The sequence below is a fragment of the Onychomys torridus genome, chromosome 14 (genome assembly GCF_903995425.1).
Source record: "Onychomys torridus chromosome 14, mOncTor1.1, whole genome shotgun sequence".
NCBI classification, from domain to species: Eukaryota; Metazoa; Chordata; class Mammalia; order Rodentia; family Cricetidae; genus Onychomys; species Onychomys torridus.
In genome coordinates this window covers 38,213,958-38,328,973 of record NC_050456.1, presented here as the reverse complement: position 1 = coordinate 38,328,973, position 115,016 = coordinate 38,213,958, and the positions used below count along the sequence as shown (strand labels likewise).

The following is a 115,016-nucleotide window of genomic DNA, read 5'->3' as shown; positions in this document are numbered from 1 at the left end:
AGTGAAATTGGAATTTTTGATGGGATAGTATAGATAAATGATGTTGTTTTTATATTTTTTTAAAAGCCACTATACTAAATAAAAGGATAGGGCCATTTTTTTAGTTTGTTTTTCTTTTACAATTCTTAGTATTCATAATTGATGTGTTCTGTTGGTACCAGCTGTCTTAATGCATTTATTAAGAACAGTTAGCATTGAGGTAATGAACAGGGACTAGTAGCAGCAAACTATAGAAATAGTCTGACCAGATACTTGACAGGAAAACAATGTACCTATCTCATCATTAGCAGTTCTATAAAGTACATGCTATCATCTCCATTTTTCCAATGAGGAAATAAGAGTTTAACCAAGTTAAGCAACTTAACCACTTCATCCTGGTTAGTTCTTGAGCCAGACCAAGAGCCTCCTGACTCTGCTCTTCTCACTATGCAATATACAAGTAATAAAATGTTACACAAGCAAGCAGTGAAGTAGTCGTTCTTTAACAATGCCCCTGTCGGGTCAGGGCCAGCAGGATGCTCACTGGATGGGGGCACTAGCCATGCAAACCTGGCTGCTGCCGAATGTCCATCCCAGAACCCCTCCACGTGAAGGGAAAGGAGGAAGAACTGACTGTGATGTCATCTGACCTGCACATGTGCACGTGTGTGCACTCACACACACACACAACACACACACACCCTAACAGTTAAATAGAGTACACATGTGACTGTTCCTATGGGATATGCAAGCAGGTCCTCTGACTGAGAATGTTGTATGCAATAGATGGCTGGAGGACAACCCTCAGGATTGGGGAAATTCAAGGACAACATCCTTTTTTCTCACTGGCTCCCACAGCCGTCCTAACAGGATGTGGAAGGTACCACTGTAGACGAAAAGACGCGAGGAAGAGCTGGCTGTCAGAGGCCCGCTGCTAATAAGCTGTGTGGCTAGAGGACATTACAGTAAAAGTGGAATCTGCCCTGGGCCAGAGCGAGCAGCCAGTAAGAGTGGCAGCGAGAAGGCAATGGCAAGAGCTCCAGAAGAAACAAACGGGTGGGTGATAAGACGTCGGAGGATGCCACAACCAGATAGTTGTCTAACCACGCACAACTCACAAGCAGACACTTCAAGAAGAACTTTGGGAAAGAATATGAGTAGTTCAAGTGGAAGATCAAGGACATTTCTCAGAAAATAAATTGACAAATAAATATAAATATGAAAGGATAAAAGTTAAGAAAATTAAAGGGAGGGGAGAAATTATATAATTATATTTTAATTTGGAAAAAAATTAAAATGAAAAGGTCAGAAAATAAATGGCTCAGGAGGCCCAACATCCGATCTCAGTTTAAAAAAAAAAAAAAGACTAAAACATCAGTTGCATAGTGCCCCGGGGCATGGTGGTCTATAACCCAGCACTCAGGAGGCTGAGGCAGATCGTGGGTGCTTTGGCCAGCCCAGGCTATATATAGTGAGATCCTGTCTCAAAAAGACAAAATGCTGTGTTTCAAGAAATGTTCCCGGTATTAAAGAACATTAGGCTCTAAGTCAAAGAATGTAAATGCTGAAGTTAAGCACCATGGTATGTGCATGCACTTACCATGTACACACAACACACAAAATGAATGTAATGAAAATATTGGGGAGAAGGAATGTGATCAAAACACATGAAACCTGAAACTCAAAGATCAAATAAAAAAGAGAAACACCAAGTCACATTAATTTCAAGGACATTGGCTTGAAAGAAAAGAAAGGGGTTAGTAACAGCAAGGAATACAAATTTGGATGCCTTCCAATGTCAACGTGAGGAACACCTTCAGATCTCTAATAGAATTCTGGCCACACCCAGCTACAGCCACCTGATCTTCCACTTTGGTGCCAAAAGCATAGATTAGAGAAAGGACAGCCTCCTCCGCAAATGCCACTGAGAAATCTGGACATCCACATCCAGAATGGAACTAGGTTCTTATCTCATGTCCTGTAAAAATGTTCAAAGTGGACCGAAGCCTGAATCATTGAAACTGCCAAGGAAAACAGGGAATTTGCTTCAATATATAAGCATAGGAAGAGACGTGGAAAGGATTCCAGCAGCACAAGCAGAAGTGGAATTGGCAGGTGGGATTAGGTGAGATGCAGCATCTGCACAGCTGAGGAAGCAAGGAAGAAAGCATGTACAAGGGGAGAAAACCTTTGCTATCTACCTCTAGTGGATTAGTATCTAGAAATACAAGAACTCCAGAATTGGATATCAAGAAAATGCATCCATTCAAGTACATGGATAAAACTCACCATCAGAGAAAGGAAAATCAAAACTACCTTTAGGGCTGTAGAGGGGGCTCAGCGATTAAGAGCACTTGTTCCTCTTGCAAAGAACCTGGGTTTGATTGCCAAGATCCACCTGGGGTCTCACCACCATCTGTAACCCCAGTTCCAGGGTATCCAATAGGCACTCATTTGGTACATATACTTGCATGCAGGCAAAATATTCATATGCATAAAGTAAAAATTTTTTTAAAAAAGACTACATTGAAGTTCCATGTCTTCTGTAATATGACTATCATGAAAACCAATGCTGGTAAGAATCTAGAAGTTTGGCAGTAAGGCCCTTATATAATGTGCCCACGTTGGACACCAACTGTAGCCAGAGTTTTCCTGTGTCACACCCAGCCTGTAGCAGCTTATAAAATAATCACTCAGTACTTGATATTAATTGCAAACTATTTGGTCTATGACTCGGGTTCTTGCTAGCTATCTCTTTTAAATTAACCCATTTCTATTTATGTTTTGCCACATGACTGGCATTACTGGTCTGCTGGCATGTTGCTTCTTGGGCATCAGACTGGCATCTGCTCTGAGTCAGCCTTCTCCATATCTTTGCTTGGATGTCCCACATGGCTATAACCTATCTTGCCATAGGCCAAAGCAGCTTCTTTATTAACAAATGGTAGCAACATATATTCACAGCATACAAAAAGACCATCCCACAGCACTTCCCCTTTTCTGTCTAATCAAAGAGACAGGTTTTCATTTTCACATAGTAAAATTATATAAAACAGTTATCAAGTAAGAATTAGTTACAATATCTAGTCTATTTGTATTTGGCAGAATTAAGGAAATGTTCTATCATCTATCCTGTTTTTGTGAGTCTAAAGTTTCATATCTAAGTTGTCTTTTATTATAATTAAGGAAAATTATAACTATAGCTAGTCTTCATCAAAGACCCGAGAAGGTTAAAATATTACCTAAGTAAACAGGAAGTGCATTGTAGGCAACTTCCAAAATTCTAGAAACGACAGACATCTGGGTGCCTGGACAGTCACCCAAAGTTCCTCTGTGACGTTGGGGCATCCATCTTCAGCCTACAGGCCTAAAATCTCTGGCAGACTTCAGTGAAGCAGGAGATATGAAGGACTGTTCCATCTATTGGCAAAGTTCATCAGTTGCTGTTCTCTGTGTCCTGCAAAAATGTCTGGCAGTTTCTTCTGTAAAGCAGGAACTTGTAGGACCATCTCACCTTGTTTTGGCAAAGTTCAGTGGTCATTTTCTTATGGGTCCTGCATGTTCAGTTTATCAAGCAGTCCAGGCAAGAGCAGTTTCTTGCCCAAATGGCTAGACTTTACCATATTGCAATCAAACTCCATAACTAGTTTCTTTGATGCCCATCATCTACTTTGAAGTAATTGGTGCTACCAGGAGCAGACATGTCTCATGGTCATAAAATATCTAAGTTCTTAAAATGCCATATTTTCAATGCCATATTCTGTAGGTCTTTGAAGTATTTGATTATCTTGCTTAATTAAGTTATATATTTATATATCTAGAAAACTTAACTAACATGACTATAAGTTTGATTATCATTGATGATTAACTATTAATCTATTTCTTAATGACATTAAAATTTTAGATGAGTTGCATAAACATAATACCATAAATAAGAGTAGAATTATACATGCAGTATAACAAAATTAACTTTAAATTTGTATCAATAAACTAAAATCCATACTGATACATAATATGTAAGATTAACAGTTGTTTTGTGGATTAAAGTAGATTTAGTAATTATCACTTTGCCCCATCATTTCTATATCATATCCCCATTTCTTCTTTTAGAAAGAGATTTACTATGACCAATAGCAATTTGTAACCAACTCCCCTAAATAAAGGCAAATATCTGTAATTCATTTTTGGGGAATGTAGGCATAGTTTTCTAGGCTACTTCCTGCTGATTGGGGGCACTGGTAATCTTTGGGGGACCCTAGAAAATTTAGGATTATGGTCAAGTCCTGATTGGAGTAGTCTTTGAGGCTGCTTTGAAGCTGTTCTAGATGTTGGATCATCTGGACCATAGCTTCCACTTGGAGACCTCTCAGGTGGGTCTTCATTGATGGAGCTATATTAACCTGGAAGGAATCCATAGCTTCTCATCTTCTGTGGAAACAAAAGCAGAACCTCATTACCAAAGCAACAGATCCTTAGATCCTAATTTTGAAATCAAGATACCTTTAAGATATATATGTTGGTTTAACTTAGCAGCCCCTAAAATCAAATGTCTCTCTGCAGTTTAAAAAAATCCCAAAGACAATACAATAATATACAGTATCTAGACTCTCGATATACTTTCCATCTTTATGTGGATTTTTTTATTACTCTGTTTTTAAGGACTTTCTCTATCCTTTTTCTTTTCTCTCTCAAGCCTATGTATAGTTTTAAACATCTTGTAACCCATTTAGAGTTTTTTTTTTTCATCTGAATCTGTCTTTATTATATATCTGTAATCTTTTTATGACCACAAGAATTTTAAAACTGTTAAGCTGCATGGCTAGGATGAAAGTGGCAGTCCTGGCTGCTGGCTTCACCCCTTTCAGCTTTTCAACATGGCAGAGATATGTTCACCACCCAACTCTGGGAAGCAGTGGGTCCATGCTGCCACCAATGAGCTTGCAGCATTAAGGGTTCCGTAGCAGGACCTCTCAAAAGAGTCATCTGTGCTGCCAGCCTGAACCAGGAAGCCGTCTCTTAAAAGAGCTGAGCATCTGTTAGCTGCCAGTGACAAAACCTATCTGAAAAAAAATGTGGCTACCAAGAAGCTGACTTGGACTCATATTTTTGTGGGTCTAGAATCCCCTTTTAAGCTTTTGTCAGGCTTTATGCAGCAATTCCAGCCCCATGTTGGGCGCCAGATGGTGCAAGAAATCCACAGATTTCTGGAAAGAAAACTTATTAAGGGATGACATGGAGATCACACACTCACTTATACAAAATGAAGTGATGCTGTTGTCTCTTTGTCTCCCAGGGAGAGATGGGGAAAGCTCCAGACCAGGTCACCAAACTGTGTGCCAGGAAGCCTTCCACATCCAAGAGAGAGCTCTCAATCCCCTCCCTCGTCCCTTTTAAGAGGTCACATAGGCAGGCAAGAAGCACTGCCTCTATGGGGCCAGCTAGCCCACAGTCATGGGCAGTGCAAACTACCCACTACACTTACACTTTTTTTTTTAAGATTTATTTATTTATTATGTACACAGTATTCTGCCTGCATGTGTCCCGGCAGGCCAGAAGAATGCACCAGATCTCATTACAGATGGTTGTGAGCCACCATGTGGTTGCTGGGAATTGAACTCAGAACCTCTGAAAAAGCAGACAGTGCTCTTAACCTCTGAGCCATCTCTCCATCCCTACACTTACACTTATATTCTGCTAGTGGGAGGAATACAGTGCAACCACTACAGAAATCAGTGTGGAGCTTCCTCAAAATACTAAAGTTAGAGCCACTGTATGGTCCAACTATATTGCTTCTGGGTACACACAAAAGAATTAGTCAACTTACCACAGAGTTAATGTGAATATCCATGTTCATTGTGGCACTACTGGCAAGAAACAAGTTACAGATTCAGCCCACATCTGTCATATGAACAGGTAAGTGTATGCAATCAAGTTCTATTTGGCCATAAGATTGAAATTTTGTCATTTTTCTGAAAGTATGTGGAACTGGGGATCGCCATATTAAGCAAAAATACACTGGAAATGAGATACTTCGTGTAAAAACCTGAGAGTGCCTGGCACTGTGCAAGTGCCAATGCTTTTAACAGTACCTTTCTCTAGTAGAGCATGAACATCCCTCCCTGATGCCAACAGCCAGGGTGTTCGAGTAGGTGGGTGTGGTGCAGTTGAAGAACCTCAGGAAAGCTCATGACCTCATAGCCTAACTAAGTTCCTCAGGCTAAGTCCTCATCTTTAGAGAGAGCAGATTACTAAGAGAGAATGTCACCTTACCAGTCATGAGTTAATAGAAAGCATGTGTTATCTCTTTGCTATGGAGAAGAAAGCGTCTGCAAAGACCGTCCTACAGAGACTCCTATACCTTGCAGGAAGAGGAATGGATTCTGGACTGATGCTGTCAATGGATAGCTTGAGAAACTATAAATGACTGCTTAGTAAAGCTTTAGCAGCAAAACCCCTCACCACATGAGACAGAGGCACTTTATTATAATCAACCCCACATGCCCAGTAACTGCAGCAAGTGCAATGTTTAGCGAACTCTAAGAATGACACTGAATTTGAGATCCATGACTTTCATCCTGGTTTAGTTTCTCAAATCTGTCTGGATTATCTACTTTTCTGTGATTATCTTGTGATGACTTAGACACAATAGAGTAAATGGTAAATAGATTCATGTCCACCAAGCACCTGCCAGAACGTGCTGCCAGTTGCTACATTAGGTGTTCTCTGTAAAGCGCTGATTGTCAAAATTTTTAGAACACAATATTTCTCAATCTCTAGGCTCTGCAAACTCAAAATGGATATGGTCCCTGAAGCCTGAGATCCCATGAGCTGTGCACCCCTCGCTGAAGCTGCCAGAACCTATGTGTCAAGTTCTTTCTCAAGAACACTTGCCTGCCTGGGAACTAAGTTCCTGACACATGGCATCGGGAACGGCATGTTAGTAAATTATATGCACAGTAGAGTGACCACTGTGACTGTTACTGAGTAGTAGCTTCTTCATAGGTATAACTCATGGGGGGGGGGGGAATGATTTGGTCTTAGAGTGCACTGTAAAATGGAAAGTGAAAATGCCCACGGATGTTCTGAAATGACAAAGTCAAATGAATTCATTTTCTAGATGGATCGAGCTAAAAATGTCAGACTAGGCAAGAAAACAGAAATGCACTAGATGTTTTAAGAGGAGGGTGTTAATACAGAGAATAGTTACACAATGAAAGGGCTGGAGAAAAGGGCACAAAGATGATGCAGGTAGCAGCTGCCTGGTACCATGGGTAACAACTGTGGGGTGGCACAGCAACTGTGGAAAGAACACAGGTAGTCACTTCAGGGTAACACGGGTGGCAACTGCTGGAAGCAGTATCCCTCCATCAGTCAGGCTGGAGATGCAGGGTGGTGAAGACAGGGATTGCCAAGGCCTAGGGCATCTTAGAACTAATATGTGCTGACACCCTAGGAAGCCCTGCTGCCTAGCTGATGCCAGCTTCTGGAGTCTAGAGTGAGGGTCCTGTGGAGCAGGAGCAGACCTGGAGCAGGGAGGGCTCCTGACAGCTCTGAAGGTGGGAAATAAGGTCAATAATACACGTTCCCTCAGGACTTCACTCACTCAGGGCTTCCGCCACTCCCCACACCTTATAGGTATTTTAGTTAGGTAGCTAGTAGTCTGATTTTATGACTTTTTCAGACGTTCTTGCAGAGAACCCAGGTTCAATTCCCAGCACCCACAATGTGACACACATCCATCCATAACTCTAGTTCCAAGGGATCTAATGCCTTCTGATCTCCATGAGCACCAGGCACACACAGGGTGTGCATACATATATGTAAGCAAAACATACACACACATAAATACTTTTTTTAAAACAATGAAAGGTCTGCTGGTGGCCATGTCAGAGGAGCAGCAGGTGGAAGATGAAGTTCAGGAGGTCCCACCAGGAAGCAAAGCACTGATGGGTGAATCTCGGATAGTCAAGGCCCTGAGGGCTTCGGCTCCAGAATGTCTCTTGCTACTGCTGTGCTTTACATGTTTGCTGCTGCCATTTTTCTCTGGTATCTGGCCTGGTGTGAATGGGGGGAATCCTCACTGCCTCTAATGGAGTGTGATTACCTCTTGGAAATAATCTTCTACTGAGCATTTTTACCTGTGGATTATTATAAAGATGATTTCCTCTTAAACTGTGCTGTTTAAAGTGTTGCCCCCTGCCCCTGATAAAACAGAGGCTGCAGAGGACAGAAAATAAGGACAAGGAAATGTCACACAGCTAGTTTATCTTGAGAAGCTGTATAGACTGTTACTTAGGTTAATAAGAAAAACAATTGAGTCCCTAAAGCTGTTAGCTCAAATTCTTTTCACCTTCATGTTGAGAGATGTGATCATGGGTTTCAGTGTGCATCATAGCTGAAACAAAGCTTTAAAAAAAATGACTTAAAGTTAGGTTAAGATGTTTTTGTCAATAGCTTTGAAGTGAAAAACCCGAGGAAACAATCTAAAGTTTTAGAAAGGCACGTAGTTGAGAGAGGGACTCATTGAAGTCAGGGAACAAGAACAAAGTAGCTCAGTTATTATTAGCTGACTTGTCTTTCTTGCTAGGATGGGTTGGTGATCAAAGATGATGATTAATTCCTTGTGCCCATTTCTGCCCTCAGCTTGTCGATGAATGGGTGTGCACCCTGAGGATTTAAGATAGAGAAATGATTGTTTTTCATATATAAAAGTTTAGGTTTATGATTCTTTTAAGATTCCTTATAAGATTACCTTTTGAGATAAGTAAAAAAAATAGTTGGTCCTTTCTTTGTATCCACAAAATGCAGCCTGCCAGCAAAAGACCTGGCTGAGAAAAAAATACTTTGTTTGCTGACACTATTACTCTATAACAAGTTGCTTGGGTATATATAAATGTATGTGAGTTCTTGGGACAACTTGTTTTTCATCTATAGTGCGTGGGATGTTCAATTATGTAAGGGAAATGGGAAACGTGTTTTACCTGTATTCATTATAATCAATCACTAAAAAATAGAATGTAACCACGTTGTAATTTTTATGTTGCCTGTAAGATTTTGTTGGGATATATAAGCTATAAAGGAAAAATAAAGACATGAGAGAATGGAGAAAGACCCTGAGAGAGAGAGAGAGAGAGAGAGAGAGAGAGAGAGAGAGAGTTCCCTTTTGCCAGCCCCAGAGAATGAAGTTTTACTCCCTCAGATAAAAAAAGTCAAGTTGAGTGATTAGTCCACCATCTCTGTGGCTCCCCTTCAATCCCTGAGCTACTCAAGGCTGGTCCTCACAGTAAAGGATCCTAGAACATTGGTTCTGAACCCTCCTAATGCAGCAACCTTTTAATACAGCTCCTTGTGTTGTGGTGACCCTCCAACCATAATATTATTTCATAACTACTACTTCATAACTGTGCTTTTGCTACTGTTATGAATCATAATATAAATATTTTTGGAGACAGAGGTTTGCTGAAGGGGTCACAATCCACAGGTTGAGAACTTCTGTCCTAAAGAACTGTTTTGAAAGGACTAGCTTCTGTATTTCATGAAAAGAACTAAGGTCATGTTTATCAGGAGATGAAACATCTTACTTGATCGTTGGCTGAGCCCATATGTGAAGCCAGAAATGCTCGGCTCTTTTAAACTTATGTTGTTTTCTCAATACTTAAACTGATTCACTAGCCTTGGTGATACCAATGAACAATAAAAGCATTCTTCCCTGCATGGATCTGTGGTGTTTTTGCTGGGACTAGTGAGGAAGACTGCATGTGGCTTCTCTTCAAGTTGCTGCACATTGAGATTGGACCATCAGGTCTGCTCCAGTGTCCAAAGCTCCGAAGGTCAAAAGCAGAGGATGCTTCCCAACCTGTTCTTTGGTGTTCTGACTCCATTTGGAAACAGGTAGAGCTGATTGTGAAACCTGTCTCAACCCCAGATGGCAGAGTGACCCTCTACACACTGGTGAGCATCTCAGGGCCTCGGCCAAGGCTATAGAACAGATAATGACTGTTATCTCTTTAGTAACTACTAAAGCTGATGCATGCCTGTGGGGTTGCTGTGAAGATTAGAGAAAGCATGGACACTGAGTCTGAAATGTAAGTGTTCCCATGGTGATGACTAAGGATTATTTTTATGTGCCCTGAAAACAATTTCCTTTCCAAATTCACTTAAAGTGGGGAAAATCAATGCAAGCAATTTCCTCCAGCAGCTAAATACTGTCATCTTCCAATGTCTGTGACTCACCTCCCTCTTCCTTATAAGAAACTGAACTGGGGGAGAAACTGCTAGTGTTGTTAGTCCTAGGAGCAGCACACAGACAAAACACCCACATCCTGTCCAACTCAATGGTGGTGAGTTCTCCTGAACATTGGGCCTGCTACACATGGATGACAAGGAAGGGCAGCGGTGGGGCTCATCTCCCAGGAAGGAAGGGCAGCGGTGGGGCTCATCTCCCAGGAAGGAGGGTTGTACTACACTGCACATGGTAAGAACACTGAGGCTAACTGAAAAACCACAGTATCTACTCTTATGCCTTTGGTAGTATTGACAAACAGGAAGGAAGGAACTGCCAGCATTCTAACATTGACTATGCGGCCTGTGAGTTTTGTCTCTTGACTTACTCATCCTCTCTGACTCTTATTTCTCCTCTGAATCCTCAGGACAATATTGTCTATGACATGCTTACATAAGGCTACGGTAAGGATCATATGCAAAAACATGCTTAGCACAGTGCCTGTCTTGAAGTCAGTATTCATCAGCTGTTGCACATGGCTGATGCTGTTGTCCAGGCTGCAGCAATCACCAGGCCTGGGATCCAACACCAGTAAGAAGGTAGCAGTCCTAGAGTTCCCAACTTCATGCTCTTTCTGTTAACATGTGATGCTCCACTGTGTATTATTCCCTTAAATTACTGAAATTCCCCATTCTGTGTATGTTCTCCCAGGGCCAGTGCGGCAAAGAAAAGACCAGTGTAAGCAGCACACTGTATGGTTTCGGTGTTCTCAGCACTTACTTGAAGAAACCCCACATCCCAGGCTATCTCTCAGCTTCCCGAGACCTACATCCAGGAGTGACACTTTGCTATCAAAACCAGTTCTGCACTTGCCAGGTGAAAGACCCTTTGCTTTGATGGTCTATTCCCAGTGTCTTCTTCTGGAGTGACAAGAACTGTGTGTCTCCTTTCAAAATTGTTCTGTGATATTTTGCTCCAGTTTCTCTCCAAACAAAACAACTCACAGCTGGGAGTCACGCTAGCTTTCTGGTTCACTGCCTGCTCAGGCCTAAGCAGCTAGAGTACTGGCACATACTCTTAACTACCACTGGGCCTGGCCCTGTTCCACGATCCTTGGGCACTGAACCTTGTGGAGCCCATAAAGTTAATTTTTCCAAACAAACTTTATTTAACCTGATATGAACTTTGGACAAGGTGGCTCTGGAAAAATTCACATTGACATCCTTACTTCATTTCAAAGTATTTTCTTAATTGTCAAAAAGAAACATTTACCAACACAAACCATATTATGGGCCATAAAACCAACCCTAACATATTTCAAATAATTTAAATTATACGCATCTAGTTCTCTGAAAACAATGGAATTAAACTGGAAATCAATCACAGAAAGATATGTGGAAAATTCTTAAATTATTAGAAATTAAGCAACATATGTAAAAATAATCCTTAGGTCAAATATGAACTCACAATGGAAATTAGAAAATATTTTGAATGAAAATAAAAATACAATACATTAAGATTTCTATGATGCCTTCATAATGGTTTGGGGATGGTAGCATTAAAATCATATTTAAATGGGAGAAATATCTAAAATTACTTATCTAAGCTTCCATCTTTAAAAAAAACAGCTAAAATCAAAGCAAAACAGAACAGAAAAATTAAAGAGATAAAATCAATAATTAAAATACAAAAAAATAAGGAAATCAACAAAGTGGGGGGGTGGAACTAGTTCTTTTAACAGACCAATAAAATCACTAAATCCAACTGATCAGAGAAAACATTTACCAGTATCAGGAATGAAACAAAGTCTGGTATGATGGCACAAGCTTGAAAAATCTTAGCACTCAGAAAGCTGAGGCAGGGGGATCACAAAGTTCAAGGTGAGTCTGGGTGCCAGAGTGAGACCCAGACCCCAAGGAACAAAAGCTAGAAAGAAGACATCACTACAGATGTGACAGACAAAAGTGTAATGTGACGACGTTGACCACCCAGTGAGTTCATCCATATGGGTGACGGACAAATCCACTGAGCAAAAGAAACAGACAGAGCTCTCTCAAGAATACATAGATACAACTTTTTCAACAAGGAAAGCCCCAGGCCTATGTGGAGTTACTGCCAAATTTTACCACACACTTAAGGAATTCATAGTATTGATCAATGTATCTCTTGAATATACAAGAACAGGAAACGTTTTCCAAATCATTTGTGAATCAGCTTCACAAGACAAAGAAAACCACAGATCAGTGTGTCTCAAAACAAGAATGTTTACCAATGGGACTAGAGAGTTGGCTCGCAGTTAAAAGCATTTGTTGCTCTTGCAGAGAACCCAGCACCCACCTGATGCTCACAAACATCCATATCTCCGGCTCTAGGGAACTCAACGCCCTCTTCTGACTTCCAATGAGGACCAAGCAAGCATGTGGTGCATATACATACATACAGGTGAAACACTAACACGTAAAATAAAAATGAATAAATCTTTAAAATATATATCTTAACCAAAATTAGATATCCCTGCTCTAACCCAGGAATATATCAGAATGACAGAGTATAAGTGAGATGGGTTTACCCTAGGAGTGAAAGGTTGGTTCAACGTTCTCCAAATCAATATAATGCATTGAGTCAGTGGTTAAAGTATTTGCCATGAAGCATGGGGATTCGAGTCTGGATCCCCAAAATGACATAAATGCTAGGTAATCTTGGCAGCCTCCTTGTAATTCCAGCCTTGGAAGGCGGATCCAGGGTTCCACAGAGCAAGCTGGCTAGTGAAACTGGCCAGATGGGTGAGTTCCTGATGTAATTGAGAGATCCTGCTTCAAAGAATAAGGTCAAAGAACCACGGAAGATGATTCCTGACTTCCACATGCATTCACACACACACACACACACACACACACACACACACACACACACACACACACGCATGTGCCTACATACCACACACACATGAACATGGAAAAAGACATAGGTGGAGAAGAGAATTTGCTAAATTCAGCACTCATTCATGATTTGAAAACAAAAATTATCTAAGGAAAGAGGAACTAAAGAGAACTTCTCAACATTATAAAAGGTTAGTTCTATTTATGCTCAACAAACCATCCAGAACACAACAAGTAACAAACATCTCTTATTTTAGGTCTGAGTATCCAGGTGTGGCTCAGGTAGATCCTCGGGTCCTCTGGCTCGAGGTTTCACAGGTGGAACTGAGGTCATCAGTGGTGGTATGGAGATACCTTCCAGCTCACTCTGAGGGTTGCTAATAGGATTTACTTTTAAGAATTCTTGTCATGGGGACCTGAGTTCTTCTCTACCTCTTGGCCTGCCAACCTCTTTCCATAGAATACTCACAGAGCGTCACCCAGGGCTTTCTTCAGGGCTGGTGAGTGAGGGCCCCCAAGGTAGAAGTCATGATCTCCTAAGTGGCATTCCATCACTTTATCACATTTGGGTCCTTAAAAATAAGTCACTAGATAGACATATGCATGGTTTCTCAAATGGTGGGTTGTGTAACTGATTGGGGGGTGTCAAGAAAAAAAATCAGAAATAATGAAAGATTTCTGAATGCACATGACCACCAAAGGTTAATTGGAAATCAAACAAGTAGCAAATCCTAGGTGTTTCTGGGACGCTCAGCTGTGATGGCTCATGTGATTCACAGCCTTTGCTCTGCACACACGCAGTGTGCACACACGCAGTGTGCACACACGCAGTGTGCACACACGCAGTGTGCACACACGCAGTGTGCACACACGCAGTGTGCACACACGCAGTGTGCACACACGCAGTGTGCACACACGCAGTGTGCACACACGCAGTGTGCACACACGCAGTGTGCACACACGCAGTGTGCACACACGCAGTGTGCACACACGCAGTGTGCACACACGCTTTGCATTATGAGCACCTTCATTCTGCTTGGCGTGAACCAGCACCACCGGAAACACCGCAGTTTTAAGAGCCTTGCATGCTATAAGCACAGCATCTTTTCTGTGACTATCTGACAGTTTAATTATGGGAAAACAAACTAATGCTAATACTTCGCGGTAGTTCTTCGGCCTTTCAGTATCTAATTGATATCTCACTAACTTGCATTGTTAAAACATTGGGGTTTGTTGTGGGGTTTTTTTTGTTTTTTGTTTTTTGTTTTAATAAATGTTTGAAATACTGGCCTGTGTTTCTTTTCTTTTCCTTTTCTTTTTTTTTAAATGCCATTAAAGGAAGTTTGGCTTGGGACATTTTGAAATGGCCCCTAAAATACTTCTGCTGTTCTATACCACATAGTTACACAGAACAATGTCTCAGTGTTGAGTCTGATAAAAATCCAGGTATTGATCAATTCTGAAGAAATGTTGAAGATATTCTTGAAGCAGTAAATGTTCCTTATGTGAAAATGAACAAGCATGTCCATTTTGTCTTTAAAAATTATAAAATTATATAGACACCAAGAATTGGTGTGTGTGTGTGTGTGTGTGTGTGTGTGGTGTGTGTGTGTGTGTGTGTGTGTGTGGTGTGTGTGTGTGTGTGTGTGTGTGGTGTGTGTGTGTGTGTGGTGTGGTGTGTGTGTGTAGTGTGTGTGTGGTGTATGTGTGTGTATGTGGTGTGTGGTGTGTGTGTGTGTGTATGTAGGGTGGGGTTTTTTGAGACAGGATCTCACGTAGACTGGGCTGGCTTGAGCTGCCTATGTTGTCTAGGAAGATGACTTTAAACTCCTGATGCTCCTGCCTCTAGCTCCCAAGTGTTGGGTTTACAAGAACATGCCACCATACCTGATTCCCAAAGAACTGTTTTAAATTTCTCCATGATTTAATTTCAGAAAACGTTTGTAAGTTTCCTTTATACACCTATATACCTGAGGCCAGGTAAAAAATTTCTCATGTAAAAAGGGGGCAGAGTGGGTAAAACTTAAGAAAACCTGCTCCTGGGGAAGAGAATCCATAAGGGCATACCTGCCAGGAGGCAGGGTCATTAAAGGTCCTCTTAGAGTTGCCTACAGCAAGCTATAATAATAATAATAATAATAATAATAATAATAATAATAACAACAATAACAATAACAATAATAATAGATACTCAGCATTGTGCTTACTGTTCTAAGACTGATTGAAGCAACAATACAAGGCATGTGGTCTTGTCACTCTTAATATCACACTGATAAACCTACCCAGGAAAAAGAGAAACAAAATCAAACTGGTTAAGAAAAACTAAAATTGTCCCTATTTCGTGGTCTATACAAAAATCCCAAAGAACTTATGTAAGTTTCCCAAAGCCCTGATGTGAGAACACACACATCCAGTGGGCAAATAAGAGTCAAATTCATGTTAAAACCATTGGAAGTCATTAACCGCCTATTTCAGCAGCTAAAGCCATAGGCGCGGCACGGACGCCGAGTACTGGGAACACCGCTAACGGGAAGGTAAAATGGAACAGCCAGAAACGAAGCATTTTGGCGGTTACCTACAAGAGATGAACTTGATGTGCAACCCAGCAGTCCTCTCCTAAGTATTTCCCCCAAGAAAAACGAAAATATACGTTCATAGAAAGGGCTATGGGTTGTATCTATAGTGGCTTCATGGATAATCTCTCCAAACTGGAAACAATTCAAATATTCTTCAACCAGGCGTGATAAACAAACACCTGCACAGTCCTACAACAGAACGCTACCCGACAATAAAAAGGAAGACTCTGATGATACATGCAGGATGTGTGTGAATCTCAGATGATTTCTGTGAAATGAGAGGCTTATTCCCCAAAGCCATGCAGCATATACCCCCATTTATACGGTATTCTGGGAAATTCAAGAAACGGGGATTCACATTTGCACACGATTTCTGAGAGGGTCCCAGACCACCGCTAGTCCATCTCCGGACCTCATTATACCGCATACCCTATGCCAGGCGGCCGCCACGCCCTGTGTGCCCAGCCCCAGCTTCTTCCTGAGCTCTGTGCAGATTTGCATCATTCCTTGCCCGGGGCTGGCCCGGGTTTTGCAGACATTTTCTCTGCTGGAGTCCTGTCGCCAGCGCACACGCACCTCGTCGCCTAACCTAAGGAGTGAGAGGGCTGACAAAGTGTGGAGACTGTCTGTCCAGTGGCCCTCTACCTTATTGCAAGATTTCTTAACATCCATCGACTGCCGCTGTCGCCGCGCTCTAACAGGTTCAATAAGGAGGTGGCTAGGGAAATCAAGGCAGGTTCTGCAAGGCCCCACTGCATGGGAGGGAAGGCCAACCTGCCATCCTCGATTGCCTCTCTCTCTCATTCATTTTCTGAAGCTGCCGCAGGACCCCACCCCCACCCCACCCCTCCACGGGTTCCCAGGGGAGGAGGGGACACCAAGGAGTGACTGATGTAAGGTATGGACCTGGCCACCGTTGCAGGAGCAGGCTGCTGGGAGGGCCCAGGTGCAGGAATCCTCTCCGCAGACGCCCGCACGCTGCGCCTTCCACGATCTAAACCCTGCGGACCTGCAGCGCGGGATCTGGGACCCTGCCAGGTGGCTGCGGGGACAGCAGGGCGGACGGCGGCCCCGCCCGGCCGGCGCGGTTCCCATGGGGATCGCGGTGGCGACCCAGCCGGGCTGCAGGCGGCTGGGCACGGGCTGGGCCGAGAGGCTCCGGGAGTCGGGGAGGGAGGTCCCTGCGGTCCCCGTCGCCCCGGGTTGCTCGCCCGGTGTCTTCTTCCGGAGGGAAATGAGACCCGAAATTAGAACCGGGGAAGCCCTTCGCCTTCACGGTGCTCCAGCCAGCTCAAGTGTCTTAGATCGTATGAACCATAACGTTAAAAAGATAGATTATCTTACAGCTCGGCTCGTTTTAGGATGGTGGCTAGCTACATCTTTAGCTCGAGGGGATGAAACAGGCTATTGAAATTGGGTCACTCGGCAGCCACCTGTAGGCTGGGAGCGATGTGATGTCATTGCTAGGGGTGGAGTCCACACCTGGCCGGTCCTAATTCTTTAACTAGTGCGCTTCTTTTCTCCAGATCCTGGACCACAGCTCCTATGTGATGGGGCTCCAGTGCGGCCCGCCGTCCACGTATTTCATAAACAACGTTTAAAAACTACATGAGAGTCCACTCTCAAGAAGACTTTACCCCTCCGTGATGGAGAAATATGAAAAAATTGGGAAGATTGGCGAAGGCTCCTACGGGGTGGTGTTCAAGTGCAGAAACAGAGACACGGGGCAGATCGTGGCCATCAAGAGGTTTCTGGAAACTGAAGATGACCCTGTCATAAAGAAAATCGCCCTTCGAGAAATCCGCATGCTCAAGGTACTTAATTCGCTTTTTCTGGGTTAGATGACGCCGCCGCGGGGGTGAGGTTATGCCCCCTACCCTCACAGCCTTGTGCCCTCAGTGGCACAAACCCGAGTCTGCGCGCAGGGAACCGATTATGTAAGAATGTAAGCAAGGTGAAAAGGAGAGGTGTGGCAGCCCTCTCTTGCAGAGAAACTGAGGTATTTCACTTCTCCCCCGTTACTTGTCATCTGTCATCATGTCATCTGCAGTCTTTTCGAGAGTCCCTGATGTGCAGAATTTAAAGCAACTCAACTTGGCTGGAGTTCTTGAGTTTTAAGCTCCTAGACTGTTTTCGATTAATATTTAAATCCATTTTTTTTTCTGTTTTCTTGGGCTGCGGGGTGGTGTGTATGTTTGCATCTGTATGAGTTCCGCATGTGTGTGGGAACATGTGCTATGTACGTACCTCCGTGTTTTCCTAGCACACTCCATGGCACCTGCTAGGCTCCCAATAAATGTTCTTATTGAATTTTTTAGGGTTTATAAAATAAACTCGTAAGGAAAAGTAGGTGTTACAGGTCAGTCCTAACTGAGTAAAAAAGAATCAGTTTCCCCAAGTTGACCTCTGACCCCACATTGCTCCATAGCATCTGTGTGTTCCATCTACCAAAATGAATAGAAATGTAATGTAGGGAAAAAAAAGTGAGGCATGTGATGAGTACGGCAGAGGCTGTGTTCCCAGCTGAAAGCCCATGTGTTCAGGAGGTGGAACTGTACACCAGAGGTGATTTCAAAGCCGGAAGCCACCACCCTCTAAACTCAATGTTTCTTCTCTAGTCTAAGTAAGGTGGTGGGAGGTTACTGGTTTTCTCTCCCTTTAATCTGGCTCTTCAAAATTATATGATATTCCGAATATCTAGTATGCACTTGGTGCATATTTGGTAGCTAAGTGAACTGAGGGTTTGTTAAGTGAACTCATATTTCTTCACTGATCCAGTAAGTTCTTACTGAGCCTAACTGTGCCTACACAGACATTATGCACAGTTGTTTCAGAGGCTCAGCTCTTGGAAGGCAGGTGGGGTAAATTTGCCCCAACCTCCCTTCTGGACTACCGAGATCCTAATGGGCAGGGTCTGTGTCGTCGGTCTGTGTCATCGGTCTCCTGCCCCCATGGCTGGCAAGCACCCTTCTGGTGCTGTGGAATAAAGAAAGCATGTTGGAATTGGACTCTGAAGTACAAGGAGCACAAGGGATGAGATGAAGCAGCCGTGTTTCAGGTGGGCTGAGCTGGAACTTTGGTGTGGCTGTGGTTCTCTCTAGGATTCTAGCCAGGGTAGGAAATGCAGGGAGATGCTACATGGAAGACTGTAGCTAGCTGAGTTCCTACGAGGTTTACAGGATGTCCAGTGAGAAGCTGAGGCTTTTCGTGATCCCTGATGATGTGAAGAGAAAAACTCAGACTGAGATCTTAGAGCAAAGGGTGAAGGAGCCTCAGTGCCCCCAGCCCTGATGATGAGGACTGACCTCAGACTGCCCCATTGCAGAAGCAGAAGAACCGTAGCTTGAGGCAGGAAGTGGGGCTTTGGCTGTCATGTTAAGGTATCTATCCTTCTTCTGAATAGCCAAGATATTTACTTATTTATTTATTTTAGAGACAGGGTTTCTCTGTGTAGCCCTGGCTGTCCTGGAACTCTCTCTGTAGACCAGGCTGGCCTCTAACTCAGAGATCTACCTGCCTCTGCTTCCCAAGTGCTGGGATTAAAGGCATGCACCACCACTGCCCAGCCTGCCAAGACTATTTTTTTTTTTTATTAAAAGTTGTCAGTTGCAGACTTTTGGACTCACAGACCATTGAAATTTCAACACATACCTTTTTCTCTTTAGCAACTGAGGTAGAGTTATCAGGATTTCTCAGAGCCCTGTTAACATTTGGATCACAGTCTTGCACCACCACACCATGCTGTGTTTTCTCTTTCCATTCTTTGAAGCAGGGGCTTATGCTGTAGACCAGGCTAGCCCTTGAACTCGGTGCTAGGGATTGAACCCAGGGTCTCTCATAAACCTGGAAAGTGCTATACCCGTGCTGCACCCTCAGCCCAGTCAGGACTGAAAAACAACAACAGCAACCAACCTAACTACTATCTTAACCAACTCTTCTTTAAAAAAAAAAATCAGACACTTTAATATTAAATTGAAAACTAGAAAAGGTGATCTTTGTGGGAAACGCGACCTTCCTGAGAGAGAGAACAATTGGCAATAACATCTAACTTCACCTTCTCTGCTGTCCGGGCGCGCGCGCGTGTGTGTGTGTGTGTGTGTGTGTGTGTGTGTGTGTGTGTGTGTGTGTGTGTGTGTTGCAGGCCCCTTTTCTTAGCTTCACTACCCATCGATGAAACGGTGACATCATTTGTCCTGTGCACTGTAAATCTCATAACCGTTAATACTGTATCTGGGCACAAAAAGAAACCACCAGATCAAGTGCTGTCCTGCACAGAGGCTCTAAAGCTGGTAAAAACAAAATAAGGTTTATGTGGTTCCAGTTGCCTGGATGGGAGTCTGCATTGTAACAGAATTGGAATCTTTTCCAGGCTTTGCTTCACAGTATAAAGTAAGGCCCAGTAACAGCGGCAAACTTCCTAACTATGGTTGTTTCTTTGTAAACAGATGAAACTCTGGGAGGTAATTGTCTAGCAACCAGCTGGGCAGTTTTAAAGGAAGTACCTCTTCCGGGTTTCCCTTTCAGGTGTCAAGTCCCATCAGGAAGCTTTAGCCAGGGCCTACAATATCAAGACCTCTAACTTGCTCAGTTTTCTTACTAGAGGTTTTTTTTTTGTTTGTTTGTTTGTTTCTCTAAAAACTGGAAACACTACAAATAACATTATTTCAAGCCAACTGCAGGGGGGAAAGTGTGACTCTTTTTTTTACAAAACAAATTTGGTTTTATAATAATATACCTCTACCTAAAGAAGATGTAACCCTGTGCTCACCAAGACACTCTGTGAAAGTCAACTCTTCAATATCTTAATTTTCAACTGGAATTTTCCTAGGTTATATAATTGAGCTTGTTAAAAAAAAAATAGTCAAAAGAAAAGAAGAAAAGGTGAATCTGTCTCCTTAGAGCAGTACCACTGTCTCCTAAAATTATAAAGAGCAAACAAGTGCTCTGTTGAAAACAGTCAGATCATCCTCTGGGGACAAGTTAATATCATTCTTGTGACGGGAATAGAATAAAATTGTGCTGTGGTACGTAAGCTCTGTGGACCTCTTTCCAATCTACATTCTATTACCTGGAGAAAAGAACGAACTGCACTCGGCTGGTATTTTTGGTAAGATGCTTGTGCACAAGACAATTGAGATCCATTTGGCAAGCGTTTACAGAACTCTGCCACATCCCAGGCACTGTTCTTGGCTGCCGCTCCCATGAACTTGTATCTTAGCAAGAGAGACCCATAATAATCACGTAAGAAAACATGGTAAGCAAACAAACAGGATCTGGGGAAAGGGCAGGGGTGTGGCATTCAAACTTTTTCTAGAACATGGTTTTAAACATGTTACTAAGACACATGTCTGTTAAAGACGCAGTGCATGGCAGGAAGGGCAGTCATGAGAATAGCCCGAAGTCAGAGAAGGAAAAGGTCTCTAGTAGTTGCAAATGCCTTTAGTCCCAGCACTTGGGAGGCAGAGGCAGGCAGATCTCTTTGAGTTCGAGGCCAGCCTGGTCTACAGAGTGAGTTCCAGGACAGCCAGGGTTACATAGAAAAAAAAACAAAAAACAAAAACAAAAACCTGTCTTGAAAATGAAAAAGAAGAAGGAAAAGAAAGAGGGAGGGAGGGAAGAAGAAAGAAAGAGAAAAAGAGAGAAAGCAAAAAAAGAAAACAGAAAAGAAAATCACTTGAAATCATAAAGCCAGGTATCAGACTGGGGAGATGGCTCAGTGGGTAAAAGTACTTGATACATAAGTGCTAGGATCTGAGTTTGAATTCCCAGCAACCACATAAAAAAAAAACAAAAAACAAAAAACAAAACAAAACAAAAAAAAACAAAGAACAAGTCCGATGCTTTGCCTGACCACCTATAATCCCATTAACCCCTACAGGGAGGTCAGAGGTGGAGAGAATTTCCCAAAGCTTGTGGGCCAGCTAGCCTGGTGTACACAGCAGGAAAACATACTGTCCTCTGACCTTCAAATGTGCCCTGTGGCACACACAAATGAACTCACATGCACTCGTGAATGTGTAGGGCATCATGGGCTAGAGCATCAGGGGCCCGTGGTGGGAAGTGCATGGGATACATGTAAGCATATAAATGTGCTTTAATCCATCCCATCCCCATTCCACCCCCAGGGACATCTACGTATCCAGCAAAGGGGACTGTATGGTTAAGGAAAACAAGAAACTGCCAACTCCTTCCTAGGTCCCTGGTCCCTGCTGCTGCCCTGTTCCCTGTGGATCTGTTGAAGGAGGAAGGGCTCTATTCCATCCAGCCCTGATAGAGAACGGATGGCCCTGGGGGTGACTGGGGGACCCACCTCCAGCAGGTGGCATAAGGGACAATAGAGTAGGCCACACCAACTTCAGTTGAACAGCCAGAAGCACAGGTGAGACCAGTGACAGCTCTCTCTCTCTCTCTCTCTCTCTCTCTCTCTCTCTCTCTCTCTCTCTCTCTCTCGCTCTCCCTCCCTCCCATTACAAGAAAAATGAGATAAAGAAGGAGAGGGCATTGCACATTGTCACTTGGCAGGAAGGAGCTGGTGGCCCAGCAGACTCGGCTGACCTAGGACTCAACAATTAACACCAGTGGCCGCCTCGGAAGGTAGCTGATGTGTCCTGTTTTGCATATGGGTTCGGGATGGTGAAAAATTGGCCAGAACCCTCCTAGACAGGAAGCTGGAATGTAGACCCAGCTCTGTCTGTCCCTAAGACCAAGCTCTGCGGCTTTCACTTACCAGACTTGCCCACCTGATTGTCCTCTCCTGCGGGCCTGCTCTGTGCGACCTGTGGTTCCCACGGAAGTCTGAGGACAGATTGGGAATGAGCAGAGTGGGAACCGGGGTCCTCACAGTCCTCACTCCTTACCTCCAGAGATTTTATTTTATTTTTTTAAGAGGGAAAAGTTACCATTTCCTACCAACAGAGATGAGAGTGTGGGAGGAATGTATACATCTGAAACTTCACTAGGGGCTGGAGATACGTTGCTTAGTGGCAGAGACCGGCATATCACGTCCAAGGTCATGGTGGATGTCCAGCACCACAAAACCCACTCTGCTATAAATGTTACAAAATTCATCACATATATTTGTTGTGGGGGCAGACACACTACACTAATGTGCACGCGCACTTGTGTGTGCAAGTGGAGGCCAAAGGTCAACCTCCATAATCATTCCTTAGGTGCTGTCCACCTCGGTTTTTTGTTGTTGTTGTTGTTGTTGTTGTTGTTTTGTTTGTGTGTGTGTGTGTGTGTGTGTGTGTGACAGGGTCTTTCTTTGGCCGGGAGCTTGCCAATTAGGCTAGGCTGGCTAGCCGGTCAGCCCCAGGGATCTGCATGTTTTGCCTTCCTGGGGCTGGAAGCATGTGCCACCATACCTGGCCTGTTTGTTTGTTTGTTTGTTTTGTTTTTGAGACAGGTTCTGTCTATGTAGCCTTGGCTAACCTCAGACTCCATATGTAGATTAGGCTAGCCTTGAACTCCTGAAGATGGGCCTATCTGTGCCTCCCCAGGGTTGAAATTAAAGGCATGCACCACCTCGCCCAGCCTTGCCTCGATTTTTTAGGTGGGTTCCAGGTATTGAACTCAGGTCCTCACCCTTGCACAGCAAGCGCTTTACCAACTGAGCTATCACCCAGTGCCTTCAGGATGCATTCTTCTAAAAGCAGTTTTATTACACTTATCTGTGCCTGTTTGTGTGGGTATATATGCACGTGACACAGTGCACATGTGGACGATAGAGGACAACCCTCAGTGACCGGTTCTCTCCTACCGTGAGCTCCTGAGGACTGAACCCGGATCACCAGGCTTTTGGGCAACTGTTGAGACATTTTGCTGGCCCTCCAGGATGCATCTTTTTGTTGTTGTTGTTGTTGTTGTTGTTTTTCGAGACAGGGTTTCTCTGTGTAGCTTTGCACCTTTCCTGGAACTCACTTGGTAGCCCAGGCTGGCCTCGAACTCACAGTGATCTGCCTGGCTCTGCCTCCCGAGTGCTGGGATTACAGGCGTGCACCACCACCACCCAGCCAGGATGCATCTTTAATAAGAACAATGTCACCCCCCCCCCAAAAAAAAAGATCTAAATCACTTCTTACAGGAAGATGACAGAATGTCTAATCTTTTTTTTATTGTAGAAAGCACAGATACACGTGCAATGTATATACAGCCCTGTGATATATCTGTAGCATTAAGGTTTCTTTTGTAAGCAATTAGGGAAAAGATGTGTAAAATGACACCTCAGGAAAACAAAACAGAAGAAGGTGCCTAGATGTGAGTGAGGCTGGCATACACCGCCCGCCCGGCAGAAACTATTCTCAGCTGACCACAGTCAGGAAGGTGCTGGGAGACGCTGCTGTTCTCCTGCCCCGCTCCCCTTCCAGTGGGGACCCAGCTGTGTGACTATGTGGCCCCAGAGCTGTGGCTAGGGACCTCCGTGTGGGATCCGTTCCGGGTTGTCAGGTGACCTTGGACAAGCTCTCAGGTCTCCTGGAACCCTGCCTACCCTTATCTCCTGATTTATGTCTCTGCCTGGTACTGCTTCACTGACTTTTTGCTGAGGGGAGCACACGGGGCCCTCAGCCAAACACGGAACTGTGGCCAGGCAGCCTCAAGATGGAGGAACAGAAGAGGGAAGGTCAAAAGCAGCCGTAGCCTGGGAGAGAAAAGCTAAGGGAGACAGTGGGGTTTGAACATGGGACTGTCTCCAAAGGGACATGCTCTGGGCTCCCCAGGAGGCTCACTGCTGTAAACCTCAGATCCGGAATACTGTGGGGAGTCACCAGCTTGCTGTCAGGCATCCTTGGGAGAAAGAGGACCCCCTAAGGCTCCTTGTTATTCAACAAAAGCAATAACTAAGCACATAATATGAGCTCTGTGTCAGGCCCATGCCACTATATACCACCACCACACCACATGAGTGCCCCCAGCACACAGGTTAGTCAATGCTTTCATCTTTTTAAAGGCACCAGCTTGCCCAATATTAGTTGGAGGAATATTCCACATGCAAGCAAAAACCTCAGTGGGGGGGCTGGAGAGATGGCTCAGAGGTTAAGAGCACTGCTTACTCTTCCAGAGGTCCTGAGTTCAATTCCCAGCACCCATATGGTGGCTCACAACCATTCTGTATATGTAATAAATAAATAAATCTTTAAAAAAAAAAAAAACTCAGTGGTAATCTTGTGGCATTTGATCCTTTCAAAAATAAAAAGCCAGGAAGAAATTTTTAATCCTGCTGTGGCTAAATGGAGCCCTTTCTAGGTTTCTTCTCTTCAACTTGTTCAATTTGCTTACAAAATTGGATTAATAATGCAATCCACTAGTAATGAAAATTAGTATCAGTCTCCTCCTTGTTTCAGCCATGTTCAGCATTGCTGTTAGGATTATAGGGGATTAGACTCACACACTCAAGTATTGGTAAGGATCACATTAATACCACAAATGTGCAAAGGTGAATGAATGGCAAGCAACGTGGATAGGGATTGGAGCAAGCTGGAGATCCCATGTCTCTGAATGGGGCCATGTTCAGCCCCATAGGCTGCTCACTCGGGAAGATACATTTCCAGTTCTTTTGACAAGAGACTCGAATTTTGTGTGATATCTCCTGAGATATTTTTCTCTACAGTTTTTGAAAGAAAAATTCAAAATATTTGTTTTTTTTTTTTCCTTTGTACGCGTGTATAAGTGCGTGTGTGCTGCGGCATGCCTACAGGGATCAGAGGCCAACCTTCAAGAGTCAGCAGCCCTTGCCTTCTGTCTTGTTGAGGTAGAGTCTCTCCTGTTTCTGCCCCTGTGCTTTGTGTCCCAGGCTGAGGGGCTCACTAGCTTCCAGGCAGTTCTGACTCCACCTCCCATCTCACCAGAGGTGTGCTGAGATTTCAGATTCACGCCAGCACACATGACTTCGTCATGTCAGTTCTAGAAGCAGATCTCAGGTCATCAAGCTTGTGAAGCCAGGCTTCTACCCTCTGAACCATCCCCCTAGGGCCCAAATTCGAAATATTTGAAAGTAAAGAAAGTAGTGCAGTCGATACCCATAGACCTCTAGCTAGATGTGCTCATCAGCTGATGGAGCCTTGCTGGGTCCTCCCTCTCTGTCCCTGTCTCTGTTTCTTTCTCTCTGTTTACCTCTGCCCTACCTGCACATTTTTGTCTGGGCCATCTCTCTAGATAATTGGCACAAGGTCATTCTTCCACATGATAACCACGTTGTGAAATTTATCAGCAATACAATACTGCTATCTAATGTCTAGTTGATACCCAAATGTTTCATAGTGTCCCCATAGTAGCTACATAACTATGTGTGTATAAAGTGCATAAAGACTAAGATGCAGGTGGGTGTGGTGATGTGTACAAGAGGCAGAGGCAGGAGGATCTCTGAGTTCAAGGCCAGCCTAGTCCACCTAGTGAGTCCCAGGCCAGTTAGGGCTACATAGTAAGACCCTGACTCAAAACAACAATAACAACACCACCAAATACCCTGCAAACAAAATAAACAAAAATCCTAATCAATGTAGCTAACACTTCTACTGTGCATTGGTGGTCTTGCCTGAACCAATTATTGTGATAATTGTTTTACTGTCCTTTTTTCTTATTAGTCTTTTTTTTTTTTTCTGTTAGAAAAGACCTTTCACCCTCCAGACATATATACTTACTAATATCATTATATATTCGTGAATGTTTAAATTCAACACGTTATATGCCGTTAGTATGGTATAATTACTCTTTTTGATTCCCAAAGCATCACATGTTTGGTTATTTGGCCTCCTTCAGCCTGCTCCTGGGTTCTGACAGGCGTCCCCCATGGTTTGAAGACTTTGCTCTGTGGTAGGCAAATAAAATGTCCTGGACTCATGCTGCGCTGACCCTGTGATCAGTCATTTCTCTAGGAACCTGATTCCTTTTAGTGGTAGGTAACAAAATGTCCTGCTTTTAAAGTGTTAAGTAATTTTTTTTAAATTCTCACGTCACTCAGGCTCAATGCAACACAGGATCTGCAAATACTGTGTGGCATCAGGCTGCCAGTTTGGGGCCTTTGGACTCTCTGGCTTTGCTCTGTGCATATTGGCTCCAAGGACTCAAGGAGATGGGGCAGCGGAGGGTTTTTGTTTTGTCTCTACAGCACAGACTGACACTGGACATTTATGTGAACCGGTTGTCAGTATCATGCAGGGTAATGGGAGCAGTTTCTTGCCCACAACGAAAGAAATCAGACAGCCCCTTATCATCCCCTCTGTTTGTTCAGCAAGTGGAGACCTGTCTAATTTCACTTCTACAAGATAACGTACAAACCGCAAATAGTAACCGGTTGTTCCGTTTGTTTACTCGAAGATGTTTTGGCTTAGCCCTCGGGTGTTTATCGACACAGGTTGTATTCTGGCTGCTAGTGAGAGCCCAGGCAATAAGCTGACAGGCAAATATTTTGAGCACAAAAGGAGCAGAGGCCAGCAAGCGGGTGCGTTTCCGTCTTCGAGGCCCCCAGTCCACAATGTGATTAAGCCCGTTCCCCAATCCATCAGTGTCTCAGGCATTGTGTCCTGTGTCACACACCAGACCCAAGAAAAGAAAGTACCCAGGGAAGTAGGAGAGAGAATAAATTATTTTTAACAAATAATTTTGGATAGGTTGGGTGAGTGTACATGTTAGGAAATGAATCACTCATGACAATAATTGTATTGTTCATGTATGCAGTTTTTGCTTTTTTTTAATTAAGAAAAGCCCTTTGCAGTCCAGGTCTTTTATTTCTTTTTGTACACTAGGCCATGAATTCGTATGGAACGGGCTCCAGCAGCTCAGGCTCCTTCCCATTAGTCCTCACAGTGTGCTTCTCTGAGTGGGGCAGGCTGGCGCTTCAGCTGCACCCAGGTGCCCTTCTCCTTGGCTTCCTTTTTCTTCTGGTTCTCCTTCACCTGCTTCAGGAAGCTGTCTCAGCTCTTAGAGTGCTTGATGTGCTCAATCTGCATGTTAATTCTCTTGGCGAGAATCTTGCCCTTAACTTGCTTGTTTACAATGATGTCCACGGCATGCTGGGTGACATTGTAGACTCTTCGGGTTTTGCCAGGGAAACACTTATGAGGCATTCCTTTTTGAACAGTGCCCAGTCCCTTGATGTCTACAGTATCACCCTTCTTGTAGATTCGCATGTAAGTGCCCAAAGGAACAACTCCATGTTTCCTAAAAGGCCTGGAGAACATATAGCGGGTGCCCCTCTTCCCTTTGTGTTTGTCATTTTGGTGAGTTACTGGAAGATGGCTGCTGTGGTCAAAAGCGCAATGTTTTGATATATGCTTATACTGTGGCACCATCAAATCAAGGTAATTAGCATACCTATCTCCTCAGATATTTGTCATATCTTGGTGCACTTGTGTGTGAGTATGAGGGGTGTGTATATATATGTGCGTATGCAGGCATGTTTGCATGAATGTGTACATGCTGTGGGGGTCAGAGGACAGACAGCCTTGGGTATTGATGGTTAGACATCACCTACCTTGTGTTTCAAGGCAAGTTCTCTCATTGGCCTGGAACTTGCTGATTAGCCTAGGTTGTCTGGTCTCCTGTCTCCATCTCCCCAAAGCCCAGGACTACACGAAGGTGCTACCCCTATGTAGCTGAAGTTTTTTTCCAGTCCTGACTGGCCCACGGTCAGGACAAATCTCTCTCACCTGCCAGTCCCACAGCCACTCAGATCCAACTGAGTAAACACACAGAGACTTATACTGTACAGCCATGGCAGGCTTCTTGCTAGCTATTTTTATATCTTAAATCAAGCCATTTTTATTAATCTGTAAGTTGCCACGTGGCTTGTGGCTTACCAGTATCTTTACATGTTGCTTGTCTTGGTGGCAGCTGGCAGTGTCTCTCTGCCTCAGCCTCCTATTTCCCAGAATTCTCCTCTCTCCTTGTCCCATCTATACTTCCTGCCTGGCTACTGGCCAATCAGTGTTTTATTTATCAACCAATCAGAGCAACACATTTAACACAGAGAACATCCCACAGCAGGATGTTTTTCAAAAAGGAAGGTTTTAACTTTCACATAGTAAAATTACAGATAACAAAACAGTTATCTAGCAAGAATTACAGTTACAATATCTAGTCTATTTATAATATCTAGTCTATTTATATTTGGCAAAATCAAGAAGATACCCTATCTATCCCATATTTGTGAGTCTAAGGTTTTATATCTAGCTTATCTCTTATCATAACTGAGGAAATTATAACTCTAGTCTTTAACTACATCAAAGACCCCAGAAAGATATACTATTACCTGAGAAATGGGAAAAGGATGCAAGCAACTTTTGGGAGTCTTGCAAGAATAGACAGAGACAGCTGGCAGCCTGGAGAGTCATCCAAAGTTCTTCTGTAAAGTTGGGGCATCTGTCTTTAGCCCACAGGTCTAGAGTCTGTCGGTCACTCTCTCAGTGTCCTGTAGAATGTCTGGCAGTTTCCTCTGGGAAGCAGGAACCTGAAGGACCATTTTGCCAAGCAAATTTCAGTGGTCACCTTTCTATGGGTCCTGCATGTCCAGTCAATCAAGCAGTCCAGGCAAGAACAGTTTCTTGCCCAAATGGCTATTTTTGCCAAGGTGAAGACAAACTGCATATGGAGTGTCTTCAATGCCCATCCTCCTCTCTGAAGTAAATTGGTGCTGCCAGGAGCAGACATGTCTCACTGTCCAGAAAGTCTAAATTTTTAAAACATTTTAAATGCCATATTCTGTAGGTCTTTGAAGTGTTTGAAGATTACCTAACTATCTGAAATATATCTATGTATAACTAGAAAACAATATGACTATAAGTTTGACTACCATAGAAGACTATTAATCTGTATTTTTAATTATCTATTACAATCTAAATGAGTTACATAAACATAATATCTCAAACGAGAGTAGAAATATATATACACAGTATAACAAAATTAAGTTTAAATTTGTATCAATAAACTAAAATCTATACCAATGTAAAACATTTCAAATAAGTTGTTGCTTTTTAAAAGATTCAATAATCTACTCTTTTATCCTATCATATCTATATCCTATATATCTATATCACCCCTATGTCTGATTTTTTTATGTGGGTTCTTGGGACTGAGCTCAGGCAGATCTTTATACTTACAAGGCAAACATTTTACCAACTGCAATATCTTTCTAGCCTCCAAATACTTGTTAAGTCTTTGCAATGAAAGCATTTAAAAATCCCACCTTTGTGTTATTTTGAATTATTATTATTATATAGTTATTAACTATACTCAATTTGTTGCACAGAAGAATGTGTAGGCTTTCAAAATCAGTTTCTGTATAATTCACCTTGATTTTTAAAACATTGTCTTACTGCTTTCTTTCCCATTTAAATCATTTTTTTATTTCCAACCTACAAAATTTCTAGGCAGACTTGCTATATGATATTTTATATCATAAAACAGCCAAGCCACACCTGAAGGTAGTAATTTTCCTGTAGAATGGAATTTGTTTTTAAACTGGGTCAGGGACATGCCTTTAACTTAGGCCTTTAAAATATTTTAATTCAGTTGTACATGTGGCAGGATTAATGTTTTATTCTGCAAATTTGCTTTCAACAGGCATAGTCTCTTGTTAATGATTATCCTTCTTTATTGTTTATTAACTTTAAGGGCCCTCTAGTAAAAATACCAGTGGGTCAAATTGTGTCTCTGAAAATCATTGAAATTGGTCTGCATATCTTCTGGAACAATAGAAGGTGGGGGTTTCTAAACCAAGCGGAGTTACCAACCACATTGAGAAACAATGTGCTTCGTAACTGCCGGTGCGTGGTGTCCTCCTCCGTGTGGCTCAGCGTTGTTTTCCACTGTGACCACGGCTGTACCAATCATTCTTTCATGGTATTTTTCACAACAAAACTGCTCAGTCATCCACTGCACACTTCACTGGCCTGCTGTGTTTTCAGAAGGTTCCAGAAGAGATCTCAGGCCAGGAGTCCAGTCAGAAAAGCAGCCTGGCACATTCTGTCCCCCTGTGTGGCCTCCAGCAAGCCTGTGAACAATCCTTAGCCTGCCTTCAGTTTCCCTAGAATAGAGTTTTCCTTCTGACTGCTTTGTTCAGGGTTGTGCCGAGAGGAAGGGACGCAGTTCTGGGGGCTTCTGTTGTCCCTCTCTTATGGTGTAGGTCGTGAAACTAATGTTTGCCAGCTGCCAAGAGCGTCTACCCCAAATTTGCCCTTGGGAGTGGAAGGAATGGTTTCAAGTGTGGCTCTATCGATCTGTTTGACCTCTATGAATCAGTACTTTCACCTGAGCTCTGAGAACACACTGAGTCTGAGATATCAGTGCTCAGACCTCAGACTTGATCACTGTGTAGGTTCACTTGGAATTGGTCACAGGTCCATTTGGGAAGCCTATGGTGGCATAGCAGGACCTTTCCACAAAGTTACTATGGTTTATAAGCTGCATGAAGAACTTCAGTTTTCTATTCAAAAAGCCAACATCGGCTCTGTCATCTGTCATTCTTTCTGCTGATACAAATCAATTAACACATTAGCCTGTCCCCCCTCCCCATTAGGACTCAATGGCATGGCATTGTGTGGGTCAGCTCAGAGTTCAGTCAAGTGAGGTATTCGGGCCTTGCTTCTCACTGCAGTCATGGTATGCCTCTCTGGACACCAATTGTTGGCTACTCTGCAATCTTGTTCCCACTGGCAGCAGAGAGACTAATTCCCATGGTAGCAACCTCAATACACTAAACCCCATTCAAACAGCCCTGGATGAACCTCCAAGCCGACAGCATCCTTACTGTTTGTGGTGCTCTAGGAATGGAAGGATTTGCTGGGCCTCCAAAAGGAACACTATCAGGTGGAGTGCTCTGCAGATCCACCTAATAATCCAGTCTAGAATTTCTACCTTCTCAGTGCCCCCATCCCTTCCTCAATGCTTTGCCAAGGCAGTTCCAGCGTGCCTGCCTTATCTGATGTAAACTCAACCTCTAGAAAGCGGGTGCCAGAAGTACAGTCTTCAGCTGCCCTTGTTAGGAGTTAAGTCCCAAGCCACAGGACAGGGCTCTCCCATCAATGAACCCACCCGATGCAGCTTTGTATTTCACTGTGCTCATGGCCCAAGTCCTTCAAGACTCCTGCTGGCCCAGATGAGCCAGCTCTTGTCAGTCTCCATGGTTAACCTCCTCCTTGCTGCCCTTCGTTGTACTCAAGGGTCCTTCGGCCTGGAGGAATAAAGAAGATGAGCATCTCCTACAGAGGCACCTGAACCTTGGGAGGGACCTTGAGGCTGTGGAAACAGTTTCCACCAGTGTGCAAACTTCTCCAAGCCCAGGGATTTGGGAAATTTTTAGGGTTTAGGGTTTCCAGGCTCATCATTCCCGAACATCACTACCCCATACCTCAGGTCCTTCTCTTTTCTGGCCCTAACCCTGACTGTGGTGTGGGGGACCTGTTGAGACTACATAGTGTCTCCTTTGGGGCACAGTATTTTGAAAGTGAAGTCTTTTCAGCGGCCTGTCCCATCTCTGTAGGAGACAAACGAGTCCCCTTGACTGGTGTTGGCAAGCCCTCTGACTCCTGAGCTGAAGGGCTGTCTGCTGACTAAGCCCAACCTGTCATCTTCTCTTCTTTTTTAATGATTTAAAGGAGCCAGATCGTGCAACACCCCTTATAATCCCCACTTCCGCATCTTTCCCTTGGCCACCGCAGTTATACAAGCCACCTGCACCTCATCCAAAGCCAGCACTAGTGGAAGTGTTCATGTTTGTGTCCATCCTATGATCCTACCTTGAGCCTGCCTTCCATCAGGCCCCCTCCCCCACCTTCAGGAGATCTTTGTCTCATCCGACTGGTGGTTGATGAGAGCTGTGTTCTGGAGACGGAGCTGAACCCACTTCTCATGCCAGCACCTGTGTGGTCGGTTGGGGTGTGTGTGTGTGTGTGGTCGGTGCATGGCTCCACCCCAGAAGTTAAAACCTCAAACACGGAACTGTGTGTTAGTAGTTTTCTTTGGGAAGTAGCCCTGGGGACAGGAGAGTGCGGAAAGAGAGAAGCGCTTTGAGGCAGCAGGGCCTCAAGCCCTGGAGACTTACAGTATGCCAGGTTGGGAATCCTCGAGAAGGGCCCGGCATTAGTCATTGTAAAGCCATGGGCAAGGAGAAGGGTGTCACTCTTTTTATTCTAGATGGATGGGAACCGATGAAGGACTCCCTCCAAAGTGTCCATGAGACCAAGAGTTAAGTTCGAAATTTTAGAGGATCGTGGAAACGTTCTTCTAGGACAACTCTTACCTTTGAGACTTCCATTTCTGTTCTGTTCTACCACAGTAGAAGAATGTCTTTGAAAGGGAAACAAAGAAAAAAGCATTAAGAAAAAAATCCACTGTGTTTCCCTAAAGTGCAGATGCAGGGTTAACATCCCCTTACTCCCCTGAGAAAAAGGGTCCACTGTGTTTCCCTAAAGTATAGATACAGGGTCAACATCCCCCACAAAAAAAACATGGGCCAGATGGACAGGAGAGTCCACAGACATAGTGATCTGCTAAGGGCCCACTAGAGATCACTAAGCCAGTACCTTCAGGGGCCAGGCAGGTGTGGGAGAATGGATTCATCTCAGTGAATAAATACACCTTGTTATTGGTGTGACATGTTTTATGTTTTAGTTGTGTGTTCCCACTTTAGACGGAAACATGGGTACATGGAACAAGTTCACTCACTCTAATGTTTGGAGTCAATGATGCGAGAGTGATGTTGATGAGCTCTCTCACTGGGCCTTGGTGTCACAGAGGGGTAAGGAGTGATCAGGTGAATAGCAAACTAAAGCTCATGGTCCTCTAAAGTGAAGCACTACTCTCAGAGCAAGCTCATTAAAGCCACAGAGATAATGGGCCTAGAGTTGCCAGATCTCCGACGTTTGCCAGAGCAGACTTGTGACCGAGAATTTTAAAACAATATTTCCTGTCCATCAAGTGTTGGCAATGAATGTTAAAGTCTTAAAAGTGCTATGGAGGACCCTGAGCTCATCACAACAGGTGGGTGGCCAAGGAAGATATGGGGCTGATGACAGGTTCAGGAGCTGTCCAAGAAGGATCTGTGACACTCGGCTCTTCATAGGAAAACCAAGTGGGGAGCAGGTCAAATTCAACTGAGGGGATACCAAAACACAAATAGGAGTCTTGGGGGAGGGAGAGATGGTTCAGTGGTTAAGAGCATTTTCTGTGCTTGCAGAGGAAATAGCTGGTAATGCTTCCCAACTGTCTGCAACTCTAGTTGCGGGGGATCTGGTACCTTCTAGCCTTTCTGTGCTTGCAGAGGAGCTAGCTGGTAATGCTTCCCAACTGTCTGCAACTCTAGTTCCGGGGGATCTGGTACCTTCTAGCCTTTGTAGTCACTGTACACACATGGTGTGCATACACACATACAGATAAAACACTCACGGATGTAAAATAAAGAGAAATAAAGATTTTTTTGTTGTTTTTCGTGACAAGATTTCTCCATGTAGTTTTGGTGCCTGTCCTGGATCTCGCTCTGTAAACTAGGCTGGCCTTGAACTCACAGAGAGCCGCCTGGCTCTGCCTCCCGAGTGCTGGGATTAAAGGCGTGCGCCCCCGAGGCCCAGCTCATCTTTTTCTATGCTTTTCTTTTTAATGCCAGAGAAAGTGCCACACTTGGTAGCATAATGGAAACATCAATATTCACCACGGAGAGAAAATACAAGGGAGAGAAATTCTAAACGTGAGCAGGCCTTGCTTTTAACGGAGCCTCGCTGAGGACAGTGGTAATGACCTAGAAAGGACTACTGAGACCTTCCAGACTGGGCCAGCATGACACAGAATGTCAAGAAATAAAACCAGGCTTGAGGCTATGGCTTCACCCCCTCATAAATCAGGAGCAATTACGGCCAAACAAGCCACAACACCTTTGCAGCATGTATGGTAGTTTAGTCTGTTCTGCCTATTCAGGTTTCTTGTACGTGAGATTTGGTTCTTGTCATCTAATTCATCTACATGTCCCACCTTTTGTACAAAGGTGGAACTATCTAAGGCCCAGGCATGTCCAACCTCTGACATCATGGCAAAGTATTGGCACCTACAAAGCTTACGCTCAAGAACGGCACAGCAGAGTTATGAGGAGGAAAAAAAATCTCACCATGATTTAAGTATGTTTCTAATTTTGTGTTGGTGTGCATTCCTAGCCACCCTGTGCCTCACACAGTCTGTGGTCCACAAGAAGGACACCTGAGACACCTCATAGACAAACATCCACAGTTATTGAAGCTGTGGTTGAAGGCTACAGGGTACAGACTGTAAACCAGCTTCAGGACCAAGGTGTCCTCCTGACCCCCTCACCCAGGAAGTGAGTTATAGACAGAGAAGAAGAAGGTGCCTTGAGATGCCAAATCCACACAGTCTGGTTCTGGTTCACCACCCATTGCTGGGACCGATCACAAAACTCCACAAATGAGAAGTCCTCTGGGTGCTTCTCAGTTCACTCTCCACCGGACCTGCCAGCAGCCCCATCACAGATGACCACTTCTCTTTTGATGGTACACCAGTGGCATCATGCTCTCATCTTCTTTCTTGCCCGTGGGGACTCACTTTCCTCTCTGCCTCTTCCTCGTCTCTGGGTATTCAGATTCTTTGGACGTCTTCCTGTCTTAGCCAACTCTACAGCTTCACCACCAAGTACGGGGCCTCTCTGGCTTTATCCTGTTCTAGCTCCAGGAAACCGGACAGGGATACTTTGGACTCCGGTGAAGGGCCAAGAAGAGCAGCGTCTTCCTGTGGGCCTGCTCTCCCTCTCTGATGGTGTCAGCGTCCCCTCGCTGGACAAATCTTGGTTTGTTCTTGTCATCTTCCCTCCCCTTGTCTCTCAGCTCTGGTTCATTGCCACATTCTGACAGACTGTTCTGGTAACAAACTATCTCTGGACAGTGCCTTTCTCCCATCTCTCTCCCCTCTGCTGGTCCAAGCCATCCTCATCTCTTAAATGCCAGAAGGCCCTGTACTCTCTCCTCTTGTCCGTTTTTGCCTCTTCTGAGCCATTCCAAACCCCACTGCCATAACGCTCAAAAACCCAACGGCTATTTATCACAGCTTGCCGCACTTCCTTCCGTGGCTTCCCATTGCACCTAAGATAAAGTGCAGCCCTCCAGGCCCTGCAGGAGCCATGTTCTGACTGGCTGGCTGGCCATTGCCCATGAACTTCACCCTCAAGACACACTCCTTCAGTTCCTTCAATGGCCTAAGTGAAGTCCTCTCCTGATACAGCCCAGCGGTCTTTACTGGTGTTCATGGGGGAAGGAGGTTATTTGTTTTGGCAGGGGTGTGATGGGGTAGGGGGCCATGAGGAATTAGTGCTTTCCTCATGCATTGGCGTGAGTACTCTTTGATGGATACAATGTTTCAGTTTTACATATAGAGTTCTAGAGATGGATTGGGTGTGAGAAATAATCCTCACTTTATAATAAGAACACTGGAGTCTGGGAAACATAGCAGTTTACTTTACAACTTTGCTAAGTTGGGCATCAGCCCAGAGAAAAGGCCAAAAAAAAGTGCTTTTAAAAATCTTAATCACAGGGCTCAGTGGTTAAGAGCACTGTTAAATAGCTCTTCTTGCAGAGGACCAAGATTTGATTCCCAGCACCCACATGGCAGCTCACAACCACCTATAAACTCAAGTTCCAGGGCATCTGATGCCCTCTTCTGAGCTCCACCAGGCGCAAGCATGGCAAACATATATATGCAGGCAAAACATTCACACACACACACACACACACACACACACACACACACACACACACACACGGTTTCCCTGCCTGCTGAATTCATTGGCTGAGTTCTTCAGGGAGGTACAATCTTCCCAGTGTCTAGCATTGTCTCTCCTCAGAAGAGTCCCATCCTATTGGTTCAGGATGCAAAGCTTTATCTATTGTACATCCTGGGACTGGAGATTCCCGTCAGGTCCAAAAGAAACTCTAATTTGCTAAACCCCAAAAGGCAGTGTGTATGTCTAGAATGAGTCTTGACCCAGCTCAAGCTGGACTATAGAAGGATTTCTGGTGGTTAGGTAAAAGAGAGTATTTCTCAGGACCTTGTGAAGTGGGTTCCCTTCCTGTCTGCCAAAGAGAGTCATTCCCCCGCCTCTGGCAGAAGGGGTATGTAGCTCTCTATTGACATATATTTGTGGTTGCATATTAAAGCCCATGCTGGCCTCCAGAATCCTGCAGCCCCTATTCACAAGTGCCCATTGTGTATTTCAAAGAGTACACTAGCATCCTGGTTGCACCAGCTCTGGGCTTCCCTCCCCACAGCTGCTCACCCTCCTTATAACCTTCCACTCTCTACTATTTCCCCCCACACATACCTTGCTTTCTCACTATCTCCACTATTCTCTTGTTATTCTCTGCTCTTGCCACTTCCCCAGTCCTGGCCATGTCCAGTCTGCTGGCCATGTCCAGTCTACTTCTTTCTCTCTCTGCTGTGGACTCTTCCAGATGTCTCTGGCTGTTCTCTCTCTTATCTACAAAAAACATCTTCCCCCTAATGGAGCAGCCATTTCGGTAGTTCCTTTATTGCACCTCGTGTATACAACTCTCTCCTTTTCTGGTAGGTGAGCTCAGTCACATGGCAGACTGCCTGTAACTCTTCAACCCTAGGATGGAGTCAAAGTGCCTAGGCAAGCAGGTGCCTGTGGTGATATTATGTTCCCCAAAATATTGTGCACCCTAATAAACTTATCTGGGGTCAGAGAACAGAACAGCCACTAGATATAGAGGCTGGAAAACGGTGGCACACACGCCTTTAATCCTATTACTTGGGAGGCAGAGATCCATCCGGATCTCTGTGAGTTTAAAGCCACACTGAAAACAGCCAGGCATGGTGACTCACGCCTTTAATCCCAGAAGGCAGAAAGGTATATAAGGTGTGAGGACCAGGAACTAGAGCTGGTTAAGCTTTTAGGATTTTGAGCAGCACAGTTCAGCTGAGATCCATTTGGATGAGGACTCAGAGGCATCCAGTCTGAGGAAACAGAATCAGCTGAGGAAATAAGACCTTCTAAGATTCCTGCTACAGGTGCCAGCTGGGCTAGTGAAGAAAAGGCTTCCTGCTTATCTGTGATTCTCCACGGAGCTCTAAACACACCTCATGCTGAAAATGGACCATATGATTTATTTCTTACCATGGTTATCATGCTTAAATACGTGTGGACTTAGTGTCACTGAACTAGACATTTTTAAGTGCTTACAAATTGGGTTGTATGAATTGTATTACTTGGGGGTTGGTATTTTGAGACAGGGTTTCTCTGTGTGTCCCTGGATGTCCTGGAACTCACTGTGTAGACCAAGCTGGCCTCAAACTCACAGAGATCTGCCTGCCTTTGTCTCTGAGTGCTGGGATTAAAGGCCTGTGTTACCACCGCTCAGTTTATCATGATACTTTTAATCAGGGAGAAAAGTTAACATGATAAAGATAACACTTGGCTACAAAATCCTTGTAGAAAACCATTAGCAGCTGTTGTGGTTTGGGTGTGAATGTTCCAAGAGATGCTTGCATTTGAACATTTGCTCACCAGCTGATGGCATTGTTTGGAAGGTTGTGGAGCCTTTAGGAGCAGGAGCCTTGCAAGGCAAGTCACAGGGCGCGTGGAGGTGGGACTTGAGGTTTCATAGCCCAGACTCGCTTTGTGACATTCTCTGCTTTCTGACTGTCAGGCAATGGAAGCAGCTGCCTCATACGCCTGTGCTGATGGACTGGATCCCTTTAGACTGTAAGCCAAACAAACCCGTGTTCCTGTGCGTTGATTTTCGTCAGGTGTTTCAGCACAACAAGAAGAAATGTAGTGACTATCAAAGGCTTGGGTTGGGGATTTAGCTCAGTGGTAGAGCACTTGCCTAGCAAGCGCAAAGCCCTGGGTTCAATCCTCAGCTAAAAAAGAACAAAAACAAAAAAACACGACTATCAAAGGCTATTTGGAAAAAGAGGTACAAAGGGTCTGTGTTAGAAATCGTCAAACAATAACAAAGTAGACACTAATGATAGTTATTGGTCATAAAGCAAGAATGGGCACTATGAAGACAGAATTCACTGATGAGTGTGTGGGTGGTGGTGGTGTTACAAATTTTTTTTCTTTAGAAAAGATTTGTATGCCAGGCATGGTGGCCCACACCTTTAATCCCAGCACTCGAGAGGCAGACATAGGTAGATCTCTGTGAGTTGGAGGCCAGCCTGGTTTAGATAGTGAGTTCCAGGGAAACTAGAGCTACATAATAGAGAGACCCTGTCTCAGAAAGAAAGGAGGAAAGGAAGGAAGGAAGGGAGAAAGGAAGAAAGAAAGAAAGAAAGAAAGAAAGAAAGAAAGAAAGAAAGAAAGAAAGAAAGAAAGAAAGAAAGAAAGAAAGACGGAAGGAAGGAAGGGGTTGCTACCGGATTTATCTATTCTGTGTGTAGGTATCCATGAAACCAGAGACCATTAAACAACTAAGTGAACATAGTTACTAATCACGTATTAGTAATTACTAATTATTTAGTACTATGAGAGTATGAGCCCTCTGGGGATTCTGACCCAGGGGCTTAGAGGCGGTCTGGGAGAACTCCTCAGAAGAGACACTGAACTAGAGTCTGCCTTGAAGGCTGAGCTTGTATTACCTCAACACACCTCAGCATTCCCTTTCTTAGCCGGGCTTCTCAGATCTCTTTGCTTTCACAAACCACCTGGCCCCTCATCACACTTTACTTCTAAGTCACTGAGAAACAGTCCACACACCTGATTACAGCCTCCTTCCCCACAGAGAATGAAACTCCTGAAGGGAAACAGCTGGATTTTCACTGGCTGGAACTCAGAGAAAGATGCTCACCGCTCAGATAGAGACACTCACTGCCACGCAGATTTACCTCCGTGCCTCTTGTCCTCCACAGCAACTCAAGCATCCCAACCTCGTCAACCTCCTGGAGGTCTTCCGGAGGAAGCGGAGGCTCCACCTGGTGTTCGAGTATTGCGACCACACGGTGCTTCATGAGCTGGATAGATACCAGAGAGGGTGAGTGGCCGGCCCATGCCTTACCGCAGGAACAGACAAAACAAAGCTCACAGATTCACCAGGGGAAAGCAGGTGCCGGGACTTTTTTTTTTTTTAAGGCAATGTAAGAAGCTATGCATGGTGGTTCATGTGTGGAACTGGGAGACTGAAACAAGACAATTGAGGAGTTGAGGCCTCCCTGGGCTGTAAACCCTGCCTCAAAAACAAACAAGCAAAAAACAAACAAGTGAACAAAAGTAATGATCACCATGTCTCTGATGCTGAGTTAACAGTTGAGAAATTTTTTAAAAATGTGAAATGAGTTATAATGTCATTTCCGTGAAGAACCCATGAGTAACGTAACAACCATGAGGAACAAGCCATGGCTTCTTGGGTTCATGTCTCTGCATTGAAGTTGCCAAGGCCTCTCAGAAAGAAACGAGAGGAAGATAGTTGATACTCTGCATCCAGCTAGGGAAGCATAGTGGCTTGGACTTTGGAAGAAAGCATTTCTAAAGTATGGTGACATAACGCCTGTGATTCCAGCTCTTGGGAGGCTCAGGCAGGGGGATCACCAGTCGGAGGCGAGCCTGGGCTACACAGCAAGACTTTACTTCAAAATGCATACATGGATAAATAAATAAATAAGAAAAAAAGTACAAAAGTAATGGCCAAGAGGAAGTTTGAGGCTAAAGCCTAAAGCAATCTAAGCCTTTGGCTTCCTGCATTAGTCAGGATTTCTTTGGTACAAGTGACAGAAACTCAGCTTGAGGCGAGCGCCAGCAGGGAGCCCAGGTGTCCGTGGCAGGGTGGGCGGGACTGGTGTGTGTGGTACAGGACAGAAAGAACCAGGAAAGGCAAAGTGTGGGCTAGAGCGCGGCCACGGCTTATGTAAGCACTCACAGTCTTTCCAGGAGAAGGAAACTTCTGGAAGAGGAAACGGCACATAAGATCCATCGAATTTCTGATTGGCCGGCAGGGATGGTCCGACTATCCCTGAAGCCATTCGCTGGGGCTGGAAGGAGAGAGAGAACAATCATCAGGAGGTCATGGGAGTTATAATTTATAACGAGTCAAGATCAAAAAAAGGCTTCACGGTAGAGGCGATATGCAGTTTGAAATGGGGAGAATTTAGAGACGTTGGGAAGGGAAGGTTAAAATGGCTTGTGGCTTGGTGATGTCCATGAAGCAGGCTGTCTGTCATGTTCTAGAATGTTAGAGCCAAGAAGACAGGTACTGCCCTTCAGAGAGTCATCAGCGCAGAGAAATGATGGATGAAAACAAGAGAACGTTTCCTGTGCTGCTCTCTGCTCTTTCAGGAGCTTGCAAGTAATGCTCAGTGAAACCGTACTTGTGTGGTTGCTCCTGCTGGGTGGTGCAATGGAGACCCTGCAGGCAATGTGGCTATTCATGGCTGGCCTGTTTTCCTCTGTTCTTATAACCGTAATCAACACAGAACCTCAAATGGTATCTAATCTCTCCATGTAACAAGCAGGTCATTAATCATGCACCAGAAAGCAGCTAGCTGGGGGTCCCCTGATCTAATCCAGGCCTTTCACTGTCTACACAAGGGCAGCGACAAGTCCCACATGTTCCTGACTTGATAGCCAAGACTGCCTCCTCCTTTTCGATGCCCGCCACAGCCAAGCCTATTATACCTCTGCTTCTGATCGCCTGCCTGAATCAGGACACCCTTGACCTACCTCATCCCTGGATTTGAATCCTGTACTCCAAACAAGAGAAACCCTGGGGAACATTCACTCACATTTGACACTTTATTACAAATATATACATATATCACAACGGAGACAGATGAACAGACAAATAGGGTAAAGTAGGAGAGAAGGTATGTGGAATCCCCACCCTCTGTAGATGTTCCACACTCTAGGAAGACCCACAAGTTCAGCTCTCTGCAGGCTCTGCAAACCCCGACCTTTCAGGTGCTTACAGGACTCCACTGAGTAGGCATGGTTGCTAAGTGACTGCATGGGGAACCCAGCAAGACCTGTCTGTCGAGATTCCTCTTGGCTTATCTGTGATACATTCATTCTTCCAGAATAGGGGCAGGGCCCTGGGGAGGAGGAGGGTGAAGAGCTGCTGAGATGCCTTCTTCATGACCATCTCTATCTCTAAGACAGAAATGGAGGAGAGGGATATGAGTTTTTATGACCTGCCTTCAGGAAGGCATGGTAGATTAAACTCTGCAGATAGTTGGGGCTAGAAAAGTGTGCGTGTGTGTGTGTGTGTGTGTGTGTGTGTGTGTGTGTGTATGCACACATACTTGCGCACATTAGACTTTTTGACACTGTTACAAATGCCTGAGAGAAACAGTTGTTTAGGAAGACGTATTTGGGTTCAGCATTTCAGAGCTTTGGTTCATCATTGCTGGCTCTATGGTTTGGGGCCTGAAGCAATACAGATGATGGGGAGGTTGTGATATGGCAAAGCTGCTTGTCTCAACCTGGAAACAGACAGGAGTACCAGGAAGGGGTCAACATTCACCCTTCAAGGCATGCCCCCACCCACTTACTTCCTTCAAAGGAGGCCCGATTTTCTATAATTCTGCTCTCCCCCCAACAGTCTATTCAAAATTTGAACCCAGTCGGGGAGGAGCAAGAAAACTTTAAGTAAAATAACTGCTGGCCTTTTTAAATTTGATTAAAGACATTTTACCTACTGAGAAGGCTCTCTCCAGAAGTGGGTGTGGATGCAGCCACACTGTCACAGCGTGGTGACAAAGCAGAAACCTGCTTTCCCTCACCCCAACTCTAGACTCCTCATAAAGATTGTAAACTGATTTTTTTCCCCCATAAATCGCCTAGCACTAAGCCAGCAGACAAGATGTTCACAAAATGAAAAGATCACTACTCTGGTTTTATGCATCGGGCTGGGTCATTCACTTAGTGTTCACCTTGTTGCGGTGCCATGGCTACTGTCCTGGTGTGCTGACAAAGGCCTTGTCTTAAGGCTGGAGACCATGGCCACAGCAGCCATGTGGCCAGTTGCTTTGCAGAGAAAGTACCGCATGGCCTGTCTTCTGGGACGAGTTCTCTGCTCTGCTAAGACACTTTCATATGTGTTTTGTAGACATTGGAATGTAATCTTTAGACCTATTATTAACACAAATCGTTACACTAGGCTACATTATTTCTAACCATTCTTCTATCCCTGAGAATCAAGAAGTTTTCAGCATTTGGTCTGATTAATAATTCTACTGTAAATTTTTCCTACAAATAGGGTTTTCTTTTTCCTTGCTTTCCCTTTAGAAGGTTCTGACACTAGGGCTTTCTGGTACACATTTCCCCAAACTGAACAAATTACCTTTACCACCCAGGATACGAACTGATATGTATTTTTCCTTATAATCATTCTGACTCCAGTTCTATTATTAAACTATTTTATGTGTGAAGTCTATCAAATGTATATGAAAGGAATAATCATGACCCTATCCAAACTCTTCTAGAAAACATAAAAGAAACATTTCCCAAGTTATTTTGAGTCCACTCTATTCTGATGCAAAAATCAAAGGTGTTTCAAATTAAAAAAAAAAAAAAAGTGGTGTTTCTCATAGACCCAGGTGAAAAATTCCTACAAAGATTATTAGCAGATAATGTAATGTAAGAGATAGCATATTATATTTTTAGGTATTATAGGCTTCCTGTATTTGTTTGTTTGTTTGTTTGTTTATTTATTATGTATACAGTATTCTGTCTGCATGTGTCCCTGCAGGCCAGAAGAGGGCGCCAGATCTCGTTATAAGTGGTTGTGAGCCACCATGTGGTTGCTGGGAATTGAACTCAGGACCTCTGGAAGAGCAGTTGGTGCTCTTAACCACTGAGCCATCTCTCCAGCCCGGCTTCCTGTTTTTAAACATAATTATTTTATGTGTATGAGGATCTTGCCTGCATGTCCATCTGTGTGCTATGTGAATGCTCTGTGTCCTCAGAAGGCAGAAGAGGTTGTCCATCTGCTGGAACTGGAGCTATGGATGGTTATGAACCATCATGTAGGTGCTGGGAGCTGAACCTGGGACCTCTGCAAGAACAAGTGTTCTTAACCTCTAACTGTCTCTCCAGCCGCTGCAGGCTCCCAATTTTGAGAGATGAAGGTTTAGTTTTCTTAAATCATTATCCCCTCTGCTTTCCTACCCCAATTCTCTAAATACTTACATTTTTAATATTAACTGACTATATATATTAGACCATTATACCATACCATAGCTTCATAGTGTATTTTTGTTACTTTTTGAGACAGAGTATCCCTATCGAGCTCTGGCTGTCTTGGAACTCACTATATAATAAACCAGGCTGGCTTGGCCTTGAACTCACAGAGATCTACCTGCTTCTGCCCCCAAAGTGCTGGGATTAAAGGTGTGTTCCATTGTACTGGCTTTCTTATTGCATTTTCCTCAAATTAATATCTGCTTTGCCCTTTAAATTTGCTTAACATTCTATAACCCTATTGATAATTTCCCCCACTTTTAAAATAGCCTCTACACTTTTCTGCGGGGCACTCACATCCGATTCCATTAGTTCCTATTCATGTAGTTATTATTTCTTGGCGGCACCCTGCCTTCAGTCCCCTGTGTTGAGGCTGTCCAGCTGTCCTCCTGGGACCCCCTTTTGCTACCCTCTAACAGCTCCCCCCGAATTTCTCTGCAGTTGAATTCCTTACTTCCTGGATCTCCCGTCGTCCTCTTTCTGGGTTTACTTAGTCATGTTATTCCAGTCTGGACTGGTTGCCTTTCTTGCCTGGAAGGCAGTTAGGCATTGCCTCCCTTCACCACCCTCCAGGCCTTCCCTCTACCTCCCTTTTGTAATGAGTCTCCAGTCTCACCATCTCATCTAACTTCTAGTTCCATCTCCTTTTTGAAGGAGTGAAGCTTCAGAGCCTCCTAACAAAGCCTTATGAGAGGTACCAGGGAAGAAAGAGGAGGCTGAGATTATCCTGGTGTCTTTTTTTGTTTGTTAGCTTTTGGGGTTATTTTTGCTTGGTTTTTGTTGTTGTTATTTTGTTTTTTGTTTTATTTTGTTTTTGTTTGTTTGTTTGTTTTTTTCAAGACAGGGTTTCTCTCTGTAGTTTTGGAGCCTGTCCTGGAACCCACTCTATAGCCCAGGCTGGCCTCAAACTCACAGAGATCCGCCTGCCTCTGCCTCCCGAGTGCTGGGATTCAAGGCATGTGCCACCACCGCCCATCTCTCTCTTATTTTCTTCTATTGTATTCTGGGGAGAATTTGAACCCAGGGCTTTGCACATGCTAGGTAATTGCTTTACCACTAAGGTATATTCTTAGCCATTGTTCCTTTCTGTTTCTAGGGCACAACAACTTCCCTTGTCCTGTAAGGATATAATAATTTTAAAATGTTCTCCATAGGATTTTTGTTTGTTTGTTTTAGTCACTCTCTTTTGCTAACCTTTTTGTTGATGTCTTTATTTTGTTTTTTAGTTTTGTTTTTTAGTTTAGTTTTGTTTTTGAGGCAGAGTTTTGCTATGTAGCCCAGGCTGGCCTTGAATTTGAGACCCTCCTGGCTCAGCTTTCTGAGTACTGGCATCACAAGTGTGAGAACCACTATTGGTTCAGTCTCTGATTTTATTAGAAGCTGTCCCTGGGCATCTTATAATCTCTGATTCTGCTCATAGGAAGAGCTGAGAACTATTGGAAGGCCCAAGCCTCACTGTGCAGTTAGCTATCTGCCCAAGCCACCTGCTGGGATTCCACATCAGAATCTTCAGATCTTTGCCCCTGAGCGTGCCCTCAGTCCAACTGCCAGCTGCCTCCCAGCCTGAGGAGGGTGGGCTCAGTCTCAGCACTCACTAGTTGGCGTGTGCAGTTGGAGAAATGGCCCAGTGCTTAAGAACACTTGCCAATCTTTCAGAGGACCAGTGTTCTAGTCACAGTACTCACATTGGGCAATTCACAATCACCTGTAACTACAGCTCCTGGCCTACACACACACACACACACACACACACACACACACACACACACACACACTCTTCCAGCTCCATCCCAACACCTCAGAATATATTCTGTTTTTCTTCCTGCTTGTTTCTTCCCCAACAGTGAAAACCTGTCTCTTGACATCATCTCACAGTGCTTTCACTAAAAGGGATCTTAGTATCTGAGGCTCCCATCCTGCAGAAAAATGGAATGATAAGAGAATGAAGCCACACAGTGCCCCTGTGTGGTTCTAACTGTTTCTACCCTGAGAATTGTTTGATAGTGTGCTCAGCGTTAGAGCACTATTAATGAAATAATATTATGAATCACTCGGAAACACTCCTTTTGCATATCTTATTTTGGGAAGTATCTTTGGAGACTGAAGTTTCTTTATGTTAAAAGGTCATTGAATAAGCACAGTACATTTTTCCAAACAAGAGACGGATGCTGGGGAGCCTTTGAAGTCCACTTCTTACTTGTATTTTTCAAGGCCACTTTTCCTGATAGGTGCGTTTTTCCTGGTGTTTGTGCCTGCATGTCACTAGAACAAGGAAGAGGATTTGGTGAAAAGCTATCTCAAGCCTGGAAACAATCCTAATCCAAAAACATCCCGGCCCTTCTTCCTGGAGGTGGTCTCCTCATTTCCGGCATGCTGTCCTTGTGTCTGCTCAAGCATCCTTTGATTTGCCTGAAAGGATTTCCTGCACATCTGGTCTGTGACAACAGTGGTCTTGTGGCCTCTCCAGGGGCTAGAAGTGACTGTCTATGGTCACCTTTAGTGCTACATGCATTTCCTCCCTGGTCTTCAGAGTCATGTTGGCTGAGAGCCATAACATTTCATTTTCGATCCTTACAAATAATAAGTCCGGCATGTGTGTGTCCCGGGGTGGTCCCCCAAAATAAGCAAATCTCTTTCTAACCGCTCCTGCCCCATACTTAAAATGCTTCTTTCCCAACGAGATGTCTTTTTCCAGTTCACACACAGCATCTGTCAGGGTTCCAGGCCACCGTGGTTAAATTGGCCACGAGTCGGTGAGGATGGGTTGGGGAAAGCAGCACAGGAGATGTTGTGATGGAGAAAAGAGCAGAAAGAGGTGAGGAGGATGCAGCTGGCGAGCAGAGAGATGCAGTGTGGGGCAGGGGACACAATGCTTTGCTGCGTTTGTAGCTATTTTGAACTTTAGCTATATGGTATGCAACATAAACCTCTTCGCTGTCTCAGAAAAATCTCATTCTTCTCCCTTCAAAGAAAACAAACAAACAAGTAACCCAGGCATCTGGAGACATTGCACAAGAAGTCTTGCTTCAGGACCACCGTCTAGGGCAACCCGAGCAAAGACATAACATTGTCCTTTGTGCCATATATTAACTAGCTTCACAGCAGTAAGGTCCTTATTACAGAAATGGGGCTTGGTGGCCCATGCCTGTAATCCCAGCACTTGGAGGCTAACACAGGATGAGCCGGAGTTTTAGGTCAGTTGGGGCCACTGTAGCAAAGACCATGCTTCAACCCTCTCTTAAAAAACAAAACCAAACAAGAAAGAAACTGAGAAGGACTTAAATTGCAGGCAGTCCCAGGATATAAATACTTGTGGAAATCCCTGTGGATTTTCATGATTCTTCCCTGTAAAAATCCCATGTTTGTATTTTTATTAACTTGATTTCCCTACAATTCAGCAGTGTGCTGGCCACACATTATTAACACTCTGGACTTGTGGACTGGAGGATTCTGTGTCTCCAGAGGATTCTGTGTCTCCAGAGGATTCTGTGTCTCCAGAGGATTCTGTGTCTCCTGGGATTTTTTTTTTTCAGTACCAAAGCCCGCCCTGGTTTGGATTGGGGTTTCTTAAGCTGAATTCCATGGCTAGAGTGAAGAATGTGTTTGTGCTGTGTTTTGTTTTTATTAGGGTACCAGAACATCTCATGAAGAGCATAACTTGGCAGACACTGCAGGCTGTAAATTTCTGCCATAAACACAACGTAAGTCTCATGATCTTCTTTGAAAACTTAGGCAGCTTTCCTTAAGCCAAGGTTGAGCCTTGTTCAAAGTTCATATCACACTTTTGTGGGTATAATAAGCCTGGCCAGGGTAAGAGACTGAAGTTCCCAACTTAGTTATTCCTTTGTATGCAGATCTTATGACACATACATTTTAAAAAACCATGTAGGGGCTAGAGAGATGGCTCAGTGGTTAAGAGCATTGGCTGCTCTTCCAGAGGACCTTGGTTCAATTCCCATCACCCACATGGTGGCTCACAACTGTCTGTAACTCCAGTTCCAGGGGATCTGACACCTTCACACCAATGCAAATAAAGTTAAATAACTTATTTAAAAAAACATTTCAGGAAATCAGTCATATTTTTTTTAAACTTGTAAATGTGAGGTAGAAAGAACATCTTACTTAGAGGGTCTGTATTGGATAGGTTTTCCCAAAAGGCTTTGAAATCGGGAGCGGCACCCCCAGATGCCTCATGCCCGGTCAGCTGCAATTGCGTGGGTGGAGTCCCAAGCGCAGAGTTCATGTGCTAGTGTCTGTCTTGGTGAGATAAGAGTGCTAAAGAGGGCCTCTGGTTCTCCTTGCCACAGCTGGGCTGGAGGGAGTCACAGCCGGAGGCTGCCCAGATGACATGGCTTCATAGATGCTGAAAAATCTGCTGCCCTCTCCCACTGCACACAGCATGCCCACTTCCTGCATGTGGAAGCCAGCTTGTATGGTAGAGTGCTTGCCCAGGATCGATGAAGCCTTGGGTTTGATCCCCAGCCCTGCAATCAGGCAACTTGCCCATTAATCAATATAGCAAAAAGGAAAGAAAAAAAAAATCAGATTCCAACAGCTAAAAACAAACAAAATCCGAGACAGTCAGTTTAGAGTTTCATTCTAGCTGTTGAGTACGACTGGACAGCAGCTCTCTGTCATCCCAACTGCCAGGTCACCCGAGCCTGAGGGGTTAAATCCCCTACGAGTCTGCCCAAGTTTCTTCAGAAGCTGCTTTTCAAGAAGAAAATATGAGACCAGCTATTATTTTGCTTTCATTAGCCGAAGCCTGGAATCTTTGTCAGAGCTGGGGTGGAACTCCATGGTAGACCTCTTGCCTAGCATGCACGAGGCCTGGGGTTTGACTCCTAACACTTGGAAAAAAAACAAAAAAAAAAAGCACTAGTTTACAGCAGAAGGCATGGACCCTTCACATGTCTAGTCATTATCGGTGGGTAGCACTTTCCCAACAATCAAGTTTCAGCATGGGGGGGTGGGGTGGGGGAGGTACAGAGGGGGGGGGGAGGGGAGAACGAGACAGCCAGCTCTCCAGCCAGCCCTGGTGGGGAAGATCTGAGGCAGGGAAAAACAAAATAGAACACATACCACAGCTCTCTGGAGAGCCCCAGCCTCTGTCATGTGCTGGGGGTGGCGGTGGGGGTGGGGTGCGGAGAAGGGAGGGTGCAGAGGCTCGTAAAAGAATTCCGGAACAGAGTGAGAGCACATTCTTGTTTCTGAGTCCCTCTGCCCATCTGTCATCATGATATTCACGGGAGGACCTATTTATAGCAACTTGTAAGATGACTGGGAAGGACTTCGGCCCCAGAGCCGTCGATCACTGAGACGCAGCAGATCGGTTATAGCATGACTGAACCCTCCCCCAACCCTTCCAGGCTGAAAACGCTGGTGGGAAGAGACTGATGCTGCTCTCTCACCCCCAGCATCCTTTGCAGTGGGAACTGCCGGGCCCATGAGGAACCTCTGTCCTCCTTTCAGATTCTAGAAAGTCAAGGATAACCCCAAGGGTTTCAGGCTTCAGGCCAACAGTCTCTCGGATGGCAGAAAAAAGATCCAACATTTCCCAGCAGAGAGGAAAACCCTTGGAAAGGGGGAAGATCACTAGGAACTCGGAGGAATATTTTGTCCCAGCTTAATTTTTAAATGTAATTGTTGGTTAAAAAGCTGTTGACGGAAGAGGTTTGTTTACTTAAATTTTTTTTTTTTTTTTTTTTTTTTTTGTCAAAGAAATTGTCATTTAATAAGAAAGTCCTGCAAGGTTTCTCAAGCGTTCCTCTGCGTGGCTTCGCCCGGTTAAAGAATGCAGCTATATACCAGGTTATGAGGGTACGCCCGCCCGCCCGCCCGCAGGAGCCGCTGGCTGAGCACTGGACGTGCCCTGCCGTGGGACAGAGCTGACATCTAGCGACTCACCCCAGAGGGTGAGGCTGCAGCCTGCTCTTGTTTATCTCTCCGGGACAAATGTCAGAGCTGGAAGGGAGATCTCCTGGCAACCAGGAGCTTCCCGCCCTCTCTTGCCCAGCCTTATCTCAGCAGGCCCAGGGCTTGTCCTGTTTACCCAGCAGGCCGGTTCAGTGGCCCCGGCTTGTGCATCCATCTGTAGCCCCGGAGCAGGCTGCGGACCTCAGGACCTTTCAACCCTTTCCCCTTACCTGCTGCCGTCAGGTTAAATACGAAGATCCCTTTCCTAACATATACTGTATGAGATTTACTTACATTACTTGGGCTGGAGTAGGTGTAGGTCAGTAGTGGAGTGCATGGATAAGGTCCCGGATTGGTCTCCAGCACTGAAAAAAAAGTCATTTATCTGGCATTCAAAGGTGACTAGCTGAGTCTCACCACTCTAGTTTCATTCACCCTGTCGCACTTCTTGGTCTTTGGGGCGCTTCAGGGATCTGAAATGATTCTGTCTATAGGTATGGAACTAACTTCAGTCTGTGGTTTTCGTTATCCAACAGGCTAATGAAAGATTACAGTGATGTATCCATTACCTGCTAAGTGTTCCTGCCCTTTACTCACGCGATATTACAGCTGCTCCTTCATAACACGTTTGTTTTGTCTTTTTCTCACCAGTGCATACACAGAGACGTAAAGCCAGAGAACATTCTCATCACGAAACACTCAGTCATTAAGCTCTGTGACTTTGGGTTTGCACGGCTTCTCAGTGAGTACTGCCGCTGTCTTCCGGGTCCAAGAAACGTTCTACGATAGCTGGTCTAGACACTACGGAAAGCTGGTTCTTAGATTCTGCATAGGAAACAATCTTGCTATAAATTACAGTTCCTGCAGAATTGTGTGATGCAATGTAACTTGAAAAATGTATAAACCTGCAATAGTGTAGATGTGCGGGTTATATGTAAACTGTACCGCGGTAATTATTATAAGGCATGCTAATCTCCTGATTTCTACCCTTACCCTCCTGAAATAACACTTTCCAGAAGTAATACTTTAAATGCACGGTTTTTAATCTTGGCTGCAGATTAACCCCCAAGAAACTTTAAAAACTGCAACCTTGGGCCCTCTCCAAGTATTCTGTTTAGTTGGATTGGGATGAAGCATTAGTAATTTAAAAATTCCTATGGCCGAGTGATTTTTAACCAGCAGCTTGCATTGAGAACTGATTCCGGGCTTCCACTATTCTGTGTTCCATGTTTCTTCACTGGCCAGCTGGACCAGGTGACTACTACACAGACTATGTGGCCACCAGGTGGTACCGCTCACCTGAGCTGCTGGTGGGGGACACACAATATGGTCCCCCAGTAGATGTTTGGGCAATTGGCTGCGTCTTTGCTGAGCTGCTGTCCGGAGTGCCTCTGTGGCCAGGAAAATCAGATGTGGATCAGCTCTATCTGATAAGGAAAACCCTGGGTAAGTGGCATTTCTGTCCTGGCTTTTAGAGAACTGGATAGCTTTTCCCATGACAGCGCCACATTCCCAGCTCACCAGACCCTAGGGAGCTTCTTGGGAGCCTCACTGAAATGGCTCCATTAAAAGTGTCTATGGTTCACTGGGCGGTGGTGGTGCACGCCTTTAATCCCAGCACTCGGGAGGCAGAGGCAGGAGGATCTCTGTGAGTTCGAGGCCAGCCTGGGCTACCAAGTGAGTTCCAGGAAAGGCGCAAAGCTACACAGAGAAAGCCTGTCTCCAAAAACAAACAAAAAAAAAAGTGTCTATGGTTTATGTAAATAATGATCATGAATGGTTATTGAGAATTTGCTAGTTGTCCAGAAGATAAAGACTTACGTCTTGAGTTTAGATTGGATCCAGTTAACTTCTAAAAGCATTACCACGGTGACGGAAACACTGCCAGCCTTAGAACGCTTTCGTGGCCGATTTCATTTACAAGCTGAATAGCCCTCATCCAGAGTGCTTGGGGCTAGAAGTGTTTATGACTTCGGAGATTTGGATGAGGTCTCTTAGGGATGGGACCCAAGTCTAAACACAAAACGCATCTATGTTTCATTGACGTGTTATCCTCATATCCTGAGGGTCATTTTATATCATCATTTCAGTGTGCCCGTGTTTTGACTGTGACTCGTCGCCTGTGCAGTTTTCTACTTGTAGAATCGTGTTGGTGCTCAGTTTCAGATTTTTAAGTTAGGGATGCCAAACCTGTATTAGGATGTGGTGATTCACTTAGATGTCCTTGACTGCAGCCTGCCTGACCAGTTTTGGATTATTCAGATTTTGCAGAAGAAGAAGCTCCTCGGCCTCCTAAGCGGCAAGAAGAAAGGCTGGCTCTTCTCACGCCATTTTTATTTTCGTTTTTTTTCTTGCTTTTCCTCTAGCATTAAGGGGGATGGCAAGGAGAGAAGAAGGGAGGGAGGAAGAGAGGAAAAGAGGGACAGTTAAGAGCTCCACAAGCAATGACGGTTCTTTTCAAAACCCAGGGGTTAGACTCTAGTCGGCTAAGGAGCCTGATACAAAGCAGGATTTCTCTGCTCCATCCGTTTTTGTAGTCTCAACGATCACCATGCAACTTTGTCTTCCCCAGACACTGAAAGCTGCCTGGGAGTGAGGCTGTGGTTCCTATTGCTAACATCCTCACCAATGCCTTTGTGCATTGCAGCCTCCTTGAAGCTCAAGCAGGGCCACTCAGCCTTCCTTGGCTGTTGTCCCCAGTGGCCTTAGGGGACATGTCACTCCTGCCTTGGTGGGAGGGGCGGGGAGGGCACAGGGATATCTGTCTCCTCTATGGGTGCACATGTAATTCATTTTTAAAGCTAGAATGTAAGCTAAGGGGCTTCATTACAGCATTTTCAGACATCTGAGTCATCATCCTAGAGGCTATATTTTTGCTTGCTTGTCCGGAATAGAGGGAGGCTCTGATTTGAGCAAGAGGTAAAGTTGTAAAATGAGTAGCCCTGTGCAATGTGATGCTTTAGTTAGCTAAGAGCTGGGACCAGTTTGGGAACGGCACCACAGGCTCCTGGCTTCCCCTCCACTCTAGAAAGCGGCCATTTGTGCCCGAGGGAAGCACCTCATTCTGTTTTCTGAGCAGACGTCTTTCACAGTAATATGCCTAGGACTTTACATGAAGACACCGCCGGCTCATATGGCTGCCATGGCTACAGAATGAACTTCATTTATTGGGAGTCTAGTGTTTCATACTGTAAGTGCTTCTAAACAGTAGATGATAGAGTTTCCAATAGATCGCCAACTGGCAAAACAGTTGGTTCCAATTTGGAAATGGATGCCTTACAGACAGAAGACCTTCCATTAGCTCATCTGGTTGAGAGTCTTCAAATATACTGTAAGCTCATGAAGGGAAGAATCTTGCAGCCTTCAGTTTCTGTTCCTGACACACTGTCGCTGTAACACTCAGTGTAGACCATGCTGCATGGATGATTCTCCTGTTGGGAAAAGAACAGTGTAATCTTAGCAGCTGGAGGCACAGGTCCACAATGCCATGAAGGGCAAGCACAGCCCCATGTTTCCCAAACAATCCCACTTACTTCTGTTTCTTCTTGTCCAAAGGGGATCTCATTCCCAGGCACCAGCAAGTATTTAGCATGAATCAGTACTTCAGTGGGGTGAAAATTCCAGACCCTGAAGACATGGTGAGTAACTCATTTTGGATGTGGTTCTTTAGATCAGGCTAGCTAGGTTTTTAGTAGTTATTCACTTACTCCCCAGGGCTCAGCCCACATTGAAAGTTTTGTCTAAGAGTGACAAAGAAAATCGGAGCAAGCTTGTGAGCAAGGTCCTGGCCTCAGTTCAAACTTGGAAGGCCCTGGGAACAGTGTGAGCCAGCCAGAAAAGCAGAACCACCAGCTCTGGCTGCTCCAGTCCTTTATCGTTGACATCGATGAACACAGATCGCTCAGAGCCAATCCACTTTAAGCAAACCTAAACATTGACTCATCCAGTGAAAGCAGTCACATTCCCCCAGCATTGTCCAAATTCCCTACAAGTGTGTGTGCTTACTTCCCAGAACATGGAGCAAAACCATAAGGACCCCGTTCCCCTGCTGGATGGTTAATGTGGGCGAAACACGCCTTTAAAAAGGACTAAGACAATCTAAATGCTTATATCCCCCAACCCACTTTTAATAACTCATCCAGATGAAACCATTAGACAAAGGGGATGGAGGTGAAGCGTTCACATCATCACCTTTAAAATTTGGCAGGAGGTTAAATTACAGAAGATCTGTGCCAGAGTAGAGAGAATTAGTTCTGTGTTTATTCCCCTGGAAAAGTCTACAGCAGGTTGTAGATAAAGTGGTTATTGAACAGTATAATTTAAAATAATTCAAATAAATATTTAATAAAACATTTATATTAAATGCACATATAAATATAAAAAATATGGCAACCTCTGGGAAATCATGCAAATTGTTACTTTATTTTTTTTTTCCTTTGCTATAAGGTCTTAGTTTATAGCCAAGGCTAGCTTGTAAAAACATTCAATTCTTTATTTATGTATATGGGTGTTTTTGTCTGCATATATGTGTGTGTGCCACTTGCCTGCCTGGTGTCCATAAAGGGCATAAGAGGCAGCTGGATCCCCTGGAAGTGGAGTTACACATGGTCTTAAGCCACCATGTGGGTGCTGAGAATTAATCCTCAGTCTTCTGGAAAAGCAGCCAGCACACTTAACAGCTCAGCCATCTCTCTAACCATGGTTTTGAACTTTTGACTCCCCAACCTTATGATCCAATCCCTGAGGGTTGAGATTACAGGCATATGCCCTGGGAGACTATGTATGCAAACCCCATTACATTTCTTAAATAAATAGTTAAGAAAGGATATCTTTTTTTTTTTTTTTCTGTTTATTTTTGAGACAGCCCAGAGCGGCCTTAAACTCCTAAATCTCTTGCCTTTGCCTCTCAAGTATTGGGATTAGACATGTGCACTACCATGTCCAGTTTATAGTGGGTATCTCTTTGTAGAGAGATTTTTGGGTACCGTTTTCACACACACACACTCTTTTTTTTGCATTTTTGAAATGTCTTCTAGTGGGTCTGTATTACAATAAAAAGGTATATCATAACTTGGGGTGGCTGTTGCTCCGTGATAGAGTGCTTACCCAGCAGCCCCTAGTGGGTTCCTAGCACTGCAAAGAAATGAGTAATAATACAATTTCAGGGCACAAATAAGGTTTGTGCATCGAGTTTCCACTGTCTGAGAAAGGCACTTTCAGCTGGAAACCAACACTTCAGTTTCCAGATGGAAGTCCCTTTGGTCCCTTGCGGTGGCCTTCTGTCTCCGCCCCACCAGCAAAGAGTCCATCTCCCCACAGCATGCATCACCAGCCTTACCTGCTTTGGGGAAAGTGGGTCATGCTGGGAGGGAGGGGCGAGCACAGCACCTGGCTTATGGGAAGCGACCCACTGGCTCCCTTGTGACCTGGACATCCCCAGTTATGCACCAAATATCCCCTAGCAATTTCCTGGCTGATTGTCCGCTGGCGGAGCCCCAGAAACAGCCAGGGCTCTATAAACGTGACGCTCCTCTCCCGGTTCCCAGAGGTTGGTCCTGCAAGGGATTTCCTGTTGACAGAAACACAGGAAGCAGCAGCACACGGCTGTGCCGGTTGAACATCTGTGTCCTCTCCCTCTGCCGGGTCAGTAACCCTGCCTAGCAAGGCCTGCAGACTGCTGGGACTGGGGAACTGGTTCAGCAGGCTGGAGGGGCCTGGTGTATTACAGCTAGTGCAGGTCATCCTAGGCCAGCTCGGAGGGCTGATGTAGCAACGTCAGTCTGCCGCATGGCTTAGGTTAGAAAAATACACAGAAAGGGCTATTTAAGTGGTGCGGGCAAAAGCCACCCTCACAAGGGCTAGCTAATACAAGGGTAAGGTAGGATTTTCTTTTTCCCTCTTCTTAAATGGAGGCACTTCCTTTTTTGGTCATTAGCATGTGCGCAATTGAGAACTGTGTTGAGCCTGGCTCGGTCTAAAACAACCCTGCTCTGAAGCCCTGAACTACATGCAGCCCCAGCCCCACGCATTAGATGAGCCTGGCCAAGGGCTCCAGCCCTCAGCTCGCACTACCATATTCACGCTCACAATGCACCGTGGACATTGATTCTGTTCGGCTTCCATCTTCAGTCAGCCTTTGCAGCGAGACAGCTCCTTAACGTAGCTCCTCACAGCAGCCCCCCCCTTACAATGTTACTCCCAGCCAAGTGCACCAGCCTTAATAAGACGGAGGGAGATGAGAGCCTGCTGGGGAGACTCTTTAAATTGTGGGCTGGTCAGAGACACTTATGGCAGGCACTTATGGGCGGTAACAACAGTGTTTATTCCAGAAATCCAATGAGCATGAGTTCATCTGGGTTGGGATAAAATGAACTTTGAAGTTCCCTTTATGCAAATGTCAATAAATGCAATAGTTAATGCCAAAGTCATTGTCAGGAATGGCATTTTATACAAAGCGAAGAAAACAGGACGGGGGCGGGGGACGGACTACTAGCTTGGCCCATGCGTTGTCCTGCTCTTTGTCTTCACCCTCTTCCGTAGGTGTTTACTCACATGGCTACCTTATTCAGGCAGGGAAGGGAGTGATCAGGAAACAACTGGAAAATAGTCTTGGAAGTGAAGGGAGAGGAGGCTGGTGGACAATCACAAGGAGGTTATCATCTGTGGGAGGCAGAGCGGGAAAGGGTGAGCAGTGGAGGAGGATGCCAGGAAGGTCCATCGACTCAGAAGAAATTTAGCGTGAGGTAACTTCAATTAAAATGTATGCTGTATTCTTTTTGACAGGAAACCCTTGAGTTGAAATTTCCAAACATCTCCTACCCTGCCCTGGACTTCTTAAAGGTAAAATCCTGGCTTTCAAGAGACCCGGAAGCACACAGTTATCAGAATTAACTGTCAATTGATGAAATGTTTCTTTAAAATCTTTCTTTTGAAAACATCAGTTTTGGGATGGAGAGATGGCTGAATGGTTAAGAGCACTGACTGCTGTTCCAGAGGACCTGGGTTCAATTCCCAGCATCCACATGGCAGCTCACAACTGTCTGTAATTACAGTTCCAGGGGATCTGACACCCTCACACAGGCATACATACAGGAAAAACACCAATGTACATAAAATAGAGATAAATATTCATTTTAAATATTTTTTTAAAGAAAGAAAAACATCAATTTAAAAAACAGGTCTCATTCTATTATAGTGAAAATTTATGGCTTTTCACTTTAAATAAAAGTAAGATTCTGTTGGAATTCTAAGTTTACACAAAATGAAAATCTTAAGAGTGGTGTTTTACAAAAATCATACTTTCCTTAAAAAAAAAAAAAAAACCATTCATAGCTGCAGGATCCTTTAAATAACCAACTCATGGGATGGAAGGATGGCTAAGAGGTTAAAAGCACTGACTACTATTCCAGAATACCAGGGCTTAACTCTCAGCACCCACATGGGAGCTCACAACTGTTCCAGGGGTTCTGATGAAATGTTTCTTTAAAATCCTCATTTGAAAAGCATTCATTTTGGACTGGAGAGATGGCTTAGTGTTTACGAGCACAGACTGCTCTTCCAGAGGACCTGGGTTCAGTTCCCAGCATCCACATGGCAGCTCACAACTGTCTGTAATTACAGTTCCAGGGGATCTGACACCCTCACATAGACATACATGCAGGCAAAACACCAATGTACATAAAATAAAAATAAAAAAGTCATTAAAAATGTTCTAGTTCCAGGGGTTCAGATGCCCTTTTCTGGGTTCCATTGGCACTACACACATGTGGTACACAGACATACATGCAGGCAGGCATTCATACATATAAAATACAAATACATAAATCTTTAAATAGCCAAGCAGCAGTGGCACACACCTTTAATCCCAGCACTTGGGAGGCAAAGCCAGGAGGATCTCTGTGAGTTTGAGGCAAGGACAGGCACCGCACCAAAACTACACAGAGAAATCTTGTCTCAAAAAACCAAATAAATAAATAAATAATCTTTAAATAGTCAACTCCTGTATACATTTTAAAGTTGGTTTACATATATATTTTTAGAAATACAGCTTATGAAAAATATGGTACAACAATGTGCAATGTATAGCCAATTTCCCAATATTTCAAAAAGTAGTCCAAGTTTATTTATGCTATATATACATTCATGAAATTGTCCAAGGACAAATACAAAATTGAGACAGTTCTTTGGGGTATACAGCTGTGACTGCTTTCTGAGTATGAGCTCCATGGTCTGCTTAAGGGCAAAGAAGTAGCTAAGAATGATGTAATATAAAGGGCTTGTCTTTCCTTGGGTACATTCATGCTTGTAATGCACAGACTATTTCTAGACCTAATTATCAGAAAGGCTGGCAGATTCTAGAAAGGGGAATGGAAGAACTAGACTAGCAGAGACTGATGGCACTGTGAACTTTATTTCTGCCATGTATGAATCTGATTCAAGAATAAAATTACAAAATAGCTCAACAAATTAATTCCATTGGCCACTGAGCTGACCTCCAAAATCATGTACTCCCCCGTGGCAGGGCACCAAATGCCCCAAGAACATGAGGAGGAAACCCCTCCCAACATTTATCCCTTCTATTTCCTCCAGCTGAGTGTCTGGTGTTTCACAGAAAACTCATTTCTCACTTATGCTCAGGCTGAAAAAGGTTGATTTCATACAATTAGAGAATGAAATGGTGGTTACCAGAGGCAAAGAAGGGTAGGGAGGAAGAGGATGCAGATTCTGGGTAAAGGATGCCAACACAGTCAGGGGTATGTTCCAATGTGCTGTGGCACAGCAGGGCGACTGTAATATAATTTGTTGCATATTTTATGAAGAACCAAAGAAGAGTTAAGGCTCCTAACAGAGAAATGATAACTGTTTAAGGAAATGGAAATGCTAAGTATCTTGATTACACTTTTGTATGAGTGTATGTTATTATCACACAGTACCCCATCCATTTGTATAACTTTATATATCAATTAAAAATGGTGAAAATTGGGTTTGGGGATTTAGCTCAGTGGTAGAGCGCTTGCCTAGCAAGCGCAAGGCCCTGGGTTCGGTCCTCAGCTCCAGAAAAAAAGAAAATGGTGAAAATCAGTGTTGGAGAGGCTCAGTGGTTAAGAGTGCCTATCTTAAGAAGACTTGGGTTTGGTTCCCAGCACCAGTGAGTCACAACCAGCTGTAATTCCAGTTCCAGGGGATCCAATGCCTTCTTCTGACTTCTCTGAGCACCAGGCACACACGTGGTGTGCATCTGTACATACAGGCAAAATACTCATGCACATGAAGTTTAAATATCTAGGAAAGAATTTTAATATGGTAAAAATTAAAAATAAATGTGCTCAGTCTTTTCTAAAAAAGAAAATATAAGTTATTGCAACTACAAAGGAGTAAAAAGAGACTTTCTGCTCTTCCAGGGCTGCCTCCACATGGACCCTGCTGAGAGGCTGACATGTGAACAGCTGTTGCAGCATCCATATTTTGACAGCCTTCGAGAAGTTGGCGAGTTGACAAGGCAACATGACAAGTCAGTGAGGAAGACCCTGAGACAGAGTCGGAAGCACCTGACCGGGGTAAAGCTGGTGCACTGCTTTACAGAAACATCCAAGGTTACAGTTTCAACTGCTCTCACGCCTGTTGTCTGGTACTGAGTTGGAATCTAGGTTGAGGGACAAGTGTGGCTTGCGGCCCCAGCAGCCTCAGTCCAGAAGTAGGAGACGGGTCATCTGAATTATCAACCAGGGCCTCAGAGACATTTGCTCCTTTAGGCCCTTTCCTGAATCATAAAGTTATCCTTGCCATACTGTTCCTGATGCTGCTAAGAGCCAAGCTGTCTGATGTGCCAACGTAGGTGGCAGGCGGGTGGGTCCATCATTGTGCATTCAGCCGAACACGTTTCTCATACTTTGGAGAATGCAATCAGACCTTTGACATACGACCTCCAGCATCAACATTGCAGGTTTCTCCCAAAATGGAACTGTTTTCCTTTCTGGTCCTTTGTCAGAGCTGGTGAAGATAACCACAGCAACAAGGGGCCTACTGGATACCTGCAGGATAGCACTTTTAACCACAGAACGGGACCCAGCTGCAAACATGAATCAGTGAGAAATCCCGACTGGTGCAAAGTGCCTCAAATTAAATGGCAAAATTCTGTAACAATCTAGAATCTAGTTGAACCGTAGCTGAGGTGGGCTGGCTGTTCTTGATCACTTTTGGATCCCTGTAGATTCACAAGCTTCAAATTACCTTGCCTTAGTATCTTAGTTATCTTCTGTTGCTGTGGTGAAACATCATGACCACGACAACTTAAAAAAAAGAAGGCATTCGATTGGGGGCTTGCTTGGAGTTTCAGAGGGTGGGTCCATAACCGTCATGGTTGGCAGCAGGCAGGCAGGCATGGCACTGGAGCTGTTGCTGAGAGCATACATATTATCCACAGGAAGCAGAGAGAGAAAGAGAGAGTGGGGGTTGGGGGGAGACAGGCATGAGCTTCTGAAACCTCAAAGCCCACCCCCAGTGATACATTTCTTCCAACAAGGCCACACCTCCTAATCCTTCCCCAAACAGTTCAGCCACCTAGGAACCAAGCTTCAAAATAATGAGGGCCATTCTTGTTCAAACCACCACAAATCTTTCCTTTGTAGACACCACTTCCTCAAATAGACACCTGGATGGGGTGTGGGGGGGGGGGTTGGGCAGGGAAAAGATGGAGCTAATTCCTATATTATATTCCTAATAAAATTTCTCAGTGTCAAGGCTCTGAGGTAGACCATGGTTACAAAACTAAGAGATATTATTCTCTATCATATATGGCCCAGTGAGTAAATCAGGCCAGAAGTCCTCTCTCTCTTTCCTCCTTGAGTTATCTCCATTTCACTGATACTTTGTGTTCAAGAGCAAAGAGACCTGCTGAAGTATTTCTATTGGAAGGAATAAAGAACCTCACTGTTTGGTGTACTGAAGTCCTGAAGGACTGTTCTATTTAAAAGAACTAAGAGTATCTTTGTTCCAGATACATAAGGCCACATGGCACAATTAAAAAATACATAGGCCTGTTCTTATTTTCATTTGACATTGACTTTTGTTGTTGTTGTCTTTTTAATTAGAGGAGTAAGTGGGCAATGTACCCAAGTGGTCTGCACATCTGTTTTCTCTACTAGACAGGGCCTTGGCTTACATGATATTCTCAAATGCTGTGAATCTCTTTGTTCCGCAATAATGCAGGTATCGCCTGCTCTTCCATAGTCTTGAAATTTTCTTTGTGTGTGTGTGTGTGTGTGTGTGTGTGTGTGTGTGTGTGTGTGTGTGTGTGTGTTTGGTGCTGGGGCTGGAATCTAAGGCCTCTCACATGTAACCAAGCAAGTTATTACTGAGATACACCTCCAGTCCTGTGTGTTTTTCCTTTTTAATGTGGGTTCTGTGTGTTTGTGCATGGTGGTGGGAACTTAACCCAAGATCTTGGTTGCTTCTGTGTTTTTGCTTTGTTTTGAGGCAGGTCTCAGTGTGTAACCCAGGCTGGTCCATTGTGATCTTACCACTTCAGCTCCCTGAGTGCTGGAATTACATTTTGTGCCAACATACCTGGCTTGGGCTGCTTTTAAAATATAAATCAAATCTTTGAAAGCAAAGGAAAAATCCAAATTGAAACACTTCTCCGCCTCTCAGGTTCTGGACTTCATAAGAGGAAGATTTATTTCTGTACCTCCAAAGCTATTTCTTTTGTGATTTATTCTAAATAATAACGAACCCCTGCATGGCCTAGTTTTGAACCTGATCTTGTGTTGTGTTTCAGTTGCAGTACCTACCTCAGCTAACCAGCAGCAGCAGCCTCCTCCCAGCTTTGGACAATAAGAAGTACCACTGTAGTACCAAGAAATTTAACTACCATTTTCCAAATATTTAAGGAGTGGGCAGAGTGATGAAGAACCAATAATTTGAAGGAAAAAAAATGTAGACATTTGATTCCTGTAGTGACCACACATCAGGAGAAAATACAGACAGGAAGCTGGAGACCACTTGGCGGGAAGATACGAAGAAGAAGTCCAGATCCAGACTCCCGTGCTTGGTGGGGTGTCCAGAGAAGACAGCAAAAGCTGGGATCTCACCCTCTGCTTATCTAAGCAGCAGAGTGGAAAGACTGAGCGTGAACTGTGCCTGCTGCCCATAGCTGCACCAGAGGATGTCCAAAGGCCTTATGCTTCCGTTTGCCATATGCCATATGTGAAAAGTGGATTATGAAATGTCCACATGCATTTCTTTAGATCTGTTTTGAGTCCTATCTCTACTGTTGTTCTCAAATCATATTTAAGTATGATTTTAGTCCCTGAAGTCAAAATGTTTGATGCTATTTCCTGTTTGCTCTTTCTTGATTTTTGTGTTTTAAGACATGTTTTAGGATATCTAAGTTGATAGGAATATCTAGTCTTAAAACTTTGTAGGTTTTATGCTTGTATAACCAATGAGATACTTATACATCTCTTACATATAGTTTTATCTTTACCCTAAGAAAGGATGCATCAGAAAGGGATAGGACAAGACCCACAGGCCTCACAGAAAGAGCCTGTCAGCCAGTAAATAATTATCACTCCGTTTTTCAGCTCATCCTCACACCTGAAGACTGTTCTGTAAGTAAAACTCAAATGATCTGGATTTAGATGTAATTGCTTGTGGACTTCAATGTGAATCAAGAAACACGCAGATTGCTAACTGATATTCTCTCCTTAAAGTATCTCTTATTACATTCTATATATCATGTCTATGTACATGTCTGTGAATACACACTCATACACTTGAACACATATATATGTGTACATACCATGCTAATGAATACAGTGTAACAAATGAGGAAGTGGTAAACCGAATAGAGAGGATTTTTAAACAGTGAGACATAAAATTACCTTCGATTCGGTTTATTATTGCTAATAGCAAAGCTTTTCTTCGCTGTCCCCTGGACACGGGCAATGTAAGCCCATATCAGTTTCTCACTATCATTTCTGGTTGGTGCTGCTGGTTCACAGGAGTTCTCAGACATGGATTTCAAAGCTCTATTTTCCTGCACCTTTACAACATTTCCTCTGCACGCTCATTTTCCTTCTTGTGTTAATTTCATGACATCACTTAGCCCCGTTCCCTTCCTGCTATGTAGTTTACTAAATTCTGTTCAACAATCTTGGCTACTCCAAGGCAAATTAAGGCTTCCTTAGTACAGAAAGCTTCTTCCATAGACCTGACTGAGGGTGGGTTAAAGAACAGCCCCGGCGTTACTCAGTTCCTCTTAGACAGCCATGTTAAATGACAAGGAAGGATATCAACTTCTGTGAATAGTTCAGATTGCCTCCCCAACGCTCTTCTTAAGACAATAAACATGTATTTGGTGGCAAATGGTGGTAACTGCCTAATTTATCCGTAGTTTTACAGAAAACTGTAGATTAGAAAAGCCTCTCCAGATGAAGTCATGACAAATTAGCTGTTGGGCCACACAGTACTGAAACAGACCTGAGATAAAAGGGCTTGCCTTTCTTCGGTGCAGTCTATTACATTTATGCCTATGCGCAATGGAAATCTGAGCAAACCTGCTAGCCTCCTCTCCTATGTGGAATCAGCACATACCCCATGAGACCATTCTACATGTCTTCTACTTTGTCTTTGTTTTTATTTACTGTTTTCTGACTTGCAAATGACAGTCATATATGTAATTGTCACTTTCCCATGAATTAGGGTGGTTTGTTTTGTTTTGTTTTTGTTTTTGTTTTTATAAGCAGAGTTCTAAAACCAGCTGGAGTTCCCTTTTCTGCCTGAGAGCTGCACTGCAGTAGGTCATTCCTAGTCAAATTTATATTCAGCAACCCGATATCCAACCATGCATACAGAAACCTACACATGAATCAGAATATAACTACCAATGATGGAATTACAGCTACATCAGGAAAAAAATTAAAGACTAGTTTTTATCCCCTTATGACATTCTTTATTAGTGTTTTCTAGATATAAAATTCATTTTCATGTTTATATTTTTATGTCCCTTGAGTTCATAGGAGGTAGCATTCAAAATATTTGAGGGACAGCAAAATTTAGCTTTTAATCAATGCACTAACTTCTGTCTGAAGTAGATAGGGAGTAAGGACAGCCTGGCTCCTGCTTTGTTTTACCAGCAAAACTAGTTGGGTACAGACGAGAACCTGTGTTCAGTTCTATCTAGCAGTAGCCCAAGCGTAGAAGTAGGGAGAATTAACCAGCATTCTTCATTCCGAGAAAGGGTATTTTTAAAAAGTATGTCCTATTGGAACACAGAAATGCAGGAGCTTGAGCAGTATGTACAAATCCTGGGAAGGAATACAGCGTGCTGTTCTCAACACCACTCACCACTGTGCACAGCCGACTCCACCACTGAACCTGTGACTGGAGCTTTCAGTTTTTCACGGTCGGGCATTTGCAGCAACATGCCTCAGTGCCTTTAGAGATGTACATTATCATAACACAAAAAAGAGTATTTGCAATGCGGTTTAAAGATCTCTGTATCAATATCTACACCAATACATACATTATACATGTCAACGAGGAAGACAATAGAATTAAAATGTTATCCATATTTTAAAAGTGATTTAATGTACATAATTTCTCTCTTCCAACTAGGTAACTTTAGTGAGTCACTTTTAAGTATTTATTTTCTACTTCTCCATTATTCAGACATCTTCTTAGTTCCACTGGTGATGATGGAGTGTGTGTAGCTATTTAGTAGGAGCAATTTCAAATGACCCTGTGTGCTGAAATCAGACACGTATTTTACTTCAGGTTTAATTTTAGTTCTAGAGAAGGCAGTGCTGTTTCAAAGACTTGGACAAGATTTTCTTTATCTCTGACTCCAGGAAGATCACTTAAATACAAATACCTGAGGTTCCTGCAAACAGAGGAAAAAACAAAGTCATTTCAGTGTGGCCTTTTATGACTGTAAAAATGAATTCAATTTATATGATGTTTAGGAAGTAATATGTAGATGGTATCTACATCACCACACACCTTCCAAATGGCTTTTAGAGCAATATCATTGGAAGGCTACTTTAAATGAAACTCATGCGAGACTTCAAAATTATTATTTTTCCTTATTTCACTGACTTCTGAGTCTTTTTTATTTCTATACACATACAAAACAGCTATCCTTTGTACATAAATATTAATAATAACACAAACAAACACCTCCCAAAGTTCTTAAAGGTACTCAAGTTTCTGTAAGAGGAAGAAGCCTTGAAGTAGTTAGTTAGAGCAGCTAGTTAAGAGATAAATGGTTTAGTACTTTGGCTCCAATGTTTCAAACTTCTCAAACTGCCTGTGATACTGAGATTACTGTTTCATATTCTGATTATTCACCTCATCAAGTTCTGGTTTTGACCACTTACCTAAAATGCCGCAAAGCAATGATGCCGTTGTCTGTGACATTCCCACAGGCAATGATTTCCATTTCCAATAGGCTTTTTCGTAATTTTTCAAGTTGACTAAGCCTCTGCAAACAGTTATCTTCAACATAATGACACTTGCATAGTATTATTTTTTCAACGTGCTCTAGGCCCTCTGGAGGGAAACGCATAGTTTAAGAATCTCTTTTACTCTTATCATGACTAAGAGTCCTTGGTTCACAGACAGGACTGTCCTGGCTTTGACCATTCTATGGGAACCTGTTGACCATATGACATATTCCTTACACAGCTTGGGCTGGTGCAAGGGCCACTCTGATGCCCATGTATTGGAAGAAAGAAATTCCTACACGAGCAGAAGCTGTCTGGATATACTTAGTCTTATGTTACTGATGGGTTCACAAAGACGTAAGTTTGACTAAGACAGTCTGACCAAATCAAACAGGCTTTGAATTTTAAGTGAACAAAAGAACACAGAAAGATGCCCATAAGGGAGGAAGGTGCATATCACATGATCTCTATTCACTTTGAAGACAGGAATAAACAGTCACTTCTACTGAAATGCATGACCATGACTGTGACAGTGGGTAAATGTAACAAAACATTCATTGTAAACCACCTGCATGCCCTAAAAGCAAATGGCAGGGACTTACCCATGTGATCCAGTCCAATGTCCATGATACAAGAATCGGTGGCATCAATTGCTTGAATCTTGTATCTGTCCCCAAAGCTTCCTGGGATGTGGTTGTAATCCTGTAGCCACTTCTGGTGGCCACAGTAGCGTACTTTGGCCCCACACCGAAGCAGCCACTCAGATGCTGCCCTGTCTGGGCCAACATCCTTGATGCGTTCATAATCTACTCTGTTGACAAGAAAACAGAGGTAGTTCACATCCCTTGCAACTAGTTTCTTAGTTGTGTTCACCAACACAAAGATGGACCAGAAATCAATTTTTATTTCAAATGACTGAGGAGTAAGTGTATTAATGAGATCTGAGATCTACAAAAAACAAAAACAAAAACAAAAACAAAAACAAAACAAAAACCTGTGCTCTCTTTAGTGCTTTTTGCTTACTTTGTCTTTCTTGCTTTTTTTTTTTTTCTTTAGTTTTACTCTCTGGAAGCTCTAACAAGATATATCAATATAATTACCAACGTTCTGGAGGCAGAGTCTCACTGTGCCTGCCAGGCTAGCCTTGAACTCATGATCTTTTCCCCTTTGCCTCCTCAGTGGAGAGATTATAGGTATGTGCTCTCATACAGGACATGGTGGGATTTAATTTATTATTTTGGTTCTGGGCTTAAAGGCAGGTCTTCCCTATGTTAGGCAACGTTCATATGTGTCATGGAGCTTGTGATAGGAGGTCCCTACCACAATCTAGTGACTATCTGGGGACCAGTTTTCATTAAAACATTAACAAGAAGCCAGGTACAGTGGCGCACTTTTAATCCCAGCAGAGGCAGCTGGATCTCTATGAGTTCAAAGCTAGCCCAGTGTACATATTGAGTTCCAGGACAGCCAGAGCTACATAGACAGACTCTGTCTTAAACAAACAAATGATTAAAAAGGGAATAATTTTGAAACCATTCTCAAATTAGCCTCTTGGTGCTATTTACTACTAACTTCTGCAATGCCTTTTTCTTTGCAGTCACATGGTGATGTTTAGCAGTGAGATTTGTCATACCTGTTTCAATACAGCACTTCTATGAGTGTGCCACATACTAAGTTTTTATTTTTATTATTCTAATTTATTTAAAAATTTCTCTATATTACTGAGGGGTTCCCAAGTGTTCTAGAACTCACTTATGTAGACCAGGCTGCCCTTGATTTCACAGAGATTCTCCTGTCTCTGTCTCTCAAGTGCTTGGATTAAAAATGGGAGCCACCACATCTAGCTACACTAAGCTTTTAAATACTGGAGTTCTCCTTAGTAGGACTCAAAGTGCTAATAACATTCCTTGAGAAGAAAGAGGATAATGTATTTCAAAGTTACATATACTGTTGAGCATAAAAAGAATGAAAATTCATTTTAGATAATTTGAAAGGCATCAATAGACAAATAAGAAAAATCCCACTTGGGACTAGAGAGGTGGCTTACTGGGTAAGAGCACTTACTGCTCTTGTAGAGGACCTGGGTTCAGTTCCCAGCACATACATGGTGGCTCACAACTATCTGCAGCTCCAGTTCCAGGGAATGATGCCCTTCTAACCTCTGTGGGCACCAGGTACACATGTGGTGCACATCCATACATGCAGCCAACACAATACACATGAAGTAAAAATGAAAACATCTTAAGAAATAAAAATATGCTAGTATTCTGTAACCCAGACAAGCAATTAATATTTTATAAGGTACTTTTCTGTTTATGTTTTATTGTTTATAAAAAAATTAGGATCATACTCTGCATATTGTTCGAAAGAAAAATAATTTGAAACACAAGAAATAACCAACTAGCCAAAGAGCAATTTAGGACCTGTCCAGTTATAAAAATCCCCACATTTTTCTCCACTTAATTAGAGTCACTTACTTGTTAAACACTGTATTCAACCATTCCCAGAAGTATCTGGAGTCACATGACTGTGGGATTTTCTTTAAGCTGCAGAGTTGCCTTGAAATTTTTCCAAACATCATCATTTAATCTAGACATACAGAACAGTAACCCCATGAACTCATCAACCAGAACCCCACATCATTTGATCTAGACACACAAATCAGACCCCCATGAACTCATCAACCAGAACCCCACATCATTTGATCTAGACACACAAATCAGACCCTCATGAACTCATCAACCAGAGCCCACACATCTGGTAACTTATTCCACAGCTTCAGTGTCAATACTTGTGCTGCTAGCTCATGTTATTGACTAGTCACTCCTGTCTCCAATTCTTGGGTTTTGTTTGTTTCTTATTTGCTCAAAATGAGAGGTTGGGACTAGATGATGTCTAATGTCCCTTCTATCTTAAATTTCATTGTTTGAACCTTAATTGTCTGCAGTGTTGCCCATTATGTTTATTTTTTTTTTTATATAACTATAGATTTGCTCAAACCAGCTCCACTTCCAATATACATTTCAAAAACAAAATGACAAACTATAGTCCCATAAGGAACAATGTGACATGGTTACAGAGTTTCCATCCAAGTAGGGAAAGGAAAATAAAAGCAGGTCTATTTAGAATAAAGACACAAGTGAGTCACCAGAGCACAGACAAATCTACATCAGGCAGCTGAGAAGCATGGGCAAGCAATTTTACTTCTCTGACCCTGGATTTTCTCATTTGTGAAAAAGAGATGAGTTGTTCAGATGATTTCCAGCCACGAGCTGAGAAAATAATTTCTGATTAAGTCTCAATTCATCTCAATTCAAGTTATCTAGCACTGGGCCAGGTGTGAGGGTTGGGGTTGCAAGAAAAGCAAAATGTGCTCTCTATCCTTAAGGAAATTAGCCCAGGATGGAGTGGCCCAAGTCGCCAAGTAGTTAAAAATAAACGACAAGACTTGATACAAGCCTTGAAAGAGCTAAAATATGGATAGAGATGATTCAACAGACAAAAAAGCCAGGCAAGTTATGACAGGTTATAAGCCAAGGGAGGAAAGTAAGGCATGTTGTAGGTTGGTTTGGTTTGTCCAGGAGGTCATGAAGAGAAGAGTCCGTTCCACCAGGTCTCCGGTCTTGCAGCCGGGATGTCTGGACCACGTTCTGTAGACAGCAGGGAGTCACTGAGACAGCAGAACAGAGAACTGGCTTTGTTGAAGCTGTGATCCAGGGAATTTACTCAGACAGCAGCATCAATACCAAAGATCAAGTCAGATATGGCGACAGGGTCCCAGAATCCTAGCTGCTTCAGAGGCTGAGGCAGGAGGCTTGCTTTAGCACAGGAGCTGGAGGCTAACCTGAACAATATAGCTACAGTCTGTTTCAAAATAAATAAATAAGTCAATACAGAATGGTACAGAAAGAGCTAACAAGGGCTTTATAAGAAAGGGCTTAGCCACAGAAGGATAGAATGGCAGAGCTAAGATCCCATATGGCTCAGTAAGGGACATATAGAAATAAGAGCTAGAAGACCTGAAGATGACACTAAGCCTTGGCCCTGGATCACTGGCAGGATGGTGATGTTATTAGCAGAAGCCAATACCAAGGATGGTTCAATGCGTAAAGTGCTTGTCCACAAGCGTGAGGACCTGAGTTCAGATCCCCAGCAGTCATGTAAAAAGCCTATTTGGCAGCATGCAAACACTCTCTCAGTGGTGGGAGAGTAGGGACAGAAAGATCCCTTGCTGGCCAGCCAGTCTAGCCTAATTGGCGAGCTCCAGGATCAGTGTGAGAACCTCTAAGAAGTAAGGTAGAAATGTAACAGGGCCTCAGAACTTAGCACAACTGACCCCATGATGGAAATACCACTCGGGCCATAAAACTCAGCACACAGACAGTACCACCTGCCAAAATGCAAACAAAGATCTAATCCACCGGTGTTCACAGGTATAAAGAAGACTCTAAATAACCAACCTTGCTTTTTGGCTTCTGTCATTACACTTCTGGCTAAGTGTTCTTTTTAACTGAAGTGTGTCAATAAGGACACAGTTTTTGTGCTTAAAAGCTCACTCTGAGAAAAACTTGGGGCTACACTCACTCAAGTGTAGTCACCAGTCAGCTAATAAAGACTTTCTATTGGCTTAAACCCATGTCTCTGGTGGACAGCCCACAACAGAAAGAGACTGAGGAAATTCAATGTTGACCCTGACCTCCACATGCAAACACACACATGTGAGCACAGACAGACAGGCAGGCAGACAGACACACAGACACAGACACACACAGACACACAGACACAGACACACACAGACACACACACACACACACACACACACACACACACACACACACACACACACCACATACACACCAATATAAGAAATCAGTGGGTAAGGGTTGTGGGCTCAGTTCTTTTTCCTTTTAGTTTTTCCTAGTCTAAATAGGAAGTGTTGGCAGGACTCCTAAGGGAAGATGGCCAACACCATCATTGGAATCAGAGTCACAAAGTGTAAGAGCTGGAAGGAACTTGGGTCAGCTACATGAAACCTCTCCTTTAGAGATGAGGAAACTGAAGCCTTGATATTAAGTAACATGCTGACACTCTAAATCCTTTCTGGAACAAGGCGGGGCATTAATAAATGCATGGGTCTAAAGGAACTTGCTCAATGTTTCAGAGCTAATTCGTGTCAGTGTTGAATTTGAACCTAGTGCTCTACCCTACCAGCCAGGATGATTCTAGAACTCAAAAGGGAAAAGAAGACTCAAAAAGTGCCTGAGTGGGAAGCATTTGAAAATCGAGGAAACAGTGGGATGTTGAGGACCCACCTGCTCTTCTCAGGCCTCTCCTTCCTCCTCTAACCCCTCCTTCTTTCTGATGGAATCTGGGGACTACCTGCTCTCCTCTGGCCTCTCCTCCCTTCTCTGGTCTTTCCCAACCCCTCCTTCTTTTTAGCAGTGTTTGGAATTGATCACCGGGTTGAGTACCTGTTAGGCAAGTACTCAACTATTCAACTGATGATACCTCTCAGACTCCATCTTTATCTTCATCACCATAGATCTGCCTCCACTACATCCAGCAGTCACAGCCTTGCCAGACTTTTGTTAAAGCTCTCTCCACCTATGTCCACCCTAAGAACTCCTTTGTTGCCAATTTCACTTACAACTGTGCTTTTTCATCCTCTACTCAGGCTATTATTCCCTCTATTAATTCCACCTCCAACTTCATCTGTCAAAATCTTAAATGAGTGAATCCCACCTAGTCATTCATTCATTCATTCATTCATTCATAAATGCTCACTGAATGTTTGCTATACTTAGTACAAACCAATGGTGAGACAAAGCAGCAGCCAGAGAAGTACAAAGGAAGATCCCGTCCTGTCCTCATGGGGTCCGTGGTCTAATGGAGAAGACAGAGGACAGGGAAACACAAGCACGAGCCAATGTGGTACTTGGAGGCATGGGCTGTGTGAAAGCCTAGAAAGGTGAGGAAGGATTCATACTAGAGATTTTAGCTGAGTCTTAAACAGTGATTAAGAGTTTTCAAGCAGTCTGTGATGACTCCTTTAATCCCAGCACTTGGGAGGCAGAGGCAGGAGATCTCTGTGGGTTCAAGGCCAGCCTGGTCTACATAGTAAGCTCCACCCAGGACTACATAGTGAGACTGCCTCACAAACTAAAAGAGAGTTTTCAGTGAAGAAGATTAAGTGGGGAGAGGAGCAGGCAGGGCTAAAAGAGGGACAAGGATTACTTATTTCCATTGTTTCAACACAATGCAAAGGTTACCGGTATCTGTTGATGAGCAGTCTTCAGTGGCCAGCTACCCATGTGCAAAAGTCAAGCCAGAGACTCTGTTACTCAGCCAATGGAATAGCACTGTAAGACCTCAATACTTCTGCTGGAGTCATTTTGGTTCATTTTTTAATCCAGCTTAATAAGAGTAAGGCCAACTTTATTTCAGCTATGATTTCTAAAAAGATTAGATGTTATCCTTATACCGAGTTATAGTAAAAATTAAATTTATATATATAGAAATAAAGACATACAATTTGGTGAGTTTTTACATTTTCAACTTCAGCTTCGCTGACCGACATCTGAGAACACTTCCTGCTTGAAACCAAGCAGCTAACAGTGGGGATGCTTTCTATATGGAAAGAGGAGACCTCTGGTGGTGAGCTAGTATATGTGATGCCAGTAAGTTAAACCAGTTAAAAGCAGGTAAGAAAATCGTTGTTGCTATATGACTGGTGCAACAAATAATGGAGAAATTTAAATTATAAAAAGGAATCACACTTCCGTTTACTATCAGAAGAAGCCCTAAGTTTATAACAGTGTTTCTAAAATTTACACACACACACACACACACACACACACACACATACATACACACACACAGTTTTCTAAGTAGATTTGATAGCACTTCCTCATTTGAATAAAGTGAATATTTTAAAGGTGAAACTTTTTTGTGTGTGTTTTTTTGTTTTTTTCCAGACAGGGTTTCTCTGTAGCTTTGGAACCTGTCCTGACTATCTCTGTAGCTCAGGCTGGCCTCAAACTCACAGAGATCCATCTACCTTTGCCTCTCTAGTGCTGGGATTACAGGCATGTGCCACCACTGCCTGGCCCAAAGGTGGAGCTTTTTATTATTATATTAAATGCATTCCTTAATAGGCTATCAATTGACGACTAGTGTGTTGGCCAAAGAATGAATTAGCTCTTGACAGTGGTAGTGTGGAGAGAGGGGTGGAGCATCAGGATGGGTAAATTTACCCTTAAATACAACTCTATTCCACTGTAAACTAACTACTCATAGTTGACTACCTGGGGTCTGAATTAAGTGAAACTGACGGAGTAATTTGTTAGGAGGTAGAAGCAAAGGTCCCCCAACCATTAGTGGGACGTCACAGGATATTCACCAAACTAACTCTTTATAGGCTCTTGCTGAGGAGCATGGGGTCAGTAATACAAATGTCTCTAATCACAGATATTACAGAGTGTATGAATGAAAGGTAAATTCTTATTTGAAATTACTGAAGCAAACTATTGTATAGATCTTCAAATAAGGCAAGCAGAGAATAGCTTGTATATTCTTTCATCCTCCTAAAGTAAGAAGTACATGCTCAAAATCACAGACTAGTTAAAACATAAACAAAGGAAGACAAAAGATATGACTACAGGCCAGGTGGCCCACAGATGTCTAATCACAGCCCACCCCCTCTATAATTGTGTATTCAATGTAGTATTAAATCAACACTATCCTTTTGTCTTGACTTTCTTTCTCCAGGACCTGGAACTACAGGTCTTGTTCATCCTCATGCTCTACCAACAAGCTGTCCCCCCAGCAAATCAAATGTACCGTCCACAAACCAAGTCATCCCTACTATTCATGGTTCAGAACGGTTAAGACAAAACAGTAGCAGCATCTAAGGCTGCTGACAATGATGAGAAACTGAACCACTCAAACCCTGGTACAGTTACTTTGGAAATCATTTGGCAATTATTTAGACAAACTTTTAAATATGACCTAGCACGCAGACTCTTGAGCATTTATCCTAGAGAAAACAGGTTTGTACAAAAAGCTGCACAATAATGTTCACAACAGCTTTATTCATGATGCAAAAACTGCAGACATCTTGGGTGTCTTTTGTAGGGGAATGTTTGGCTATAATGCTTAGTACAAGACACTACTGAAAACTACTCAGGATTAAAAGAAATGCACCACAAGGAACAATGTGGATGACTGTCAAAGGATTATATGTAAGGCCAACCCCAAAGCTTGTGTGCTATATAGTTACACTTGTACAGCCTTTTATTAAAGGTTTATTATTTTTATGTATTTGTGTGTGCCTGGAGAGGCCAGAACACTAAGTCTTCTGCAACTGTAGTTATAGGTGGCCATGAGCCTCCTGATGTAGGTGTTGGTAACTGAACCCTGGTCCTCTGCAAGAGTGGTGTAATAACTATTCTTGGTTGTCAACTTGACTACAACTGAAATTAACTAAAACCCAAGCAGCTGTGAAGGATTTTTCTTATTTAGATAATCTGAAATATGACTAATTTCTAATACAGATCTTTTGAGGTAGGAAGATCCACCTTTAATCTGGGCCACACCTTTGGTGGCAGCCTTTCTAAAGGACATGAAAGAAGGAGGCTCTCTTTGCCTGTTTGCTCTCTCTCTCTAGTAAGTCCATTCCTTCACTGGCATTAGTGTCTACTTCTTCAGAATTCTGGCATATACTGAAGTCCAGCTGAGACATCCAGCCTCGTTGACTAAACAGCTACTGGATTCTTGGACCTTCTATTGGTAGACATTGCTGGATTAGCTGGACCACAGCCTTTACGCTATTCTAATAATCCACACACACATATATATTCATTTAATAAGTTCTGTTCTTCTAGAGAACCCTGACTAATACAAGCAGTAAATGCTCTTAAGTATCAAGCTATCTCTCCAGCCCCTGTACAACATTCTTTTGTTGTTGTTGTTGTTGGAGCTGAGGACTGAACCCAGGGCCTTGCATTTGCTAGGCAAGAGCTCTACCCCTGAGCTAAATCCCCAACCCCAACATTCTTAAAATGACAAAATTATGGAAAGGAAGAATGACAGGAGAGTTACCAAGGGAAGTTGTGGTCAAAAAGGATATCTGGAAGGATCCTTGTGATGCAACTGTTATCTTGATTATGATGGTGGGCATAAACCTCTACATCAGTGATGATAATCTATAGAACTACACACAGAAATGTAACACTGGGGACATCTGAGGGAATATGTCAATTGCCAGTATGATACTGTACTACAGCTTGTAAGATTTTATCACGGGGGGGGGGGGGGGATGGACAAAATGAAGTAATGGCTAATCCTAGTTGTCCACTTGACTGCATCTGACCCTAAAGCCCAAGTTCCTGGGCACTCCAGTGAGGGATTTCCTTTGGATTATTTGAAGCAGGAAGACCCACCCTAAATCTGGGCTTTATCTTCTTGTGGCAGCCCACAAAAAAGGACATAGAAGAAAACTTTGTTTTTTGCCTTCTTACCCTCACTCTGGATAGCAAGTTCATCTATCTTGAAGTTCACACACACAACACACACACACACACACACACACACACACACATACACACGAATCTATTTATTCTATTTCTTTAGAGAGCACTGACTAATACAGATTGTGATACCATGAGTGAGTGGTTCTAGAGAAATGGAATCATATGGATGAGTTTTTCTAGTAGGCTTGGTGGTTTCTGGAGCTGGCTTTCCAACTTGCCAAAACCTACAGTAACTATTGATTTTCCTAGTACCATGCAAAACGCTCCAAGTCCATGATGTGAACCATTTAAAGAATGTACTGAGATAAATGCCGTTGATGATTCTGATTTACCTCTTGTGAAGAGCAAGGAATTTAGTGACTCTCTACATTAAAAAAAAAAGACAATTAAGAAAAAAGAAAGAAAGGAAGAAAATGACATTGCCAGCTGGTCACTTTTGGTATCTCTGGAGAATGTTGGAGAATATTATTTTAAGATGTGTTACATTTTGTTGCCTGTCTAAAACACCTAATGGTCTAATAAAGAGCTGAATGGCCAATAGTAAGGCAGGAGAAAGGATAGGCAGGGCTGGCACGCAGAGAGAATAAATAGAAGGAGGAATCTGAGAGGGAAAAGAAAGAGAAAGCAAGAGAACAAGGAAAGGAAGATGCTAGGGGCCAGCCACCCAGCCACCCAGCCACCCAGCCAGCCAAGGAGTAAGCATGAAAGTAAGATTTACAGAAGTAAGAAAGGGAGAAGCCCAGGAACAAACTACAGACAGGAAAATTTAAAGTTAAGGAAAGCTGGCTAGAAATAAGTCAAGCTAAGGCCAGGCATTTATAAGCAAGAAAAAGCTTCTGTGTGATTTATTTAGGAACTGGGTGGCAGACCTCCCAAAAAGCCAAAAGAGTAAAAAACAACCAACTACTGGAGAAGAATGAGCTCAGTGATAGAATTAATGAGATGCACATAAGTGTAGAGAGCTGTGTGCAGCCATGCCTTAAAGATGGCGCTGGCTTCTGCTCTCCGCCTTCCTGATGGTGAGTGCTCTCAGTGATAAACAACTCCTTATTTGGCTAAGGCTGAGAATCTAGCTTGCTTCTTCATGGCTGGGCCCATCGGTGTTGCCCACGGGGCGTGCTAGGGTTGGCTGCCCAGAGGCTATATAAGGAGTGAGCAGGTTTCCCCAGGAAAAAAGAAGACTGTTCAAGGTTCCTGAATAAACTGATGAAAGAAGAGCTCGATGTTGCGTCTTCCTTGCTGGTCGAGGCGGTCGTGACACATAAGCATCTAAAAATTTCTAAATGTACACTGGAAGAGAAGTGAGCTCAAGTCGCTGAAAATCAAATACAAATCCTCATTTTAAGACTGGCTGAATTACAGTGAAAATTCAAATCTCTGCCTCAAAAGGTGAGGCAATTAAAGTAAGACACTGATTGGTAGGAGTGGGATCTTGTACCTTAGGAGGGAAATGGATGGGAGGATTCTTATGAGGCTAAAAACTTTGAACCCTCAGACTCTGAAAGGTTTATGTCATTTGAGGAAGAAGTTTTTCTACCCTTGGCCAGAGGATGCATCCCTACCCCAAACCCCTGCAGGACTGCCCTCTTACCCATGTCTGAGGGAATAAACCCTTCGTTTGTCTGCTGAACTGGCAGTGGCCTTTTCTGAAGGAGATGCCAAGCAGGACAACATAGATGTCCCTCAGTGCTCACCAACAGTTCCCTCTGTACCTAGAACCAGATCCAAGGCTAAGCAGGTTCCTTGAGGTGAGAAAGAAAGTGCAGGCCTTGAGGAAGTGTGCTATACCCCTAAAGAGCTTAATAAGTTTGCCAATTCATTCAAGCAAAAATTTGGGGAAATTATATGGAAATGAATTTATTTATTTATTTATTTATGGTTTTTTGAGACAGGGTTTCTCTGTGTAGCTTTGCACCTTTCCTGGATCTCGCTCTGTAGCCCAGGCTGGCCTCAAACTCACAAAGATCCGCCTGGCTCTGCTTCCCAAGTGCTGGGATTAAAGGCGTTCGCCACCACCGCCCAGCAATGAATTTTTAAAATAAGGGATAATGGTGGAAAAAACGTAAAACTGGATCAGGCTGAATTTATAAATATGGAGCCACTGGGTGAAGATTCTAAGTTTAATATGGAAGTTCACACAGCTTAAAGAAATGTCTGAAGTTTAATTGGTTGGCTGGAGAGCTTGTCAGAAGATGGCCTATAGAAAAGGAGCTGCAGACATCTGACATTCTTTGGCTTTATGTTGATGAAGGGATTCTAAGGCTCTGGGGAATTGGAATGCTGGAATGGGTCCATGTAAAACCCAATTCACTACACTGGGAGGGTCCAGAAGACATGCCCTTCAATAATCCTACAAAACTGAAAATGATGGGCGTGGCACCAGCACATTGAAGAGCTTTGTTCGTCTTGCTCTTCTCCTTGTGCCAGACACTGCTTCTCAATTCAAGTAAATGTGATAGGTTTGAGTCCTGGATTAGCAGGGGTCACGCGGCAGCATTGATCACAAAGGCAAAATGAGTATAGTTACTGTAATGGACAGCAGAGGCCTGACCCGTATGGACCTTTGGTACTGGCAAGAAGCCTAGGTTTTTGTTTGACCTACATAATCAGAAAAACTCCAGAACAAAAGAAATAAGGCTACACTGTAGCATAGCAACAGGGACTCTGGGTGCCAACCAATTTCCAGACTTTGTCCAGTGCAGAGATCCAGAACTCCTGAAAAGAAGGCCAGGTCTCCCCGAGAAAGGACCTTGACCCCAAACTGGAACTTACAAAGTTTTGAAAATTTTAAAGACTGAAGGACTCTTTTCTAAGTTTATTTATTTAAGCCCCCTCCTCCCACAAGCAAAGAGATGGAAGGTTGGTATAATGGTCCCCATTTGATAGAAGGAAAGATAAGCTTAGCATCCCATATGCTTTTGTGGCCCACATGTACAGCAATGGTTAAACCGTGCTGTGTGGCCCCTTGTTGCCTGGGTGAAGGTTCAGATTCTTTTCACTCATCTCCAGAGCCAGTTGGAAATGGATTAATGTAAGAGTTATGGAAATGGGTTTGCCTATCACTGTTCCAGGGAAAGGGCTTGGTCTTGATCCAGAGATGGGGTAAGCAACCAACTTGAGTCTCCAGTGCCCTTCATGTTGTAACTTCAGGAAAATGCTGAGCATCCTCACTCCCGTCCTGGGCAGTGCCGAAAAGGAAGTGAGGGCCTTCCACATATGAGCTGAACTCTCATTGCAGGGTTTTCCACTCAACATGGCTGTCCTGCCCCTTGGCAGGTCTGGCCCAGCAGCAGAGACACCAGGATGCCACACTGCTGCAGCTGACACCATCTTGTATTTACTAACTGTGGGACTTTTAAAGTTATCCTTAGGGGCTAGAAGGATGGTTCTGCAGTTAAGAGCACTGGTTGCTTGTAATAGAATATCACTTTAAGGTGTGTTACTTTTTTTTTAATGTTGCATTTGTTTAACTCTGTAAACCTGTGGTACTGTGCCCGTGTAAAACATCTGATGGTCTAATAAAGAACTGAATGGCCAATGGTAAGGCAGGAGAGATAGATGAAACTAGCAGGCAGAGAGAATAATATAGAAGGAGAAATCTGGGAGAAAAGAATAAGAGAGATGGAGGAATGAAGAGAAAAAGAAGCAGCCAGAGAAGGAGGAGGACTCCAGGGCCAGCCACCCAGCTACACAGCCAGCCGCGGAGCATGAGTAAGATTTATAGAAGTAAGAGAACGGGAAAAGCCCAGAGGCAAAAGGTAGACGGAATAATTTAAGAAAAGCTGGCTAGAAACTAAGCTAAGTTAAGGCCAGGCATTCATAAGTAAGAAAGCCTCTGTGTGCAATTTATTTGGGTGCTGGGTGGAAGGCCCCCCAAAAAAGAGCCAAAATTCCTAACAAAAGTTGCTCTTTCAGAGAATTCAAGTTTGATTCCTAGAACCTATATGGCAGCTTACGAGCACTTGAAACTCAGTTCCAGGAGATCCAATGCCCTCTTCTGGCCTGCATAGGCACCAGGCACACACACATGATATACAAACATACATGCAGGCAAAACACTCACACACCTAAAAGTTATACTATGTTCTATATTGTGGTATTAACAGTAACAGGATGGGCTAGAGAGATGGCTCAGAGGTTAAGAGCACTGGTTGCTCTTCCAAAGGTCCTGAGTTCAATTCCCAGCAACCACATGGTGACACATAACCATCTACAATGAGATCTGTTGCCCTCTTCTGGTGTGCAGGCAAGCATGCAGACAGAACATTGTATACATAATAAATAAATATATCTTTAAAAAATAGTAACATGGCATCTTGGGAACAAACAAGAAAGGGAAGTTTATGGTTTAATAGTGATGTGTTTGTGTCAAGTTGACAAGAGGCCATTGTCTTAGTTTTTGGTCAAACTGACATAGCTAGAGTCATCTGGGAGAAGGAATTTCAATTGAGAAAATTTCTCCATATGACAGTGTGTGGGGCATTTTCTTGATTGATGATGTGGAAGAGCCAAGCCCACTGTGGGTGGTACCACCCCTGGGCAGGTGGTCTTGAGGTATACAAGAAACCAAACTGAGCGAGCCAGTAAGCCGCACTCCTCCATGGCCTCGGCTTCAGCTCCTGTTGGCATCCCTTCACGATGCACTATAAGCTGTAAGATGAAATAAATCCTTTCCTTCTATGTTTCTTTTGGTCATGGTATTTATCACAGCAACAAAAAGCAAACCAGGACACATGGGCTCTCTATTAGCTCTTATAACTGCATGAGAACCTACAATCACCATAAAATAGTACACAGAATTTAAAATACAACTGTGGTGGTCTGAAAGGAAATGGCCCTCAAAGGGAAAGGCACTATTAGGAGGTCTGGCATTGTTGGAGGAAGTGTGTCACTGTGGAGGTGGGATTGGAGGTTTCATATAAGAAACAGCCCAGTGTCTCAGTCGACTTCCTGCTGCCTGCAGTTGTAGCTAGCACCATGTCTGTCTGCATGCCATCATGCTCCCAGTTATAATGATAATGGACTGAACTTCTGAAAATGTAAGCCATCTCAATTACATGTTTCCTTTTATAAGAGTTGTGGTGGTCTTGGTGTCTCTTCACAACAATAGAAAACCCTAACTAAGACAGACGTTGGTACTGGAGTCGGGTATTGGTGTCACAAACCTGACCGTGTTTTTATTTGGAGGAATTTGGACTTTGGTACTTTGGGTTGTGAAAGCAGTGGAATGCTTTAAGCACTGCTTAATGGGCCAGACTAGTAGGAGCATGGAAGACAGTGGTGCTGAGGGTGATTTGAACTGTGAGGGGCTGGCTCAAGAAGTTTCAGAGGAAAAAAATTTCAGTTTGTTGTCTAGAGATCAATCGTTCTTGTGATATTTTGGTGAAGAAAGTGGCTGCTTTTTGCCCTTGTCTAAAAAGTTTGCCTGAAGCTACAGTAAAGAGTTTTGGATCAATTCTTTTGGCATAGAAAATCTCAAAACAGCCTAGTATAGACTCTGTCATGTGGTTATTAGTGGTAGCTCTAATGAAGATTTATAATGAAAAGGAACACCAAAAAGTGGTATGGGCTGGGTGGTGGCGGTGCACGCCTTTAATCCCAGCACTTGGGAAGCAGAGCCAGTCGGATCTCTGTGAGTTCGAGGCCAGCCTGGGCTACAGAGAGAGTTCCAGGACAGGCTCCAAAGCTACAGAGAAACCCTGTCTCGAAAAAAAGAAAAAAAAAAAGTGGAATGGAACTAAGTCCTGTGCTCGAGGAGATAAACAGATTAAGAAATGGAATAAAGGGAATGGTGACCTCAGGGCAAGATCCCACCAGCTAAGTTTCCAACTTGTGAAAAGGAACTAAAGAAAAGCTTAGAACCTTTAATCCCAGCACTCAGAAGACAAAGGCTTTTGAATCTTTGAGTTTGAGGCCAGCTTGGTCTACAGAGTAAATTCCAAAACAGCCAAGCTTAGGTAGTGAAGGAAAGAAAGCTGGTGAAGGTATAATTGAACGAGGGGCCATGCTCCAGTGCCAGCAAGCAATAGAACTTGGCAGCTTTGGCCACATGGTTCTGGCTTTAGAGTCAAGGACAGAAGAAAGGCACTATGGAACCTTCCTCCAAGACTAAGGAAAGCCACTGAGGCCAGGAATGTGTCAGGGGTGTCCCTGAATGGAGGACTAGAGAGGCCACCAGGCAAAGTTGCACAGAGCCAAAAGGAGTTGGAGATCTGAAGAGCACTTTGACTACAGACATGGAAACACAGAGTTCGGAGTTTGCCCAGCTGGCTTTTGGTCTTGCTTTGGTCCAGTATTTCCTCACTATGCTCCCTTCCCTATGTTCTGGAATGGTAATGTATAATCTGTACCGTTATATATTGGAAGTATGTGATCTTTTTTATTTTGACTTTACAGGTGATTACAGTTAAGAGATTGCATGAATCTCAGGAGAGACTTTCAACTTTAGACTTCTAAATATGTTTATAAACTGTTATAGACTATGGGAACTTTTTGGAGTTGAACTGAGTGCATTTTCGCATTATGATATGGCTACAAGTCTTTGGGGGCCTTTGAGTGGACTGTGGTGGTTTGAAAGAAAATGGCCTTCAGAGGGAGAGGCATCATTACGAAGCGTGGCCTTGTTGGAGAAGTGGTCTTGTTGGAGGAAGTGTGTCACTATGGAGGTGGGATTTGAGGTTTCATATATGCTCAAGAAACTGCCTAGTGTCTCAGTCTACTTCCTGTTGCCTGCATATCAAGATGTAGCCAGCACCATGTCTTCCTGCATGCGCCATGCTCCTGGCCATGATGATGATAATGGACTAACCCTCTGAAAATGTCCCACCAATGAGACAAAACGTCTAGTACTGCTCATGAGATAAATCATTCAGGCATAATAAAAAGCTAATGCTTTGCTGAGTTGTTGAATATTCTCATATACATGATTATCTGCTCAATGACACTAACAGAAGACTCTCTGAGGCAGGGGTGGTAAGATTTCCCTGAGCCTGCACCAACGTTCCAACCGACAAGTCCTTTTGGCAATAGTTCTATGATTCTGTTTTGGTCCTGTTAGGCTGTTCCAACCCTAAAATCAAAGAGCTACCATCAAGCAGAGAATGGGGATTACACTAGTATGGTGACAAAGAATCACACATTTTTACAGAGTTATAAGGTCCTTAGGTGATTACATAGCTCTCAGTAGAGGAAACACAGTAAAGTGACCTGCTCCGTGAGTTCTAACACATGGACATTTATCTTGGTCCAGTGATTAAGACAGGGCTGGGGCTGGAGAGAAGGCTCGGTGGTTGAGACTGCTAATTGGTCTTGCCTGAGGACCTCGGTTTGGTTCCCAGCACCCACACGGGGGCTTACAATCACCCAACAGTTCAGTTCCAGGGGATCTTTTGATTCCCTTTCCTGGTTTCTGCGGGGTTCCCGCGCACACGTGTTGCACCTAAACCCATGCAGGCACAGTCACACATACACTCACAAATAAGTCAATCTTTAAAAAACAAACAAAACCAAAAACCACTAAATGATGAGAGGGACCGAACTGTCTACTTTCACCCAGCGCCTAGCTCAGCGCCCGCTATTCACAAGCTGAGTGAGCAGTCGAATCAACGACACCATCAGGAGCCCCACGAAGGGCCCAGAAGCCTCGGACGTGGTGGTGACAGAGAGCAGCAGGAGGTGGCTCAGCTGCCAGTCCCCGGCTCCGGGGCCAGGGCGTCGCCAACCGACCAGGGGGCCGTGGCCGAAGGAGAGGCCGGGGGAGCCAGAGGTCACCCCGCCACGCACGGCCTTCTCTGGCAGCCCAGCGCAGGCGTCCGGTCGAGGCAGCGCCCGCCGAAGGCCCGGGGGAGCGGAACCACCACCCGGTCCCCGCCTGCGCCCTCGCTTCCCTACTCACGACGCGCGGCGTCCCTGCGTCTGGCCGGCCCTTCGCCCTCCGGCTTTTCCCTCCGCCGCGTTCGCCCATTGGGCAGCCGAGGCCACGCCCACGGAAGGCAAAAGCGCGCGTTTCATTGGCCCTCGCTTGGGGGCGGGGCTGGAGAGCGGCGCGCTTCTCCCGTAGAGTCGTTCCGGCTGCAGCGGCGGAGGCTGGGCGAGGGGAGGAGGTGGCGCAGGCCATGTGGCCGACCCTGCGTTACCTGGGCGGTGCCTGCGGTCGAGCCCCGGGCCGCTTTGCTGGGGGCTTCCTCCCGGCAAGTGAGCGGGCGTCCAGGGGGCCCGGGCTTCCGTGCGGGGGTGGCCGCAGCTCCAGCACCAGGTAAGTGAGTGGTGGTGGCCTGCCCTTGCTGCTTCCCTCTGAGGTGTCTCGGACTGGACCTACGCCCCGACTGGACGTCTCCTCTGCCCTAGGCGTTGAAGTCCTGTTTCTGTGGTCCAGCCTCGGACTCCAGGAGCTGCTGACCTACAGGGTTCATCCGCAGCATTTGTGGGAGGGAGGAAAGGCCGTGTTGATTGGAGGTCAGAAGCGAATCTGGCTCCGAATACGCCCCCACCTCCCCGTTTCTTAACCATTTTAAAGGCTGAGTGGTGAATAGGATCCTAGGCTGGCCCCCTGGGTGGTCATTTTGAGGATTAAGGGACCTAGCACGCTGTAAATCAGTGTGCTGATTCTTAGCTAGCGTTCTCTGCGTTGCATGGAAGATCCAGAACTGGGCTGCAGTAGGGCAGTTCCTTGCACGCACTAATGTCCCCCTGAGCAGCACTCAGTTGCCTACCGTGAGCTGCCTACGAAAGCCGGCAAATGCAGTGTTCTGTGCGGAAAGCTTTAAGGGGGGAAGCTTTTGGTTGTTTTGAGACAGGAAGGCGAGCCTGATGAATGTGATTTAGTGGAAGAAAAATGTGTAGAAAAACACTGGAGAGGGACAGTGTCACGTTAAATTTTAGTCTACGGGCCATAGAGGCTGTTAGATGGTGTTGAAACAAGGTTTCCCTACGTAGCCCTGGCTGTCCTGTAGCTCCCGATGTAGATCAGGTTGGCCTCCAACTGTCAGAGCTCTGCCTGGCCCTGCCTTGCAAGTGCCAGGATTAAAGGTATGTGCCACCCCACCTGCTCCATCTTTTGAGACAGGGTCTCTCAAGGAGGTTGGCTGGCCAGCAAGCTCCAGGGATCTGCCCGTCTCCCTACCCGACCCCAAGGTTACAGATGGGTGAGATTATGCTTTCACATAAAGGTGCTTGGGATACAAACTCAGGTCCTTCTGTGTGCACAGCGAGCGGTTGGGTTTTTTTTTTTGTTGTTGTTGTTTTGTTGTTGTTGTTTTTGTTTTTTTACCAATTTACCATTTTCCTAGCCCCGGACATTTTTTTTTATACTTTTTATTTGGGGATAATTGTAGATCCATAGAAAGTTGCAAAAATTATAGAATGATTTTATGTTGCCTTCCCCCTTCCCCAACATTCTCCCCAGTGTTAGCATAGTACAACAGCAAAGCCAGAAAATTAATATTGATACAGTGCACACATGTTGTTCAGGTTCCATCAGTTTTACATGCGCTCTGTGTTCTGTGTGTAGTTGTATGCAGTTTAATCAGATTTGGTGTAATCCCCATAATTGGGGCATAGAAATTCCGCTGTGGACCTGGGCACACAAGGTGGTAGGGCCCAGCTGTCAGTCAGCTCCCCCTGAGAAGCTCACCAGAAAAGATGAACCCTGCCAGCTCTCCACAGCTCTGCCAGACACTGAGCTACAGTGCCTGTCCTGGTAGCAAAATGAACGAACAGTATCGCCAAGTGCTGGCCGCTGTAATGGTCAACAGTGACACCAATAAGAAATGGCTACCAGTCAAGTCTGGACAGCAGGGGGTCAGCCAGGTCAACAGATGTTACAAGAATGCCAACAGTACCTCTAGAGTTGGTGTCAAGCTGCAAGTTCAGCTGGTTGTGATCATTCAGTCATAAAAGGCTGGACCTCTTTTCTGCTGGTGGCCAGATGTCTGTGCCTTCCCCTTATGGAGGGATATGGCTTCAACTCTGCAGATAAGGAAAAGGTAACTACATTTTCCATTGCAGGGCTGTTTGCCCTGAACATCATGAATTCCCAAGAAGGCTCTTTTATCTAGCGTCAGGTGCAGAAGGACTCCTCCCTGAGGAAATGAACCTGCAGAGAAGACACGTGATGAAATACTAGCAACACTATTGTTGTGAGGCAGACTCCTCCACAGAACACACATGGACACTCTTAAAGCTGAATAGAAAGTCTTTATTGCCCCAGCCAGTGGCTGCACAGGGAACTTGCCCAAATCATGCAGCCCTGAGCCTCACTGTTCCTTGACTTTTATGCACAAACCCCACATCTTGGTTGACACACTTTAGTGAGCAGGAACAGTTATTGGAAAGTGAAACTGCAGAGCCAAAAAGCAAGGTTAGTACGTTTAGAAACTTTCCTGGATCTTGGAACTATGGACTAGGTCTTAGATGGATTAGGCCTTCGTTCCCGTATTGGCAGGTTTGGGGGGCCTCCGTGCTGGGTGCTAAGGTCAGAATGGTGCTTCCAACATGGTGTCAGTTGTGCTAAGGTCTCTGGAGAGAACCTTGGCCACAGCCCACCCTCCCACGGGGGCACTCATCATTTGTCTCATGTAGTGGGTCCCCACCCTCATCCCCCCACTTGTTCCACTTGTACCCACAGTTCCCCTAACCCTCCTCCCTGCCCCCCAGGAGCCCACGATAAATGGTAAATGCTCTATCATGGTTGGAGCTAAGCTGAGGAAAGGTGTGGTGGCCAAAAGATTCAATCAGAGACTCTAGTCCCAGCAGAACTTCAACATCTGATTCTGTCTGGGAGGGCAAAGAGACTGTAAGGTAAAGGAAGCCCTCCCGAGGAGATGAACTAACTTCGGGCCAAAAGGAGAAAGCAGCTTGCAGCTCCCCAGGCAGATGAGCCGCTGACAGAAAGCCCAAGGAAAGATCTCAGCATCTCCAGCATCCGCTGAGGACCTGAGCCCCCAGCTGGCCACCAAGCTCCTTAGATGCTGGTGGGAAGCTTGTCTGTGGTGAAGAACCCCAAGTTAAGAGCCTCTTTCAGATACACCTCAGTGTAGGGTGAACCCTGCCAGGAGTGTGAACGGCATGCGTGTGGACCCCAGTGAAATGGACCCTTAGAAGAGGTTGTCTCTGGAGTTTCTCCAGGTGAAGAACATTGCCTCCATCGGGTGGGCGCTGAGTGGGATCGCTGTCAACTAAAGTGGGCCGTTATCGAACAGGAGGGAATGAACAGAGGACCCAGCCTGTGAAGGCTGGGATGTACGTGTCTCAACCTGTGAGTCAACATTAAATAGGAAATCAAGTTCAATGCCTGGATTCCTTTTCTTAGACTCTCTGATAGAGAATATCGGGACTATTATTTTTTGTTTTTTTATATTTGCCTAAATGAACATTTCTTTGGTGTATAGAGAACATTCCCAAATTATCTGCTTTGTTACATGGCTTCCAGGTTTTCCCCAGGTAATGCTGTTGCAACCCTACATGGCAATGAGCAACGGGGCCTGCGGTAGCCTTGCCATGCTTTGGAGCCATGGCAGCTGTGGTGTTACAGTCCGTACATGTAGCGTGTTTTCTGTCCACACAGTGAACTGTTCCATCACCACAAAGATTCGTTATCTATCCCTCTCTGGTCACATCCCACCTCTCCGTTCTTCTTAACTCTTGGCAATTACTCTGTTCTCCATCAGAAAACTTTGTCATTTTGAGAACCTTCTATGACTGAAATGTAGTACAGGACCTTTAACACTGATTTTATCATACAATGTGATATACATATATATAATCTTATTATCTGTCACATATATGGTATATTAAATATATAAACAACATATGATATGTAATATGACATTTGTTATATATAATATAAAGAACATATGTCATTGACAAATTTGTACTTTAGTTTCTCATTAATGAAAATTATGCTAGTGAAGTTCGGTGAGGTCTATAAACATAAATTCTTAATGCTTGCTTTCTCTTAAAGCTCATTTGATATAGTCATCATCGGGGGCGGAATTTTGGGGCTTGCCTCTGCCAGAACACTCATCCTGAAGCATCCCGGACTTTCAATTGGTGTTGTGGAAAAGGAGAAAGATTTAGGTACGTATACCATCAGCTTGCTGGGAACCTGCTTCCTTTGACGGCTGAACCAGTCATGAAAAACGTTCATGGTTGTGTCTCGTTTTAGATTCTCTTGAGAAGGAAAGTCTGGGACGAGGGCTTGTGTGGAGGTGGTTGATTTGGGGGGTTATATCCGGTGGCAGGAAGAAGAGGGGATGGGGAGACTAAAGACCACACAAGGGCACACCCTAAGTGTGCCGTTGGAGCTTGAGTACCCTGGGACCCCAGAAGGCAGCATGGTCCTCCCAGGCTTGCGTTCATTCTCCATCAGCCTCTAGGATTGTCCCTGTTGATACCAACAACCCCACTTCCCTCCAAAGAAGGCCTTGGAGCATGTGCAGAGAGTCATGGGGGGCCTTTAAAGTGGTTTGGTGAAATGGTGTTTAAACAAAGCTTAAGTTGAACTCGGAGATGGGCAGGAGTGATTTAGCAGTGACGCCGAGGGTAGCTGCTAGAGGAAGGTGCCAAGAAATAGAACACATCTAGGCAGAATGTTTAAATGATGTGGCCTCTGCTACATGGTTAATTGTGTTTTACCTCCTAGGTTCTGTGTGAGTCATTTACCTTTCATACCCTATCTCTCTTGTATTATAGCTCTTCACCAGACTGGACGGAACAGTGGTGTCATACATAGTGGAATTTACTATAAACCAGAATCTCTGAAAGCTAAATTGTGTGTAGAAGGCGCCGCCCTCATCTATGAGTACTGTAACCTCAAGGGAATTCCCTACAGGCAATGTGGCAAGGTATAGCATTTCACTGGGGCCTTGGCTTGTTTATTTATTTATTTACTTAATATTTCTTTATTTAATACGCACTAGTGTTTTGCCTGTGTGAGGGTGTCAGATCCTCTAGAACTGGAGTTACAGACAGTTGTGAGCTGCCATGTGGGTGCTGGGAACTGAACTCAGGACCTCTGGAAGAGCAGCCAGTGCTCTTAACCTCTGAGCCATTTCTCCAGCCCCCTTGGCTTGTTTACAGTTAGCGTTTTCTTAGGTTTAATGTTGAAAATTTAAAAAAGATGTGACTTTTTCTGCTCTTGTATCTATGTAATGTAATGTAGTCTAAGGAATAACAAAAATGATGTGACATCTTTATGTAATTAAAGTTTTACTACATACAGTAAGTATATAATTTAGTTATTAGTGTATAATTTAGTTATTAGTGTATTTATAGAGTTGTACCACTATCAATACTAGTTTTAGAATATTTTCATCACCCTCAAAATAAACCATATACCAGTTCTCCACTCCTACCTCTCCTGAGTGCCTAATAATTATTTTGTTTTCTGTTTCTATACAGTTACCTGCTTTCTACTTTGTATCTCTCTCTCTTTTTTTTTTAAACAGGGCTTCTCTCTATGTAGTCCTGGCTGTCCTGGAACTCACTCTGTAGACCAGGCTTGGCCTCGAACTCAGAGATCCACCTGCCTCTGCCTCCCAAGTGTTAGGATTAAAGTGTGTGCCACCACCACCCAGCTTATATATCTTATAAGTAGAATTATGTCAGAACATGTGCTATTCTATGACATTTACAAAAGATATACACTTACCATAATGTTTTCAGAGGTGATCCATGTTGTAGCATTAATTAGTACTTCACTTTTCTTTATGGCTGATTCGATTATGTGGCTAGGCCTCATTTTGTTTAGGTACTTATGAGTTGATATGATTTGAGTTGTTTTTGCTTTTTTTGTTATGAATAATACAGTTATAGGTATTTATGTATAATGTTTATGGAAGCCCATTCACAATGAACTGTTCATTGTCAATAAATAAGATGTCCCATCACCACAAAGATTAGTTATCAGTCCCTCTCTGGTCACATCCCACCTCTCCGTTCTTCTTAACTCTTGGCAATTACTCTGTTCTCCATCAGAAAACTTTGTCATTTTGAGAACCTTCTATGACTGAAATGTCTTCATTGGAAGTTTTCGTTTGTTTTACTTGTCACCGTTCAGTTCAGGGTTTTGTTGTTGTTGTTGTTGTTTGTTGTGAGTCATTTTCAGAAGTATCTTTCTAACAATTCGAGCATCTGGATGGTCTGCTTTCTTTGGCATAGTTCGTTGTTCATACCACTCTTTATGAGTCTTATTTCTATAAGGTTGGTCATGATGTCCTTTCTCCACATTTTAAATCTGAAAGCTCATTACAGGATCGTAATGTCATTGAGGATGTATCACATTAAAAAAAAAAAGATGTGTTACCATTTTTTTTAGTAACGTGAGAAAATGCCCCGACAGAATGTTAAGTGGGGAAAGGAAGGAGAAAGTTGTGTAGTTTCCGTTGGGTTGTAAGAGGTCAAGATGGCAAACCTTTATCTGCTTTATGATTTCCAAATACTCCCATTCTGTGATCTTTTTACTTTCTTGACGGTGTCCTTTGACTCATTTTTGTTTAAAAAGTTAATCATTTATTGACTTAAGTAGCCTTTGTACCTTGACCAGAAGCATTACCTCAGGAAATTCTGTTGACTCTTTGGTCTGAGGTAGTGGCTTGTGCATGCTGATGTACAACGAATGTGTGGCTGGGTTTTGCCTTGTTGTGAAATAAGAAGAAACTCAGTTTCAGATAGCTTTCTCCAGAGCTATAGGAACAGAGTTATGAGGAAAGGTGATTAAATGTATTCTTCTCTCTGAATTAGTAAAGACTGTGTTACTTATTTCAAGACATCAAAAGAATAGTTTATTGAGAGTAGTGCCTCATTATACTGATGATTGACTTTTTTATGAACTAGCATTTCACATTTCCTTGTAGAAATAAGAAGGGTACTTACTTTGAAAGATATAAATGGGGCTAGAGACATGGCTCAGCAGTTATGAACACTGGCTGCTCTTGCAGAGGACCCATGTTCAATTCCCAGGACCCACGTGGTAGCTCAGAACCACCTGTCACTCTAGTTCTAGGGGATCCATGACCCTCTCTGCCCTCCGTGGGACATTGCACACAAATGGTGCAAAGACATACATGCAGGCAAAACACCCATACACATAATAAACCTTAAAAGGAACCAAAGCAAGCTGTAAGCATGTACTTCTCTCGTTGCTGGCATGGAGGAAGGGATAATGATAAGAGCTTATATGGCCGGGATCATACTGAAGTGAGAAATGGAAATGAGGCTGCATTTCACATTTGGGGAGATTGGTTTTAATGCTATTTTCTCAAGACTTTTTTTTTCTAAGTGAAGGAGAGAAATAAAATTATGAACAAAGAGAGAAGTTGATTTATGAAAGAAAAATGCTTTATATTAACCTTGTTTGAGACATGTAATAATTTGTGATTTTTACATTGGCTATATTTTTGATAGCTGGTGATATTTTTAACTCTATTCATGCATTTTGTCATTTTCTGAAGCTAATAGTAGCTGTTGAACAAGATGAAATTCCCAGACTTCAGGCTCTGTATGAGAGAGGTCTGCAGAATGGAGTCCAAGGCTTGAGACTGATCCAGCAAGAGGAAATAATAAAGAAGGAACCATATTGCAGGGTGAGTGATTGACCAGCCTAGTGCACATGGTAGTTTCCATAAACTATTCCAAATAATGCTGCTATGAATGAACATTCTAGAATATATGTTTTGGTAAAAAATGTTAATACTGCTGTTGGGTACATATACATCAGAGAGAGATTGTTAGGTTGCAGTTTATGTGTTTATGTTCAGCTTTGGCAAATATTGCCAAAACGTTTTCCAAAGTACCTTGGCTTATTCTCTCAGTCACATAGACTTCCAGTTGCTCTGTGTCCTCAGACACGTGGTCTTTGTTTTTGCTGAAGCCACTTTTGTGGGTATGTCCTACAAGCTGAATCTATCTACTGAAAATGCAGTAAGCTAGAAATCTTCCAGATTTGGGGATGTTGAACATGCTTAATCCAAAACTTCAGACAAATCAAAATGTTCCTAAAATCAAATATTTTTGAGCATCCTGTTGATATTTTAAAAGTTTTATATATTTTTCAGCTTAAAAATTCTTGAACTGTAGCATTACATTATGGTTATCTTGTATTTTCCCAATGAGCCAGTGTTACATACCTTCATGTATTTATTTCTGACTTAGAAACTTTTCCCCCAGAAGTTCCTATTTGAATGGTGTGACCATATTTCTATTGGGTTTATTGCTTCTTTTATAATTATTAATTCTTACTGACTTTAGAAGTCTATTATATAGTCTGTATATATCTGTTGTGTATATAAATATATACTTGTTATTATGTCTAAATATATATTACAGGAATCTCTGCCTCTCTGTAACTTGTTCTTTTATTTTAATTGTATCTTCAGAAGTTCTTAATGTAATCAATTTAGCAGTTTATGAGTATGTTTTCCTTTTATGGTTAGTGCTTTTAATGTTCTGTTTGAAGAATCTTTTTCTATCACATGGTCTGTAAAATATCTTACGTATTGTTATTGTTAAGAAAATCTCAATCATTCAATTTTACCAGTGAAGACTCAGGAACCAGATGCTGGAGTGAAAGCCTGCTAGCTCAGAGAGGCAGAGAAAGCACCCAGCTGACCTTCCTCCTCTACCTGTAGTGCCCTGTAGTCCCTGAAGCCTCCTACCATCACAAACCAAGCTCCTCAAACTGAATGTCCCTCCCGTCTACTTCCTGTGTGTCTCTCTACCCATCCTCCTGACTTCCTTACTCTCTGGTTTTTGCTGTTAACTGGTTGCTTGCTCAGCCTCTTAATCTATAGTTGAGTTTATTTAATCCTGTTTAAAGTATTCAAGCAGAAAGTTCTTGGATTAAAGGTGTGTGTTAGGGCTGAGTCATACCACAACTAGAAATAGGTTTTTCTAGTAAACAGTAAAATCTTGGGGTTCACAGTATGGTCAAATATCCTGTAACAGTTTTTCTAAAAACTACATTTTACCTTTCATTTGGAATTGAGTTTTGTATATAGCATAAGGCATAGGTCAAGGTATGTTCACCTCTCCCCTATGAATATCCAATTGAGCATCATTTATAGAGACTATATTCCTCTACTGCATGCAAGTGTCTGGGTCATGAATGGACTGTATTTTGTCCTGTTGTCTTGTGCATTATGTTGTAATTATAGTATGTGCTAACTGTTATGCCCAAATCCCAGAGACCCCCAAAAGACCACCATGGAGAGAGACACCATGGAGACCGTACCCCATTTGTAAAAGCAAAGAGCCTTTATTACCTTCAATCTTCAGGCTTGGTTTCTCTGTCTATCCAACACAGAAGTGAGAGCAGAGAGCCCCAAGCTCAGGTGGGGTAGAGTTTTTAATCATAGCAGAGGTTGGGGTGAGGGGGTTTCCAGAATTCAGGACCCTGATTGGCTGACATTTGTCTAGGGGTATCTGTAAAACAAAAATAGGTGTGTGCTAGACTCAGGGACATCTGACCACCTTATGTAATGGTTGGAATGTTTGGGATGTCAGGTACTTCCCCTTAGAGTAGGCCCTCCCTGGTGGGGTCAGCGTATGGTTTTTCCTGGGTCTGGGTGTTGCCTGCCATGGCAGCTGTGTGGTCAGGCTGTTTGGGCCCTTCTACACTACCATGTCTTAGTTACAGTAGCCCAGCTGAAAAGTGGCTCCAGGCAGCCGAGCCGAGGCGGCTCAGACAGAGAGGGCCGAGGAAAGCAGGAAGGGCATGCCGAGCAATGGGCACTTTCCTGCAGTTCAAATGGGGAGGGGGCTTTGTCACGCTGACTGTGACTGCTCAGCGTGGAGATTTGGCTGTTATCTGCCTCTGGGTTCTTAGGATTAAATGAACAGTTTTGCTGACATGAAAGTGACTCCATTTTCATTTGGTCTGCCAGCACTTATGGTAGGGCCTGGTACCGGAAAACTCAGTCTGGAAAAAACTCAGCCTTCTCTAACTTGTGCTGAATAAGTGTTTTCCGAAAGCACACTAAATTTGTTGGTATTTCATAGCTTTGTGTGGATTTAATATGTTTTGATTGTGAAGCCAATATGTTGGAATTTCACTGGCATGGATTGCCTTTGAGACTAAAACAATTTGTAAACTTCAAAAAGGAATACCAGTTTAACATAATTTTAAAATATTTATTTATTTATTTATTATGTATACAATGTTCTGTCTGCATATATTCCTACACCCCAGAAGAGGGAACCAGATCTCATTATAGATAGTTGAGAGGCACCGTGTGGGTGGTGGGAATTGAACTCGGGACCTCTGGAAGAACTGCCGGTGCTCTTAATCTCTGAGCTATCTCTCCAACCCTTAACATAATAATTTTATCTGCTAGTGAAAAAACTCTTTAAAATTTAACAATTTGTTTGAAAAGACTAAATAAATAAATAAATAAACAAACAAACAAATAAGTAAGTAAGTAAGTAAATAAATAAATAAATAAATAAATAAAAAGACCTGTTGACCTCTACAGGTTTGGGCATGCTGTAGAAATAATTCCATTTTAGAGCCTGAGAACAGATTCTCCCTGCTGGGCCAAAGTTTGGGGGATCTGGAAGGGCCTGTCTCATTGTCCTCTGCTGTGTGTTCTCATGAAGAGCTGTAAAGACTAGAGACACCAGGAACCAGAGTCCAGTGCTCTTTATCAGGCTTTACTTACTGTCTACAGTTTCTCATTTTTTTATTAATTTTTCAAAAATTTTCACATCTTGTGAAGATTGAGGATGAACTGGATATTTTCTTCAAACCTGACCATATGATCCTTCTAAATCCTTTGAATGAGGCAGATGAGGTGTATGTACTGATAATAAGATATTGGTGAAATTATTAAGGCCACTCCACATAGTTAAAAGGGAGGTTTATTTTGTGGGCTAACTTACAATGAAGGGGTAGGTTGTAGGGTCTGGCAAAGGTATGGTGCAGTCCGGCGGTGTTCTCTGGAGAACTCTGTTTGGTGTACCTCCAGTGTCCAGGGTCCAGGCACCAAAAAGAGCCCCACCATCTGGAACTGGGTCTTTAGCATCCTCTCTCAGCCCCGCCTGGTAGGTGTGACCTTTACTGAAGCCTCACTGGGGGTTGGAACTTCCAGGCCAAGGCTGGAATGGCTACCTACTACAATAAGAAGTGATAGATGTGCCCTGAGCCAGGTGCAGTGGCGCACGCCTTTAATCCCAGCACTTGAGAGGCAGAGGCAGGCGAATCTCTGTGAGTTTAAGGCCAGCCTGGTTTGCGTAGTGAGTTCTAGGGCAGCCATAGCTACATTGTAAGACTGTCTTGAAAAAAAGAAAAAGAAAAAGAAAGAAGAAATGGGTTGCAATTTTTCCCAAGCTCCTAACAAGTGCTTCGCTCCAAATAATGGACTCAAAACAGGCTTATTTCCTGTTTGAGTCAAGGCAAATTCCTTATTTACTATGTGCCAAATACCTTAGACACTGCAGATATGAACGATGAGGAATGAAGTGTGGCTGTCCTCCGTAGTGTGACAGGAGATCGGTTTTAATATAGCACAGAGTGCTAAACTTTCTGATGGAGTCATTCTCTGACTTGGCCAAGGGAGTGCTGTCACCTTAGCGTAAGAGGAAAGCAGCCGTCCCAGAGGCGAACGGCCCCCTTGAAGATTGGATAGAGGACTTATAACAGAGGTGGACCATGCTTCTCCCTGAAGCTGCCACACAGTGTTGTGATGTCATCTGTAGTCATAACTGTGATAATACATGGTGGGAAATACAGTCTGGTTATTTCACAGAGGGACCTTGAGGAAGTTCCTCCCCTATCTCCCATCCTCACCACCACAACCACGAATGTCTCCGTGGTACACAGTCACTCCCGAGTCTCCTGGCTGCTACAAAGAGGTCCAATTCTAAAGCACTGTTGCTCCAGATCCCTTGAAAAACCCCAGGGCGAGGTCTCGCAAAACTTGAAGCTGCCTCTGTGCACTTTGAAGTGGGGAGCAACTCTTGATGGTACCCTCTGAGTCATCCCCAGTGACAGTCCTGACTCAGTCTGACCCGGGGGCCCTTTCTCTCAGCCTAAGAGGTCAAGCACATGCTTTTCTCCCTTGTTTCCTCACTGGGTTTAGCTCCCGGCTCTCCTTGACCCACCTTCCAGCCGCCTGACCTGCCATTGCATTGTTTTTCAAGCTGTGACCTGCTAATCTAGACAGTGCGTGGCCAGTCTCCAGGTTGAGAGCACAACCAGCCTGTCCACCAGCCCCATCTCAGATGACCGAGCTATAGCCAGGCTTGGACCTGGGAACTGGACGGCTTGGCCACGATGGCTTGTTCCCCACCTTCTGTGCACATTCAGTTAGGGGCACCCATACTTCCTCAGAAGGAGCGAGTCCGAGACCAGGAAGAGAAAAAACAGAAGGGAGACTCTCTAGAGCTCTGAAAGGTGAAAATGCAACCATTTAAAGACGTTTTATTCACTCGGGAAATATTTGAGGGGTTTGTGTGCAGGTACCAGAGCACAGAGGCAATAGGAGGATGTTTGGATTCTAAAGAACCTGCATTCAGAACGAAGCACGTTTGCTGAACGTTTCTATCCCTGCCTTGTCACGGGAGTTAGTTCTGTAGCTTAAACTCTCGAAACATTACCTCCCAAGGCTGCTGTGCCCAGCGTCCTATCTAGAGGCTAAGACTGAGTATAGCCGTTGACTTGTGAATCTGTGGATTGTTGGACAGTAAGTCCAGCATGAAGTCTCACGTGTGTCAATCATATCAAAATAGGAGCGACCTCCTAACCCTAACAGACTTTTTGTGTGCTAGAATCGAGCCTGGTTAGGTAAATGGTGAGGTTTGCCAAATGTTGCATGTTTTGTAAGCCCTTGGCCTGACCCCGGCATCTGGAAACATTGTTTGTGGAGTGGGGTAGAGTGAAAAGCTTTTAAGGCACTATACCAGTGAAATATTTAAAATGTTATTTCCGATATTATTTTAAAAATGAACAGCACTGCTGTGTTGACCAAACAAAACATCATAAAAAACGACTGGTTGCACTCAGCTCCAGGCGTTAGTTATCTGAGAACTAGTTACCTTCTGAGGGAAAATGATTGGGATAACTGATGGGTATATGCAGTGCAAGGTTCAGCACGTAAACATACTCGGTATTTGTCCTGTGACTAGTGGCACATTCACCATTCATTCACAAACAAACAAATAAATAAATACACATGAATCTAGGCTTAAATGCATGCTTTCAGTGACAGAGAGAAACACAACAAAAATCAGGCTTTTCATTTCTCTTATTACCCAGATGATCACAGAATGTCCCCCATTCCCCGTTTAAGGTCTGGAAGACCTGCAGCAGATCCTTGCAGTGCCCTGCATACCATGTGACTAGGGAGCTAGAACAGCTTTGAGTTTTCACTGGCTGTGAGTGACATGTGCACCACTACAAAAGCTAGTATTTTATATATTTGTTTGTTTGTGGCAAGGTTTCTCTGTGTAACAGTCCTGGCTCTTCTGGAACTCAATTTGAGACCAGGCTGGCCTTGAACTCACAGAGATCCACCTGTCTCTGCCTCCCGAGTGCTGGGATTAAAGGCGTGTGTCACCACCACCCAGCTTTATTTAGCAAGTATTATTCCTCCCCTCTAGTAGGCACATCACACACACACACACACACACACACACACACACACGTTCATGACCAAATTTAGGCATTTAATAAGAGTAGACTTTTCTGTTACTGTTTTAAACACTGTGTCAGGTTTTTTGTTAAGCAAGGATAATGTGTGTGACACATCAAAATAAAAAAAAAAAAACCATAAGATTCCAAACAAAATTAAAGCTTTGCAACTGGGTAGTGGCGGCGCACGCCTTTAATCCCAGCAAGCACTAAGGAGGCAGAGGCAGATGGAGCTATGTTTTTAAGACCAGCCTGGTCTACAAAGGGAGTTCAGGACAGCCAAGGCTGTTCCAAAGAGAAACCCTGTCTGGGGGGGGGGGGTGGGGGGAGATGGGGATGACTTTGAACAAACTTTAGTGATTCTTGACTGTATTATTATTTGATGTTTTTATACTTTTGTCTTAGGGTCTAATGGCTATTGATTGTCCATATACTGGCATTGTGGACTATCAACAGGTAGCTCTGTCATTTGCCCAGGATTTCCAAGATGCAGGTGGCTCTATCTTGAAAGATTTCGAGGTAAAAGACATTGAAATAGCTAAAGAAAGCCCTTCCAGAAGTAAGGATGGTAAGTTATCCCCATCTTCTCTACAAAATACTTGTATTGATTAAAAAAGAAAAGGTTTGTTTTTCCTTTGGCAATGCCTGTAGGAGACTCCCAGGAGCCAGGCTAGAGTAGGGCACAGAGTCAGGTGAGTGCAGCAGGGGATGGGTGTGATTGGACAGAGCAGACCCACAGTTCCTAGGTGTCTGTGTGCTGATAGAACTAGGCACTGAGTAGACATTTGATTGGCACCAAAGTCTGACAGCCAAGGCCATTATGTACAGTTAGCCTCCAGACAGTTCCCCGAAGGTCAGTCGGCACCTCTCTGCAATGCTTACTGTGAATACAGACTTTAGCGCCATTCAGACATCTTGAATCAGACTGTGGGGCTATCTTCGGACACACCCCAATTTCCACCAGCAGATCAGTATCATCAAAAGACTCAGCCATCCCGAGTCTGACCTCCTGGTCCCCTCTTAGACGGCAGTTCTAGCCTGTTTTATTTGGCTTTGAGATGAGTCGTTTTCTTTTTTAGTAAAACAAGAGGCTTGTAAGCATTCTGTTTGCTGTAAGGAAATTTGAAGGAGAATCAGGTTCTTCCTTAGCAGGGTTTGAAGGACATCTGGATTGTACGAATCACTTGCTCAATATCTTTCTACACTCATAACATGATGAACAAATGTATTAAATAAAATTGTTATAAGTGGGTAGCAGAATAAGTCAGATTCATAATATAGGTAGATTGCAGTCTTTATTTCCTGTACATACACTTTATAGGCTGTTAGTAGCTCATCAATAAGTAGGAACAAACTTGATCAATGGTCAGTTCATTATTGGAATTTTTGTGTTGTGAAAGTCCTTGCTTCTCTGAACAACCAGTGCAAGGAATCCTCGCCAACACTGGGACACAAGGTTGTCTTGTGCTTACTGTCTCATGCTTTAGTTCTGTGGGTCACATTCAGTTCATTGAGATGGCACTGCTGTACATGCAGAGCATGGAATTGTTCCGTGAAACAGGGCTCTGTGCTAGGGTAAGCTCGAGAGTGTGTATTAGTTAATGAATTAAAAGAAACCATCCTAAAACATGCCAGAGTTTTATGTTTTGTCAAATATGAATTATTTTAGTCTTCTTATTTTGTAAAAAAGCTTCAGGGTGAAAATTAGAGTACAATTAAGACAGTCATTTAAATTTGTTACTGGTATAATATTCCAATAATGACAGCTTTCTTTTGTTCAAACTAAAGTTTCAGTAGTTCTTTTTGTCCCTGCCAGGGGTGGACTATCCAATTGCTGTCAAGAATACCAAGGTAAAGATTCTTGAGCTGGTTTTCGTTTACTTGTAAAATTGTACTGAATGATTGCTACGTTTTTGTGTATGTCTGTTTTATGTGTGTGTACATGTTCAAGTGTGTACAGATACATTTGTGTGCGAATGCACACGTGTGTGTATACATGTCAGAGCACCACCTCAATTGTGGTTCCTTGGGAGCCAGTCACTGTATGGGTTTTTTAAATGTTTTATTAGCATATATTAATTGCATATAATAATGGGCTTTATTATTGTGTTTTTATGAACACATATGAAATATTTTGATCAGATGCACTACTCTGTTGCTCAGCTTTCTCTTTCCAGTTAGTCTCCTCTCTTTCATGTCTTTTGAGAATTAAAAAAAAAAATGTCTTATTGTATGTGTATGAGTGTTTTGCTTGCATGTGTGTCTGTGCAGTGTGTGAGTTCCTGGTGACCTCTGAGATCATAAGAGGGCATTGGATCCCTGGAACTGGAGTTACAGAACATTGGGAGTCACCATGTGGGGTCTGGGAACCGAACCCAGGTCCTCCGCAAGAGCAGCCAGTTCTCTTAACCACTGTGCCGTCTCTTCACCACCACCACCCAAGCTGGTAGATACTTTATCACTCTGCCGATTGCTGTACATTGACTCACTAACGACTGATTTAGGGACTTTGGGAGGAGTGCATAGGTTATGCAGAGGGAGATGGCTGCTTTCCTTCATTCTCACATAGTCCAAAGCAAGAGCCACAGGACACTCCCTGTCCCTCAGTGTCAGTGAGAAGAGCAGAGTCACTCCTAAGTGGGAGAGGATTTGTATAGAATTCAGCCTGAACACTTGTGGGGATATCTAGGTTAGAAGGAAGCTGGCGGGTCCCAGGCTTTCCATGCAATCTGAGAAGCCAGTCGCTAAAGTGGACACTGTAGTCTGTAGCATCGCTCACTGTGTCCAACAGATGAGGGACACATGCCTCTGTTAAAACTGTACTTAACCAGCAAATAAAGACAGTGGCAAAATTATGTTTTCATCTAATGAGATGTAACTGTTCCTCATGTGAGTGAAACATGCTAACTCTCCAAAACAGATTTAAAAAACCATTGTCTTGCAGGGCAGTATCAGGAGGCAGAGGCAGAGGCAGATGGATCTCTGTGAGTTCAAGGCCAGCTTGTTCTATAGAGCAGGTTCCAGGGCAGCCAAGGCTACGAAGAGAAATCCTATCTCGAAAAATCAACCAACCAAACAAAAAAACTGAACCCATTGTCTTTGGGAGAAGTTCAATATGAGTTATATTTCTACTTTTAGATCCTTAAGTAATGAGATATAAGGGTGATCATTATTAAACATCTTCATTAGATTGTTAGTCTCAACTGGAAATTATTTTTCCTAGGGGACAGTGACAGTGTCTGGAGACTTTTGGTTGTCAAAACTGCTTCAAATGGCAGTAGTGCTGAGGTTGAGAAACTCTGTGTTAGATAACAGAAGACCCCGAGAGGCTGCTGGGAAGAAACCACAGACTGGGTGATTTAAACAGCAGTTCTTTTCTCATACTTTGGCACCTAGAAGGCCAATAAGAAGGTGCTGTCAGGGTTAATTTCTGGTGTGGTCTTTCTTCCTGGTTTCACGTGTTATTGCTTTTGAATGCTAGAGGTTAAACCTAGGTAACTGGAAATAGTGGCTAGAGTTTCTAAGGTGCCAGGTGAACACCCCTCTACTGAGCTGTATCCCCAGCTCTCCCTGGTTATAAGTGGCTCATCCTCACATGTCTGATCTCAGGTATCTCTTCTTGAGAAGATACCAAACCTTTTGGATCAGGCTTACATCCTTATGACCTCATTTAACCTTAATTGCCTCTCTAATGGGGATAGAACTAGAACTTAGGAATTTTGGAGGAACAAAATTAGCCCATGATAATGAGGATAAAGAAATAGTTAGTAATATATAGACAAATGATGTATTTCCTGAGAGGCTATCTCAAGGGTTTGTTTGGTTGGTTTTGGTCTCTCTTCGTAGTACTGGCTATCCTGGAACTTGCTGTATAGACCAGATCCTCCGGCCTCTGCCTTCCAAGCACCAGGATTGAAGGTGTGCACCACCATGCCTGGCCTGCAGGGTCTTGTCTTGCAGTTCTTTGAAGATTTGTGGTGTCAAGCATCTTTCTCATTAACTATCGGTAATTTATATTTGTTTGAAAAGGGTGTCTCTTCACTTCCTGGGGGACCAGCCTCCAGACAGCTCAGGGCTCAAAGGGAAGTTTGCTTTCTTGCCCTTGAGTTCTTGGGTTCTTTTTTGCATTAGTAACTGCCCATTGTCGGGTGTATGGCTTGCAAGTACCTTCTCCTTTCCTGGGCAGAAGTTTTGAGTCTGGTGTGGTCCAGTTGTTATCTTGGCTTCTTTCACCTGTGCCTGTGGTGCTGTCTCCAGAAATCGTCGCCAAGGCCAGCATCAAGAGCATCTTCTAGGCCTTCTCACATTCTTCAGTTGTAGGCTTTACATTTAAATCTTAACTCCATTTCAGATGTCAGTGTTTTAAAGAAATTTTCTGAGATAAGGTCTTGCTCAGTAGCCCTGGCTGGTCTGGTGTTTGGGATGTATTCCAGGCTGGCTTTGAACTCATTTCTGTTTCAGCCTCCCAAGTTCTGGAATTATAGGAATTTACCACGATAGCCAGCTTCAAAATCATTTTTGTGAGTTTTAGAAAAGAAGGGTCCAGTTTTGCTGGTAGTTACATTGAATTTCTTCTTTTAGAAAAAAAAAATCTTTATGTATTCTTATTTTTTAACATCTGTCTTCCCCCTTTTGATCTATTTCTTTATGCAAGCATATTCCTTTTCAAAAATAACATGTATAGCTGGGTATGGTGGCACACTCCTTTAACCCCAGTATTCGGAAGCAAAGGCAGGTGGATCTCTGTGAGGTCAAGGCAACCTGGTTAGGTTCCAGGTTAGCCAGGGCTACATACTAAGACTGCCCTCACCTCCCCCTCCACCACTCCCCCCACCACAGTATCTTAATTAGCATAATCAGCTATATAATGGGATTCAGAGTGCTATTTCCATGCATATAGTTTGTTAATTAAACCCAGCCTGCCTTTATCTCAGCCTCTGTTGATTCTCCGTTCAGTTGGAGGGTTTTTTGTTTTTGTTTTTGCAGTAAGTTCTCACATAGACAAACACTGTACCATACTTTCTTTCTCATATTTAGAAACTAACCGTGCTCTTTTATTTCTGTCAGGGAGAGGAAGTTCAGTGTCGCTATGTTGTGACATGTGCAGGACTGTACTCAGACCGTATTTCGGAGTTGAGTGGCTGCAATCCTGATCCTCAAATTGTCCCATTCCGGGGAGATTACCTCATCTTAAAGCCAGAGAAGGGCTACCTTGTAAAAGGAAATATTTACCCGGTAGGTAGTGGTGCTTCTGTCTTCTTACTTACGGAGCTGGCTGTGGGCATAAAGGAAGTGAAAATGAGGGCTTCCCCCTGCATGAGAAGAGGGGTGGGGCTGTGCACGTGGGCATCCCATCTCTCTGCTGGTTGCCATTGCCTCAAGCCATTTTCTACTCTCACGGGCATTGCATGTCTCAGAAAGCATGATACACACACCATGTAAGTACAAAAACCAAATTTCTAAAATGATCTTTTAATAAACAACCCGGAGCCTGATATTGGGGTGAAAGCTGAAAGCTCAAAGAAGCAGAGCAAGCCACAACCACCACCTCTCACCTCACCAACTCCTCAGCCTGAAAGAGCTCCAGCCAGAAAGGCTTCAGCCAAAAAAAGCTTCCTCAGCCCAAAAGACTCAGTTCCTGTCTCCTCACGCCTTATATACCTCTCTCTGCCCACCATATCACTTCCTTCTGGGATTAAAGGCATGCGTGCTTCCCAAGCAAAGGCATGAGATCTCAAGTGCTGGGATTAAAGGCATGTGACTCCCAAGTACTGGGATTAAAGGTGTGTGTCACCACTGCCTGGCTCTTTTTCTCTCCTAGACTGAGTCAATCTCATGTAGTCCAGGGTGGCTTTGAACTCACAGAGATCCAGACAGATCTCTGCCTCCCAGGTGCTAGGATTAGGGTACACAGTAGATCAGCACAAAGTACTACAAGAAATCCAGGTCCTCCCTGCTCTGTAGTAGAAGAAATATCCAACTCACAGCGGTGTACTTTGTGTACGTGCCCACTCTAGTTACAGGGGTAAAAGTCAGGGGCATTTAAAAAAAAAGCCCACTCTTCTGCTGCGTTTACCCTGATGATGAACAAGTCCCCACAAATATGTTAGGTTGAACCAGATGAAATAATACTAATTAGAACAGTTCATTGTTTTCCCCCTTTACCCAGAAATACAGAGAAGTGGAACAACATATATTAATGTCAGTAGCATTGTAAACCAGAAATCCTGGTACTAGAAAAGGCCGTCTGAATACGACTCACAATGCATCCAGATGTCTAGAGGGAGCTGTCTAATCTTACCGGTTAGACATCTGTATCTGCAGTAAAGTGGAGTGTCAGTTGGCTGCTGTGTTGACTCCGCAGGTCCCGGATAGCCGCTTTCCTTTCTTAGGAGTTCACTTTACACCAAAGCTGGACGGCACTATTTGGCTGGGGCCTAATGCGGTGCTTGCCTTCAAGCGGGAAGGTTACAGACCCTTTGACTTCAGTACCAGAGATGTTATGGAAATAATTCTCAAGAGGTAACAGAGTCACCGTAAGATGATCTTATGTGCTTATTTTTCCTAATGTGGAAAGTGTTTGCTATTCTAGTGGAATAGATCCTCATATGCGGTTGTTGTTGTTGTTGTTGTTGTTGTTTATTCATCCAAATTAAAACCCTTCTGTAGTAAGCCTAAATTTGATTATTTGATTTTGATGCTAAGGATCAAAACTAGAGCCTTGCATATACCAAACAGGTTTTTTCCACTGGACTGTACACCTAGCGCTGAGTATAATGTTTAACTACCTCACAAAGATTGTGATGAACCAGGGTGATGATGTCTTAGCTAAAATGAAAGTAAGGCCAAAGCCATTCATACATCTGGTAGTCCATATCTCAAATGTTGCTAAAAGATCTGAAACTAATAGGACTTACTTTGAGAACATCATTCCAAGCTTTTTACCACTGTTTTATAAGCTATTAGATAAATTACTGATGAGATTGTGTGTGTGTGTGTGTGTGTGTGTGTGTGTGTGTGTGTGTGTGTAAATTTAAGGGTCCTATTGTATAGACTTATGACACAGATTCCTTACTGTTCTAAGAAATAGCCTCATGTTTGGTTTTTCCTGTGTGCCTGTACATGTTTGATGTCGGGTGTCTTCCTCAATCACTGTCTGCCTTATTTTTTTGAGACAGGGTCTCACACTCAACTAGAAGCTCACCTATTCAGCTAGATCAGGAGCCAGCAACCCCTAGGGATTTTCCTCTCTCAAACCCCCCCAGTGCTGGGACTAAAGGCGTGTTCTGCCATGCCTGCTTTTTACGTAGGTGTTGAGGATCCAAAGTCAGGTTGTTCTGTTTGCACAGCAAACACTTTACCAAATGAGTGGTCTCCCAAGCCCTCTGTTTGGTCTTTTTAGTAATGTTTCTCTTCAGGAGAGTTTCCATCAAACCACTGCAAAGCATTCTAAACTATATAGATTTTGTCCTCTGCAGATCCTGTAGCAGAAGGATTAGGTTGAACTTTTCAGTATGTGTAGAGCATCTCACTTGAGGACCACTACTAGAATATTGTACCTGACTAAACTAGGAAATGCCCTCGTTTAATGCCCTGTATTAAAATGCCTTTTTAGTGTGTTGAAAGCCTTAATGTTGGCAAGCTTCATAGACTACCAGTTTGAAACCACATTCCTTGTACATTTTAAGTATGAATGAATTCCTCTCCTTATCTTGGCCAAAAGTTTCTTTCTTGTATAATTTTTCTGACTTTTTACAGATTTATAGGACTTCACCCAAAAAAATCTAATAACTGTAAAGATATTTTATAGTAATAAAGGATTCCTCTGTCTCATAAAGTTTTCTTTCTTCACTCTCAGTGGTTTCATTAAACTGGTGCTTCAGCATTTCTCTTATGGAGCAAATGAAATGTATAAAGCCTGTTTTCTCAGTGAAACAGTGAAGCATCTTCAAAAGTTCATCCCTGAAATCACCACCAGCGATGTGCTTCGGTAAGGAAACGCGGTGAGGGTGGTAAACTGGGGAGGCAGGTCTGGCTGGTGATGGCTCTCTTTCAGGCAGCACATCTTATGCTTGTTTGTTTGTTTGTTTTTGTGTTTTTTGAAACAGGGTTACTCTGTGTAGTTTTGATGTCTGTCTTGGATCTCACTCTGTAGACCAGGCTGGCCTTGAACTCACAGAGATCTGCCTGGCTCTGCCTCCCGAGTGCTGGGATTAAAGGTGTGTGCCACCACCACCCGGCAAAACTCAGCACATCTTCTGAGTCTTTGCTCTCTTTCCCCAAGAGGTTTGAATTCCTTTTTCATTACTGTGTCACAGCCCTTAGAGCTGGGTCTTTATAATGATCTACCCCTCTGTTTGTTGTTGTTATTGTTCTGAGACAGGGTCTCTTTATGTAGCTCTGGCTGTCTTGGAACTTTTTGTAGACCAGGCTAGCCTCGAACTCAGAGAGATCTACCCCCTTCGCCTCCTGAGTTCTAGGATTAAAAGGTGTGGGCTGACTTAATGAACTCTTAAAATTCTTTAGATACGTACTTGTTGGTGTTCTTCTCTATTTGCAAAAAAGATTTATTTTTAATTGTGTGGGGGTGAGGGTGGGGTATGTGCACATGAGTGCAGGGGCCTGAGGAGGCCAGAGGCATTGGATGCCATGGAACTGGAGTTGCAAGTGGTTGTGAGTTGCCCATAGGGGGAATCAAATTCAGGCTACCACAGAGTGATCTCTCCAGCCCCTCCCTCTCCTTCTGTTCCTGTCCAACTCTGTTTATAGGACAGAAGTGGGAAGTAGTGTGGCAGTAATCAATCTAAATTCTTGCTACAGAGGTGTCAGGAAAAGGTTTTGGTTTCTTCTTCTTAGAATTAAAGAGTTTCTGGACTTGATGTGTAGAACCTGAATATCATCCAAGCCAAATATTTTTTCTCTTTGGTGATATTTTAGTGTCCTTGGCAGTTGTTAGGCCTAATCAACAGTGTCCTTTGAGGTATTCATACTGTATTATGATATAGCCCTCCATGACGCTCCAGAGCACCAAATGTCTACTTTCTCTGAGCAGCTGCTGGAACTGGCCTGGTGTGACATGTCAGTGAGCTTGACTGTGAATCTGAAAAGAATAACAGCCACGTCAGCTGTTCCCCTTGGGGCAGGGGAGACCTTCCTGTTCTAAACCTGTCTCTAATGTATCGTTCTGAGACCATTCTCCTTGACTCTTTAGAAGAACTATTAAAAACCCACTTTATGATTTCTTTATTATCTCTTCTACTCACCTTCTGAAATGGAAGGGATAAAAATATCAAGGCTTTAAAAAAAAAAATCCAGGCTTTATTTTCTTGTGCTCATTACAAACAAAGCCTTTTATGTTCTCAGTGGTTTGCAGTTGCAGACGTATAATGTCTTATATCTGAAAACACGGCGGTTAAATCAGGTTTCTATTACTGCTGCCAATAGTCTTTGGTTGGATGGGCATCTGGGAGTCTGTATTGAAACTGTGGTGGTGAATTCACTTCCCATATTCAGTTACCACCTTTATATAGAAGCCCGAGGCCAACCCATTTGCAGGTGCATGTGGGGACAGTCAGCTCAATCACAGAAGAGTTCCTCTGTAGAGACAGAGACACTGAATATATTTAGTGATCCTATGCATTCTTTCTCTTGATTGATTCTGATTTGTCTAGCCATTAAACTCATGAATTTGCTAAACACAAGGAAGATGTATTTGATATCATTTGCATGAGTTGAAAAACAAGTATAATATTACATATTTTTTTATGGAACACCATAAATAAAAAGCAATCAGAACTAATAAGTACCTGATTCAGGAGAGTGGCTACTGCTAGGGAGGGAAGATCAGGGTCTGTGAATACCTCATGGACCTCTGCTTTATCTCTGGTGACTTACTTCTGTATATATGCCTGAAATATTAAATAGTAAGATCGTTAGTAGTTTTCACGGCTTGAAGTCTCAGTTCGCCTTGCCTTACTTGTCATGCAACCCAGTGTATCCAAACCCTAAGTGTCCTGTTCATAGTGTGTCAAAGCCATGTAAGCAGTGTTAGATCGTGAAAGCTGACAGAGCACACGTATATGAGCACCTGAGTTGGATCCCAGCACTGCAGAGGAACAAGCTAATAGAAGCCACACTTAGAAGGTTGTGCTACTCTGAAATTGTGCCCTTAAATATCAGTAGGACATTCGTCTTGGTTCTTAGTGCTTAGCAAGGCATTGTGGGCAACCATTTACTGTTGTACATTAGACTGGAATGTGGAGTTATTATCTGTTAGATATATATACATAAGGTGTACAAACATTGTTAAGTGATTTGTCACCAAGGCTCTTACTATTAGCTCTAAGCTCCTTAAGATAGTTTCTGATAAATATGGTGCCTACATGTTAATGCTACTGCAGTTTCTTAGCACTGTAAGGATGTAAAAAGATGAAGTCATATGTGCAATGATTCCCCTTTTCCCACATATCATTTTGTTAGATGTGTTATTAAGGAATTCAAAAGTAAATTTCCAGAATGAAAACTGTACTATGCTGTTATAAAATTCAGTGCAAGACACTTCTGTAACTTTGGTACTGTTGACCTTTTGCACTAGATAATTCTTTACTGTGAGGCCCATTTAGCTCATTGTAGGATATTTAATAGCACCCCTGGCATTTGTAACAACCCAAAATGTCTCCATTTATTGCCAGTATCCTCTAGGGGGCAGAATTTCCCTTGGTTGAGAACCACTAGTCTAGAGAATTAGGTACCCACCACACTACAAAATTCAAAGAGAAAATACAAGAAACATCTTTGAAATATATATAGCTGGTATTGAGGGAAAGCAGGGGGTATTCATATACCCCAAACAGAAAAAATTGAAAACCCATTTGCCAAGAGGAGTTGGTACTGATGCTGCCCTAGAGCAGAAGGAAAGATTTTAATGAGTGAGAGTCTTGGGTTACAGATGTTCTTTGCCTTTTTATTCAGTTCATTCTTTTGCCATTTCATACACGCTCGGATTACCTTCTCCCTCAGCCTTTTTCCCTCTCTTCCATTCCTATCAGCCCCATCCCAGATGCATGATTTCTGTTGTTTTGTGACTTCATGGGCTTCGTCAGATGTGACTGCATGAAATTGTTTCAGATCTCATTGGAGCCTTGAGGGCTCTCCAGCGGACACACAACCAAAAGCAGTGACCCCTCCCAGAATTACAGTAACCACCAGTTCAGTGGAGGAGTTGAGCCCCCTTAGGTCGTCCTCCTATGCCTGACTATTCACAGGCCTGTTCTTGTGCAGACCCAGTGCAGGCAAGCACAGCCGCAGTGAGCTGTGGTTGCAAGGCCGGGGTGTGCTCAGGAGATGGCGTCCTTTCTCCCTGTCTCACGTTCTTCCCTTTGAGTTGTGGTTTTAATTGATATATGATTCGCATGTAGTGAAACAGGCACTTACTAAGTGCTCTGTGAAATTTGAAAGTTGTATATATCCATCGCACAAAACAAGATACTAGAGCATTAGGAACTCATATTTTAATTCCCCCCCTGGTAGTAGAAAGTGGGCTTTGGATGTAAATAGAAAGTTAGAACCTAAGGAATGCCTTTTATTTATTTTTTTATTTTTGAGACAGGCCCTGTCTGGCCTGGAACCCTATGTAGACCTTTGAATTCACAGAGATCTGCCTGCTGCTGCCTCCCAAGTGCTGGGATTTAAGGCATAAGCCACCATGCCTCAAAACTGAGGGTCTCTTAGTTAAAAAATATCTCCCTTGGTACCAAAATGTAGTAAGGAATTTTGTCTGTCCGGCCTTGGGAATTAGGATGTGAGAGTGTGAGAATTTAAAAGTATAAGGACATAAACAGAGAAGTTAATTTATAAAAGAGGATCCAGATATGTTTGATCCAGCTTGAATCTCAGTCAGCTTCCCCCTCCCCCACTCTCTCTCCCTGTCCCTCTGTCTGTAAATTGGAGAGTAAAAAATTTGAAGCCCGTTTGGTTGATATGGGCTGAATATTGTCTATACTAACATTTACTACTTTGTTTGTTTGTTTGTTTTGTTTTTGGTTTTTTGGTTTTTCGAGACAGGGTTTCTCTGTGTAGCTTTGCGCCTTTCCTGGATCTTGCTCTCTAGACTAGGCTGGCCTTGAACTCACAGAGATCCGCCTGGCTCTGCCTCCCGAGTGCTGGGATTAAAGGTGTGCGCCGCCACCACCCGGCAACATGTACTACTTTAGTAATAAGCATAGTTTGCATACACGTTGACATCAAATGGTATGCCTGCAGGATATGCCTTAAATCCATTGGAAAAAGGTGAGTGTTGGGTCAGGGAAGAAATAAAACATGAATGGTTGGTTGTGTTTGTATAATTATTGAAACATTTCCCATACAAAATGGTAATGGTAATTCATACTTTTTGCTTTTTTACATTAAAAAGTTCCCCTCAGAACACCTGACAAACCTGTACAGAGGGACTCGCCTAGACACATTCAGGCCCACAGGATTCCCTCAGCTAGGGTCCCCCTGAGACTCATAACCAGGTGAGAGTCAGCAGATAAGTTACAGAATTAGGCCCTTCACAACTAGTGAGACTGCTTCTGCCCCATAATAGACCGTGCCGGTATGATTTAGTCTTTCTCAGGCCATTTGTAGGATCTCAGTTGTAGGCATATAGGGCTGCCATATGAGTAGAGTAGTTGAGCTCTTCCTGGCACGTACAAGGCCCGGATTCCATCCTAAGCGCCTGCCAGAAGATAAGATGAGCCTAGATAAAAACCATATTCTCCCACAATCCAGGAGGAAAATCACTGCTCCCTCGTGTCTAGAAATTAGGTTGGAATTGTTTACCTTCTCCATAGCAGCACCTCTGAGTGACATATGTTCATACGGCACGACAGATTTAGATTGGCAGTAGATCCCACGATGAGCTAGCCTCCGAAGGACTAGCCCAAGATGTCAGTCACAGGTTTTCATCCCCCCCCCCCCCCCCCCCCCCCCCCCGTGTATCTGCCATGTGACAGTAATGCAGGGCAGGATGTCTCAGATGGAAGGATGTATGAATGATAGATTCAGCTGCTGTTGTTGCTAGACATACTTTACTATCTAGGATGTATCTTGCCATCGTATTTAGCTGCAAATAGCAAGCACTATATTAAATATAATTCAGTTCATAGTTACTAATTTGCTAAATCATCCTTTTCATTCTTAAAAAGTTGTTAAAAGCTAAAAGAATTTGAGGAATATAGTGTGTAGCCTTATTGAATGAAGGCCTGTGATCCACAACACATGAACCTAGACATGGAGATGAGCTAGGTGTTGTACAAGACATTGTCTACCCTCAGGGCATTTTTGGTTTATCTTACCTAAAGGACTCAAATTATAATACTTCCCCCAAGCGGAAGTCTTCTGAAAGGGAAGCCTGCATAGAACCCTGCGGGGAGAACCATGGGACTTCCTAAGGGCTGAAAACGGAACAGGAAGAGACTGGTCGTTGAGACATTTCATGCTCGTTTGAGCTACAGGAAAATCTTAAGAAAAACATAGCATTTTACTTTTAGTTTGAGTGATAGATTTTGAACACTTAGCAAAAGGTATTGAAGGATAATTTGTCTTTATGTGAGAAATAACTGTAGATACATTCTTTGCTGTGGTTAATCAGTATTAACTCCAGCACACTTAGTGGAAAAGAGGAACATACAGTTTGAAGCTCGTACAGAGGAAAGTAACTTTACACAGAGCACAGCACACCAGTGACTGTCTTCTGGAAGACACAGGGCAGGATGACAGCAACCCAGGGGCACTTTAACCAGCAACAGCATTCTTTGCTGAGGAAATCAAGGAGGGCTGCTGGTGAGGTAGATAAGCTGTGAGGAGTACAGAGAAGGGACCCACGCTGACATGCATCTCTGTCCTCTGAAATGGTCGTTTTGGTGGCATCCTTTTTGTGCGCCAAGTGCCGTATCAGATGCTCACCTGGAAATTCTTCCAACCCCAAAACTTGGTTATCTAGAGCTGATCCTTTACCTTGATCATACAGTTTCTCACCCTTGTAATTCTTACTTAGCTCTGTGAACAGTGTCCCTGAATGCTTCAGGCAAGCTACTTGATCTCTTTGTTTCTTTGAGGTTACATACATACTCCGCCAGCCTCTCAGAGCAGTTGTAAGATTAATGAGATGATCTTTGGCACACCTTAAGCTCTTGGTCGATAGTGGCTAATTTTGTCCTTATCCTTGTTCAGGCAGGCTGAGTTCTAAAGGACAGTGTTATCCGGTTGTTCTTTGTATCCTCAGGTTGTTATCTGAGCTGAGAATCAATAAAAACTGTTCATGATTGCCTGACTTCTTGTGTCTTAATAACACACAGATTTTTTTTTCTCACTTTCAAAGGAGATGATTTTGGATTCTAAAAGCATTTAATTAATTCAAACTTCATCTGTAAATTTTGACTATTTTATATAAAACAGCAGAAACCTAAATCTAAAAATCTTCCTCTGTTACAAAACAGAGTCTTGGCTGGGGATAAACTGGACGTGGTAGTACATATCTATAGTCCCAGCACTCAGGTTATAGAGACTAGGATCAGCAAATTCAAGGTCGAGAGTACTCTTGCTCTCTCTGGCTGACCATGACCATCCCTAGTCAGTCCCCAAAATGTCTGTGGTCTTCAGTAGGTACTGGAAGATGCTGAGCAATGAGAATTTCAAGGAATACCTGTGTAGGCTCCATGTCAATGTGGCCTTCTAGAAAATTGCCAGTTTACCAAAGCCAGACAAAGATCATATAGGAAGGCAACCAAACACTGAGCATCTGTCAGAACTACATCCTGGACTTCCAGGTTGGGAAGGAGTTGGAGGAGGATCTGACAGGCATAGATGACTTCAAGTGCATGACCACAGTCAGCTGGGATGGGGATAAGCGCCAGTGTGTGCAGAAGTGTGAGAAGGAGGGGCGTGGCTGGACCCAGTGGATCATGGAGACGAGAGGGCACGGGTATAGTCTGCAAGCAAGTGTTCGAGATCGCGCACTTAACCGCCAGAGCAGATAAACAAACCTTGGTCTTGAGGAAAAGGTGTCCCTGGCCTATGTTCGGGATCCCCCCCTCTGCTCAGCGTGGGGCAGGAACAATTCAGTTACCCCAGGCATCTTCACCTTGTCTTAAAATGAAGCTACCCCAATACAAGTAAAATTTTTAAAAGTGAATCTAGAAAGGTTCAGGTCATTGTTGGCTACACGTGGAATTCAAGAGCAGCCTGGGCTGCATGAAACCCTATCTCAGAAAAAAAAAAAAAAAAAACAACAACAAAATTAATTACAAAATAACATAAAGCCAGGTGTAGTGACTCACGCCTTTAATCCTAGCACTCAGAGACAGAGGCTGACTGATCTCTGTGTATTTGAGGCCAGCCTGGACTACAGAGTGAGCTCAAGGACATCCAGGACTACAAAGTGAGACCCTGCCTCAAACAAAACAAAACAAACAAAAAGCAGAACTTCATAAGTTGACTTGCTACAGTATTAACATGCTGCTGAATTAATTCATTTTTATGCTTGCCATTTCTTTTTAATTAATTGGAGGTTTTCCTTACATTGGAAGTTGAACTATTAAGAAATTTTTAAAAATCCAAATTGGGATAAATTATTTTCTTTATAAATTATAATAATATTTTATCAAAAAATACAAAAGAACAATAGACTAATTGGAGTATTTATGTAGCTGGAACCAGCTCCTACTTCCACAGATATAAAAGGTCTTGGCAGATGCCACTGATTTCTATGATTGCCATTGACTGATTTCTAGAATAAATTAATTTTATAACTTTAAATTAAAAAATGTCTATTCTAATTGAATGTGAATTTGTATGCTGCTTTAGGAAAGAACAAATATTTATAAGTAATATTTACTTGGATATTTATTTGATAGTCTTCTTAAAAATTATTTATTTGTATTTTATGTACATTGATGTTTTGCCTGCATGTATGTCTGTGTGAAGGTGTTGAATCCCCTGGAACAGGAGTTATAGACAGTTGTGAGCTGCCATGAGGGTACTGGGAATTGAACCTCGGTCCTCTGGAAGAACAGGTGTGCTCTTAACCACGGAGCCATCTCTCCAGCCCCTACTTGATAGTATTTATTACACTGTTACTTAACAGTCATTCTGCTGTAGCTAAGGACATGTATTGGCCAGAGTATCTCCCACAGCCTTTTGCCGAACATAAAGCAAGTGGATTTCCATATAACTGCATTTAGAATAAAGGTCTTACTGCCTTAAGAATAGTCTGAAACCTCGTAGACTGTCCTGTCTCCCTGGCTCCGATGATTCACACTTTGTTTTTGCTTCTGCAGAGGTCCAGCTGGAGTACGAGCCCAGGCCATGGACAGAGATGGGAATCTGATAGACGATTTTGTGTTTGATGGAGGAGCTGGGGAGATTGGGGATCGTGTTCTCCACGTGAGAAATGCGCCTTCCCCTGCCGCCACTTCTTCCCTGGCGATTTCCAGAATGATAGTAGACGAAGTGCAACAGAGATTTAAGTTATGAACGAACAATGAGGGAGCTGCTTCACATTCCCTACACAAGCCACAGGGATGTACCAGTTGTATTTTAAATCATAATTTAAGGAATTGATAGTAAAACTATACTTTTTAGGCTAAAATAACCACTGACTTATTAATAGGAGATAACAGATATAATTTTTAAAAAAATTCTTATGAGCACAGAAGTGAAGTGCTCTATACCTGTTCTGAAACCTCGAGTTTGTTAGAGATTTACCCAGCCCACTGTGATTTAGGAAGGGCTCCTATAGAACGTTTGGGAAGTCGACATAAAAATGGACTGTTCCCTAAATCAGTGTTTGGCTTTATAATTTTTTTTTCTTTCCTGGAAAAAAATATGTCACAATATATTGTGGGGTGTGACATTCTTTTAATCTGAAGAGTCAGGAAAGCTTACATTATTTAGTGATGTTTTTATGTGGAAACTGAAAATGCTTGATTTAAAAAAAAATAGATGAAATTTCACATTTCTAAGTAGCACAAAACCAACTCAGTCTTTAGTGTCAGTCTCTTTGTAAGTGTCTTTATCATGTGGCATCACCACTCCATCTGAAGAGCAGTGTACCCGTGTGCTTGCTGCTTACACGACAGTTTCCTATGGCCGAGAGGTGGAAGTCCCTACGAGGACTATGATTTTTATAAGAGCAGTTTAAATCCTGACACTGGGTGTAGCATTATTTCACGCCTCTGTCCTTTGGTCACACTAAGGTTCCCAAGATGTTAGCCAGGATTACCGATGATTCGTACCTACCTGGATTTTCAGAATTCCTATAAACTTTGTGAGGCCATTTCTCCATTTTTGGTTAATATCTGACTTGGAGGCATTCACTTTTGTAAACCGCGAAAGTGCCTTACATTCTTTATATGTACTTCATGAACATGTTGAGTTGGTGCCAAGTGCCATACTGAATACTCGTGTGTGTGTGTGTGCCATATTGTATACTGTATGTGTGTGTGTTTGCCATATTGTATACTGTATATGTGTGTGTGCGTGTGCCATATTGTATACTGTATATATGTGTGTGTGTTTTAGCTGATGAAATGCATCTTGCGATTCAGAAAGTTGGAAAATAGAAATGTCAGTGAAAAACTGGCAACTTAGCCTTGGGAACAGAGCCAGCACTTAAGTGAGACACTGCATCTCTTCTCTCACATGTGTTCTCTCAGGGTTAATCTTTCATTTTCCTCACCAACACTTTGATGGATACCTGAGAAGGATGTGCATGTTGATAGGAAAACCTTCTCTTGTTTGTTCTTTTTTCTTCCCCTCAGCCCTTGGTGATTACATTTATTAAGCTATCTCATCCATTAATTTGAAAGGATACATATTATGATCTACAGTTCAAGAGGCAGCACATCCCAGGTAAATAGATGAGGCAGTTTTTCAACACTTGGGATGGGCATATTGAAACATCCAAAAATCATTTACAGAGGAAACAAACCCTAATGGTTCTCCATAACAATAGATTCCTACGAGAAATGCACTGCACAGAGTACTCTAAGACTTCTAAGTGATACAAACATTACGTTAAGATTATTTTACTTTGTGAATGAGGATATTTTCCTTTTAGATGTTATGAGGGAAGTGTGCAACGGTTCTGTTTCATCAGCTCTGAGATCTTACGTACCTGCACTAAGCTGTGAAAGATGAAATTTACAAAAATAAATGTCAGGATTGAAGCAATCCTTATTCCATTTGGGTCTGTATTGTATGCTCCAAAATGATAGAGAAAATTTTGTTAAAAAATATGTTATTCCATTTGTGAAATATTTGATATTTATGTCAATAGGATTTTTTTGTTAAATACTGATATATAAGAATTTTGTGTCTTTCTGAGAAAAGAAAAATGTATATTAGCATTAAAATATTTTAATGATCCTTGGTGTTATGATCATGTTTTACTTCAATTAAAACATTTGCTGAGGAGCTGGATTTATGGCTTAGTGATTAGGAACACTGCTCTTCCAGAGGACCCAAGTTCAATTTCTAGCACCCACATGGTGGCTCACAACTGTCTGTAACTCATGCATGTGGTCCACAGATAATGCAGACAATACACTGTTGTTGGTTGGTCTTTGGTCTTTTGGGGGGCCCCGCCACCCAGCTCCCAAATAAATCACATGGAAGCTTAGTCTTAAT

General features: G+C 43.4%; 4 protein-coding genes and 1 pseudogene across 9 annotated transcripts in view; 3 read left to right on the top strand and 2 right to left on the bottom strand.

Annotated features, from left to right (window-relative positions):
* Window positions 1-917, top strand: part of Map4k5 (mitogen-activated protein kinase kinase kinase kinase 5) — an 85,386-nt gene extending 84,469 nt beyond the window's left edge. Inside the window, exon 29 of the mRNA XM_036205628.1 lies at window positions 838-917. Within this exon, the coding sequence (XP_036061521.1) occupies window positions 838-917 (80 nt within the window). The remainder of the gene's footprint in view (window positions 1-837) is intronic.
* A 15,224-nt stretch (window positions 918-16,141) lies between these two features.
* On the top strand, window positions 16,142-64,866 carry Cdkl1 (cyclin dependent kinase like 1). Of its 6 annotated transcripts, none has more exons than XM_036206000.1 (10): window positions 16,142-16,357; window positions 17,183-17,470; window positions 39,516-39,637; window positions 47,465-47,537; window positions 50,404-50,494; window positions 50,998-51,198; window positions 53,308-53,390; window positions 56,536-56,592; window positions 59,154-59,345; window positions 61,529-64,866. In XM_036206000.1, the coding sequence occupies exons 2-10, from the start codon at window positions 17,303-17,305 to the stop codon at window positions 61,637-61,639; spliced, it is 1,098 nt and encodes a 365-aa protein (XP_036061893.1). In that variant the 5' UTR covers window positions 16,142-16,357; window positions 17,183-17,302; the 3' UTR covers window positions 61,640-64,866. The 6 variants fall into 6 exon arrangements, with proteins under 6 accessions (XP_036061893.1, XP_036061894.1, XP_036061895.1 ...); XM_036206001.1 differs by lacking the exon at window positions 16,142-16,357 and adding an exon at window positions 16,619-16,694; XM_036206002.1 differs by lacking the exon at window positions 16,142-16,357 and adding an exon at window positions 16,762-16,963.
* LOC118595603 lies at window positions 27,394-27,943 on the bottom strand (annotated as a pseudogene).
* Window positions 61,029-82,694, bottom strand: Dmac2l (distal membrane arm assembly complex 2 like). The gene is made up of 5 exons (XM_036206005.1): window positions 82,620-82,694; window positions 67,673-67,784; window positions 65,798-66,006; window positions 65,130-65,301; window positions 61,029-64,633 (listed from the first exon to the last, which is right to left on the bottom strand). Exons 2-5 carry the CDS (start codon window positions 67,777-67,779, stop codon window positions 64,519-64,521), a joined length of 603 nt encoding a protein of 200 aa, XP_036061898.1. The 5' UTR covers window positions 67,780-67,784; window positions 82,620-82,694; the 3' UTR covers window positions 61,029-64,518.
* A 69-nt stretch (window positions 82,695-82,763) lies between these two features.
* Window positions 82,764-113,837, top strand: L2hgdh (L-2-hydroxyglutarate dehydrogenase). The gene is made up of 10 exons (XM_036206161.1): window positions 82,764-82,979; window positions 86,685-86,800; window positions 87,416-87,567; window positions 90,175-90,306; window positions 96,753-96,915; window positions 98,164-98,198; window positions 101,415-101,582; window positions 102,712-102,869; window positions 104,206-104,337; window positions 112,667-113,837. Exons 1-10 carry the CDS (start codon window positions 82,840-82,842, stop codon window positions 112,860-112,862), a joined length of 1,392 nt encoding a protein of 463 aa, XP_036062054.1. The 5' UTR covers window positions 82,764-82,839; the 3' UTR covers window positions 112,863-113,837.
* The last annotated feature ends 1,179 nt before the right edge of the window (window positions 113,838-115,016 follow it).

What these genes read in the sequence shown, in the direction of transcription:
- Cdkl1 (XM_036206000.1), top strand. Translation starts at nt 17,303, where the DNA reads ATGGAGAAATATGAAAAAATTGGGAAGATTGGCGAAGGCTCCTACGGG. An exon ending in CTGGATAGATACCAGAGAGG is followed by an intron (nt 39,638 to 47,464) that starts GTGAGTGGCCGG and finishes TGTTTTTATTAG; the next exon opens with GGTACCAGAACATCTCATGA. An exon ending in GCTTTACAGAAACATCCAAG is followed by an intron (nt 59,346 to 61,528) that starts GTTACAGTTTCA and finishes GTTGTGTTTCAG; the next exon opens with TTGCAGTACCTACCTCAGCT.
- Dmac2l (XM_036206005.1), bottom strand. Translation starts at nt 67,779, where the DNA reads ATGATGATGTTTGGAAAAATTTCAAGGCAACTCTGCAGCTTAAAGAAA. An exon ending in TTGAATACAGTGTTTAACAA is followed by an intron (nt 66,007 to 67,672) that starts GTAAGTGACTCT and finishes TCTTGTCAACAG; the next exon opens with AGTAGATTATGAACGCATCA. An exon ending in CATTGGACTGGATCACATGG is followed by an intron (nt 65,302 to 65,797) that starts GTAAGTCCCTGC and finishes GTTTCCCTCCAG; the next exon opens with AGGGCCTAGAGCACGTTGAA.
- L2hgdh (XM_036206161.1), top strand. Translation starts at nt 82,840, where the DNA reads ATGTGGCCGACCCTGCGTTACCTGGGCGGTGCCTGCGGTCGAGCCCCG. An exon ending in AGAAGGAACCATATTGCAGG is followed by an intron (nt 90,307 to 96,752) that starts GTGAGTGATTGA and finishes CTTTTGTCTTAG; the next exon opens with GGTCTAATGGCTATTGATTG. An exon ending in CCCTTCCAGAAGTAAGGATG is followed by an intron (nt 96,916 to 98,163) that starts GTAAGTTATCCC and finishes TGTCCCTGCCAG; the next exon opens with GGGTGGACTATCCAATTGCT.